At 37.9% G+C, this 131,769-nt stretch overlaps 9 protein-coding genes and 1 long non-coding RNA gene across 13 annotated transcripts in view; 8 read left to right on the top strand and 2 right to left on the bottom strand.

The window, feature by feature from the left end:
• LOC139129249 (acetylcholinesterase-like) overlaps positions 1–6,762 on the top strand; it is a 6,976-nt gene extending 214 nt beyond the window's left edge. Inside the window, exons 1-7 of the mRNA XM_070694893.1 lie at positions 1–260; positions 1,005–1,082; positions 1,182–1,300; positions 3,435–3,602; positions 4,544–5,187; positions 5,874–6,049; positions 6,590–6,762. The exon at positions 1–260 is cut by the window's left edge and continues 214 nt beyond it. Coding sequence (XP_070550994.1) covers positions 116–260; positions 1,005–1,082; positions 1,182–1,300; positions 3,435–3,602; positions 4,544–5,187; positions 5,874–6,049; positions 6,590–6,762 — 1,503 coding nt within the window. The 5' untranslated portion in view covers positions 1–115. The remainder of the gene's footprint in view (positions 261–1,004; positions 1,083–1,181; positions 1,301–3,434; positions 3,603–4,543; positions 5,188–5,873; positions 6,050–6,589) is intronic.
• Positions 6,763–10,114: 3,352 nt separating this feature from the next.
• LOC139129900 (acetylcholinesterase-like) lies at positions 10,115–52,215 on the top strand. Its single transcript, XM_070695592.1, has 8 exons — positions 10,115–10,506; positions 13,387–13,549; positions 14,592–14,669; positions 14,768–14,886; positions 16,530–16,697; positions 17,126–17,769; positions 51,291–51,466; positions 52,019–52,215. Exons 1-8 carry the CDS (start codon positions 10,147–10,149, stop codon positions 52,174–52,176), a joined length of 1,866 nt encoding a protein of 621 aa, XP_070551693.1. The 5' UTR covers positions 10,115–10,146; the 3' UTR covers positions 52,177–52,215.
• On the top strand, positions 21,661–35,073 carry LOC139130251 (fatty acyl-CoA hydrolase precursor, medium chain-like). The gene is made up of 6 exons (XM_070696001.1): positions 21,661–22,051; positions 31,496–31,658; positions 32,635–32,673; positions 32,810–32,928; positions 33,837–34,004; positions 34,426–35,073. Exons 1-6 carry the CDS (start codon positions 21,698–21,700, stop codon positions 35,071–35,073), a joined length of 1,491 nt encoding a protein of 496 aa, XP_070552102.1. The 5' UTR covers positions 21,661–21,697.
• Positions 40,189–49,651, top strand: LOC139130250 (acetylcholinesterase-like). Its single transcript, XM_070696000.1, has 5 exons — positions 40,189–40,441; positions 44,795–44,872; positions 44,971–45,089; positions 48,189–48,356; positions 48,971–49,651. The coding sequence occupies exons 1-5, from the start codon at positions 40,189–40,191 to the stop codon at positions 49,547–49,549; spliced, it is 1,197 nt and encodes a 398-aa protein (XP_070552101.1). The 3' UTR covers positions 49,550–49,651.
• A 2,248-nt stretch (positions 52,216–54,463) lies between the features above and the next one.
• LOC139129248 (cocaine esterase-like) lies at positions 54,464–57,276 on the top strand. The gene is made up of 4 exons (XM_070694892.1): positions 54,464–54,781; positions 56,207–56,369; positions 56,913–56,990; positions 57,089–57,276. Exons 1-4 carry the CDS (start codon positions 54,464–54,466, stop codon positions 57,274–57,276), a joined length of 747 nt encoding a protein of 248 aa, XP_070550993.1.
• A 1,809-nt stretch (positions 57,277–59,085) lies between these two features.
• On the top strand, positions 59,086–66,494 carry LOC139129899 (uncharacterized). 2 transcript variants are annotated; one of them, XR_011551715.1, is made up of 4 exons: positions 59,086–59,464; positions 62,563–62,833; positions 64,822–65,110; positions 65,196–66,494. XR_011551715.1 is itself a non-coding variant. In XM_070695591.1 (2 exons), the coding sequence occupies exons 1-2, from the start codon at positions 62,564–62,566 to the stop codon at positions 65,512–65,514; spliced, it is 963 nt and encodes a 320-aa protein (XP_070551692.1). In that variant the 5' UTR covers positions 62,251–62,563; the 3' UTR covers positions 65,515–66,251. The 2 variants fall into 2 exon arrangements, 1 of the variants encoding a protein (XP_070551692.1); XM_070695591.1 differs by lacking the exon at positions 59,086–59,464 and having other exon boundaries at positions 62,251–62,833; positions 64,822–66,251.
• Positions 66,396–72,759, bottom strand: LOC139129898 (uncharacterized). Of its 2 annotated transcripts, none has more exons than XM_070695590.1 (6): positions 72,183–72,759; positions 71,765–71,836; positions 71,283–71,357; positions 69,751–69,822; positions 68,505–68,576; positions 66,396–67,449 (listed from the first exon to the last, which is right to left on the bottom strand). In XM_070695590.1, exons 1-6 carry the CDS (start codon positions 72,565–72,567, stop codon positions 66,929–66,931), a joined length of 1,197 nt encoding a protein of 398 aa, XP_070551691.1. In that variant the 5' UTR covers positions 72,568–72,759; the 3' UTR covers positions 66,396–66,928. The 2 variants fall into 2 exon arrangements, with proteins under 2 accessions (XP_070551691.1, XP_070551690.1); XM_070695589.1 differs by having other exon boundaries at positions 66,626–67,449; positions 68,466–68,576.
• Positions 72,760–72,844: 85 nt separating this feature from the next.
• Positions 72,845–78,852, bottom strand: LOC139126402 (uncharacterized). The gene is made up of 3 exons (XR_011550560.1): positions 78,414–78,852; positions 75,041–75,310; positions 72,845–73,060 (listed from the first exon to the last, which is right to left on the bottom strand). It is a non-coding gene; the product is annotated as an uncharacterized lncRNA (long non-coding RNA).
• Positions 78,853–88,433: 9,581 nt separating this feature from the next.
• LOC139129901 (cocaine esterase-like) lies at positions 88,434–122,553 on the top strand. Of its 2 annotated transcripts, none has more exons than XR_011551716.1 (8): positions 88,434–88,890; positions 91,298–91,460; positions 92,584–92,661; positions 93,098–93,216; positions 93,819–93,992; positions 94,298–94,946; positions 95,754–95,929; positions 96,187–96,211. XR_011551716.1 is itself a non-coding variant. In XM_070695593.1 (8 exons), exons 1-8 carry the CDS (start codon positions 88,537–88,539, stop codon positions 121,791–121,793), a joined length of 1,788 nt encoding a protein of 595 aa, XP_070551694.1. In that variant the 5' UTR covers positions 88,481–88,536; the 3' UTR covers positions 121,794–122,553. The 2 variants fall into 2 exon arrangements, 1 of the variants encoding a protein (XP_070551694.1); XM_070695593.1 differs by lacking the exons at positions 93,819–93,992; positions 94,298–94,946; positions 95,754–95,929; positions 96,187–96,211 and adding exons at positions 119,018–119,191; positions 119,436–120,088; positions 120,661–120,836; positions 121,723–122,553 and having other exon boundaries at positions 88,481–88,890.
• Positions 113,070–115,541, top strand: LOC139129902 (putative inactive carboxylesterase 4). The gene is made up of 3 exons (XM_070695594.1): positions 113,070–113,522; positions 114,372–114,534; positions 115,353–115,541. Exons 1-3 carry the CDS (start codon positions 113,169–113,171, stop codon positions 115,460–115,462), a joined length of 627 nt encoding a protein of 208 aa, XP_070551695.1. The 5' UTR covers positions 113,070–113,168; the 3' UTR covers positions 115,463–115,541.
• Positions 122,554–131,769: the final 9,216 nt, after the last annotated feature.

Below are 131,769 nucleotides of genomic sequence, written 5' to 3'. Positions count from 1 at the left end.
ACAGACATACAGAGTAATATTTGCCACAACGTAATTCGCCAATGCAGTCGCATGCAAAGTCTGTCGATTCAGAAACGACCAATATTTCTCGTTACAGTCCACCAATCTTCCAGTGATGGTGTGGATCCACGGCGGCGGCTTTTCAAGGAGTTCTGCGACAAATGATGGCATGTACGACGGAACCGCTTTGGCGGCGATCGGTGATGTCATTGTTGTGTCCATGAACTATCGACTCTTTGCGCTCGGCTTCTTCTCCACAGGTGGGTCATTTAACCCTTTCATCACCATACTAGTAGTTTTGCCCAAATCTAATTGTTATCAACGTTGATAGTGGACCTATTTGCAAGGTTTCAGTCAATCGCTGCATGTGTTCTTCAAATAAAAGGACTATTGTAATCTGGCGTTGTTTCGTTTTGTCGTAACCTGTATATCGTGCATGTGTGCTAGACAGTTGTTCAAGCAAAGTCTTACTAGCAATATAGCTGTGGTCGTGATTTCCGAGTCTAGAAGTGTATTGGCTTTGCAGCGTCTGAAATTAATTTAGTAAGGTGGGTTATTGCTCTTGCCTTGCAAATTATTTCTGACTGTGCAAGACTTGTTAAAAAAACATTCACAGCACGGAAAATGAAACGTGACGGGTCATTTATTGGTTGTTTTTAACTTTTCCGTGTTCGCACATATTTTGTTGTTTTCTACCATTTTGACAGTGACTGGATGCGAAGTTCGATAGGTGAAATTTCATAGGCCGAATCCAAATGCTTGTTTAACAGTATAGAGTTATCCACACTGACTATAAGTAGTTGCCCCATCGGATCAAAGATTGCAACTCTCTATATCATATCACTTGCTAGGTGCCCTGGATAAAATTAACCATCAAACGTTGAGTAGTCTTTGTACTTCAGATATAATCGTAAACCCCTTTTATATGCTTCTGTAAAAACAACATTGATATCACTTATTTTGTGAGTGGTTGACTTGATGTATTTATTTGTGCTTCACAACAGGCGATGAGCATGCCCCCGGAAATTATGGATTGCTAGATCAGTTGGCCGCCTTGAAGTGGGTGCAAAGCAACATTGCAGGTAATGGTTACAGTCCTTGTCCCCTTTTCCTTGCTATTTCACACTGTTCATGACAATAGAATATCGTCATTTGATCCCTTTTTCTAATTTTGTACACAGCTTTTGGAGGTGACGCAGATAGAGTGACCGTATTCGGTGAGAGTGCCGGAGCCACTAGCGTTGACTATTTGCTGTTGTCTCCGATGTCTGACGGTCTCTTCCACCGTGCCATACTGCAGGTTAGCACGCCCAACATAATTATGTAAAAGTTAGCTGCGTAGACTCGTACAGCTAGATCTGTATGAGAAATCAGTGACCTGTAGAAGTGGGACAACGAAGAAATCAGTGACCTGTAGAAGTCTGACAACGAAGATGAATATGTAATGAATCGGTTTTAATGTACACAGTTTTGAATAATGTTGCTCCTGATTGTCTAAATGTTTTATAGAGCTGTTAAGCAGATCTACAGACGTAATACCAGGTATGCAAACAGAGAAAATTTGTATATACCAGGGAATATAACCCAATTTCCAAAAGAAGTTTTTTGTACAGTGGGGTTAAAATAGGGAATACTTTGCCTGGAGAGATAAAATCTAGCTCTTCACTTCTATCTTTCAAAAGAAATTACAAGTGCCATTTTTAAATAGTTGGGATCCTCTCACTTTTATGTAGTTTTTTTTTATTTGTTTTTAGATTTTCTTGCTGAGCTTTTATATTTTGTATTTTTTCAGTTAAAGGTTTCTGCCTTTATTGTTTGGTGTGAATAGTGTAAATTTAGTTTTACTCGACACTGTGAAAGGAGTGAAAGACTCAACAGTTTATCGAGCCTAATTACATAAATTCGTTCAAAATGCAAATGAGCTAGTAATTAGACTAGCGTGCTCATAAAACATTGAACATGATAAGCCTTAGGCATGATCAATACATAGCAGAGGTCTCTTGCAATTTGAACGCTTAATATTGATATATCCTAATTACAACCATTTTCAGTATTAGACAGCGAAGCCATTGCAGTGAACTGCAATAAAACTACTCACACTAATTATTTTCAGCTGTAGCCAGCTGGCAAAGTCGACAACATTGTATGTCCCATGCAGACAGTTTGTCTGGGGAAGTTGAAATAAATAAGATTTGTACATGGACCAGTGGATGGTAATGTTACATTGTATCTTAATCTTGAACACAGGGTGCCAATCGTAAACTCTCATTTACAACTCGAGCCTCAGACAGAGCTAGTTTTGCCTTTGTACAAGCAGACTTTTTGGTCTTTATCAAGTAGCCTTGTTCAACACCAAAGTGGCCACGGCTACAGCTGAAACTAATTAGTGTAAGCAGTTTTATTGCAGTTCACTGCAGTAGCTTCGCGCTCTATTACTGAAAATGGTTGTAAAGAAATTCATTAAACATTCAAATAAGCTAATAATCTGAATGCCGTGTTGGAAGACTTACAAAATTATTGGACCTATCTATATTCAAGGAATTGCAGAGGTCGGGTCATAATCGATGAACTCAGTGGTGATGTAGTGTCCAATTACAGAAATTAATTAAGTATGCAAACGAGATATTAATAAGAATTTCTTGTTCATAAAATTTAAAACAGAAGTAGACCTAATATGGTCAATATTATAATAAAACTTTTAATTCCCGATGCATTCTATCTTGCCAAACAAGGCCAGTGAAAAATATTGACGGGCAGTTCGGCCTGGTTTTGCAAAATAAAATGCATCGGTTATTAAAAATATAAGAAAGTGAATGCATTTGTCAAACACAACTCGAATAACATATCATTACTGAGGACGTTACAGAGTTCTATAATTTTTCACCAAGATACGCATGAAAATTTAATTAGACTGCAACGAAATCAAGTTCAACTGAAAACGTGAGGACACCTTTGGAGTCAGGGACACCTTTGAGGTCTTCACATACGTAGCTTCTAAGGAGATATATGATGTCCTTTAAACTTTAGATGATACTGTTATAATATTTACGTTTGATAAGTCAAAGCATTTTAAAAGTATTTGAAACAACAAATTATGTGCGTACTCCAGTTGAGTTTCGCCGTGAAAATATACCAAAGTCTTTCACAAAGTTAGTATTACTCACGAATGTTTGTTCGCTACATTTCTAAGGAAATATTTTGGCATTTTTGTTTCATTGTGAATGAAATACAGGAACACCTTTTAACATTTGTTCCACCAATTAACAACCTGAGTGATATCTAGTTGAAGTCTGACGCAATCAAACACATCAGTAATGGGCACAAATAACTTAGAATTGTCAGCAACTTACTAATGGCCGTAAATGACAAAATATTGGTAAACGAGTATTCTTGCTTTTTCTCATGACTTGGTTTTGATACGTTATCACAAACAGAGTGGAACAGCATCAATCGGCGGCGGTCCACTTGACAACGCAGCGACGCTGAGCAGGTTAGCCCACGGTGTCGGTCAACTACTAGGGTGCGAGGAGGACAACTCTGAAGACTTGGTTCAGTGTCTGCGTAGTGTGCCCGCTGAGCACTTCAGAGAAAAATTGGACCGGGTAAATGCGCTATATTTCATTGTCGGGCCCTGCACTATAATTAGTTTATTATGTACACCCGGCCCATAATGGATGAAGGAAACTTTGCACGACATAATGTACGAGGTGAAGTCAAGTGCATCAGTGCAATGTGTGCTTGAGTCCATTATTGGCCGAGAGGGGCTCACTATTATTATTATTTTACAGTTTTGGCAATGATATTGAGTGTGTAGTTGTAGAAAATACTGGGTCCTTATGCTGGATAATTGGATACATGATCACTAAATGATTACCTGGAGGATGACGTCACAAAATTCACTGGTATTCCGAACGCTGTTACATAATTGTCCACCATTTTCCAAGATGTACATTTTCAATAACAAACGTGTAATTTGAATCTCTGAAATAAAGTCAGCATGATGATTAGAACAGACCCTTCTTTTAAAAATAACGTGACCAATAATGGTACAGTCAAAAAATTGTTCTCATAAATGTTGCATGAAACATTTGTTCTAAATTTTGGCTAAGAACTGTTCTTTTAAAAGCATGACAACAGGGACCTAGCAACAAATACATTGATTTGACGATTATGATAAATATATACTATGTACTAAACTATGTTGTAACACTGTGTTACTGTGTGTCTATTACTAATCCCTTATTGTGTTTGCTTAGTGTTTCAAAGAAAACAGTCCATATCTAGCCTAAGTCCTCGGTTATTTATCGCTACCGTCTAATGCTTCTCAGATATCTGTGCAACATTAATACAGAGATATTGAGGGAGGTAATAATAGTAACACAGTGACACAGTTCAAGTTTGTGTTGAGAAACATGTTTAATAAATAATAGTTGTTTATCAGTGTACGTATTGATCACTCGCCCCGTGATAGAATCTCAAAATATCAACAGCGCATTTAAGAGGTCTAAACGTCCTATCCCCCTTCAATTCTTCCCTTCAATAGCGTCAGCTGTCAACAATTCCTGGTATAGAGCCGGGAATTCTCACCGTGCCCTTCGTACCAACTGTAGACGGTCAGTTCATCACCACCAAACCAGACGATCTGCTCAGCCAAGGAAGGTTCAACAAAACTTATGTGGACATTTTGATCGGGACCAACGCTAACGAAGGCACAATATCCCTGGCCTCGTTGTTACCAAGTCTGTTAGATGCTTCCGAGCCCACTGTGAGCAAAGCCGAGTACGAACAGGTGTATCTGCGTCCACTGGATGACTCATTCAAGCACAACCCTACTGCTCAAGACGCCATCCAGCTCATGTACAGCCCCTGGGCAGAGGTCGCCGCCAACGATACAAATTATGCAGACGCGTACATCGAAATGCAAGGCGACTACGTGTTCGTGTGCCCTGCAGACAAATCTGCCCGAGCGTATTCAAACTCTGGCGCCAACGTTTACATGTATCATATGACCCACGCGCCGGCCAATCCGCTGTATGGGATCCAGTGGGCGGAGGCCGGACACGGCGAAGAACTTCCTTTTGTATTTGGAATGCATTTCAATGCACTTTCAAATTGGCGATTGGTCCCAGAGGAGGTCAACATGTCTCTCAGTATTATAACATATTGGACAAACATGGCCAAGACAGGGTAAGACAGTTTAAATAGGATTTAACGCTCTGAGGTAACGAGCGCATCGAAAAAAAGGAAATTTGAACCTTACTCCTACTGTCCCCAAATAAACGTTTAATAATTCTGTTTAATGATCGACATTAAGACACACCAACTAAATTATAGAATAAGAAAATTATGTCTGAATATCCCGATTACTTTAGAATGATCACAATATATCCAATACATACAGAAATCTGACACCACTAAAATAAGTGAGTCGAGGAGAATGTTAGAGAATTGTAAAACAGCGTAACAGCAGAAATATACAGGTTATTAGAGGGAGGGGGTCGCCGGAACTCTGCTCGACGGTTGCCAGGGACCTCTACGACCGACCGATATAAACACTGTATCTAGGTTACGTTATCGATCGATGAAAGTTAAAACATGTTTGTTCACAATGGATATCATCAAATTAAAATGTTTCAAGCGAAACAAATTACCCTAAAAATTAAAAATGACCGCCATCCCTGTGTTATCTCGACGGGGAAAATATAATGTTGGATTTTTCGAAGAACTAAAATGGTGTTAGTTTTTCTTTCTCCAAGAGCTTTCTTCATTAAAAATTTGGTTCTGTTGAAACCAACCCAATTGTTTTAGGTCCAACAACTGATGCATGTGAACGTATCTGTGAATCACTCTTTTGATATTCCAACGACCTACAGCAATCCCAACCTGTCCGGCGATGAGGCGGAAATGTCGGAGGATGATTGGCCAAAGTTTGCAGTACCCGGATTAGCCTATAAAGAACTTTCCCTGGAAATGAAGAACAACCGAGCGCTGAAGTCCAGGGAGTGTGCACTCTGGAATGACTTCATTCCAAAACTTGTCAAACGCACAGGTATGTAACATGGAATGCTATCACTGGCATACCTCTCTGTTCAGGATATTTCTGATCTTATTGTATGACGCATTTCTGCATGAACATAACTTAAACTAATCATATACAAATATTCATATAAGCTCATCCCAAGTTTTGTTTACTCGGTATCATAATCTCTTGAGAAGGCCTTCCGGTTACAAACATTAACGTGTTTATCAAAGACAAAGCTTGGGTACGCAAGATAAGTGCAATTAAATGTTTACTGATATCGATCGGGAGTTACATAAAAGATTTTGTACCCACAGAGTTAATTAATTTTTCTGGTTCGTTGTCTGGGTTGTATTGATTGAAGTATTGAAGCTATTGGCTACTCCAAAAAGTGGAGTGACCGTGATCATCAGTCCCCATGAACTCAACAATTTGCAATATAGGTAGTCACTTTCAATTTCGCAACTACTCTTAGGTCAAATAAAATATGACTAAGTCGTATTCATTAGGTCCAACTCGCGGGAATGAGTCATTGCTTTTCTAATGTTTTGTTTATTTTCTGCCACATAGAAGACGAGAATTTCACGCCCACCGAAGAAGACATGGACAGATCTGTAGTTTGCTCTAGTGGCGCTGTTGACTCGATGGGGTTATCTTTGCGTATCACCGTTGTTGCGGTACTGATGACATTTCTTGTCGGCGACATTGTGAAGCCTGTAATGAGTAACTTGTGCCGTGACTAGATAGACTGATCATATTAATTACTTCGGACGAGGCCTCATTTTGTCAATAACGTAACTTACCAGTGATGTTCATCGTCTATGAATTGACTAGCATTGCATCTGCCTCTTAATCAGGTATATTTCGTAACATGCCAGCTTGTAAAAGTTTTACACATTTATATTGTCGACATAATTTTGATTTATGTTGATTAATATGAGATAGTTTTATAAACAAAACTGAAGGTAGAATGCACCTCCCGGACAGATATTCAGAATCTCAATTCTTTACAAAGATTTCACCTTATTTATATAGATTGTATAATTATTCGCATATTTCAAAACACAAATGATTGTTGTTTGCAGATAAAGGGATAATTTTATTTCAAAAATGAAAGAAGTAAGCACGTAGGGATCGATGAACTCCGCTTTTAAATACGACATAGCATAACCTTGTATGGAGTACACGGAAAGAGCACATGACATGACTGTTTGAACAGTGACATGATTAAAGGGGCAGTCCTAAACCCCTGGTTCCAGCATTAGTGGCTGTTTACATTGACTGATTATTTAATTTTTGTCCTTTGTCCCCTTTGAAAATCGTGCACCGTTAGTCTCAGTCAATTTGCTCGAAGATAAAGTCGATAAAGAACCTACCCCTTTAAGGAGAATAGGCCTAATGGTTTCTCTTCTATCCTGTTTGATAAATGTAGATGAATATCATGATAGTATCAAATGAAAATCTGTATAAAAGTGTTGAACCGAAGTCTCTACTTATGTATGTATGTATGTATGTATGTATGTATGTATGTATGTATGTATGTATGTATGTAGTATGTATGTATGTATGTATGTATGTATGTATGTATGTATGTATGTATGTATGTATGTATGTATGTATGTATGTATGTATGTATGTATGTATGTATGTATGTATGTATGTATGTATGTATGTATGTATGTATGTATGTATGTATGTATGTATGTATGTATGTATGTATGTATGTATGTATGTATGTATGTATGTATGTATGTATGTATGTATGTATGTATGTATGTATGTACGAATGAATGTATGTATGTATGTATGTATGTATGTATGTATGTATGTATGTATGTATGTATGTATGTATGTATGTATGTATGTATGTATGTATGTATGTATGTATGTATGTATGTATGTATGTATGTATGTATGTATGTATGTATGTATGTATGTATGTATGTATGTATGTATGTATGTATGTATGTATGTATGTATGTATGTATGTATGTATGTATGTATGTATGTATGTATGTATGTAGTATGTATGTATGTATGTATGTATGTATGTATGTATGTATGTATGTATGTATGTGGTGTATGTATGTGTGTATGTTGTGTGCGGTGTGTATACAGTATACAGAGAGAGAGAGAGAGAGAGAGAGAGAGAGAGAGAGAGAGAGAGAGAGAGAGAGAGAGGAGAGAGAGAGAGAGAGGAGAGAGAGAGAGAGAGAGAGGATGGATGGATGGATGGTTGATGGATAGACCTATTAGATAGATAGACAGACAGACATTCAGATAGACAGACAGACAGACAATTGCATCGGCCTTTAAAGACATTCCTTCCACAATCACGGGGCATGACAACACAGGGGTCATCGCACAAAGTATAGGATCAACGGTGAAGTATCGAAACATTACATATGTCTGAAATCACAATTGCCTGCTAACATCTTTCTGGGCGAACATCGACTCATGAAGCGAACTAATCGGAGTCCTTCTCTCAGATGCAGGGCGATAAGCTGTTCGTCTTTCCATCAGTTATGTCTGCGCGTGCGTACTCGCAGGCCGGCACCAATGTCTACCTGTATCACATGACCCACTGTCCGACGAAATATATATATATATATATATATATATATATATAGAGAGAGAGAGAGAGAGAGAGAGAGAGAGAGAGAGAGAGAGAGAGAGAGAGAGAGAGAGAGAGAGAGAGAGAGAGAGAGATAGATAGATAGTGGAAACCAAACTTGGGCGAAAAGCTACGTATCCGGTGTGCGCCTTATGGAATGATTTCATCCCTAAGCTTCTTAAGCAGACAGGTTAGTCCACAAATCTTGTTAGCTCACATTTGGTATATGTATAAATACAAAAGAGAGCTTATATGGTAAGTCGGCGACGTCTGTGTGTCTGTCTGTCTTTCTGTCTGTCTGTCTTCATGTATTCATGCACGCACGCACGGATGGACGGATGGATACATGAATGCACCTATATATATATGTACGTAACATGTATGTATCTATGTATCTGTACATTATGTGCATGTATCTATTTATGCATGAATGGTGTTTGCATGTATGTACTGTTCGAGTTAGTCGTAATAAATCGAGACTGTTCGAGTTAGTTGTGATTAATCGAGATAGTTTGATAATATAAATCGAGAAATTTACAGGAATAAATTATATCCGATGTTTTAAATTTAATATCTGTAGTCTCTAATCTTAATATTACTGGTAAGACATGTGATAATTATGCAATTATACAACACAGATTCGTGAAATGTGTAAATTGTAATTGATGCATTCCTGAAGATTTTACCTCATCTTTGCTTTCGGTGAATTTCAACTTTTCCTAACAAAAAAGCTTCCTATGCCATGCTTACCTCGTAACGAAACATTCTATCAGAAAAGTCATCAACAAATCGAGTATTTTTCGGCATTATGTACTGATGTACTGTTTGGTCAAAATATCATTTTGAATTCTAACAATAAAGTTATGTGTATATATATATATATATATATATATATATATATATATATATATATATATATATATATATATATATATATGTATATATGCATGAGAATGAAATCTCAGGGTCATATCGCACAAAGAATACAATCAGAAGAAGCGCATCTAAACTTTACCTATGATTATGTCTGCAATTGAAAATTGCTGCCTATCTCTCTCATAAAAGAACTGGAAATTAAGACGTGAAGCCTGAAAAAAGCTTTTAATACTCCAAGGGTTTCACGATGAGTCGACACAAACAACAGACAATAGAAATGCACTGTAAAATGTAGAGCATGAGTAAAACTTTCTCTTTTGCGCATTGTTAGTCTTCTACGGTCTAGGTGTTTCTGAACCAGTCTATATTTATGGTGTGCAAACAATAAATTTTGTTTGAGAATCGTCATTCCGAACGGAGGGGTCGACCTAATTGGTGCGTGCTGTCACTCAAGGGCCATTATGAATTTCCAATGAGTTGGCGGCCTTTTGTATCCCGCAACGAGCTTAAAAAGGGCTGTCGTGCAGGACGGGTTTACCCTGTAACTTATACATATTGTCCAGTCTATCTGTCATGCATGCACATTCCAAATAACAAAGTGTCGAACAGGATCGGTCTGAAAACTTAACGTTCAGCCATGATGCTTTGTCAGAACAGTTTGCTGTTGGTCCTAGGCCTTCTGAACTACGTTTACGCTGATGACCCTCTTGTAGAAGTGAGCACAGGAATGCTGGTCGGCAAATCTGTGGAATTCTCACACGGGGACGCCAATGTCAACCGCACACTGCACGTCTTCATGGGGATACCGTACGCAGAGCCGCCGGTTGGTGACCTCAGATTCCGACCACCCCAGCCAAAAGCCCAATGGTCTGGGATTTACAATGCAACTGACATTGGGTTTGCGTGTATCCAGCAAAACTCTCCTGCTTTCTCGTTGCAAGAACCACAGAGCGAAGATTGTCTATATCTGAATGTATATTCGCCATCATTAACAAACGTAAGTCCGTGTTGCACAGAACTTAGTGAAAATACGCATGTACATATATACATACTGAGAATCTAGGAACTTGTAGTTGTCATTCTACAAGCTGTATCATGCTAAGCAATCAGGAGTTTTTTCATATATATATATATATATAATATATATATATATATATATATATATATATATATATATATATATATATATATATATATAATACAATATGCACATTGTATATATTTTGTGTAATATATATATATATATATATATATATATATATATATATATAATATATATATATATATATATATATCAGTATACACAAAGTCAGGGCTTTTAGATGTAATGGCAGAGACGATGAACACTGCTCCAGATAAGTCAAACGAGTACGTGTGAGAAGAAATCGAGAAAAACTTAAGGTCTCTTTGCAGGCCATGTAGTTCAACAGGTCCTGACCTCTGACGTCACAGTTGCTTGTTGTGCTATTATTGAGTGACTGTGTGCAAAAGGCACCTGGAATGTGCCTATATTCCTATATTCTTTTAAGGTTCCAAGACAAGAAATTGACCTTTTTAAGCTAACAGTTCTCTGGTTAATAAGCTCAGAACCCCCGTAAATTATACATTTTCTGAAAGCCTAGATATAGGGAAACATTTTGGTTGCCATAGTGTCACCATTGTTTACGTAGCTATCAGGTAATTTGTATAACCTTTCAAAAATCGGTTTTCCCTATGTTTTGTTTCAATGCTTTGAGATATAAAGCTGAAATTTGTGTGAATGCAAGCTGTTATAAAGATCTTCCAAATTGTCTCAGAATTTTTATAAACCTTCTAAAACAATTTTTATGCCAGAAAAACTTCCAGAGCGGTGAATTTAACCCTAGTTGATTTCTTAAAAATTGTGCTCCAAAAAAAACTAAGCAAGATATAAAAAATCTGAGACAGTTTTTGAAAGATCATTGTGACAGCTTGCATTCCAGAAAGTTTTAGTCAGATATTTTGGCGTATTGAGACAAAACATAGGGAAAACCGATTTTTGAAAGGTTATGCAAATTACCTGTCACATGATAGCTATGTAAATAATGGTGACACTGTGGTTACCAAAATGTTTCCCTATATCTAGGCTTTCAGAAAATGTATAATTTAAGGGGGTTCTGAGCTTATTAACCACCAGAGAATTGTTAGATTAAAAAGGTAAATTTCTTGTCTTGGAACCTTATAGAGATTTGTTCGATGCAAAATTTTAAAATCACTGAGATACAAGCCTATGACACTGATTTTAGAAGATTATTATTATCATTATTATTATTATTATATAAACTACGTGTAATGGATACAGTTTCACATCGCGGTAATTTGACAAACTTAACAGTGGAAAGTGGAGTTTAGAAATACCTTGGTAAATACTTAAGTCTGAAATCTGTATAAAATGGACATATCAAGCAAAAGTGAGATTCATCTTCAACCCGTTTTACAATAAAGACAAACTCTTTCAGGGCGAATATTATGCATGTATGTATCTGCCTCTATGCGCATAGAGTGAGCAGAAAAACAAAAACGACACAGGGCATTATAAATTTATATATATATATATATATATATATATATATATATATATATATATATATATATATATATATATATATATATATATATATATATATATATGCTTCTGACTGGTAAGTCACAGTGACAAAGAATGTGTCCATCGCTTGTGTAAAATTGAAGTTCAAAGGTAAATCAACTATATCCTGAAAAACTTTCATGACACACTTTTCGCAAATAGCACGAATTTCTTTAATGGTGCCCGCGGAATATTAACATTTTGCCACTGATGTTTCCTCTTATCGCCAGTTTCAACCGACACCATCTCGCATCGTGACTTGGTTAAAGTAATGTTAGTGCTCTTACACTGTATGATCACATACATCACTGAAAACCAAGTCAAAATAATTTACAAGCTGGCACATAATTTGATCATTTAGTTTCCGTGTTCTTGTCTTAAAGTGCTGCTATGTCAAGACCACTGAGTCTCTGCCAATCAAGCTAAATCTCAATCGAGTTAACTCATCTTATACATGGAGCTTTTTATTCAAAGCTTGCATTCAAAATGCTACATGCAAATGCTACACTTTTTGCTCTGAGATCGTAGCCTTGCACTGATTTAAAAGTTAAACTGCATATTAAGAGCAAGCTAGTACACTGTCCTAGTTGGCACCGTTACTATAACAAGTAAAATACACGAAGACTATATCATATCATCATTCATATCATTATTTATTCACATACAGTAGGCCACCGGCCTTGATGTACACAAAAAATAAGTGAAAATTCTCTTGGAAAGGCAGCTGTGTAAGAAAATCTTGAAATCAGCCATTGAATATTACATGACTATAAATTGATAAATGTTTACATCACTGTGAAGATGCATTTAAACGTTTCTTTATTGCATAGACGATGCTGCAAAACAACCTATATAGTCTTAGTTGCCACGAAGACTATATAGGAAGTCGGAAAACCACCAGTTTAGTTAATATAGGCTCGTCCTCTTTGTCCCTTTGGTGTAAATGTGCCCTTGCTTGTTCTTCACCCGACTAATTTGTATCATTATCGACCTTAAAAGTTACTCGGTTCTGCCAAATACTCCGAAATCTTGCATAGCCACGTGGAACGAATTAATTATGCCACCATGTTAAACTTCTTGATTGCACCCGATTGCTGATCCAAAGTTGCTAATAATTTCCGTTCAAGCACCATTATGATGTAACATTTATTTAGTCTTTACTTGATTGGTCTAATCCACAAGGATGATCGATAACGTGCACTCACCAAGGCGTAATTCGCTAATGCAGTCGCACGCAAAGTCTCCTGAAACAACCAATATTTCTTGTTACAGTCCACCAATCTTCCAGTGATGGTGTGGATCCATGGCGGCAGCTTTACAAGGAGTTCTGCTACATATGATGGCTTGTATGACGGAACCGCCTTGGCGGCGATCGGAGATGTCATTGTTGTGTCCTTGAACTATCGACTCTTTGCGCTCGGCTTCTTTTCCACAGGTGGGTCGTTTAAGCTACAATGCGCCTCGGGGACAGACATTCAGACTCTCAAACTTTTCCGATTCTTTTCTGATTACCGCTTGTGGGGTTAATTTAAAGCTCTTGATACAAGAAAAAAAATACCGTGAGTATTTCGAAGATTGATAATTGTGTTGTTTTTTCCGGAAAGTATTAACACAGAGATGGTGGCCATTTTGAATTTCAAATATCGGGAACTCTTAGGTAATTTGTCTCTTAAGTATCAAATTTTGCACGGTGACCCCTGTTTTTTATTGGTGATTTGGTTAGAGAATGGTCGAAAGTTTCACGGAAGAAAGTTTGAGCAAGGGTTTAATAAGTCTTTCACTTTCGAGGCGCATACTACCTGAAAGGGTTGCATGTGTTCTGCCAGTGCAAAGCCAAGGACTAGTGTACGCTGGTGTTGATTGGTATTGTTGTAACCATAGACACAAGAGTTTCTCTACTGTCTATGTTGTAACTGGTGTATGTGTGCTAGGCAGTTGTTCAAGCGAAGTCTGACTATTACTGTGGACGTGATTTCCGAGTCTCGGGTATCATTGCTTTTGCAGCATCTGCAAGTTAGTAAGGTAGGTTATTGCTTTTGCCTTGCACATTAGACTGTGCAAGACTATAGTTGGGGGCAACCTTTTCGTAATTCACACAAAAACACATGCGATACACTTTCACAGCGCAGTAAATGGATCATTTACTGGCTGCTGGCAAGTTTGTCGTGTTTTCCCACAAATACATATGCATCTTTTGTCGTTTCCTACCATCTTGACAGTTACTGGGTGCAAAGTACGATCGGCAAATGATGAATTATCCACGCTAACTATGAGTTGTCTAATTAGATAAAGATTGCATCTCCCGATTTCGTATCACTTGCTAGGTGCCCTGGATAAAATCAACCATCATATGTTGAGTAGTTTGATTTTGTATTTCAGATATTCCAAGCCTACTTATATGCTTCTGTACAGACACCACTGATATTACTTCTTTTGCGAATGGCTGACTTGATGTATTTACTTGTTCTTCACAACAGGCGATGAGAATGCCCCCGGAAATTATGGATTGCTAGATCAGTTGGTCGCCTTGGAGTGGGTGCAAGACAACATTGCAGGTAATGTTACAGTCCTTGTCCCCTTTCCCTTGCTATTTCACACTTTTCATGATAATAAGATATCGTCATTTGATCCCTTTGTCTCATTTTGTACACAGCTTTTGGAGGGGACGCAGATAGAGTGACTGTGTTTGGTGAGAGTGCCGGAGCCGCTTGCGTTGACTATTTGCTGTTGTCTCCTTTGTCTGACGGGCTCTTCCACCGTGCCATACTGCAGGTTAGCTCGCCAAGCATAAATGTGTAAATATTAGCTGCGCAGACTTGTACAGTTTAATCTGTATGAGAAATCAGTGATCTGTAGATGTGTGACACCCGGGCCTGGGTAACGGGCATTGCTGGACTGTAGACTCTCAGAGAGTCAAATTGAACGGAAGCTATATTTTATAGTCGCCAGGCATTCGAGGGGGGGGGGGCATTTCCTATGGAATAAGTATCTGTATCCAGCTCATCTGTATATCTGAACCAAAGACATTTTGTCATGATGATGTTTATAGCTAAGTATCTCATTAATAAAAGGAAAACTATTCATGGTTTTTAGGAGGAAATTCGACTCTAACTGCCCCGAATTTGCGTCTTGGTGTGAGTTCCAGAGACACAGCGAAAATGAACTTTCAGAAAATAAACACGCTTTACTAAATGTAATAAAGGGCATAAGAACATGCTGTTTTATCAATTAATTAATTAATTAATTAATTAATTAATTAATTTATTAATTAATTAATTAATTAATTAATCATTTTTATTTAATTTATTTATTAATTATTTATTTATTTATTGAATCAGTTAGTTAGTTAGTTAGTTAGTTGGTTAGTTAGTTAGTTAGTTAGTTAGTTAGTTAGTTAGTTAGTTAGTTAGTTAGTTAGTTAGTTAGTTAGTTAATCAGTCAGTCAGTCAGTCAGTCAGTCAGTCAGTTAGTCAGTTAGTTACGAACCAACGGATTGCTTAAATAACTGGTCATTTGAAATAAAATATAATACAAATATATAAAAACTAAATGAAACAAAAGACAAACAGGATCAGCAGCACCTTGGCAAACAGACACAGAAATATCCAGAAAAATAAAAACAATTACTTAGTGAAAAGCATCTTGCATGATGCACGTCGGAAATTAATGTAGTAATTATAAATATCAAAATTTTGCTGGTTACCAATAGAGTTAAAATTTGTCTGAGAATTTAATAAGAAAGAGTCTTTCAAGATATTCGTATGTGCTGACGCTGGTCTAAAACGAATAGTACGACGAATTGTGTAAACAGAAACGTTAAAATTAATTTGTGCAAGTACATTTGGTACACAATAATAAGAGTGTATGGTATCAAGAAGAAACATTGAGTCTAAAACATTTTCGCCTATTCTCCATGGCCTGTGTAGGAAGGCGAAATTTATAACGTGAATTACTATACATATCCTTTGAATAAGCCTACGGTGAACGGAGGCAAATATATTTGATAAATTCAATTTGGACTCTTTCTAGTTTCCTTGTAAATATGATTGAAGATTCCAAAATGTTTGTTTACTACATTTTGTAAGGAAATGTATTGACATTTTGCAATCTCGTGAATTAAATACAGGAACACTTTTTAACGTTTTATGACAACTTCAATTTGTTTGTCGACTTAACAACTTGAATGATATTTATTTGCAATCTGACGCAATCAGACATATCAATAAAGGACATAAATAGCTAAGAATTGTCCGCATACAACATAAATTAATAAATCTATGATTATGAACACTGTTGATGAAAATTAAATATTTCTCATTATTTATACTTACTAATGGCCATAGATGGCAAAATATTAGTAAACGACTATTCTTGCTTTTTCTCTCGACATGGTTTTGATACGTCATCACAAACAGAGTGGAACAGCTTTACTCGCTAGCGGCGCACGCGACAACTCAGCGATGCTTAGCAGTTTCGCTCACGGTGTCGGTCAACTACTAGGGTGCGAGGAGGATAACTCTGAAGACTTGGTTCAGTGTCTGCGTAGTGTGCCTGCTGAGCACTTCAGAGAAAAACTAGACCAGGTAATTTGCGTCATCATGCATATTCGGGCTTTGTATCACAATTGTTAATGATAGCCCACAATGTACACTTTCAATTGGTACTGTATAATATGAACTATCTGTTGTAAAAAGTCAGCACGAGGATTGCAGCAGGCACTTTTCAAAAAACGTGATCAATAATGATACTGTCAAATATTATTTTGTCCCAAAAATGTATTATGAAACATTAGTTTAAAGTGTGGCTGGAAAACCATTCTATTAATGGCTCGTATAACAGGGGCTAGCGAGGATAACATAGATTGAACGGTCATGATGAATAACTTTTATGCATTCAACAAGCTTAAATTGTGTTGCTCGCTCGCCCCGTGATTGTATCTCCAATTATCATCTTTAACAACGTATTCAACAGACCGTAACATTCCATCCTCATTTAATGCTCCCTTCAATAGAGTTTTCTTGCAACAATTCCTGGTATACAGCCGGAAACTGTTGCCATACCCTTCGAACCAGTTGTGGACGGTCATTTCATCACCGCCAAACCCGACGATCTGCTCAGCCAAGGAGGGTTCAACAAGACGAATGTGGACATTTTGATCGGGACCAACGCTAACGAAGGCACACTATTCCTGTCCTATTTGTTACCTAATCTTGCAAATGCTTCCGAGCCAACGGTGAGCAAAGCCGAGTACGAACAGGTGTACCTGCTCCTACTTTTTGGCTCATTCAAGCACAACCCTGCAGCTCTAGACGCTATCAGGCTCATGTACATCCCCTGGGCCGATGTCGCCGCCAACGACACAAATTATGCAGACGCGTACATCGAAATGCAAGGCGACTACATGTTCGTGTGCCCTGCCGACAAATCTGCACGAGCGTATTCAAACTCTGGCGCCAACGTTTACATGTATCACATGACCCACGCGCCGGCCAATTCGCTGTATGGGATCCAGTGGGCGGAGGCTGGACACGCCGAAGAACTTCCTTTTGTATTTGGAACGCATTTCAATGCACTTCCATATTGGCCATTGGCCCCAGAGGAGGTCAACATTTCTCTTAGTATTATGACATATTGGACAAACATGGCCAAGACAGGGTAAGACAGTTTGGATAAGATTTACCGCTTTCAGGTAATGATCGCATCGAAAAAGACAGTTTGAATCAGTTCTCCCACTGTCCCTAAAGGAACGTTTAATCACTATTTAAATTATAATGATCAAGATTAAGACACACCAACTAAATATAGAATAAGAAAAGTATACCTAAAATGTCCCGAACACTTTAGAATGATCACAATATATCCAATACATACACAAATCTTACACCGACATAAGAGTAAATTGTGCCAGTATTTAAAACAGTGTAACCAAAGAACTCTACAGGTTAATAGAGGGAGGGGGTCTTTGGAACTATGCTCAAAGGTTGTTGGGAACCCCTACGACCGATGTAAACACGGTATCTAGGTTACGTCGGCGATCGATGAAAGTTAAACATGTTTGTTCACTTGAATATCATTAAATTTAAATGTTTCAGCTACGTTGACGTGATGCCTCTAGATGCATGAAATACATTGTTTGTTAAGAGGAAAGTCGCACACGCACAGTACCGACGACCCTCTCCGAGCTGTTATGGTTTCTAACAGCTTTGCTCTGTCAACAACATTAATACAGCGTCGTGTTCTACCTCCTTTATCGTATATGTCGAAAAGACCCTTTGTTTAACATGCGAACACAACCTGTCTATCCAACCATAATATCTAGAAGCCGAGCAATGTCGGCAGTATCTTCAAATTTATACAATTTTCCAAGCTCACATAACTATTAACTTATCTAAATTATAATACGGAAACCTTTGGTCGCCTCATTGGGATTTCCGCCAGTCACTGCACGCCATAGCGTTCTCGATTGTTGTCTTTTACGTTTGTTTTACTAATAATTAAGCGAAGGTGTTGTGTTGTCTCCTTGGCCACCTGGGGGCACTTCGAATTATCCAATCACAAGATACCGAGTATCATCGTATCCCACACAGAGAACTTTTTGTTATTGTAGCTCAAATTTGTCAGTCTTTCCAAGCTAAATTCATACAGAACAATCGGGGGATATGAAAATATGTTGACAATGTCAAGATATTCCCTACTAATTTTAGTTAAATTATATCGTGAACGATGCAATATATCGGAAGTATATTACGACAAACGCAAGGGTGAAGTATCGAAAAAAATATTTTATGAGCAAAATCAATAATATCATTACAAGTTACAGTTTTATCACTAAGGTAGTATGCGCCTCGAAAATGAAAATTTAAACCTTTGCTCAAACTTTATTCAACGAATGTTTAAACCATTCTCGGGCAAAATCAACGATAAAAATCAGGGGTCACCATGCAAAGTTCGGAACTAGCGATACAAATTACTCAACATTTTGCGAAATTTAAAATTAAAAATGGAGGCCCATCCTGTGTTAACTCGATGGCTGAAAATTGAATTGATATTGATGTTTACCGGTTGAATATTAACGAAACATTGCCGATATAATGATGGTGAAGGCTTGTTTGGCTATATGTATCAACGTTTTCTGAAAACAAACTTTCTTCATTACTTTTTGTTCTGTGGAAACCAAACCAATTTTTAGGCCCATCTACTGATGCATGTGAAAGAATCTGTGGATGACTCTTTTTATATTTCAACAACTTACAGCAATCCTAACCTGTCCGACGATGAGGCAGAAATGTCGGAGGATGATTGGCCAAAGTTTGATGTACCCGGATTAGCCTATAAAGAACTTTCCCTGGAAATGAAGAACAACCGAGCCCTGAAGTCAAGGGAGTGTGCCCTCTGGAATGACTTCATTCCAAAACTTGTCACACGCACAGGTATGTAACATGGAATGCTATCACTGGCATACCTCTCTGTTCAGGATATTCCTGATGTTTTTGTATGACGCGTTTCTCCATGAACATAATTTAAACTAATCATATAGAAATATTCATATGAACTCTTCTCAAGTTTTACTTACTCCGTATGAAACCCAAGCGTTTATATTATTATAAATTCCTATTTCAAACATTTACTTGTTGATCAAAGACAAAGTTTGGGTACGCAATGATTCAATTACATTTTCATTTATATCGATTGGGAGTTTCATTAAAAATTTGTACTCACAACGTCAATGAAGGTTCTGATCGTTGTCTGGGTTGTACTGATTGAAGTACTGTAGCTACTGCCGTTTTCTTTTTCAGTCCACGGCCACCCAACAAAGTGGAGTGACCGTGATCGGTATTCATGAACTCAACACACAGGTGGTCACTTTTCGTTTCTCAACCCACTCAGATAAAATAAAATGTGACTAATTTTGACGAGTCGTATTCATCAGGTCCGAAACAAACGAGTCAATGCTATTTTGTTTAACGTAACTGTTGATTTCATTTTTTTTGTTGCATAGAAGACGAGAATTTCAAGCCAACTGAAGAAGACATGGACAGATCTGTAGTTTGTACTGCTGGCGCTGTTGACGCCACCGGGTTATCACTTCGCATCACTTTTGCTGCGGTACTGATGACATTTCTCGTCTGCGACATTGTGATACCCTTTAATGAGTAACTTGTGCCGTGCATGGATAGACGACATAATATGGCATTGTTTAAAATGCTGATGAGGCCTCATTTTGTCAATAATGTAACTTAATAGAATAGTGCTATTCATCATCTATGAATTGACTAGCATTTAAAAATCTGTCACTTCATCAGATATATTTCGTAACATGCCTACTTGTACACTTTTACACGTTCATAATGTATATACAATTTTGATGTATACGAAATAGTTTCATAAAAATGTATAGAACGCGCCTCTGGGACAGATATTCGGACTCAATTTTTTTTACAATATTATTCTTTTCTGATCTACCGGATGTTGGGGCTCATTTTAAAACTCTTGGGATTAGCAAAGTTTCAAGATTGTGATGTATTGCAAGTACTTATCATAACGGTCAGCAGACAAGTCACTGTGTCCTACACTGTGTCCTAAAACTAAGTCAATCCTTGAACAATTTCACTTTATTCAGATTTCATAATTATTCGCGCATCACAACAACACAAATGATTGTGGGTTTTTGATAAAAGAGTTATGTTTTTGTACAGTAAACACACAGGGTTCGATGAACTCTGCTTTCAAAACACAACACAGCACTTTTCAACCTTAAATGTAGTAAATATATATGATAACGCCAATGACATTGATGTTTGAGCAGTGACATCATTAAAGGGGCAGTCCCAATCCCTGGTTCTAGCATTAGTGGTTGTTTACACTGACTGTTTATGTGATTCTAGTCCTTTGTTCTCCTTTGAAAGTTGTGCACAGTTAGTCTTAGTCAATTTGCTCAGAGAATATATATATATATATATATATATATATATATATATATATATATATATATATATATATCCTTCCACAATCACATGCATGAAAATGACATCTCTTGGTCATATCGCACAAAGAATACAATCAGAAGAAGCGCATCTAAACTTTACCTATGATTATGTCTGCAATTGAAAATTGCTGCCTATCCCTTTCATAAAGAATGGAAAATTAAGATGTTGAGCCTGAAAAAGGCTTTTAATACTCCAAGGGTTTCACGATGAGTCGACACAAACAACAGACAACAGAAATGCACTGTAAAATTTTGAGCATGAGTAAAACTTTCTTTTCTGCGCATTGTTAATCTTCTACGGTCTAGGTGTTTCTGAAGCAGTCTATTTTTATGGTATGCCAACAATAAATTTTATTTGAGAATCATTCACTCCGAACGGAGCAGCCGACCTAATTGATGCCTTCTGTCACTCAAGGGCCATTATGAATTTGCAATGAGTTGGCGGCCTTTTGTATCCTGCAACGAGCTTTAAAAGGGTGTCGTGTGGGAGAGGTTTACCCTGTAACTTATACATATTGTCCAGTCTATTGGTCATGCATGCACATTCCAATTGACAAAGTGTCGAACAGCATCTGTCTGAAAACTTAACGTTCAGCCATGATGCTTTGTCAGATCAGTTTGCTGTTGGTCCTAGGCCTTATGGACTACGTATGCGCTGATCACCCTCTTGTAGAAGTGAATACAGGGAAGCTGGTCGGCAAATCCGTGGAATTCTCATACGGGGACGTCAATGTCAACCGCACGCTGAACGTCTTCATGGGGATACCGTACGCAGAGCCACCGGTTGGTGACCTCAGATTCCGACCACCTCAGCCAAAAGCCCCCTGGCCTGGGATTTACAATGCGACTGATATCGGGTTTGCGTGTATCCAGACAAAAGCTTCTAACTCGTTGCAAGAACAACAGAGTGAAGATTGTCTCTATTTGAATGTGTATTCGCCATTGGCAAACGTAAGTCCCATGTTGCACAGAATTTAGTGAAGATACGCATGTACAAAGCTATGAAGCTTTGACAAGTAAAACAGTCGTCAAATATTCACTTACCATATCATCTTAACTCGAATTCAGTCCGAGTAAATGGTATGTATATATATATATATATATATATATATATATATATATTATATATATATATATATATATATATATATATATATATATATATATACTACCAGTCTCATAGTCAGAGATTTTCAGATGTTATGGTAAAGGCCATAAACACTGCTCCATATAGGTCAAATGAGCATGGGTGAGAAGAAATGGAGAAAAACGTAAGGTCTCTTTGCAGGGCATATAGTTCAATAGGTCCTTCTCTCTGACGTCAGAGTTGTTTGTTGTGGACATTATTGAGTGGCTGTATTCAAAAGGCACTGGAATGGAAATAGAGCGTGTAACATGCCTTTTGAGAGAGTTTTTTCAATGCAAGGTTTTAAAACTGCTGAGATACAAGCCTATGACACTGTTTTTGAAGCATATTGTATTAGTAGTAGTAGTAGTAGTAGAAGTAGTAGTAGTAGTAGTAGTAGTAGTAGTAGTAGTAGTAGTAGTAGTAGTAGTAGTAGTAGTAGTAGTAGTAGTAGTAGTAGTTTTTCAAATATCTTTATTTCACACAGGTCCCTACATACTAAAAGTGTAAAATAAAATGTTTACATTGGCAGGAACCAAAGGAAATATAAGATACAAATAAAAGAAAATCACTCTAAAGTGATGGTCGGCATTGTACAGAAAACGTCATGAATGACAAAAGAAAATGTCAGCAAGAAAGACATATCTTAAACCTATCACATAATATTTCAAAGATGACACAACCTAGCAATGCACAAAAGCAGGGAAGTTTCTTAAATGTGAAAATTGAGTTGACCATCATGAGTGTCACAAAGAATATCATCAAAAGCCCAAATAACATTAAAAGAATGTAAATTTTCATTGAGACGATAATATTCAAATTCAAGTCTCAATCTGGTGAAAATCTTGCTTTTAAATATGTCCAAAGGATCAACAGGACCCTGGTTTCTAAACACATTTCTTCTTGCTAAATGTATACACAACTTAGCCATTGTAGAAAGGTAAATAAAAAGAGACATTGCACGTCTATGAATAAATACAGAGTTTTTAACAGGAGGATTAATGAAAAACCATGCAATGTTTACAGCTTGTCCAGGTAAAACTAAACGAGATGTTACAGTGGAAATAAAACCTAGAAGCGGTTGAATGTTTGGACACTCAAGGAAAGTATGTAAAAGTGAATCTATGTCATTACAGAGAGAACAGTTTGTATCTGAGCGGAAACCAGAACGGAACAAAAAAGAACTAGTTTGAAAGGCTCCGTGCATAATGCGCCATTGTAAATCCCCTTCTTTCTTTATGATGAGATCACAATAACATGAAGCAAAGTTTGGTTTGATTGACTGTGGAATGCTCAAAATGTCCCTCCAGATGGTGTCTACTCTGTCTGGTAAACATGCATAATGATGAACCATTATCAAGTACTTGTAAATTGCACCTTTTCTATTTTACACAGAAAATAATTGTGCTCTGTAGAATGTTGCAGCTGAAAAGAATACACAGTATCTGGCGCATTGTTGTAGTAGTAGTAGTAGTAGTAGTAGTAGTAGTAGTAGTAGTAGTAGTAGTAGTAGTAGTAGTAGTAGTAGTAGTAGTAGTAGTAGTAGTAGTAGTAGTAGTAGTAGTAGTAGTAGTAGTTTTAAAGGAACATTTATTCAAAGATTGTCCCTATTTACAAATGTGATAAAATATGTACATTTCATGAAGGACAAAAGTCTGAAAGGAATCTGGAAAAATCAAAGAAATGTTCTAACAATACAAAAGGGAAAAACTTCATTAGCCAGGTTTAGTGAGTAAACAATGATAAAACAACAATTCAAACTACACGGCAAACATTTCATCCTATGAAAAAGATGAATAAACAACGTTATATCATTGTGATGTAGGAGAACCGAAGAAAGACATCAAACAAAAAATAAAGTGATGCCGAAAAAATCAGAAGTTGAAAATCAACCGATCATTATCAATGAAGACAATGGCATTATTAACCATCCATGTGATATTAAATGCATCTAAATTATGTTCAAGCTTATAGTGTTCATATTCTAACAAGATTCTTGCACGAATTCTAGTTTTGAAGATTTCTGTAGGATCAACTGGCAGTCGGTTATTCATTTTATTCCTTCGAGCAAGATGGATAGCCATCTTTGCTGTCGATGTAATGAAAGTGAACAGACAATGAGCTCGTTTATTGACAAAGGTGGAACTTTTACGAGGAGGGTTGATGAAATACCAAGCAATCTGAATAACTTTATCCATATGAATAAGACACGTCGTTATTCTGGAGATGAGAGCTAATAACGACTGGATATGAATACACTCAAAAAAAGCATGAAGTAACGAATCTTTATCCTCACAAAGTGGACAATTTGGATCAGTTCGCAAACCAGAATTAAAGAGATATGAACCGGTTTGGTAAGCTCCATGAATAATACGCCACTGTAAATCACCTTCCTTCTTGATAGTTGGTGGAGCGTAGCATGCTGGGAAGTTCGGGTGAACAGAATCAGGTAGACTGATAATATCTCTCCATACAGAGTCGAGTTTATCTGGCAGTCTAATGACATTTCGCAGAACAATAAGGTATTTGTAAAGACTCCCCTTTTCCAATTTATACAAGGGAAGATTGAGTTTATCAGAATGTTGAAGCTGGAAAGAATAGTGCGAATTAGGTAAATTATCAGGGAAACAGCCGTTAAAGTATCTATTAATACTGCTTTTCAGTCCAGTTGGAATGGCTTGAGAGACGTATTTCAATGACAGAGTTAGGATGCGGTCAGAATGAATTTTCACTCTTGACCGAAGATCTATTGGAGTTAGCCAACGTTTTTCAGTGTCATCAATGAGATCACCGACCATCGTGATCCCTGCATCTACAAACGAGGGTATGGTGAAAGGCGCTGAATGAAGCGGATGTATGAACAGTGGGTTTTGAAATAGAGGCTCTTTAAAAATATCTGGTATGCTTAAAGGTAATCCCTGTCGAAATCTATCCAATGAGTTCCATAAACAAAGAGTTTCGAAATAGAAATCCGGCAAATGAGTTTTCTTGATATCAACATCATTTGTCAAGAGCAGCTGTCTTTCATAGCGTAAACGTCCAACTTTGCTGAAGAAGTAATCGGTGAAAAAGAAAGCAGGATGGGGATAGTCTTGATAAAGATACCTTTGAATGAATCCTAAACGAAGAGCTTCAAGACGAGATTGGATATGTATAAGACCATGACCGCCTTCAGAGAGAGGTAAGTAAATCGTTTCAGCCGGAACCCAATGACGGCCTTGCCAGAAAAACCTTAAAAATAATGACTGGAGATATGAAATTGTAGCCCTTGAAGGAGAAGTGCAGGTCAATCTGTGGAGCATCTTTGAAGCGATTAACTGGTTGACTATAAGAGTGCGGCCTCTATAAGACATACTTGGAGCAAATCTAGACCAGTATTTTAATTTAATTTCAATGACATTTACGAGTTCAGTCCAGTTCTGCTGGTTAAAATGACAATTGTTGCCCATACAGATACTAAGGAGTTTAAGGCCAGTCCCATTCCATTTTATTCCAAGTGGTTGATCTGTACGTTTGCGCCAACTTCCGATCCAAAGACCCTTTGTCTTTTCCAGATTGACCTTGGCATTAGATGCACTTTCATATGTCTCAATGCAAGATTGAAGTTTTCCAAATTTTGAGTAATCAGGGCTTCTACGTCATCGGCATAGGCAGACACACATGTTTTATGAGTAGGATGACCTGGAATTTTGAGTCCTGTGATACCACTGTTATTGCGTATTTTATTCAAAAGTGGTTCCAAGGCAATGACATAAAGTTGTCCCGACAATGAACATCCTTGCCTAATACCTCGTTTAATGTCAATTGGTGCAGCGAGTCTGTTGTTGATTCTTATGAGAGATTTAATGTCCGTATAGAGAACTTTAATGAAATTAATGAAACGATCACCGAATCCAAAGGCATGCAGGGTACTAAATAGGTATTCATGGTTCACACGATCAAAGGCTTTTTGTTGGTCAAGAGCGACAATTCCAAGAGCTGTGTCAGTGTCATTAGCATATGAAATGCTATCACGTAAAAGATTGATATTATCATAGATGTAACGGCCCGGGATACTGCAAGATTGATCATGGTGAACAATAGAGGAAATGACAGAACGGAGACGAATAGACAACGATTTTGCGAGGATTTTGTAGTCACTGCATAGGAGACTGATTGGTCTCCAGTTTTTAACCAGAGAATTGTCACCAGACTTCGGATGTAGGCTGATAACCGCCTTCCTACACGACACAGGAAGTACACCATTGTTGAGAACTTCCACAAAAACTTCATGTAAATCTTTACCCAAAAGTGGCCAGAAAGTTCTATAAAAATCGTTGGGTAAGCCATCAATACCTGGAGACCGGTCTGTGGAGAGTTGTTTAACTGCATTCGTAAGTTCATCATATGAAATTTCTGAATCAAGATTATCGCGATCGGGTTCACAAAGTTTAGGTAAATCTTCAAGAAGTGTCTTTTGAGATGCTAGGTTAACAGGTTCCGGTGAAAAGAGTTTTTGATAATGACTGCAGATAATGTTACGAATTTCATGGGGATCTTCAGTAATTGTGTCATCTGCGCGTTTTAGATGAACGATTGGTTTAGATCTACCTCTTTCTTGTTCGAGAGAAAAAAAGAATTTACTTGGCATGTCACTCTCATTAAATAAACGATGACGAGAACGGACTGCCGCACCTTTCATTTTTGAATTGACCAATTGCAAGAGGGACTTTTTCTTGTCATTGTAAATGCTGCTAAGGCTTTTGTCAACATGCATTCTTTGCTCAACATCTTGAATATCACGTTCCAGCTGTGATTTACGCAGCTTGTAATCTTCGTTTCTTGAAATGCAGAACTGTTGCGTAAGATGTTTTATCTTCCACTTTCCGACGTCCCACCATGTTGACAGATTTGTATAATTGCTCTTTTCATTCTCCAATTATTCCAGAAAAAGGTAATGATTTCACAGTAAGCGTTATCGTTTAAAATATCAGTGTTGAGACACCAAACCGGATTGCGTTTGTCCACTTCCTTCTGTGAAATAATTAGTTCAACCAGCGAATGATCAGAGTATGCTAGTGCCGAGTTGTGAATGGAGACTGAAGCAATGCGAGGTTTTATCCAATTATTAACATATATTCTGTCAAGACGCGCCTTTGTACTGTTTCTGTGCCATGTAAAATTACGATCGTCGCCGTGGATTTGACGCCAACTGTCAATTAACTTGTGTTGACGGACAATTTTGTCAAGTAAATTGCTGGTACGAGAATCAGATTCAGCACAATCAACTCTGTCTAAGTTTGCATTCAGTGTACAATTGAAATCTCCGCCTAAAATCACAGGATCACCATTTAGACTCAATAAAAGTGTGTTCAATTGACTAAAGCAATGTATACGTTCTTTTGCATTAGTGGGGGCATAAACATTAATGATGTTGATAGGCGTGTCGTTTACTTTGGCATTCGTGTGCAGCAGATGACCTGGGATTGGTTCTGATTTATAAATAATGTCAACGTTCAAGCTAGGTTTAAACAGGATGGCAATTCCTGCACTGTTTGATGTTCCATGAGATAAAATACACTTTCCTCGCCACACAATTGGCCAAATTTGTTCATCCGCAAGACTGGTATGAGTTTCTTGTAAAAGGCAGAAATCTGCATGATTGTTTTGTTTCAGAAATTCAAAGAGTTGATAACGCTTCAAAGAGTCACGACATCCACGTGTATTGAAAGTCAAACAGGACAAAGTCGCAACCATGAGCGCACATAAAACAAAGGAAGAAAACATACCGAAAGTGCTGATTAATGAGAGTCCTTAACAACAGTTGATCGACCGGTGATTTTAATATGTTCCTTTATCTTTGTGACGAGTTTGTAGATCCGGGCTTTCGTAGAAGTGTTGAGGGGTAAAGACGAACGATACTTCAGTAACATTTTAGCAAGCTCTTTAAGGTCAGGATGAAAATCCTTGCATTTTTCAATGAACTTCTTTGAGTGTTTTGTATCCTCCAGGAATTCTTCAATTGATGAATTTGATAAATCACACTGGAAAGATGTTTCAGACATATCAGAGATCACCGATTCATTATCATCTGTGTCTTTACTTGACAAAGTCTTTGAACTTGGTAATGATGATTGTGAGTCCGTATGTGAAGGTGAGCATGGAGAGTACGAAATACTATCACAATCGTCTCTGTCATCCGAGACACCAATGGGAACACTGTTTGGACAACTTTGTGAGCTTGTGACAGAAAAACCTGAAAAGACAGGAGGTGGTCTCGGAATTGGAGAGTTCAAAGGCGAACTTCCAGCTTGAGAAAAATAAGGGGTAGAAGGGAAGGGTGAAGGAGGGGTTCCTACCCTCTCTTCATCGTCGATGTCATCAATGCTTTTCTCATCAGTAGAATTTCCAATTGTATCAGGGTCCCGTTGCAAACTATTCTTCTCACTTTCAACAATCTCACCGGGGGTGTTTATCTCTCCTTGAGGTTGTTGGTCTATCACCGTATTGCTCCCCTCTCTATATTGTGAACTCTCTGTTGGTGACTCGTTGTTTGGCTTTGCTGTGGGAACTGCTTTCTTCTGAACATCTTTGTTTAAATTAATATCACTAACTTCCATCACGTCATCCACTCCAGATTGATCATCATTATTATTATTGAGTTGCTCAATGTTATCAGTGGCACCAGTTGACTCGGTTTTGTCGGTTGTATTGAGTTCGTTATGATTACTCGATTCAGCTGTATCATGGACATGTCGGCTATTATTGATCGGTATTGATTTATCGTTGTCTGGTTGGGTGTGAATGACCGATCCATTGTTCACGTCTTCATTAACATTTCCAAAATCTGGTTGAGTACAATTTCGTCGTAAATGTCCCTTTTGGTTACATTTGAAACATCTCATCTCATCAGTAGATAGATATACTTTGTACAGTTTGTCTTCGAACTCAACTGTTGTCGGTCCGTTGAGAACGCCATGAAAGTCGTTATCAAAGAGAATGAAAGCCTGCCTTCTGAACGACTTCACGTGCTTCAAACTGTCAGATTTACATCCAAGAGGTATTGTTTTCACACTACTGACAACTTTTCCAAATCTTGAAAGTTCTTGTTCAATAACTACGTTTGGAAGAAACGGTGGTACACCTGAGATAACAACTTTGGCTGCAGGCCAACGGTTGAACTTGAACAGAAAAACCTTCGACTTCAAAGCCGTTGACACACACCGCTTCAACCCACGTAACAGAATTGAAGTAAACGATTACTGACCCATAAACTCTCGATGCCGCAAGAATATTTTTCGGTCCGGTTATCTCTGCAATTGCCTTCAAGTATGTTTCCACCGTTACACCTTCCATAGACTCACATCTTATGCCATGTTTTCTTGTCAGGCCTCGAAGCGATGGCGGTTGCATCACATTAGGTTGGGCGGCCATCTTGGCTATGACAGCCACCCACCCGGACGCTGATGAAAATCCGGTGAAATCTCTTCAATCACTCCACGAAATGAAAAGAACAACAGTTTTACAGAAGGCCGGTAACTTGCGAAACCAGGATGAGATGAAATTATGCGCAGAAAACAGTGCAAAGCACACAAAAACGGCAAAGAAAACGTAACACTCTACAACCACGTCCACACATGTGTAGTAGTAGTAGTAGTATGATTATTGTTGTTGTTGTTTTTGTTGTTGTTGTTGTTGTTGTTTATTCATATACTATAGTCCACTGGCACAAAATATAGTTACATCTCTGAAGACACTGTAAATAGACTGATGTGTTCTAAAAAAATCATCAAGTTACACAGAACTTGTTGTTACATTAAGTATTGCACTAGTCAGAAAGTTTCTTCAGGGCCTACAATATAAATGTTGATTAATTAAGTATAATGGAATAATTTTCAGATTGCAGTAATTTGACAAATTTAACAGTGGAAAGTGGAGTAGAGAAGCACCTTGGTAAATACTTTTAAAAATCAATATAAAATGGACATATCAAACAAAAGTGAGATTCAACTTCAACCCTGTTTTACAATGAAGAGAAATTCTTTCAGCGCGAATATTATGTGTGTATGTATCTGCCTCAACTCGCACAGAATGGGCAGAAACACAAAAACAAAACTGTTCATTACGAATTATGCTTCCAACCAGTAAGTCACATTGACAAAGAATCTTTCCATCGCCTGCATAAAATTCAAGATCAACTACATCCTGAAAACTCTCATGGCTGACTTTTCGCAAATAGCACGACGTTCTTTAATGGTGCCTCCGGAATATTATCATTTGCCACTGATGTTTCAACCGATACCATCTCGCACCGTGACGTGTTTACAGTATTGTTGGTGCTCTTACTCTGGGTGACCACAAACATCACTGTAGACCAAGTCATAATACAAGCTGGATCATAATGTGATCATATTGTTTCCTTGTTATCATTACGGGAAAGCTCTATTAACTTTGGAAAACCCCACTTCCCTACTTTGTTATCAGAGGATTAATTTCACAGACCTGCCTTTCCTACAATGGCACCAGCTGGATAGGATAAACATAACAATGGAACATTAACACCTTTGGGGATTAAAAGTCTTCTGTTTGTTACCCGAGTTGGTCAGGCACGGACCCGCGTTTCAGGTACCGTGCAAGTTAATGCAGTCTGTCCTTAATTAAGGGTTCTTGTCTAAAAGTACTGCAACGTCATGACCACTCAGTCTCCGCCAATCAAGCTAAGTATCAATCGATTTAACTCATCCTATACATAAAGATTTTGTATTCAAAGCTTGCATTCAAAATGCTACATGCAAATGCTAAACTTTTGCTCTGAGTTCGTAGCCTTGCAGTGATTTGAAAATTAAAGTACATTAAGAGCAAGCTACTCCAGTGTCCTTGTTGGCACCGTTACTACAACAAGTAAATAAACGAATACTAGGAACTCGGAAATCCACCAGTTTAGTTAACTGTCCTGATAGGCTAGTCCACTTTATCGCTTTGGAGTAAATGTGCCCTCGCTTGTTCACTATCGACCACGAGGAAAGTTACTGGGTTCTGCAAAGTAACTCCGAAATCTTGCGTAGCTGTGTGTAATGAATCAACTTTACTACAATGTTAAACTTCTTGATCGCTGATCTAAAGATGCTGGTAATTTCCTTTCAAGCATCATTATGACGTATCATTTATATAGTCTTTACTTGATTGGTCAAATCCACAAGGATGTTGGATAATATGTATTCACCATGGCGTAATTGGCTGATGCAATCGTAAGCAAAGTCTGCTGAAACAACCAATATTTCTCGTTACAGTCCACCAAATTACCAGTGATGGTGTGGATCCATGGCGGCAGCTTCTCAAGGGGTTCAGCTACAAATGATGGCCTGTATGACGGAACCGCTTTGGCGGCGATCGGTGATGTAATTGTTGTATCCTTGAACTATCGACTCTTTGCGCTCGGCTTCTTTTCCACAGGTGAGTCATTTGAGGTAGACTAGCCTTGGGAACACAAATTCAGACTCTGAAACTTTTTCCATTCCTTTCTGATCTGTCACCTTTGGGGTTCATTTTAAAGCTCTGGGTATAAAAAAACAATAAACGTTGGTATTTCGAAAATCTAAATTTGTTTTTTCCCTGCAAAGAGTTAACACAGCCATTTTGAATTCCAAATATGGGGAACTCTTTGGTAATTTGTCTCTTACGTACCTAATTTTGCACCGTGACCCCTGATTTTTACTGTTGATTTGGTAACACAATGATTGAAAGTTTTACGGAGGAAAGTTTTAGCAAAGGTTTAAGTTTTTCACTTTTCTTGGCGCATACAACCTCAAAGGGTTGCATGTCTTCTGCAAAAACAAGGGCTATTGTACGCTGGTGTTGATTGGTATTGTTTTAACTAGTGTATGTTGCTAGACAGCTGTTCAAGCGCAGTCTTACTATACTGCGGAAGTGATTTCCTAGTATTGGGTATCATTTGTTTTGCAGCATTTGTAAGTAATGAGAATATTGCTTTTGCCTTGCACATTACATCCGACTGTGCAAGACTAGTTTGACACCTTTTTTTTAATTCAAACAAAAAAAAAACATGCGACGCACTTTTAAAGCAGAGCAAATGATACGTGATGGATCATTTACTGACTGCTTGCAAGTTTGCCGTGGTTTCCCTACAAGTACATATACATCTCTTGTCGTTTCCCACTATCCAAAAGATAATAGGTACATGATGAATTATCAACACTAACTATGAGTTGTCCCATTAGATAAAGATTTCATCTCCCGATTTCGTATCACTTGCTAGGTGCCCTGGATAAAATCAACCATCATGTGTTGAGTAGTTTGATTTTGTATTTCAGATATTCCAAGCCTTCTTGTATGCTTCTGTACAGACACCACTGATATTACTTCTTTTGTGAATGGCTGACTTGATGTATTTACTTGTTCTTCACAAAAGGCGATGAGAATGCCCCGGAAATTATGGATTGCTCGATCAGTTGGCCGCTTTGAAGTGGGTGCAAGACAACATTGCAGGTAATGGTTACAGTCCATCTCTTTTTCCCCATGCCGTTCAAACTTTTCATGACAATAGAATATTGTCTTTTGATCCCTTTTTCTAATTTTGTACACAGCTTTTGGAGGGGACGCAGATAGAGTGACCGTATTCGGTGAGAGTGCCGGGGCCGCCAGCGTCGACTATTTGCTGTTATCTCCGATGTCTGACGGGCTCTTCCACCGTGTCATACTGCAGGTAAGTTTGCCAAGCATAAATATTGTAAGTTTAATCTGTTTGAGAAATCAGTGACCTGAAGACGTCTGACATCGAAGTCTGGCATTTCTTGACAGTAGACTCTCAGAGTGTCAAATTGAACGGAAGCTATATTAATGGCTCGTATAAAAGAGGTTGGAGAAGATAATATTGATTTACGGTAATGTAATACCTTTATGCATTCAAAAAGCTTCTATATTGTATAGTCGACGGGCATTCCCGGGGGGGGGGGGGGCATGTTGTTTAAAGCTAAGTATCTGAATAATAAAAAGTTAACTGCCATGATTTTTTATGAGGAAATTCGACTCTGTCCTTAATTTGCTTTTGGTGTGAGTTCCTGTGTTTCAGAGAAAATAAAATTCACAGAAAATAAACACTTACTAAATGTACTAAGGGCGTAAGATCACGCTGTTTAGTTAATAAATTAATTAATTAATTACTATTTGATTAATAAAATTAATTAACTAAGCCTGCTATAAACGGAGGCAAATATATTTGATAAATTTAACTGGGGCTCTTTCTAGTTTCCGTATTAACTATGATTGAACATTAAAATTTTTATCACATTTGTAACGAAATACTAGTATATTGACATTTTGTTTAATCGTGAATCAAATACAGGAACACTTTTTAACATTTAATGACAATCTCTATTTGTTTGTCCACTTAACTTGAATGATGTTTGTTGCAGTCTGACACAATTAGATATATTATTATCAGTAATGGGCATAAATAACGTAGGATTGTCAGCATACAACATAAATTAATAAATGTATGATTATGAACACTGTTATGGAAATTAAATATTTCATTCATCATTTATACTTCCTAATGCTATAGATAGCAAAATATTGATAAACGACAATTTTTTTATACGTCATCACAAACAGAGTGGAACAGCATTACTTGCTAGTGGTGCACGTGACAACGCAGCGATGCTAAGCAGTTTCGCTCACGGTGTCGGTCAACTACTAGGATGCGAGGAGGACAACTCTGAAGACTTGGTTCAGTGTCTGCGTAGTGTGCCTGCTGAGCACTTCAGAGAAAAACTAGACCAGGTAATTTGCGTCATTATTCATATTCGGGCTTTGTATCACAATTCTTAATGATTGTCCACGATGTACAATTTTCAATTTGTACTGTATAATTTTAAGTATCTCTGAAATAAAGTCAGCACGATGGTTGCAGCAGGCAATTTTTGAAAACCAACGTGATCAATAATGGTACTGTCAAATATTACATGTATTGTATTATAAATGTGTTATGAAACATTTGTTTGAAGGTGTGACTGGGAAACTATTATATTAATGGCTCGTATAATGCGAGGATAACATTGATTGAACGATATGATGAATACCTTTATGCATTAAAAAAGCTTGAACTTGTGTTGCTCGCTCAACCCGTGATTGTATCTCCAATTTCAACAACATATTCAACAGGCCGTAACATTCTATCCTCATTTAATGCTCCCTTCAATAGCGTTTTCTTGCAACAATTCCTGGTATACAGACGGATATCATTGCCCTACCCTTCGAACCAGTTGTGGACGGTCAGTTCGTCACCACCAAACCGGACGATCTGCTCAGTCGAGGGAGATTCAACAAGACGAATGTAGACATTTTGATCGGGACCAACGCTAACGAAGGCACACCATTCCTGGCCGCGTTGTTACCTAGTCTTGCAGTTGCTTCCGAGCCCACGGTGAGCAAAGCCGAGTACGGACAGGTGTACCTGCTCCTGCTTTATGGCTCATTCAAGCACAACCCTACAGCTCAAGACGCAATCAAGCTGATGTATATCCCCTGGTCCGATGTTGCCGCCAACGACACAAATTATGCAGACGCGTACATCGAAATGCAAAGCGACTACATGTTCGTGTGCCCTGCAGACAAGTCTGCCCGAGCGTATTCAAACTCTGGTGCCAACGTTTACATGTATCACATGACCCACGCGCCAGCCAATCCGTTGTCTCGGATCCAGTGGGCGAAGGCTGGACACGCCGAAGACCTTCCTTTTGTATTTGGAACGCATTTCAATGCACTTCCATATTGGCCATTGGCCCCCGAGGAAGTCAACATGTCTCTCAGTATTATAACATACTGGACAAACATGGCCAAAACAGGGTAAGACAGTTTGGATAAGATTTACCGCTTTCAGGTAACGAGTGCATCGAAAAGAGGACGTTTGAACCCTTGCACCTACTGTCCCTGAAGAAACATTTAATTAGTCTTTTTAATGATCAAGATTAAGACACATCAACTAAATTATAGAACAAGAAAAAATATACCTAAAATATCCCATACACTTTAGAATGATGACAACATATCCAAAACATACACAAATCTTACACCACCAATATAAGAGCAAGACAGCGCTAGCAGCGTAAAACAGCCTGTGAAACCGAATCTGCAGGTTATTAAAGGGGAAATAATCGCAATGACAGTAGGTCAGAATTCGTAAGACAATAGTTGTAAACATAGACACAAAACAGCACAGAAGAGATAGTAAATAGACGGTACACAAACAAAGTCATATTCATGAAAGAAAGATATAGGGACCTCTGGCCAGAAGACCAAGAAGTGATGTCAGGTGTTTCGAAAATAGTAAGCGCATCCTGCCCCACATGTGGCAACCGCCATATATCAATCTATAAGTCAGATAGGTAGTGGTCACTAACTAAGGCCCAATGTCACCGATGCCATCAGTGATCATTTGTCGAAGAGAGATATTGTATTTATCTACCAGCTTGCGATACCTGCCAAAAAAGCGTTTGAATGTAGAGACAAGTCTTGCTCTGGTGTAACCTTGATTTAACAGTTTGTAAGACAGATGGCCATGTCTCTCTACAAAATCACCATATGAACTGCATGCTCTAGCATATCGAATAAGCTGGGAAATGTATACCCCATAAGCTGGTGAGAGTGGAATATTACTTATGAGGTGTGGAAAATTGATTATACTAAAGTTGAAATCATCTCTCTTGTAATATAGCCTAGTAGGAAGGTGACCATTAGAGTCAAATTCAAGTAAAATGTCCAGATATGAAGCAAAAAAGGCCGTTTCTGTAGTTTCTTTAATCTCCAATTCTGGAGGATAAATCATAGCAAGATATTTACTGTTCATTGAAATAACATCATCTAGTATGTATCTATATGTTCGATTGAAAGTTCGAGCTACAGAGACCTTTTTCTGTTTGATTAGGTTCTGGATAAATTCTACCTCGAATGAGAACAGAAATAAGTCTTCAAGCAAAGGAGCACAGTTAGTGCCCATAGGAATTCCTATACACTGTTGGAGTTAGTTGTCGAAACTCTGCTCAAAGGTTGCCAGTGGCTCCTAAGACCGATGCAAACACTGTATCTAGGGTATGATTGATGAGAGTTAAACATGTTTGTATCGTATCGTATCGTAAAACGGAAGCTTTTATTTGCTCACCCAATGGGGATTTCACTGTACACTATAGCGTTCTCCATTATTCTCGTTTACGTTTGTTTCTAAGTACCAATAATTAAGTGAAGGTGTTGTGTTGTCTACTTGGCCACCTTAGGGAGCTTGACACATGCAGCCACAAGACATTAAGTATCATCGTATCACATGCTGATTGATGATAGTTCAGAGAACATTTCGTTACTGTATCCCAAGTCGTTGTCAGTCTTTACTGGCAAAATTCATACAGAACAATAAGGCGATATGAAAATATGTTGACAATTTCATCATAGTCCAGACTGCTTTTAGTTAAAATTATATCGTGCACGATGCAATATATTGATAGGCATATTTCGACAAACGCAAGGGTAAAGTGTCGAGAAATTTATTCAATGGGCACAATCAATAATATCATTATAAGCTACAGTATTATCCCATAAGGTAGTTTCGCCTCTAAAATGAAGACTTAAACTTTTGCTCAAATAACTTTTTCCTCAAGGAATCTTTCAACATTTATCTTACCAAATCAACGATAAAAATCAGGGGTCACCATGCAAAGTTTGGAACCGGCGGAACAAATGGCCCATCATTTTGCGAGAGTTTTAAAATGACGCCCCTCCCCCCAACCAGAGGTAGATCAGAAAAGAATTGTTGAAATTTGAGAGTCAAAATATCTGTCCCCAAGCCGCGTTCTACCACAAGGGCCTTTAATATGGCTGGTTTATATAATATTAATGTTTTCCTGCTGAATATCAATCAACGAAAGATTGCCGATATAATAAAGGTGAAGGCTTGTTTGGCTAAATGTGTCAACGTTTCCTGAAAACAAACTTTCTTCATTATAACTTTTGTTCTGTTGAAACCAACCCAATCGTTTTAGGTCCAACAACTGATGCATGTGAACGTATCTGTGAATGACTCTTTTGATATTCCAACAACCTACAGCAATCCCAACCTATGCGGCGATGAGGCGGAAATGTCGGAGGATGATTGGCCAAAGTTTAATGTAACCGGCTTGGCCTATAAAGAACTTTCCCTGGAAATGAAGAACAACCGAGCGCTGAAGTCCAGGGAGTGTGCACTCTGGAATGACTTCATTCCAAAAGTTGTCAAACGCACAGGTATGTAACATGGAATGCTATCACTGGCATACCTCTCTAGTCGGGATATTCCTGATCTTATTGTATGACGCGTTTCTCCATGAACATAACTTAAACTAATCATATACTAATATTCATATAAGCTCATCCCAACTTTTGTTTACTCTGTATCATAATCTCTTGAGAAGGCCTTCCAGTTACAAACATTAACATGTTTATGAAAGATAAAGCTTGGGTACGCAATAGTGCAATTAAATTGTTTACTTATATCGATCGGGAGGTTCATAAAACATTTTGTACTCACAAAGTTAATGAATTTTTCTGGTTCATTGTCTGAGTTGTATTGATTGAAGTACTGGAGCTACTGCCGTTTTCTTTATCAGTCCACGGCCACTCCACAAAGTGGAGTGACCGTGATCATTCCTCATGAACTCAACACTTTGCCACACAGGTAGTCACTTTCAATTTCGCAACCACCCTAAGGTCAAATAAAATATGACTAACATTTGATGAGTCGTATTCATTAGGTCCGACTAGCTGAAAATGAGTCATTGCTTTTTTGTCTAACGTTTTATTTCATTTTATTTTGCATAGAAGACGAGAGTTCCACGCCAACCGAAGAAGACATGGACAGATCTGTAGTTTGTACTGCTGGTGCTGTTGACGCCATCGGGTTTTCACTTCGAATCAATTTTGTTGCGGTACTGATGACATTTCTTGTCTGCAACATTGTGGTGCCCTGTAATGAGTAACTTGTGCCGTGACTAGATATACGACAAAATATGTTTAAAATGCTAATCATATTAATTATTTTCGGAGAGGCCTCATTTTGTCAATAACGTAACTTACTAGTGCTGTTCATCATCCATGAATTGACTAGCATTACTAGCTCTGTCACTTCATCAGATATTTTCGTAACATGCCAGCTTGCACAATTTTACACGTTCATAATGTATATACAATTTTGATGTATATGAATAATTTCATAAAAATGTATGAAAATGCGCCTCTGGGACAGATATTCGGACTCAATTTTTTTACAAATCTTTTCTGATCTACCTTCTGTAGGGGTTCATTTTTGAACTCGTGGAGTTAGCAAAGTTTCAAGACTTTTATTTCATCTCTGTGATGTATTGCAACTTCTCTTCATAAAGGATAGCAGACTAGTCACTGTTTCCTAAAACCAAGTCCCTCCTATTTATTCAGATTTCACAATTATTCGCACAACACAACAACACAAATTATTGTTGTTTTTTGATAAAAGAGTTATGTTATTTCAGAAAATGAAGAAGTAAACACACAGGGTTCGACGAATTCTGATTTCAAAACACAACACAGCACTTTCAACCTTAAATGTGGTAAATGTATATGATGACGCCAATGGCATTTATGGTTTAACAGTGACATGATTAAAGGGGCAGTCCTAAATCCCTGGTTCGAGCATTAGTGGCCGTTTACACTGCGAGTTTATGTGATTCTAGTCCTGTGTTCTCCTTGAAATTCGTGCACAGTTAATCTGCTCAGAGATAAAGCTGATGAAGAACCTACCCCTTTAAGAAGAACAGTGGTTTCTATGCTATCCTAATTTGATAAATGTAAATAAATATCGTGGTAGTTATTAACACCATTGAAAGTGAAAATCGGTGTAAAAATGTTGCGTTTATTGCATCACGACCAAGACAATTAAACATTTACTCGAAAACGATACATGGTTTGGGCGTTTTTAAGAGAGTTTTCAAAATTATGAAATATTCGACGAACTTTGCCAAGACAGTGCGAGTACACTGAAAGATCTATCTATCTATCTATCTATCTATCTATCTATCTATCTAACTATCTATCTATCTATCTATCTATCTATCTATCTATCTATCCGTCCGTCCGTCCGTCCGTCCGTCCGTCCGTCCGTCCGTCCGCTCGTCTGTCTGTCTGTCTGTCTGGCTGTCTGTCCACAAAAGATGATATATATATATATTATATATATATATATATATATATATATATATATATATATATATATATATATATATATATATATATAACTTTGTTAAGCAAAAGTATGTTCGGCAAAGTTTGTGTTGAGGTTGTCGAGTGGTGCTGAGCGCAATTGGCGTGCTGGCGAAAACGGGAGTGTTTTGAGCTTCAGGAAAGTGAGTTTAACCATTTTAAAAATTCCTCTCATATTTTTATGAATATATATGAGTGTGTTTGAACCAAATTTGAAAGCCTTTATCGATACTGGCTGGGTTTACTCAATGGTTTACGGTTAGTCATACCGTCTTTTACACGTTCGTCAAGGAAGGACATGTTTATGGAACTACTGGCGTGTTATATTTGGATTGGCGTGAAGCAGTTTTTCTGCCCTGAGAGCTCACAAAGTAAGTATGGTTGCTACGCGACAGGCAGCACGATGCCATCTCGTCGTATTTTTCGCATAATCACAAACGAATTCTCCAAAAAGGCTAACACCAGTGAAGCTCATTTAAATATGAATAGACCGTAGTTTATCGAGATGACCATATAACAAACGACGTGCAGCGTTGCTAGTCTGTCATTCTATTTGTCTGTGGCACAACGAGCTTTATTGGGGCTGTCGTGAGGGAGTGGTTGACCCTGTAACTTGTACTTATTATCCTGGATGTTGGCCATGTATGCACGTTCGAAATAACAAGGTATAGAACAGCATCAGTCTGAAAACTTAACTTAACGTTCAGCCATGGTGCTCTTGCAATTCGGTTTGCTAATGGTCATTTTGAGCTACGTTTGCTCTGATGACCCTCTTGTAGAAGTGAGCACAGGAATGCTGGTTGGCAAATCTATGGAATTCTCACACGGGGACGCCAATGTTAACCGCACGCTTCACGTCTTCATGGGGATACCGTACGCAGAGCCACCGGTTGGTGACCTCAGATTCCGACCACCCCAGCCAAAGCCCCTTGGCCGGGGATTTACAATGCGACTGACATTGGGTTTGCGTGTATCCAGCAAAACACATCTTACCCGTTTCAAGAACCACAGAGCGAAGATTGTCTCTATCTGAATGTGTATTCGCCATTGACAACGTAAGTCCCACGCTGCACAGAACTTTGTGAAGATACGCATGTACATAGCTGTGAAGCCTTTCAAAGAATGTTCTTCATCAAATATTCATTTGCTAACCCTTTTAAGTTTAATTCAGTGCGAGTAATTGGTTTAAATTCCTCTACTACCTGTATGCACAAAGTCAGTGCTTTTCGGGCGTTATGTTTCTGGCCGTAAACACAACTCCAGATAGGTCAAATCGGAGTACACGCGCCTGAAAAGAAAAACATCAGGGTCTTTGTGCAGGACACGGTAACTGAAGTTCGATAGCTCATGACCTCTGACGTCAGAGTCCTTTGTTGTGGCCATTATTGAGTGATGACTGCATGCAAAAGGTATCTGGAATGGAAATAGAGGGCGTAACAGACTTTTTTAGAGACTGAATTCGATGCAAGGTTTTAAAACCGCGGAGATCTGAGCCTGTGACTCTGATTTTAAACGCATATTATACAGATTGAATCGGTAAGTCATAGTGACTGAGTAGCCTTGCACTGATTGGAAATTAAAAACTGCATAAGAGCAAGCTAATTCCTAGTTGGCACTACAGCAGTCCTGTTAGACTAGTCTGTGTCATCGCCTGTTCTTCATCGGACTATTTAATACCAATGACCATGAAAGTTACTGGGTTCTGCAAAGTCACCCCTAAATCTTGCACAGCGACTTGGAATATATTAGGGACTGGACACAAATTACAGGGGGGTGGGGTGGGCCGGTGTTTTTTGGGGGTGGGTCGCCATTTTTCGCGCAAGCATTTTTGAAGGGTCATAAAATTTTGTGCAAGCCTATGGGGGAAGGTCACCTTTTTTATGCATCAAAGCTGAAATTGCATGTGCACGTATTAAAGAATATGGAATACTGAAAAAAGAAAAAATACCTCCTGGCACTTTCATTTTCTGTCATTTCCATTTTCGGCGCACCCTTCGGGCGCAAGTTTAAGGGTATAATGTATTGATGATCCAAGCAGCCACATTGATTTAAGTTGTTATGATTTCTACTTATCCAACTCCTCTATTGTACATATAACCTGTCCCCTATAATGACGCTTTAAATAACAATTTGGGAGATCACTTATTTGATATCATTCTTCCATTGGCAATACATTAGGTATAGGTCGGTGTCAAATGTTCATGAAGCTGTATGTACATTTTTCATTTTTGAGGACATTGACAGAATATAAACTATTCAGAATAGTACAAAATGTCATCAATAAAAATGGAAGCTTCAGGTCGAACAACTTTTGAATAACAATTTAGGATCAGATAACCTAAGAGTTATTTGTAGTTTCCTCATAGCCTACAAAGTATAGTGAATCAACATTTCGGTGAAATTCCAAAATCAAATTTCTTGCACAACCACAGACTTGAGTAGTCTAGTCATGAACATTAATACTAATAATTAGATGTACATAAATGCACAGATTTACCTAGTTTTGTATTGGAAAAAAATGTTAATAGTTTCATCATAGGCTGCCATGCATAGTGAATGGACATTTCAGTGAAATTCCAAAAACAAATTTCTTGCACAACCATAGACTTGAAACCACTGTAGTCTAGTCATGAACATTAATACTAATAATTAGGTGTACATAAATGCATAGATTTACCTAGTTTTGTATTGGTAAAAAAAATATTCATAGTTTCATTATAGGTTGCCATGCGTAATGAATGGACATGTTGGTGAAATTCCAAAATCAAATTTCTCGCACAATCATTGACTTGAAACCACTGTTGTCTAGTCATGAACATTAATACTAATAATTGGGTGTACATAAATGCACAGATTTACTTAGTTTTCTATTTAAAAAAATATTCATAGTTTCATCATAGGCTGCAATGCATAGTGAATGAACATTTCACTGAAATTCCAAAAACAAATTTCCTGCACAACCGTAGACTTGAAACCACTGTAGTCTAGTCATGAACATTAATACTAATAATTAGATGTACATAAATGCACAGATTTATCTAGTTTGTATTGGAAAAATAATATTCATAGTTTCATCATAGGCTGCCATGCACAGTGAATGGACATTTCAGTGAAATTCCAAAATCAAATTTCTTGCACAACCATTGACTTGAAACAACTGTAGTCTAATCATGAACATTAATACTTATAATTAGGTGTACATAAATGCACAGATTTACTTAGTTTTGTATTGGGAAAAAAATATTCATAGTTTCATCATAGGCCTGCCATGCATAGCAAATGGACATTTCAGTGAAATTCCAAAAACAAATTCTTGCACAACCATTGACTTGAAACCACTGTAGTCTAGTCATGAACATTAATACTTATAATTAGGTGTACATAAATGCATAGATTTACCTAGTTTTATATTAGGAAAAAAATATTCATAGTTTCATCATAGGCTGCCATGCATAGTGAATCAACATTATCGATGAAATCTAAAAATTAATTTTTTTGTAAATGCATGCACTTTTTATCTGCCACTTCAAGCAATGTACACTTACATGAATTATCACAAACATATGATTTGATATTTTTTGGACAAAGCGTACCGGCCGCATTTTGCCTTCCTTTTGGGAGGGGACTTCAAAAGTATAGCAAGTCAGAAGGAGGTCTTGAACGCATTGCGGGTTTGTTTGGGGGGGTATTGAGTAACAGGGGAGGGTCACTTATTTTCATGCACGGATAAGGGGGAGGGTCACTAATTTTTGTGCATGAACATTTGAAGGGTCATTATTTTTCACTGCATGAAACCCAATAATTCAGATAAATTCACATGAATGAGTTTCCTGTATTATAGTATAATACACGTCAATTCACATGAATGCACATGAATACAGGCTTGCTGAATACAAAAAAATGAATTCTTGACTGTATTCATCTGTATATGCACTCTTCAGCTAAAATACAGGCAATAATCCATGTTAATACAGTAAGTATTATAGGGTTCTTATGCAGTGTTTGACGCAGCGGTGTTTCGAACAACACCGCCCACCCCCCACACCCCCCTGTAATTTATGTCCAGTCCCTTATGAACTTTTTTTATCGTACCCGATGCTAAAATGATTTTCCTTTTTGGCACCATATGACGTAGCGTCATTTGCCAATGCAGTCGATAAAAAAGTCTACTGATAAAAACAATATTTCTTGTTACAGTCAACCAATCTTCCAGTGATGGTATGGATCCACGGCGGCGGCTTCTCATTTGGTTCAGCGACAAATGATGGACTGTATGACGGAACCGCTTTGGCGGCGATCGAGATGTCATCGTTGTGTCCTTAACTATCGACTCTTTGCGCTCGGCTTCTTCTCCACAGGTGGGTCATTCGTAGAGTGCACCTCGGGGACAGACATTCAGACCCTCAAACATTTCTAATTCTTTTAGTATCTACTACTTGTGGGGTTACTTCTAAAGATCGTTGTGTAAGAAACTTTTCATCGTCTTAGTTTTTTTTTTAAATCGAAAATTGCATTTTCCTAATAAAGTTAACACAGGGATGACGGCCATTTTGAAATTCAAATATTAGGATACCTCACGTAATTTGTCTCTCTGGTCCACATTTTGCACGTGACCACTGATTTTCATTTGGAATTGAAAGTCTTTTACTTTTGAGGCGCATTCTGCCTTAAAGGATTTCAGTGAAACGCTGGCGTTGTTTGGTATTGTTGTAACTTGTATGACTTGTATGTGTGCAAGACAGTTGTTCAAGCGAAATCTGACTTCTTCTGGGGTTGATATTTCCTAGTGCCGAGTATTATTGGTTTTCAGCCTCGTCAAGTAATTCGGTAGCGTAGGTTATTGCTATTGCTTTGTACATTACAACGTCTGTGAACGACTAACTGTGGTAAAGTCCAAAAAAATACACGCGACATTTCACAGCCCAGCAATGACACGTAATGTATCATTTATTGACTGCTTTCAAGTTTTCCATGTGCGTACATATTTTGTTGTTTCCTACTATTTTAACAATATTTGTGCGACGCACGATAGGTCAATTTCCCTGTTCTCATATCGATAACAAAGACCGAATGTAAACGCTTATTTAACACTTTTAAGTTTTTCCACACTATGAGTAGTTCCCGTCAGATAAAGATTGCATCTCTAAATTACGCATCACTATATAGCAAGGTGCTCTTGATAAAATCAACCAAGATATGTTGAGTAGTTTTTTTTACGTGAGATATCCTAAACCTACTTATACGCTTCTGTACAAGTTCTACTGACATTTTTGTGACTGACCAACTTGATGTATTTACTTGTTCTGTCACAACAGGCGATGAGAATGCCCCCGGAAATTATGGGTTGCTAGATCAGTTGGCCGCTTTGAAGTGGGTGCAACGCAACATTGCAGGTAATGGTTACAGTCCTTCTCTATTTCCCTTGCTATTTCAAACTTTTCATGACAATAAAATATTGTCATTTGATCACTTTGTCTAATTTTGTGCACAGCTTTTGGAGGCGACGCAGATAGAGTGACTGTGTTTGGTGAGAGTGCCGGGGCCATAAGCGTTGACTATTTGCTGTTGTCACCGATGTCTGACGGTCTCTTCCACCGTGCCATACTGCAGGTAAGCTCGCCCATGCAGCGTAAATCTGTTAAACTTAGCAGCGCAGACTCGCACAGTACATCTGTATGAGAAATCATGACATGAAGGTTTGGGAAACGGACGTCATCGTTTGACGGTAGACTTCGACTCCCTCAGTGTCAGCATCAATTGAACGGAATTTTAATATTGTACAGTTGCCGGACGTTCCCTACTGGATAATCTATGTCCAGCACAAATGAACATCTGAACCACGTCAAAAACTTGTTGTCATGATGTCGTTTAAAAGGAAAAATAACCATGGTTTTATGAAAAAATAGGAAACTACCTTTCTCAAATTTGCTTTTTATTGGAGTTTCCAGTCGGAGGCAAAATCAGAATTACAGAAAATAAACGCGCTGTACAAATTGTGGTAAAGGGAATAAGAACATGCTGTTGTTAGAACACGCTACATTTAAGCTCAAGTGTTGACATGAGCCTATGTCACAGCGATGTCTGTCCGTGTGTCGGTCTTTCCGATCTATCTGTCTGTCTGTGTCGCTGATATCTCAAAAATGGCCGATAGATTTGCCCTTAAATGTGCTACAAGGCTGCAATTTGGAACCGGCAAGTTAATGTGTGTACCTTGCACGGCGATAGTAAGTATCTGACAATGATAACAGAACATTTTGCCATCATGGAAGTCAATGAGGAAGCCATCATCACCATGAAACTATTAATAAATGTATCCAGAAATACGAAATTCTCAGAATAACAGCATCAGATCCTATGAATCTAGTACTGTTATAGATGTTGTTCGAAGCAACATTCAGGTCATTCAGCCGTTCCTTGATAATGACATTACTCATTTTCATAATGAATGAATGAACTGACACGAATACAGCTATGATTCTCTCGACCTAGCTGACCAAAGTTGATGAGTTGAGTAAATTGAAGGCACGATGACACTACATCATAGGAACTAATTTAGTATTTTCATGACAGGAGTAAAGAAAAAAGTTCCGAGGCTACTGAAATCGTACATGATGGCCAGAAATTTTCGTAGGTCATTTATATTTGTTGTCAGAATGCAATATCTTCACCATACACTATTTGATCGTTAATTAAGTGATCAGGGGTGTAAAAAAGTAAACCTTGACCGTAGTTGATGCACCTTGCTATGTAAACTGACGATACGATGGTATATCAGATGGGAAGTTATCTAGCGTTGTCTTATAAGTTAGTTAGTAATTTGCATTAGTAATTTGCATATTTAAAACAAGTTTCTTAATCAGGGATATGAAACTTGAAGGTCATGACCAAGGTCGAGGAAATTTTACTAAGTCTATCAATAATACCAAACAACAGTAAAAAGGATTTAGCATTTTCTGCTTCACGTTAGTTAATTGCTAACTCGCATAAAGGTTCCAAGACAAGAAATGTGACCTTTTTAATCTAACAATTCTCTATCGGTTAATAAACTCAGAACCCCCGTAAAGTATACATTTTCTAAAAGCCTACATATATGGGAACATTTTGGTAACCACAGTGTCACCATTGTTTACATAACTATCACGTGACAAGATAATTTGCATAACCTTTCAAAAGTCGGTTTTCCCTATGTTTTGTCACAATACTTCAAAATATCTGACTCAAACTTGCTGGACTGCAAGCTGTCACAATGCTCTTTCAAAGTGTGTCTCAGATTTTTTATATCTTGCTTAGTTTTTTTGCAGCACAATTTTAAAGAAATCAACTATGGTAAAATTCACTGCTCTGGAAGTTTTTCTGGCATAAAAACTGTTTAAGAAGGTTTAAAAAATTCTGAGACACGCTTTTGAAGATCTGTAGGATAGCTTGCACTCACATGAATTTCAGCCACATATCTCAAAGCATTGAAACAAAACATAGGGAAAACCGATTTTTGAAAGGTTATGCAAATTACCTGTCACGTGATAGTTATGTAAACAATGGTGACACTATGGTAACCAAAATGTTCCCCTATATCTAGGCTTTCCGAAAATATACAATTTACGGGGGTTCTGAGCTTATTAAACACTAGAGAATTTTAGTTTAAAATGGTCAATTTCTTGTCTTGGAACCTTAAATTAATAATTGCATTTAGGGAAATAAGACTGGAAAAAATACAATATATGTTGGTATATGATGTGATGATAGAAAGATATGGTGGCAGTGAAGGGAATTTAGCGGTTTTCTTTTCAGCTGACTGCAAATTTGCATATTGTATTATATTTATAGACGCTATGCGTCAAAGACGATGACATCGAATATGACGAAACTGTACAGGTACGGATCGTAAATCAAACCAACACCATATGGATGAGCTGAAAGACATTCCTACTATAATTTCATGTCATCGGCGATTTTTCACTACATATCATAAAAATTGCATTATCTCTAAAATGTCATGAGAAATTTTCTTTTTCTCTTGTGACACTTTTAGAGATAATGCCATTTTACGTTTAATATATGTACGTATCTCTACGTATGTGGATGTACATAGTAAATAACATTTATGTATATTATGTCATTGTACAGGAAAATATCAATGCCTTGATATACGTAACGTATATCTATGAGAACACTTGAGAGTATTCGTAACGCAGATCTTTGCAGAACAAGTGTATACTGTACTTGTGCATTTTATTTGTATACTTAATGTATACTTAATGTATTTGAGATTTGTAGAGAATCAGTTTTATATCAATGCATATTGTCGTATATCACGCTTTTGCCCAGTATGTGCTACACAAAGTTTCCAGCGGTGTCTAAAATATAGAAAGACATTTTGCACAATCATGTCAGCTAGCCAATTGCAAATTTAAAGAAAATTGCGAACTTGTGGAAACAATGTCAGAGAAAAGTGTCGATTTTCTGACAAGTCGAACATGTACTGAAACCACGGAAGCATTTTCAGTTGACATCCATGGTCGTAATATCTCTGATTGACGAGCGGCAAATGGGGTGCACTGGACATGTTCAGACGTGAGCAAAGAAATGATTTTCATGAAGGCTTTCACATATATTTGGTCGTGTGCACTAATGGCCATAGATGGCAAATTTTGGTTAACGATGATTCTGGCTTTCTCCAACGACTTGGTTTTGATACTTCATCACAAACAGAGTGGAACAACATCAATCGCTGGCGGCCCACGTGACGACGGAGAGACGCTGAGCAGGTTAGCCCACGGTGTCGGTCAACTACTAGGATGCAATGAGAAGAACTCTCAAGACTTGGTTCAGTGTCTGCGTAGTGTGCCTTTGGAGCACTTCAAAGAAAAATTAGACCAGGTAAATGTGTTATATTTCATATTCGGGCTTTGTATACAATTGTCCATGATTGCCAACGATTTACACTTTCAATTAGTACTGTATAATTTGATCTACATTATCTCTGAAATAAAATCAACACGATGATTACAGCGCGCACTTTTTAAAACAACGTGATGGATAACGATACTGTCAAATATTATCATCATAAATGTAGTATGAAACATTTGTTTGAAATATTGATAGCTCATATAACAGGGGCTAGCGAGGATTACATTTATTGAACGATTATGATAAATAGCTGTTATATATTCAACAAGCTTAAATTGTGTCAGTGAGCGTTCATGGCTATCCCCTCATTATCTTTGCATCTTATTTAAAGAAAACAGCCCATTCGGTTAACTGCCCTCATTCATTTACTTGTTCGAAATGTTGCCAATTTATGTGCAATACTTTACAAAGATAGTGGAAGGTAGCAATAGGCACACACACTCACGAAGTTCAAACTCCTATTGCAAAATATCTTTAATAAATATGCCTAATACATGTTTATCAGCATGCTCGCCCCGTGATTGTATCTCCAATTATGAACAGTGTGTAACATCCTATCCTCATTGAATCTGTCCCTTTAATAGCGTCAGCTGGCAACAATTCCTGATATAGAGCCGGACATTCTCGCCTTACCCTTCGCACCAACTGTAGATGGTCAGTTCATCACCGCCAAACCCGACGATCTGCTCAGCCAGGGAGGGTTCAACAAAACGAATGTGGACATTTTGATCGGGACCAACGCTAACGAAGGCACAATGTCCCTAGCCACGTTGTTACCTAGTCTTGCAGTTGCTTCCGAGCCCACGGTGAGCAAAGCCGAGTACAAACAGATGTACCTGCTCCTGCTTTATGGCTCATTCAAGCACAACCCTACAGCTCAAGACGCTATCCAGCTCATGTACATCCCCTGGGCCGATGTCGCCGCCAACGACACAAATTATGCAGACGCGTACATCGAAATGCAAGGCGACAACATGTTCGTGTGCCCTGCCGACAAATCTGCCCGTGCGTATTCAAACTCTGGCGCCAACGTTTACATGTATCACATGACCCATGCGCCGGCCAATAAGCTGTTTGGGATCCGGTGGGCGAAGGCTGGACACGGCGAAGAACTTCCTTTTGTATTTGGAACGCATTTCAATGCACTTTCAAATTGGCGATAGGCCCCAGAGGAGGTCAACATGTCTCTTAGTATTATAACATATTGGACAAACATGACCAAAACAGGGTAAGACAGTTTAAATAGGATTTACCTTTTTCAGGTATTAAGCGCATCAAAAAAGGACATTTGACCCTTGCTCCTACTGTCCCGATAGAAATGTTTAACTATTCTGTTTAATGATCAAGATTAAGACACACCAACTAAATCATAGAACAAGAAAACTATACCTAAACAATAACAAGCACTTGAGAATGATCACAACATATTAAAAACATACACAAATCTTACATTACCAACATAAGAGCAAGTTGTGACAGCGTGGTGTAACCGCGGAAATCTACTGTTTATTAAAGGGACATTAGCTGTAACTGTTGACTAATTTTTCACTACTTTATTTCAATGTATCAACTACAGAATTTACTATAATCCGATCATCATGACTAATGCCCGGTGTCTTGTTTGCCGCTTATATATGTGAAATGACCATTGTTACTGATAAGTGTATTCTAGTCCTGACCTGAATACAAAATTTAAACAATAACAATGCAGCTTATACTCATATAGGGTATATTTATGAGCTAATTATTAGGAATTTCTCCACGGTTCAGGGATTCACACCAGAAACTGCAGATGATACACAGAAACAAACAAAATAAAAAATGACCACAGTTACAGCTAATGGATCTTTAAAGGGAGGGGGTCCTCGGAACTCTGCTTAAGGGTTGCCAGTGATCTACAACCGATGCAAAGACTGTATCTAGGGTACGTTGACGATTGATGAAAGTTAGAACATGTTTGTATCGTAATTATAAAACGGAAGCTTTTAGGCTCCCCATGGTGATTTCACTGCACACCATAGCGTTCTCGATTATTCTCCTGTACGTTTGTTTTACCATTAATTAAGCGAAGGTGTTGTGTTGTCTCCTTGGCCACCTGAGGGCGCTATGACTTATGCAATCACACGATATCGAGTATCATCGTATCACACATTGATTGATCATAGTTCAGAGAACGTTTTGTTACTGTAGCCCAAAGTCGTTGTCAGTCTTTACTGGCTAAATTCATACAGAACAATCGGGTGATATGAAAATATGTTGTCAATTTCATCATAGTCCAGACTGCTTTTAGTTGAATTATATCGTACACGATGCAATATATTGGTAGGCATATTTCGACAAAACGCAAGTGTTAAATGTCGAGAAAATTTATTAAATGGGCACAATCGACAATGTCATTAAAAGTTACAGTATTATTCCTTAAGGTAGTTTGCGCCTCTAAAAAGAAGACTTAAACTTTTGCTCCAACTTTCCTCAAGGAATCTTTCAATAATTCTCTTACCAAATCAACGATAAAAATCAGGGGTCACCGTGCAAAGTTTGGAACCGGCGGAACAAATTGCCAAACATTTTACGAGAGCTTTAAAATGACGCCCCCAACAAGAGGTTGATAAGAAAAGAATTGTTGGATTTTGAGAGTCAAAGTATCTGACCCCGAGGCGCGTTCTACCACAAGGGCCACTAATATGGCTGGTTTATATAGTATTAATGTTTTGCCAGCTGAATATCAACGAAAGATTGCCGATATAATGATGATGAAGGTTTGTTTGGCTAAATGTGTCAACGTTTCTTGAAAACAAACTTTCTTCATTATATATATAAAACTTTGTTTCTGTTGAAACCAACCCAAATGTTTTAGGTCAAACAACTGATGCATGTGAACGTATCTGTGAATGACTCCTATAGCAATCCCAACCTGTCTGGCGACGAGGCGGAAATGTCGGAGGATGATTGGCCAAAGTTTGCAGTACCCGGATTAGCCTATAAAGAACTTTCCCTGGAAATGAAGAACAACCGAGCACTGAAGTCCAGGGAGTGTGCACTCTGGAATGACTTCATTCCAAAACTTGTCAAACGCACAGGTATGTAACATGGAATGCTATCACTGGCATACCTCTCTGTTCAGGATATTTCTGATCTTATTGTATGACGCATTTCTGCATGAACATAACTTAAACTATCATATACAAATATTCAATATAAGCTCATCCCACGTTTTATTTACTCGGTATCATAATCTCTTGAGAATGCCTTCCGGTTCCAAACCTTAATGTCTATCAAAGACAAAGCTTGGGTACGCAATAGTGCAATTAAATTGTTTACTTATATCGATCGGGAGGTTCATAAAACATTTTGTACTCACAAAGTTAATGAATTTTTCTGGTTCATTGTCTGGTTGTATTGATTGAAGTATTGAAGCTATTGGCTACTCCAAAAAGTGGAGTGACCGTGATCATCAGTCCCCATGAACTCAACACTTTGCCACACAGGTAGTCACTTTCAATTTCACAACCACCCTAAGGTCAAAGAAAATATGACTAATTTTTGACAAGTCGTTATCATCAGGTCCGACCCGCTGAAAATGAGTCATTGCTTTTCTTGTTTAACGTTTTATTTCCTTTTCTTCCACATAGAAGACGAGAATTTCACGCCCACCGAAGAAGACATGGACAGATCTGTAGTTTGCTCTAGTGGTGCTGTTGACGCCATGGGGTTATCACTGCGTATCACTATTGTTGCTGTACTGATGACATTTCTCGTCTGCGACATTGTGACGCCCTGTAATGAGTAACTTGTGCCGTGACAATATAGACGACATAATATGTTTAAAACGCTGATCATATTAATTATTTCGGAAGAGGCCTCATTTTGTCAATAACGTAACTTACTAGTGCTGTTCATTGTCTATGAATCGACTAGCATTGCATCTGTCACTTCATCAGATGTATTTCGTAACATGCCTGCTTGTACAATTTTTACACATTCATACTGTCTACATAATTTTGATTTATATGAGATAGTTTTATAAAGAAAACTTAAGGTAGAATGCACCTCCAGGACAGATATTGAGAATCTCAATTTTTTACAACTCTTTTCTCATCTACCGCTTGACGGGGCTCAATTAAAAGTCATGGATTTAGTAAAGTTTGAAGTCTTTTATTTCTTCTCTACAAGCATTTCATTTTATTCAGATTGTACAATTATTCGCACACCACAAAAACAGAAATGATTGTGGTTTTCAGATAAAAGAATAATTTCTATTTCACAAAGTGAAAGAAGTAAGAACACAAGGATCGATTAATTCCGCTTCCCCTTCAAAAACCACACAGCATAACGTTGAATATAATAAATGGATGTGATAGCGCCCCTGACATGAATATTTGAACAGTGACATGATTAAAGGGGCAGTCCTCAATGCCTGGTTCTAGTATTAGTGGTTGTTTACATTGACTGTTTATGTGATTTTTGTCCTTTCTTCTCCTTTGCAATTTGTGCACAGTTAGTCTTAGTCAATCTGTTCAGAGATAAAGCTGATAAAGCTGTTACTCCTTTAAAGGTATACAGTCACCTGTAATCTAAATATGCCCATATATGGTCAAAATGCCCGTGTGAGGGCGCTATTTTTAAAAAGCGGCCACCCACTTAAAATCTATGATTGGTCAGATTTTCTCTTTCCATGGTAACTGTGGCAAAATTGGAACAGGTGACAGTATACCTTTAAGAAGGGCAGTGGTTTCTCTGCTATCCTTGTTTGATAAATGTAGATGAATATCATGATAGTATGAAAATGAAAATCTGTATAAAAGTGTTGAGATTTTGGCATCACGACCAAGACAAAGACATATTTATTTGAAAACGATACAAGGCTTTAGGCGACTTTTCAAGAGCTGTGTGTATGTGGGTAAGATAATTGTGGCATACGTGGAAATGGGAGTGACATGAGGTTTACTGAGTTTGTCATTTTCTTGAAAAGGACTTTACAACTTCGTGACCGAAGATTAGCGTATTACAACTAAATGGTGTTGAAGGGCTTAATGTTTAAAGTTAAAGCTTACAAGCAGTGAACTGCGCCAGAACCGACAGTCTATATACTACTTATCTATGTATGTATCTATGTATCTAAGTATGAATTTATGTACTATTCCAGTTGGTCGTGATAAATGGAGATCATTTGTATAAATCGAGCAATTTTACAGGAATAAAATATATATCGGATATTTTCCATCTAATTTCTGCAATCTGTTTTAATATTTGCGAACTGTGCGATTATAAAAACCGCTTTCAGGTTACTGATTCTTGGATGTTTCAATTTTATTTAACGCATTCCTGAGGACATTATCTCATCTTTGCTTCGGTAAGTTTTCACTTTTCCCAACAGAAAGGATTCCTGTGCCGTGCGTACAACGCGGCACTAAAACGTTCTGTCCGAAATGTCATCCACAAATTGTTTTAATATCCTCATGGACCGTTTGGTCAAAATACAATTTTGAATTCCTACAAATAAGTTATTCTAATGAATTCTAAGTGATATGTATTTCCGTGGCAAATTACCGTGCTCGATGCGAAAAGCAGAGCTTTATAAATAATAACAGAAATTACTTCACGTAGAGATATTATTAGTTTGTACTTGAGGTAAGTTATGTTGAGAGAGAGAGAGAGAGAGAGAGAGAGAGAGAGAGAGAGAGAGAGAGAGAGAGAGAGAGAGAGAGAGAGAGAGGTAAAAACTGATAAAAGCTCTGAATAATCCTCACACTTCAAAAAGAGTCCACACAAAAACAGACCAACGAAAGGCACTGTAATATTTTGAGCCCCAGTAAAACTTTCACTGCAGTCCATTCTTGATTTTCTACAGTCTAGGTGTTTATGAAACAGTTTATGCGCATGTAGAATGGTTCATAAGGCTGATATCCATTGAGTGGTCGCCTTCGCTGTTGCTAGTTGTCTCTTAAGCGCCATTAAACGTTTCCAATGATGAGTTGGCGGCCCTTTACATATATATCCCGCACTGGTCTTCAATAGGGCTATCGTGTGGGAGGAGTTGACCCCGTAACACGTACTTATAGTCGGTTCTGTTGGTCATGCATGCATGGCACGTTTGCGCTGATGACCCTATTGTAGAAGTGAGCACAGGGAAGCTGGTTGGCAAATCTGTGGAATTCTCACACGGGGACGCCAATGTCAACCGCACGCTCCACGTCTTCATGGGGATACCGTACGCAGAGCCGCCGGTTGGTGACCTCAGATTCCGACCACCCCAGCCAAAAGCCCCTTGGCTTGGGATTTACAATGCGACTGAAGTTGGTTTCGCGTGTATCCAGCGAAAAGCTGCTAACCCGTTTCCAGAAGCACAGAGTGAAGATTGTCTCTATCTTAATGTATATTCGCCAGTAACAAATGTAAGTCCCATGCTGCGCAGAATTTAGTGAAGATAGTGAACACATAATTTAGTGAAGTGTACATACCATAGCAGCAAAACCTTTCGTCTACAATATTCATCAAGTATTCAAAGTATTCAACTTCAGTATAGTTCGTGTAAGTGGTATATATATATATATATATTATATATATATATATATATATATTAAACTTCAATATATATATATATATACTACCAGTATCCTCAAAGTCATAGCTTTTTAGATGTTATGCTAAAGGTCGTAAACACTACTCTAAATAGGTCAAATGAGTACTGGTGAGAAGTAATAGAGAAAGGTCTTTGTGCAGGACATGGCAAAGGTATTTCGCTAGTTCTTGACCTCTGACGTCAGAGTTATTTGTTGTGGACATTATTGAGTGACTGTGTGCAAAAAGCATCTGGAATGGAACTAGGGCATGTGTAAAATATTCTTTTAAAACAGCCAAATACAAGCCCGTGATATTGATTTTAAAAGCATATAGATACAGATTTCAACGGTAAGTCACAATGACAAAGACTTTTTTCTATCTCTTGCGTAAAAATCAACTACGAACTGAAAACTTTCATCACTGACCTTTCGCAAATAGCACGTCATTTAATGTTGTGCCCAGAATATTAACATTTTGTCGCTGATGTTTAAGTTTTGGGGTCTGGCGTCGTGACGATAATGTGACATCGTATACATCACTGACAACCATGTCAAAATAATTGACAAGCTGGCACATAATTTGATCATGTTGTTTCCCTGTTATGAAGGTCTCGTTTAAAATGCTGCTGTATTATGATCACTGAGTCTCCGCTAATCAAGCTAAATATACTATTCAATTTAATTAATCCTTTACACATAGCTTTTGTTATCAAAGCGTACATCAAGAATGCTACACACATATGCGATACTTTTTTTACTTTGAGTTCACAGCCTCGCACTGATTGGAATTTGAAAGTGCTTAGAAGCAAGCAATAGCCTAACAGCATCACAGTTGGCATTGCACCATGTAAATTAATAATGACTGGGAACTCACAAAGAGCAAGTTTAGTTCACGTTCCTGGTAGACTAACCCCCTTTGCTGCTTTGGAGTAAATTAAACACTCGCTTGTTCTTCACCAGACTATTTGATATCATTATCGAACACGTGATGAAAGTTGCTGAGTTCTGCCAAGTTACTTCGAAATCTCGTATATCGACGTGGAAATCATTAATTGCCACCATGTTAAATTTCTTGATTGCACCCGATCGCTTATATAATGTTGGTAAAGCTGAATTTCCATTCCTGGGGAAACATTTCTTTAGTCCTTATTTTGATCGGTGTAATGCACAAGGATAATGCATATTCGCCAAAGCGTAATTCGCCGATACAGTCGCAAAGTTTATTCATTCAGAAACTACCAATGTTTCTTGTTGCAGTCCACCAATCTTCCAGTGATGGTGTGGATCCACGGCGGCGGCTTTTCAAGGGGTTCTGCTACAAATGATGGCATGTACGACGGAACCGCTTTGGCGGCGATCGGAGATGTCATCGTTGTGTCCTTGAACTATCGACTCTTTGCGCTCGGCTTCTTCTCCACAGGTGGGTCATTTAACCCTTCCACCACCATACTAGTAGCTTGGCCCAGACCCATTGTTGTAAAGGGAGATTGTAGATCTGTTTACAGAGCATTGGGGGTGAACAGGTTTAAAGGTTTCATTCGAAAGCTGCATGTGTTCTTCAAATACAAGGACCATTGTACGATGGTGTTTTTCAAGCAGAGTCTGACAAGCAATAGTGCTGTGGTCGTGATTTTCGAATCTCGTATGCGAAGTTCGAGCGGTGAACTTTCCTTGTTGTCATATCGACATCAAAGGCCGAATCTAAATGCTGGTTTGACAGTAATGAGTTATCGACACAGTGACTAACTATGAGTAGTTCCCATCCGATAAAGATTGCGTCTCTCAATTGCGTATCACTAGCTAGGTGCCCCGGATAAAATAAACCATCATAGTTGAGTAGTAAATTTGTTTTCGTGCTTGAGGTATCCCAACGGCATTTATATGCTTCGGTACAAATACCACTGATATCATTGTTTTGTGACTGGCTTACTTGATGTATTTACACGTGCTTCTGTCACAACAGGCGATGAGCATGCCCCCGGAAATTATGGGTTGCTAGATCAGTTGGCCGCCTTGAAGTGGGTGCAACGCAACATTGCAGGTAATGGTTACAGTCCTTCTCTATTTCCCTTGCTATTTCAAACTTTTCATGACAATAAAATATTGTCATTTGATCACTTTGTCTAATTTTGTGCACAGCTTTTGGAGGCGACGCAGATAGAGTGACTGTGTTTGGTGAGAGTGCCGGGGCCATAAGCGTTGACTATTTGCTGTTGTCACCGATGTCTGACGGGCTCTTCCACCGTGCCATACTGCAGGTAAGCTCGCCCATGCAGCGTAAATCTGTTAAACTTAGCAGCGCAGACTCGCACAGTACATCTGTATGAGAAATCAGTGACCTGTAGAAGTCTGACATCGGGGCCTGGGTAACGGACATGTCCCTGACTTCAAAGGCAGTCCCCATGCTAAATGTTCATTAAGATAGGGGCTAAATTCAGGTCTGACAATACCTAACGTATAATGAACGCTAATGCTTAGTCACATGGACATTTTCGAAGTAATATTAGCTGCTATTGAATGCTTCAAGTTAGAAAAAAATATACAAAATCAGGGCTGAGGACAGCATTAACAATGAGAGGACTACATAAAAACATACTACTCTATAAAATGACGCATTTGAAGTCATATGGACATTCTTACTTATGGCCATAGATGGCAAAATATTGGTAAACGAGTATTCTTGCTTTTTCTCACGACTTGGTTTTGATACGTCGTCATATACAGAGTGGAACAACGTCTATCGGCGGTGGTCCACGTGACGACGTAGCGACGCTGAGCAGGTTAGCTCACGGTGTCGGTCAACTACTAGGGTGCGAGGAGGACAACTCTGAAGACTTGGTTCAGTGTCTGCGTAGTGTGCCTGCTGAGCACTTCAGAGAAAAATTGGACCGGGTAAATGGACTAGATTTTACTGTTGGGTCCGGCACTATAATTACCCGTAGGCCTATACACCCGGCCCATAATGGATGAAGGAAACTTTGCACGACATAATGTACGAGGTGAAGCCAAGTACATCAATGTTTGCTTGAGTCCATTATGGGTCGGGAGGGCGTTCTATTATTTTACAGTTTTGGCAATGATAGTGACTTTGGAGTTGTAGAAAATATTGAGTACTCAGTACTGGATAATTGGATATTATCAGGGGGGACGACGTCACAAAATTCACTGGTATTCACAAAGCTGTTACACAATTGTCCACAATTGTCCAAGATATACACTTCCAATAACAAGTGTGTAATTTGAATCTCTGAAGTAGTAGACAGCATGACGATTAGAACAATTGTGGTACTGTCGATTTTTTTTTCCATAATTGTACATGTACGATAGTATGAAACATTTGTTACAAATTGTGGATCAAAAACTGTTCTATTAATAGCTTCTATAACCGAGGCAAGCGAAGGTACATTGACTTCACGATTATGATAAGTAACTATTATGTACTAAACATTGTCCTAACACAGGCTTCAACTGTGTGCCTATTGCAATTACCTCGTTGTCTTTCTTTGTTTCAAAGAAAACAGTCCATATCTAACCTAGGCCCTCAGTTATTTATTGCTGCCAAGTGTTTCCGTTTTTTCAGTGTGCAATACTAATACTAGAGATAATGGGGGTGGTAGCAACAGTAACACACTGACGCAGTTCAAGCTTTAGACTCTCCACAGTCGCTGTGCCTTGTTTTGTGCGCGCCGCGATGGGCCTGCATTCGAAGGCTGTGCAGCTGTGAGCACGCGCTGCCAGACACAGCGACTGTCCGTTCTTGCAAGTATATGAATATTCATAAGGGTAGTGACGTCAAAAGAAAAACCTATCTAACTGGGCGGAGAGAATATATACTAGTAGCTGGTAGACCTATATACGCGGTATGTTTTTATTTTTCATTTTTCATTTTATTTGGCTATGCTACCTGTCATTTTTGTTTTGATTAACGGATGTGTGGAGTTCTATAAAGTACCCGGATCAGGCAGAAATCCGACCGGTCGCTTGCAAGAACGTCCAGACCCTAGTACAACGTTCAGACACATGGGACCAGAGTCGACCCAGGGCGACCGGAGTAGAATATTCTAAAACGCCAACATTTGGTACGCGTACACACACGATTTCGAATACCTGGCCCAGGTTTGACCTAGATTTATGCTCTTTGACCTTTCAGGTGTAAACAATAAAGATAGCGAACTTTGAAGATCCAACCTTGTTTGTGTTGTTCCTGTTCTTTTTGAGATTTTTACGTTATAGGAGAAGAAAACTTACTTGTCAGCGACGTTCCAATCTTTGTGACTATACTCAAAGTTTAATGTCAAGTGAGCGTGAACTCAAAAAGCGACATGTCTCTCTGCAGACGGCATACCGATACTTCAGATCTCGAAGTCAAACTTCGACACCGTTTCTCTTGAACCTGATTGTTCAAGAACCGGGTTCTGTCAATCGTATTATATGGACACGTTTACGGAGCAGAACATGGTGGGAAGAAATAGTTCTTGGTTCACTGAGTGACACTGAATGGGTTGAAAACTTCAGGTAAGTATACAATGCTTGTATATTTACGTTGTAAAACTGTATTAGGTTTACTGTGCGCGTGCACTGATGATAGTCTGTCAATGGATGTAAAAAATAGACATACTTTGGACACTTCATCGTTGGCTGAACATGAATGAAATGCTTTGGATTTAATTTGGGATTGTTTGGTGGTATTGAATGATTCTGGACAGCATCTGAATGTAACTATAGTAAATTCGTGTCTTCAAAAGAATTTTTGTAGTGCACTCGTGCAGTGTACAGGTCCCTGCAAAGGTAACGCCATGGTTAAGTTCAAGATGGTTTTGATTCCGAGAGCTATATCCATGCTGTATCATTGCCAGTATGCATTAGTGCTTGGGACGCCTTGTGACTTGTGGCAGTGGGAGTTAAAGATGGTGTGTATATACAGTGAAAGGTAAATTCTTGATATATGATATTACCGGGTATATACCTACATTATATCATGTATAATGTATATGTGACTTTGCGTTATTTTTTGTGCTACTTTACAATATAATTCCTGTTGCATCTGCAGAGTCTTGAAAGTACGATATTCTCTGAATGCTAAGGGACTTTTCAGAATTTATTTCAGGGGGAGGCTGGAGGATTTTCTATTTTCTGGGTGATGTTTTTCCATGCCCCCCCCCTAGTAAAATTGTCGAAAAAATCTATGACCCCCCTCATCTTTCCTGTTTTTGGTTTTTGTTTTTTTTCCATGGCCCACCCCTAATATATACATGCATGCTTACACACTAAGATGTATCCAGTCTTACAAGTTGCAGAAACTGTAGTGGACATTCAATCGATGGTATAACAAAACATTTCAGAGTTATGTGACTATAAAAAGAATATTTTTGAAGGGACTGCAAGAGGCACACGTTTGGAAAGGCTAGCAATAAACATATCTGGTTGTAAATTTTTGAAGAAAAGTAAATAATAAAATAAATATACTTCTTTTGTTATGTCTCACTGATACATGTGATGCACACAAAGACAAGCACAGAAGTCAGTTGGAAATGGTGAACAGAAAATCAGAGGAGCATATAATTGGCAAGTGATATATATCTTTGAAATTTAATGGTACATCATTTGCAGATATCCAGATATTTCTGGAAAGTGAGATGTACATGCACAAGTTCAGCATACATTTTCTTTTAATGATGCTGAATATTTGCAGACTCACGGTGAAAGTTTTAAACATTAGGAATTAAAATTGGGGAAAGCCAACTAGTTTTTACTTTTCTCTTTTTTTTAAATTTGGTTGCCATATAAAACCAAGTAGCTGCCATTGAAAGGAACAATGCTTCTAGGAACATTTTAGAACATTTCTTGAACAAAACACCTTATCCATAATATAAATTCATGCTATTCTTCTCATTCCATTCACAATCAAATGTTCATATTAAAACGCAGATAACCCTGTGTAAGTAAAAGTTCTCTTTTTGTCAGCAGTATTTTTCAAAAATGACAAAGCATTCATACTTCAAATTTTTCTAACAAACTTTTATTTTTAAATAGTCGTAATGCACATATTTTCAGATGACAGGAAACAATGCATGTTAATTTGTTTTGTTTGTTTGCCTTTTCTGCCAGTCGTTCACTGAGAAATCTTTGATTATACATGTACATATTAGAATGAATGTGACACAAAAGTATTAGCATCAATACACAATGTGTAAGCCTATCCACATTTCTCCTAGCTTCATACACACTGTGATCACTTCTTGAACTACAGGAAATTTCTTGTGTACACAATATGTCAACAATCTGACACCATAGCATTGATGCAGTGCCACATGATCTTCTGGATGCACATACAGGATTATTGGATTGATCAGAAACTCTGGGCAAATATTGAATTGATGTTTTTTTTCTTGGTCCCCTAAAAGCTTGAGGTATTTTTGTCTGCCCTTCCCCCCCTAATTTTTCTTGGGGAAAATGGATGGCTACCCTGAGAATCCTCCGTGCCACCCCCAGAAGTAAATTCTGAACTGTCCCTAAGAATGGACATTAATTTATCATGATATGAAGCTAATTAAGTTTCTGCAGTTGGTATATACAGAATCAATACACATATTTCAAGAAGTCCCAGTAACAGTAATTTTTGGGTATTTTTCAAATATTTTGTTCCATGATGATGTGTCAACTCCATATTGGCATTCAATACCCCATAGCTTGAAGGAATGCACAATCTTTGGAATCTCAACATCAAGTCCTGACTAGAATTCAATTTTCATCAACAATATTTCTGAATTGTATATATTCATAGCTTAATTGTTGGAATGTCATCTTGCTATAGGGTGCTTTTTGAGTCAGCATCCTTTTTGTTCCACATTGTACTAGAGGCACTGTTGCATAAATGCACATAATTAAAAAAAAATATGTTTACGTTTTATGTTACACATATTTTTAGTGAATTTCTGCAAAAGGAGAGTTCAGATTGCACTGAGTGGATTTTGACAGGGTTAACTTGACAAAGTTTTACTTTTGCGTTAGTATTCGATGAGAATGTGAAAATGTAGAAAATCAAGTATGGTGACCCCATCTTTTTTTTAATATTCAATTATTCTCATATGCAAGAATTCAAATATCCCTGATTAAGTCTCAAATCCAAATCTTCAAATCCCCGTGAATTCTTCCAGCCCCTCCCCCCGTCACTGTTTTTGTGAATGCAACCCTTGCTAGTACATAAATGTTTTAGCTTTTGACTTTTCTGTGTCTAGGTCAAGACGTTGAGATAGGAGGCAGTGACCTCATTGGACAAAGAGTCATACAATACAGTGTTCTCTGTGCATGGGATGTCTGGCATACAGATATGATGTTTTGTTTTCCGCCTATTTTTATTTTACAGGGGATATAGGTCTATTATAAGAAATGTGAATATTGATCATAAGTGGTGGTGACCTGTATGGCAACTGGTACATAGCCTTTGCTGCAAAGTATATTACAAACTGCATATGCATATTAAACTGCTCTGCCACAGGCTGCAATTGTCCATTGCATATTAGATTACCAAACTTTGTCCCTTTTCAAAATTTCAGTAACATCATTTCAAACAGTTTTGTATTAACTGTTTAATGTTTTCTCTTATATTGTAGGATGACAAAGGCTACGTTCAGGTATCTCTGTAATCGTTTACATGAGAGAATTCATCGACTTCATACAAGGCTACGTTTAGCAATCAGTGTGGAGCAGCGTGTTGCAGTAACTCTATGGAGATTGAGTACAAATTGTGAGTACAGAACCATTTCACATCTCTTTGGAGTTGGGAGGTCAACAGTATGCGAAATATTCCGAGAAACTTGCCATGTGATCTGCGAAGTGCTACTGAATGAAGTCATCAAGTTACCCTCACAGCATAATATACAGGTTGGTTGCATATTGCCATTTTTGAAATGTTTGATACTTTCGGTTAAAAAACAATATTGTTCTCTGAAACCGACCAATAACCAACATCAAATGTCAAGCACAGAGTCCTTGATGCTATTTTTTGGTATGTTTAACAATTCTCTCAAATGGAAATGTTCTAGGATTGTAGGTTGCAGAGTGGCTGGAGCACCCTTACATGAATGAATCTTTTTGTCAATGTCTATGTGTACCAGAGAGGGAGTTTATATCATCAGTTAAGGATGTACGAGGGGTAAAATTAAAAGTAATGTCATTTCTCTAAATTTTCCATTTAGGATTCTCCTTTGTATTACAAAAATGTGTGATAAAATATAGGGGTCACCGCGCTCGTTTGTGAGATACATGTCCATGGATTTTGCCATTTCAGAGAAAAAATGCTGAGTCAGCATTTTTTCACCAATGCATTTTGTACACGGATGAAATAATTCAATGCTGTTTATCTCAAAATTTAGCACGGTGACCATATCATTTTATTTGATCACTATTATTTATTTCTCTAGATTGAGCTTTATGCAAATTTTCATGAAAATGACAATAGTAGGAATTGATTTTCCAGCAAATTTCAATGTAATCCTATGGGAAGTGACAAATTTCACGCGTACCACTCCTACATCCTTAAGTGTTGTTATAAGCCTGTCTGTTTGTCTGACTGACTCTGCCTTTTATGTGTGTATTTATCTGTCCATGAGGCGCATTCTACCTTAATTATCACATGTTTTGAGTTTGTACGGATTCATCAACTGTGTAAGATGCACATATGTACATGATGTATATGTGCATACATGTATGCATGTATTTATCCACATATCATTTTGCATATGTATATTATTGTATACATGCATGCAATCACCAAAAGATGCTTTTTCGGTCTTGTGAGAGGTATCACAAGACTTAGTTAAATTTGGCCCCAGCAATTGCTGTATCTTTTAGCATTATTTTTGTGATTTTTTCTTCCAAACTAAAAGAAGTTCGTTGGAATGTACGGTACTCATTGAGGGGTGTTTATGCAAGTATAATAAACGGTTCACTGGGACTGCATGTGCAATTTTGTGCAAGATAAATAATAAACGTTTGCCCAAATATAAAATGGCGCCCTCATGCAAATGAAGCAAAGCACTGCACATCGTGCATATATGCATTGGAATCTTCACAGAAACAACAGAGTAGTCCAATATAATGCAAAGTGATGAATGTTTTCCACTGGGACACCATATGCTTTGTTTTCTTGTTGATATTACCAGTTTTTAAAAATGGCAGGAAATCATACTAACTGTTAAAATTAAATTTACTCGTCCAATTTTTCAGTAGTAAAAGACTATATCCTTTATATTTATAGAATTTAAAGACCCCCCCCAAAAAAATAGAAAGACTATTTTCAGGTCAACAAACTTCTTAAATTACAGCTACAGGGGCTTTAATGACCATAGCAACAGGTTGCTAACCAAGTTGTCTGGTTGCGCTTGCATGAGAGTAGAATATAAACAACAGACAATATTAAGCTTGTCCTGTGTGTTTTTCCTTTGTCCCATCACATAGCGGTGTATCCATGCGAGATCTCAGAAGCTATCTGCAGCTCAGAAAATGGTCTATTGAATCTATGTTTGTTTGTCTGTATATAGTGAAGCTTCGAAAACTGCTGTTTCTGGTATTAATGGTGGACTGTGTTGCATGCTTGAAATTGAATCACTACACTTATCCCAGGAGGTTCCAATACAGTTGGTACTGCTTTATAGTGATTGATTAGTACTGTGATAGAGACCTATAGAGACCAAATACCGGTGTTACTTGATAAAGTGTCACAAAATGAAAAGTACAATTGGTTATTGCATAGTAGCAGCATTAAGTCTTCAAAAATTGCTTTCTTTGGTAACCTCAAAAGGCCTAGATTTGTTCAGGGCCTTAATTATAAATTAAATTATGTCGACCAATTCCTTTCCATCTCTCCTCAGAACATAGTGGATGGTTTTCGTGACAAATGGGGATTTCCACAAGTAATGGGTGCCATAGATGGATGTCACATTCCGATACTTGCACCAGAAGTAAACCAAACTGATTACTTCAACAGGATGAGCTTTTATTCAGTCGTACTCCAAGCAGTATCTGATGATAATTATTGTTTCACAAATATATGTGTAGGTTGGGCTGGGAGTGTGCATGATGCGAGGGCTTTTGCCAACTCAAGCATTTTTAGAAAACTGCAACACAGTAGCTTCTTCCCAAATATGACACCTTTCTCAGGTGTTGATGTACCGTTGGTACTGCTGGGTGACCCTGCTTATCCATTGCTCCCAAATTTGATGAAACCGTTCTATGATAGTGGCAGGTTGACTTCTCAACAAAATCAGTTCAACAAGAGATTGAGTAGTGCAAGAATGGTTATTGAGAATGCATTTGGTAGACTTAAAGGAAGGTGGAGGTGTTTACTGAAACGAAATGACTGTAAGTTAGATATTATGCCAACTGTAATTTCAGCTTGTTGTGTGTTGCATAATCTTTGTGAACAACATCGTAATCCATTCAATGATAGATGGTTACAAGGAATTGGAGAGTTTGAAGGGCCAGATGACCAAGCCAATGTACCAGATGACATCACTGGTACAGTCGTTAGACATGCCATTATGGAGCATTTTCAGAATGTTTAAATATCCAGTATTCAACAGCTGGTCTCGAGTTCAATTTTCAACAATAGTAATGCTATTTGTACATTATAACACTATGTAAATGACAAAAGCAATTCATCAGTTTTGCAGATAGCTGTAGACTATACATTTTATAACACAGTCCATATTTTCAGTGGACCAAGTACATATCGCCTTGTGTTGGAAATTAAGCCTTGTGAATTTTAGCCTAATTTCCTTTTTTGATATTTTTGGTCAAAGTCCATCGTCTGTTTGCTCTTTGTCAGTGATAATTACCTATGTTCGATGATATAAAATCTCAGTAAAATTTGCTCATTTACAGTTTTGGGCTCTGAAACAACTTGTTTGATTGATTTGAAATTTGGTACGCATATTCCCATGGCTGACTTGAATAAGACAATGTAGAATTTTTTTAAATTTGCATATTCCAGTTTTTGGGCAAGTATTGCCAATTTTTGATGGAAAATCATTTCTCTGAAACCGCTTGTCTGATTGCTTTGAACTTTGGTAGGGTTACCTGATTGAGACAATGTAAATTTTTTGAGAAATGTTCACATTTGTATGTTTAGGGCAATTTTTTGCCATTTTTGGTTAACATTGTTTTCTCTGAAATCACATGTCATATTGACATGAAATACCGGTATATGCATGTTCTCTTGGGTGACTTAAATCAGATATTGTGAGATTTTTGTGAAATTTGTGTATTTGTGATTTGCAAACAATTTTTGTCACATTTGGTCAAATATTCTTTCAGATTTCTATGAAATTTTTTAGGTATAATTTTGACCAGCATTTTAATAACTCTGTACTATTACTGCTTGTGATAAAAGTAAATTATTTACCAAAGAAAAGATAGAACAATACATTCTATACAGCTTTTAATATTTATTTCTATTTATTCATATTTATTACCGAATGTTATATTGCTTGATAATAACACAATCTGAAATTTTAAATATGCCAATAAATCTTGTAAAGATAACATTTGTATGTTTTTTTTACATTTCTTGACCTATTAATCTGCTTCACAGAAACCATTAACATTTACTGCAAAGAACAACTTACAGGGAAAATGGAAAATGAACAAAAATACTGGTAACTACTGGTATGAAATTCATTGAAGGTTATGTAATTTATTAAAAAGTTTACTCTTTCAACAACTTACTTTACTACAGTGGACAACTTTTTAAACGATTACAATTACCAATTTTGAACAAACAATTTTTGCAATCCCAGTAATTTGGATTTATTTTTCTGTCACATAAGGATTTCATACTAATCTAAACCACATATGAAAGTGAGCTAAAGCCAAACTGAACTCTCTCAACTAATTTCTGCATAAACTCATTTCCAAAGGGAAGACAAATCATACAATCAACTTTCCATTTCAAACCTACACAAATTCAGTGACTTTCTTCTATTTATTGGTTATTATATTAACAGAATCAGATAGGATACTGTCACTAAGAATATTGTCATTCTGTGTAGATGGTGGCTGTGCCATATATCTGACTGTATTTCTTTGGATGTGTGGTGCAACAAATGTTGATGACTGTGTGTGTGATGGGGGAGTTGCATACTGTGTCTGAGGTGTAGGTGGAGGCATGTATTCTGTCTGTGTGTTTGGATTGTAATATGTTGCATTGTGTTCTCGGTGAAGGAACTGAAAAAACATATTAAACATATTCATTTCATGGCGTCTATTCAACTCTTGTTGTTCTCGTTCAAATGTTAATCTTCGCTCTTCTAAATCTAGCATCCTTCGTCTTTCCTCTTGACGGATTCTTTCATATTCAGCCTCTCTCTCTTCTCTCTTCCGTTCATACTCGTCATACTTTTTATCACGTTTCTGTTCATGTAGAAGATGTCTTTCCATACATTTTTCCATTACTTTTTGCAACTTTGAATCTCGTTCACCTCTTTTTTTCAATCGAATTTCTGTTGAGATAATGATAAAAGGGGCAAAGTCAGTCTGTTTTGATATTCTCTTGGTTTGAGATTAATTTTGTTCTAACAGATAGAGTTTCAACCAGTGCTCATTAGTCCCAACAGACACCATCCAGGGGACTTATATGTTGGTCATTTCAGTGTGTGCATCCATCCATTCACACAGATATCTCAGAGATGCCTGGAGGGATTCCTTTCAAACTTGGTAAAAGGATTAGTCCCTTTGTCATACATATGCATGTTGATTGTGATCCGATCCAAAATAGCCATGTGACGGCCATTTTATTTAAAGAGTAATGGGAGTATGTCATTGACAATGACTGTTTGAAAAAGCTCTATTTGTAGAGCAACTGCACTAAATTTCATTAAACTTTGTAAAGATGCTTGTTGCACAGATCTCTGATAGCACACAATGAGAAATGTCAGTATTGCATCAGTTTATTGCTAATTATCAAATTTGATGCATTTTTGTAATTAAGATGGCACAAATCTTTAACACTGATTCATAATAGTGTACAAAGACACTTAGCAGTGTCATGTGAAATAATTGCTAATTTGCATATTTAATGAACTTTCCTAATTAGTGGGCTATCTCCAGAACCACTGCGTCAAATTTGATGAAACATGGTACAGATGTTGATCTCTCAGTACTGTAATACCGTGTGAAGACATTAAGCAGTATCATGTCAATTAATTGCAAATTTGCATACTTGATGAACTTTTATAATTAGTATGATATGTCTAGAAATGCTGCATCAAATTTAATGAAATGTGGCACAGATGTTGATCTTCCAGTAATGTTGTGGCATGCAAAGCTATGTAGAAATATCATGTCAATTAACTTCTGATTTGCATATTTAATTAATTTTTGTAATTAGGCTGATATGTCGAGAAACAGTTTATCAAATTTTATGAACTTGGCACAGATGTTGAGCTCACATTGCTTTAACGTTGAACAAACACTCTATGCAGTATCATGTTAATTAATTGTTAATTTAAATATTTACTGAACATGAATTGTTTGAAGGCAGCAACAAGCCACAAACCTCGCCTCTGTTCAGAACCACATTTTGGTCTATCTTCTGGGCTTGGGGTTCTACTCTTGTTCTCGTGTGTCACTAAGAAAAAGAAGAAAAAGCGAAAATATTTTTTATGGTGTACATTGCATATAACAAGTGCTACTGAAGGGATACAGTGTGTGCTCAGTAATTATGTAAAGATCACACAACATTTTGTGTTCATCAAACTACAGTTGAAAGGGATATTAATTGTAACTCTTGATGATATTTGCAGTGTGTTTTAACTACAATCCTTGTTCTTTTGTTTACAGTATATTAAAATGTTCAATGTTCATCTTGTGAACAGGCTCAGAGTGTACAGTCAGCACTGCTCTGTTGACAAATGGAAGGGACAAAGTCGCCCATTTTTTGTGAATTTTGTTTGATACAAGATACTACTTATATTGTTAAACATGTTGAAAGACACTGAATGACTTGGTGACCATGCATATATTTGACCCCAGTTTTAGACACACTAAATGAAACCATCGTGAAAATGAATTAATTATCTTGCATCATACAAAATCATGAAAAATGGCTGACTTTGTCCCTTGAACTTTACAGTATGGAGTACCCACACTCTACTGTATATAATAACAGTGAATCAGATGTTTAACAGAAAACTGGACATTAATTAATTAATTAATTAATTAATTAATTAATTAATTAATTAATTAATTAATTAATTAATTAATTAATTGATTAATTAATTAATTAATTAATTATTAATTAATTAATTAATTAATTAATTAATTAAGGGGGAAACAAGAGATTACTTAACACACACAGCAAAGTCATAAAAAATTATAGCTACATGTCCCCTTAATAGTTTATTGTTGGCATGGTTGCAAGTGATCTAAAGTCAAGCAGAAATTAAACCCCCTATATCTGTAACCTTTTGCAATTTTTTGAGTATATTTGTTTGCTTAACTACACATTTTATTTCACTCACTATGTCATTATGATATACGCAGACTTTGGATACTGAACATAAACTTGTAATATGTATGATTAACAGTAGTTGTTATCTTTTACAAATGAATTCAGATCTACACTACAATTTCATTTTCAACAATAACATTGCTGCTTATACACATCTCTTGAGAAGCTAAACATTTGGCATTTCATTAAGTGTGTGTTTTATGAGGTGAACAATTCACAAGTATTGTTAGGGTTTTCAAAAGACCACATAGAGGAGTTAATCAGAAATCATTTATACATATATATAACTAACCTTGTTGTGTCTGTTGCAAATCACCATCTGTGGATCCCTTATCAGGGCTACAGTCATTGTCACCGGTAAGCACTATAAATTGAACAAGGAATCAACATGAAAATTTAGTCTTTAGGGACTGGTCAGTTTCTTCAGCCTGGTGGGGGGGGCGGTGGATTCATGGGGGGTGTCATCCTGTTTTTGACTTTGGTGATAGGGGGGGGGTCACCATGTTTGAAATGCCCAATGGGGGGTCAGTGTGTTTTTGAATTTTGACAGGCTCATCAGGATGTTTCATATTTTCGGCGTGCCCTTCGGGCGCCATACTTTAATAAATCAGAGATATCATGATGTTTGCTAAGTGAAAATGTTCCATTATGAAATCTGCATTTCATATGAAAAGGATGACAAATCCTGATACCTTTCTGTTCTCTCTATGAGAATTCAGTATGAGAAAGCAACATGCACAAATATGTCACAATATATATTTGAAACAGTGACTTATTTTAGAGATAGAAAAATGACAAGATATCTATCCTTCTCATTGATGCAATTATTTTCCTTTGTGTCACAGGTTTTCTGTAGAAAGATGCTTTTTTATGAACAAAATAACAGTTAAAAAGGCAGATTTTGTCATTATTAGCTGTGCTTTTATGGTTTCAATGTTACAAGGAAAGGTCCTCTCAGACACTGTACACATCAGATTTGGCTAAAAAATCTCTCTATGGCTCCTCAGTAGATTTAATTGGATGGTTGGCAAGTCTTAAAACCCATCAAAGTTTTTGATTCACTGCTTTTTCCTCTTTGATATTAATGATTGACATCCATTTCTGTACAACAGTTCAGGACATCTGGTTGAGCATAGAAAGTGTGAAATACATTCACAGCTCATTCAAAATACAGCTCATTCAAATGAACTGTATTCAAACTTTAAGGTTGACACTTTGAAATTCCTATCTTACAACTGACATGTCAACAATTTCATTAAAACATAGAATGACTATTTAAAATATAAATATATGTAAAATGTAATATATATATATACATATATATATATATATATATATATATATATATATATATATATATATATATATATATATGTGTATATATATATATATAAAATTTATGTCCACCTTTTGTTTTACCTATGTCGCGCGCCGGGGGGGGGGGGTCACCCTGTTTCGAAATTTGGAATAGGGGGGATCACCCTGTTTTCAAAATTTGGAATAGGGGGGGTCAGCCACTTTTTGACGTCGGCAAAAAATAATCCACCGCGCCCCCCCCCCCGGCCGAAGAAACTGACCAGTCCCTTATCACATATGAATCGTATATAGAATGTCTTGCACTGGGTTGTTTTCAATTTCTTGCAAAGATTGGGCATTCTACCGTGTTATAGAGAATGGAATGGGAATATGGAGTTGACATACAGAACAAAGATCCTGGGAAACCACCCAAAAGTACTCAGACCTTACATTCATTCATCAACCTAGAGAAAACCAAATCTACTTCTCTTTGATTTTCATATCACAAACAATTATACATGTCCAAACCTTTATCACTGTCTTGATTTTCCATTTCTGAGCCTGGTTGTTCCACTCTGCGTTTCTTCAAAGGTCGAGTATGCTCTATGAAATAATAATATTTTAAAAAAATAAAATAAATGAAACATTTTAACTAGATACAATGCACAACGAGGAAAAATCATATCAATTTTATTGTGAATTAGAATGATAGTGGCAAACAATATTTTATGATTTTATTTTTGTTAACAGTATTGCTATATTTACTTCAATTCTGTGCCAGTTGTTTACAGTGACAAAGAGCTATTAAGACCTGTGTTGGCGCCAGACTGTATCATCAGAAAATATACCTACTATTAAAGTTACAATTTCAACATTATTAAAAACAAAAGGCTATCATAAGTCCATAATCCTCGTACATCTTAGAACAAAGGCGATCCCAGGGATAGCAAAAGTGTCTTTAACAATACAAATTTCTCAGTGTATCAACCAAATACCAGCAGCATTCTTACCTGCAACACGATGTCTATCTAAATCTTCATTGTCCGATTCAGGACCAGAATCCACCAGTGACTCCTCCATGTCTAAGGAAAAAAAATGGTCATTAAAATTTAACATACTCTATGATCAATATTCCTATGTCATATGATTGCTTTGATATTACAATTTCTGAAGAAATGTCCGCATATATCCAAACATCATCGGAAGAGGTCTAATAGATCGGTGCAATGTCTTTTTCTTGTGTTTATGATTTGAAAATTTCTTGATATATGAAAAAGTAATCGATTTTATAATTAAAACTTTAACGTTTTATTAATCACGTAAAAATCTCCTGTATAGACATCAAAATCGCAGCAACTTTACCACACTCATGTAGCAGACGACAATTTGTGATTTGCACCGGTGCCGGCCGGCGCGCTTTATCCTTACCTTGATCAAGTTGATCAACTGCGCTATCGATGACGGATTCTGGGTTCGGGTTGATCGCCGGTCTGTCACCTAATATATCCGACAATTCATCATAAAATGGGCAAGTTTTACGACTTTTACCACTTGTTCTATTGTTGTCGCACACTTTTTTGTACTCAAACTTAAGATGTTTCATTTTCCGGCGGCACTGGTCGGCACTTCTCCCAAATCCGTTTTCTTTCATCTTCTCCGACACCATAGTAAAAGCTAGTCTGTTTTTTGACGTTCCTTCCATCAGGTTTTGTACAATGTCATCTTTCCAAATGGATAACAGACAAAGTACTTCCTCGGTGGACCAATTTACGCCCCGGCCAACCACAGACGTATTCATGTTGTTTGTTGACATTTGCACGGTCACCCCAGGTCAAAACGGTGTCAATAATTAATAATTCAACTGTGAGGGCGTCATCTGGGACCAAGGTCGGGCATAAACGCGTTCACATTGACATTTGCGTCCCGGGCGCAGTTCTTTGCCTGGGCCTAAACCCCCCTCCCGCGCCGGGGCGAAATGTGGCCGACTCAGGGTCGGGCAAAAGCGTTCACAAAGGCCCAGGGTCGACCCTGGGTAGGGCCAGAGTCTGGGAGTTTTTCCGTGTCTGAACATCATACTAGTTGGCAAAAACCCTCGCATCATGCACACTCCCAGCCCAACCTACACATATATTTGTGAAACAATAATTATCATCTGATATTGCTTGGAGTACGATTGAATAAAAACTCTTCCTGTTAAAGTAATCAGTTGGGTTTACTTCTGGTGCAAGTATCGGAATGTGACATCCATCTATGGCACCCATTACTTGTAGAAATCCCCATTTGTCACGAAAACCATCCACTATGTTCTGAGGAGAGATGGAAAGGAATTGGTTGACATAATTTAATTTATAATTAAGGCCCTGAACAAATCTAGGCCTTTTGAGGTTACCAAAGAAAGCAATTTTTGAAGACTTAATGCTGCTACTATGCAATAACCAATTGTACTTTTCATTTTGTGACACTTTATCAAGTAATATTTGGTCTCTGTAGGTCTCTATCACAGTACTAATCAATCACTATAAAGCAGTACCAACTGTATTGGAACCTCCTGGGATAAATGTAGTGATTCAATTTCAAGCATGCAACACAGTCCACCATTAATACCAGAAACAGCAGTTTTCAAAGCTTCACTATATACAGACAAACAAACACAGATTCAATAGACCATTTTCTGAGCTGCATATAGCTTCTGAGATCTCGCATGGATACACCGCTATGTGATGGGACAAAGGAAAAACACACAGGACAAACTTAATATTGTCTGTTGTTTATATTCTACTCTCATGCAAGCACAACCAGACAACTTGGTTAGCAACTTGTTGCTATGGTCATTAAAGCCCCTGTAGCTGTATATTAAGAAGTTTGTTGACCTGAAAATAGTCTTTCTATTTTTTTTGGGGGGGGTCTTTAAATTCTATAAATATAAAGGATATAGTCTTTTACTACTGAAAAATTGGACGAGTAATTTTACATTTTAACAGTTAGTATGATTTCCTGCCATTTTTAAAAACTGGTAATATCAACAAGAAAACAAAGCATATGGTGTCCCAGTGCAAAACATTCAGCACTATGCGTTATATTGGACTACTCTGTTGTTTCTGTGAAGATTCCAATGCATATATGCACGATGTGCAGTGCTTTTGCTTCATTTGCATGAGGGCGCCATTTTATATTTGGGCAAACGTTTATTATTTATCTTGCACAAAATTGCACATGCAGTCCCAGTGAACCGTTTATTATACTTGCATAAACACCCCTCAATGAGTACCGTACATTCCAACGAACTTCTTTTAGTTTGGAAGAAAAATCACAAAATAATGCTAAAAGATACAGCAATTGCTGGGGCCAAATTTAACTAAGTCTTGTGATACCTCTCACAAGACCGAAAAGCATCTTTTGGTGATTGCATGCATGTATACAATAATATACATATGCAAAATGATATGTGGATAAATACATGCATACATGTATGCACATATACATCATGTACATATGTGCATCTTACACAGTTGATGAATCCGTACAAACTCAAAACATGTGATAATTAAGGTAGAATGCGCCTCATGGACAGATAAATACACACATAAAAGGCAGAGTCAGTCAGACAAACAGACAGGCTTATAACAACACTTAAGGATGTAGGAGTGGTACGCGTGAAATTTGTCACTTCCCATAGGATTACATTGAAATTTGCTGGAAAATCAATTCCTACTATTGTCATTTTCATGAAAATTTGCATAAAGCTCAATCTAGAGAAATAAATAATAGTGATCAAATAAAATGATATGGTGACGGTGCTAAATTTTGAGATAAACAGCTTTGAATTATTTCATCCATAGAAAAGGCATTGGTGAAAAAATGCTGACTCAGCATTTTTTCTCTTAAATGGCAAAATCCATGGACATGTATCTCACCAACGAGCGCGGTGACCCCTATATTTTATCACACATTTTTGTAATACAAAGGAGAATCCTAAAATGGAAAATTTAGAGAAATGACATTACTTTTAATTTTACCCTCGTACATCCTTAACTGATAATATAAACTCCCTCTCTGGTACACATAGACATTGACAAAAAGATTCATTCATGTAAGGGTGCTCCAGCCACTCTGCAACCTACAATCCTAGAACATTTCCATTTGAGAGAATTGTTAAACATACCAAAAAATAGCATCAAGGACTCTGTGCTTGACATTTGATGTTGGTTATTGGTCGGTTTCAGAGAACAATATTGTTTTTAACCGAAAGTATCAAACATTTCCAAAAATGGCAATATGCAACCAACCTGTATATTATGCTGTGAGGGTAACTTGATGACTTCATTCAGTAGCACTTCGCAGATCACATGGCAAGTTTCTCGGAATATTTCGCATACTGTTGACCTCCCAACTCCAAAGAGATGTGAAATGGTTCTGTACTCACAATTTGTACTCAATCTCCATAGAGTTACTGCAACACGCTGCTCCACACTGATTGCTAAACGTAGCCTTGTATGAAGTCGATGAATTCTCTCATGTAACGATTACAGAGATACCTGAACGTAGCCTTTGTCATCCTACAATATAAGAGAAAACATTAAACAGTTAATACAAAACTGTTTGAAATGATGTTACTGAAATTTTGAAAAGGGACAAAGTTTGGTAATCTAATATGCAATGGACAATTGCAGCCTGTGGCAGAGCAGTTTAATATGCATATGCAGTTTGTAATATACTTTGCAGCAAAGGCTATGTACCAGTTGCCATACAGGTCACCACCACTTATGATCAATATTCACATTTCTTATAATAGACCTATATCCCCTGTAAAATAAAAATAGGCGGAAAACAAAACATCATATCTGTATGCCAGACATCCCATGCACAGAGAACACTGTATTGTATGACTCTTTGTCCAATGAGGTCACTGCTCCTATCTCAACGTCTGGACCTAGACACAGAAAAGTCAAAAGCTAAAACATTTATGTACTAGCAAGGGTTGCATTCACAAAAACAGTGACGGGGGGAGGGGCTGGAAGAATTCACGGGGATTTGAAGATTTTGGATTTGAGACTTAATCAGGGATATTTGAATTCTTGCATATGAGAATAATTGAATATTAAAAAAAAGATGGGGTCACCATACTTGATTTTCTACATTTTCACATTCTCATCGAATACTAACGCAAAAGTAAAACTTTGTCAAGTTAACCCTGTCAAAATCCACTCAGTGCAATCTGAACTCTCCTTTTGCAGAAATTCACTAAAATATGTGTAACATAAAACGTAAACATATTTTTTTTTAATTATGTGCATTTATGCAACAGTGCCTCTAGTACAATGTGGAACAAAAGGATGCTGACTCAAAAAGCACCCTATAGCAAGATGACATTCCAACAATTAAGCTATGAATAATACAATTCAGAAATATTGTTGATGAAAATTGAATTCTAGTCAGGACTTGATGTTGAGATTCCAAAGATTGTGCATTCCTTCAAGCTATGGGGTATTGAATGCCAATATGGAGTTGACACATCATCATGGAACAAAATATTTGAAAAATACCCAAAAATTACTGTTACTGGGACTTCTTGAAATATGTGTATTGATTCTGTATATACCAACTGCAGAAACTTAATTAGCTTCATATCATAATAAATTAATGTCCATTCTTAGGGACAGTTCAGAATTTACTTCTGGGGTTGGCACGGAGGATTCTCAGGGTAGCCACCCATTTTCCCCAAGAAAAATTAGGGGGGGGGAGGGCAGACAAAAATACCTCAAGCTTTTAGGGGACCAAGAAAAAAAACATCAATTCAATATTTGCCCAGAGTTTCTGATCAATCCAATAATCCTGTATGTGCATCCAGAAGATCATGTGGCACTGCATCAATGCTATGGTGTCAGATTGTTGACATATTGTGTACACAAGAAATTTCCTGTAGTTCAAGAAGTGATCACAGTGTGTATGAAGCTAGGAGAAATGTGGATAGGCTTACACATTGTGTATTGATGCTAATACTTTTGTGTCACATTCATTCTAATATGTACATGTATAATCGAAGATTTCTCAGTGAACGACTGGCAGAAAAGGCAAACAAACAAAACAAATTAACATGCATTGTTCCTGTCATCTGAAAATATGTGCATTACGACTATTTAAAAATAAAAGTTTGTTAGAAAAATTTGAAGTATGAATGCTCTGTCATTTTTGAAAAATACTGCTGACAAAAGAGAACTTTTACTTACACAGGGTTATCTGCGTTTTAATATGAACATTGGATTGTGAATGGAATGAGAAGAATAACATGAATTTATATTATGGATAAGGTGTTTTGTTCAAGAAATGTTCTAAAATGTATCCTAGAAGCATTGTTCCTTTCAATAGCAGCTACTTGGTTTTTATATGGCAACCAAATTTAAAAAAAAGAGAAAAGTAAAAACTAGTTGCTTTCCCCAATTTTAATTCCTAATGTTTAAAACTTTCACCGTGAGTCTGCAAATATTCAGCATCATTAAAAGAAAATGTATGCTGAACTTGTGCATGTACATCTCACTTTCCAGAAATATCTGGATATCTGCAAATGATGTACATTAAATTACAAAGATATATATCACTTTGCCAATTATATGCTCCTCTGATTTTCTGTTCACCATTCCAACTGACTTCTGTGCTTGTCTTTGTGTGCATCACATGTATCAGTGAGACATAACAAAATAAGTATATATATTTTATTATTTACTTTTCTTCAAAAATTTACAACCAGATATGTTTATTGCTAGCCTTTCCAAACGTGTGCCTCTTGCAGTCCCTTCAAAAATATTCTTTTTATAGTCACATAACTCTGAAATGTTTTGTTATACCATCGATTGAATGTCCACTACAGTTTGTGCAACTTGTAAGACTGGATACATCTTAGTGTGTAAGCATGCATGTATATATTAGGGGTGGGCCATGGAAAAAAACAAAAACCAAAAAACAGGAAAGATGAGGGGGGGTCATAGATTTTTTCGACAATTTTACTAGGGGGGGGCATGGAAAAACATCACCCAGAAAATAGAAAATCCTCCAGCCTCCCCCTGAAATAAATTCTGAAAAGTCCCTTAGCATTCAGAGAATATCGTACTTTCAAGACTCTGCAGATGCAACAGGAATTATATTGTAAAGTAGCACAAAAAATAACGTAAAGTCACATATACATTATACATGATATAATGTAGTTATATACCCAGTAATATCATACAAGTATCAAGAATTACCTTTCACTGTATATACATACCAGCTCTAACTCCCACTGCCACAAGTCACAAGGCGTCCCAAGCACTATGCATACTGACAATGATACAGCATGGATTTAGCTATATGGATACAGCATGCGAATCAAAACCATCTTGAACTTAACCATGGCGTTACCTTTGCAGGGACCTGTACACTGCACGAGTGCACTACAAAAATTCTTTTGAAGACACGAATTTACTATAGTTACATTCAGATGCTGTCCAGAATCATTCAATACCACCAAACAATCCCAAATTAAATCCAAAGCATTTCCTTCATTTTCAGCCAATGATGAAGTGTCCAAAGTATGTGACCGACAGACTATCATCAGTGCACACGCACAGTAAACCTAATAACAGTTTTACAAACGCAAATATACAAGCACTGAACTTGTATACTTACCTGAAGTTTTCAACCCATTCAGTGTCACTCCATGAACCAAGAACTATCTCTTCCCACCATGTTCTGCTGCGTAAACGTGTCCATAGAGTACGATTGACACAACCCGGTTCTTGAACAACAAGTTCAAGAGAAACGGTGTCGAAGTTTGACTTCGAGATCTGAAGTATCGGTATGCCGTCTGCAGAGAGACATGTCGCTTTTTGAGTTCACGCTCACTTGACATTAAACTTTGAGTATAGTCACAAAGATTGGAACGTCGCTGACAAGTAAGTTTTTCTTCTCCTATAACGTAAAAATCTCAAAAAGAACAGGAACAACACAAAGAAGGTTGGATCTCCCAAGTTCGCCATCGTTATTGTTTACATCTGAAAGGTCAAAGGGCGTTGATCTAGGTCAACCCTTGGCCAGGTTGGGCCAGGTATTCGAAATCGTGTGTGTACGCGTACTAAATGTTGGCGTTTTAGAACATTCTACTTCGGTCGCCCCGGGGTCGACTCTGGTCCCGTGTGTCTGAACGTAGTATTCGCGTCGCGTCTCTGAAGGGCGCGCACGTGTTCCAACAGGGAAGAACGCGAATCGCAGGGTCTCTGCCAGACTATTCAAGCTTGTGCGATACATGTTTAATATATATATATATATAATATATATATATATATATATATATAATATATATATATATATTTATATATAATCCCATGGTATTTTTCTCTGTTTGACGTCATCGTATACGAGTGTTTTTCGCGGAGCCGTACAACTTCGAGCCGAAGGCGAGAAGTTGTGCGGCTCCGCGAAAAACACGAGTATACGATGACGTCAAACAGAGAAAAATACCATGGGATTATATATTTATCACATGAACAGTCTTCTTATTTTTCTTTTGACGTAGATGGATCAAAATTATCGTAACAAATTGCATGAATTTCGTCGCGATTTGTGTTTTACTTACGCGGATTACTTTCATTTAAAGAGTAAAGCGGCCCGTCACCTAGGAGATACTTTCATTCATAAATCCCATCAAGCTGAAATTTGCTACATTAAAAGGTATCTCCACCAACCAGACGTACGGATTCGGTCACGTGAACATGTCAATCATTGTCTCGCGCTGTACCGATGCCAAGGCAAGTTGGCCATCGGCGGACATAGCTTTCACCGTGCTAGCGACGGATAACCATAGTATTCAGAGTTACTTATTTACAATTATATTCATGAAGTAAATGAGACGACACGATCGAAACAGTAATTCTCATTCTCAGAGATGCCGTGGCTTTCAAAATATCACACAAGTTTACGACCTTTGCGAGCGCGAAAGATTCCGTTCGATGACACACTCATTGCATGTCTGTGCCCACAACGCAACGTTGCCGTCACCGGTCTCTGCCGGTGTCAACTCGTCAATCCCGATCTCGGTCATCAATGTTTTCGTCTTACGAACTTTGATGTTTGCATTGACACATATCTCGTCCATGGATACATCCTAATTTTGTTGACGGAAACTCTGTTTTGAGTGTTGTCTGAGTCAACTTTCGAAGTACATGGGATTCCACAGCACTGCACACAGCTCGACAGCTTATGTCTTCGCTACAGCATTATGCCGCGCTGCAAGTTTGATTCCGAGCGAGAATTTACGGAGTTTTTAGGTGATTAAGGAAATTGATCGTTGTTAGTCGAATGACTTTAGGCTTGTGCTTCCTATGTCGCTTTCCTGAAGATTATGCTATACTCATTTATTCAGTTTGAGGTGTAGGTTTCGGTTTTATCGCCAACCAGGATCGCCAGGTACGACGTCCACACGCACGACTCGACTGAAGCCGAGACGTTACTGACCATTAAAATAACGATCGTCGGTATATCGATTCGATTCTCGGGAAAAGCTATTGTTTTAGCGACTTGAAATTTCGTTGGACAAATATGCCTTCTATGTTTCCATGTCTGGATTTATCGGGTCATCTTTTTGTAAAAATAACGTGCGAGCTAGCACGGCATCGATCACAACAAATCTGTTCGTGTCGCGACGCCTGTATGTATGAACGGTACCATGAAAGAAAAAAGTTCCGGTTGATGACGTACAACAGGGGTAATTCGGATTTCTTATCCGTCCTGTTCTACGTCACACAGGTGGGAATTCGGGCCAGTTCATGTGATAAATAAATAAATATATATATATATATATATATATATATATATATATATATATATATATATATATATATATAATATATATATATATATATATATATATATATATATATCCCCTTCAATGTCTCCCTTTAATAGCGTCAAGTGGCAACAATACCTGGTATAGAACTGGAAATTCTCACCATGCCCTTCGCACCAACTGTAGATGGTCAGTTCATCACCGCCAAACCCGACGATCTGCTCAGCCAGGGAGGGTTCAACAAAACGAATGTGGACATTTTGATCGGGACCAACGCTAACGAAGGCACAATGTCCCTTGCCACGTTGTTACCTAGTCTGGCAGTTGCTTCCGAGCCCACGGTGAGCAAAGCCGAGTACGAACAGGTGTACCTGCTCCTGCTTTATGGCTCATTCAAGCACAACCCTACAGCTCAAGACGCTATCCAGCTCATGTACATCCCCTGGGCCGATGTCGCCGCCAACGACACAAATTATGCAGACGCGTACATCGAAATGCAAGGCGACCACATGTTCGTGTGCCCTGCCGACAAATCTGCCCGAGCGTATTCAAACTCTGGCGCCAACGTTTACATGTATCACATGACCCACGCGCCGGCCAATAAGCTGTTTGGGATCCGGTGGGCGAAGGCTGGACACGGCGAAGAACTTCCTTTTGTATTTGGAACGCATTTCAATGCACTTCCATATTGGCGATTGGCCCCAGAGGAGGTCAACATTTCTCTTAGTATTATGACATATTGGACAAACATGGCCAAGACAGGGTAAGACAGTTTGGATAAGATTTACCGCTTTCAGGTAACGGGCGCATCAAAAAAAGGACATTAGAACCCTTGCTCCTACTGTCCCGATAGAAATGTTTAATCATTATGTTTAATGATCAAGATTAAGACACACCAACTAAATTATAGAACAAGAAAAATATACCTAAAGAATACCAAGCACTTGAGAATGATCACAACATATCAAAAACATGCACAAATCTTACACCACCAACATAAGAGCAAGTTGTGACAGCGCCAGCATTGTAAAACAGCCTGTGTAACCGCAGAAATGTACTGGTTATTAAAGGGACATTAGCTGTAACTGTTGACTAATTTTTCACTACTCTGTTTCAATGTATCAACTACAGAATTTTACTATAATCCGATCATCATGACTAATGCCCGGTGTCTTGCTTGCCGCCTATATATTTGAAATAACCATTGTTATTGTTGATAAATGTATTCTAGTCCGGACCTGAATACAAAATCTAAACAATAACAATGCAGATTATACGAATATAAGGTATATTTATGAGCTAAATATTAGGAATTTCTCCATGGTTCAGGGATTCACACCAGAAACTGCAGATGATACACAGAAACAAACAAAATAAAAAAATGACCAAAGTTACAGCTAATGGATCTTTAAAGTTAAGGGGTCGTCGGATTGCCAGTGATCTACGACCGATGCAAACACTGTATCTAGGGTACGTTGACGATTGATGAAAGTTAAAACATGTTTGTATCGTAATTATAAAACTGCAGCTTTTAGGCTCCCCATGGTGATTTCACTGCACACCATAGCGTTCTCGATTATTCTCCTGTTTTACCAATAATTAAGTGAAGGTGTTGTGTTGTCTCCTCGGCCACCTGGGGGGATTCGACTTATCCAATCACAAGACGTCGAGTATCATCGTATCACACGCTGATTGATGATAGTTCAGAGAACGTTTTGTTACTGTAGCCCAAAGTCGTTGTCAGTCTTTACTGGCTAAATTCATACAGAACAATCGGGCGATATGAAAATACGTTGACAATTTCATCATAGTCCAGACTGCTTTTAGTTAAATTATGTCGTGCACGATGCAATATATTGGTAGGCATATTTCGACAAACGCGAGGGTGAAGTGTCGAGAAAATTTCTTCAATGGCCACAATAAATAATATCATTATAAGTTATAGTATTATCCATTAAGGTACTTTGCGCCTCTAAAATGAAGACTTAAACTTTTGCTCAAATAACTTTCCTCAAGGAATCTTTCAATAATTCTCTTACCAAATCAACGATAAAAATCAGGGGTCACCGTGCAAAGTTTGGAACCGGCGGAACAAATTGCCAAACATTTTACGAGAGCTTTAAAATGACGCCCCCAACAAGAGGTTGATCAGAAAAGAATTGTAGAATTTTGAGAGTCCAAATATCTGTCCCCGAGGCGCGTTCTACCCCAATGGCCTTTAATATGGCTGGTTTATATAATATTAATGTTTTCAAGCTGAATATCCAACGGAAGATTGCCGATATAATGATGGTTAAGGCTTGTCTTGCTAAATGTGTCAACGTTTCCTGAAAACAAACTTTCTTCATTAAAAAATAGGTTCTTTTGAAACCAAGCCAACTGTTTTAGGTCCAACAACTGATGCATGTGAACGTATCTGTGAATGACTCGTTTGATATTGCAATGACTTACAGCAATCCAAACTTGTCCGGCGATGAGGCGGAAACGTCGGAGGATGATTGGCCAAAGTTTGATGTACCCGGATTAGCCTATAAAGAACTTTCCCTGGAAATGACGAACAACCGAGCGCTGAAGTCCAGGGAGTGTGCACTCTGGAATGACTTCATTCCAAAACTTGTCAAACGCACAGGTATGGAACACATACAATGGAATGCCCATTGGCATACCGGTATATTCAGGATATTCCTGATCTTACTGTATAAGGCGTTTCTCCATGAACATATTTTAAATAGTCATATAGAAATAATCAAATAAGCCCCTTCTCAGGTTTACGCTCAGCTATATGAAAATCTCGACTTTAAAGAGCCAACATACTTAGTCTATCATAATCTTTAGAACGCTTTCCGGGTTTAGAAAATACAGTGTTATTCAAAAACAAATCTTGGATCTGAGTTCTATTAAAATGGGCACTTCTATCGAGCTGTAGTTTCATAAAAGAGTTTGTGCTCACGAATGTAATGAAGATTCTACTTCGTGAAGTTGTCAAGGTTGTATCGATTTGCTCAAGTATTGTACAGTTACTTCTGTTTATAAGCCTTCATGAACTCAACACTGTGCCACACAGATATCCACTTTTAATTTCGTAACCACCCTAAAATCATATAAATATGACGAATGTTTGACAGTTGATTTCATCAGATCTGAAAATGACTCATCGCTTTTTTTGTTTAAAATTTGATTTCCTTTTTCGTTGCATAGAAGACGAGGATTTCACGCCCACTGAAGAAGATGTGGACAGGTCTGTAGTTTGCAGTGGTGGCGCCGCTGTTGACTCGATCGGTATTTCACTGCGTATCGCCGTTGTTGCGGTACTGATAACATTTCTCGTCTGCGACACTGTGGCGCCCTGTAATGAGTAACTTGTGCCGTGACTAGATAGACGACATAATATGTTTAAACTGCTGATCATATAAATAATTTTGGAAGAGTCCTCATTTTGTTAATAACGTAACTTACCAGTGCTGTTCATCATCCATGAATTGACTAGCATTACAAGCTCTGTCACTTCATCAGGGTATATTTCGTAACATGCCTGCTTGTGCACGTTTACACGTTCATAATCATGTCTATAGAATTTTGATGTACATGTTATAGTTTCATAAACAGGTAGAGTGCGTCTCGAGGACAAATATTTGGACTCTCATTTTTTACAATTCTTTTTTCATCTATCGCTTGTTGGGATCATTTTAAAACTCTGGAATTGGTGAAGTTGTGTTTCTTTTATTTAATCACTGTGATATAGTACTAGTTCTTGTCATAAGTGTCAGCAGACCAGTGAGTCACTGTGTCCTAAAACCACTCCTGTCCTATTAAACATTTCAGTATATTCAGATTGTGTAATTATTTGCACATGATAACAACACAAATGTTCACAAAATGAAAGAAGTAAGCACACAGGGATAAACTCCGCTTTCAAAATACAACCCAGCACAACTTACCTTGAATGTATGAAAGCGCCCATGGCATGAATGTTTGAACAGTGACACAATTAAAGGAGCAGTCCTCAATCCCTGGTTCTAGTATTAGTGGTTGTTTACACTGACTGTTTATGTGATTTTTGTCCTTTCTTCTCCTTTGAAAGTTGTGCACAGTTAGTCTTAGTCAATTTGCTCAGAGATAAAGCTGGTAAAGAACCTGTGCCTTTAAGAAGAACAGTGGTTTCTATGCTATCCTAATTTGATAAATGTAAATAAATATCATGGTAGTTATTAACTCCATTGAAAGTGAAAATCGGTGTAAAAGTGTTGAGTTTATTGCATCACGACAACGACAAATAAACATTTACTTGAAAATGATACTTGGTTTTGGGCGCTTTTTCTGGAGTTCTGCTTGAGTTAGATAGTTGTGGTATACATGGCGTGAAAATATGTTTACTGAGTTTGTCATTTGTCATTTGTGTAAAAGTGTTGAGTTTATTGCATCACGTATTTTCTTGAAAACGATGCATGGTCTTGGACGATTCTCCGAGAGTTGTGCGTATGTCGGTGAGATATAGTTGTGGCATATACATGGAAATGGCTGTGAAAGGGGGTTTACTGAGTTTGCTATTTAAAAGAACTTCATGACTTTGTGACCGGCGATAAAATAGACCATATAGTAAACACCTATTGCCTGGTTATGAAGTCTATAGCGCCCGTCTATTACCCCGAGGGGCCATGTGTTACCAGAAACACATCGCTATTCCCCGAGGCCGTAGGCCGAGGGGTATAGCGATGTGTTTCTGGTAACACACGGCCACGAGGGGTAATAGACGGGCGCTATAGCCCGAATAAAGACCAGGTTATAGGTGTTTTATAACACACCACATGCTCATGTTGTATTGTTATATAATTTTAATGTGTTTTGATATTTTGTACCGCAACAATCCATTGTGACAAGTTTACTGGCGATGTTTCCACAGCGGTTTCAGTTGTACGTGGTACCACTTTCTTTGAAAAAATATTCTAAGCATACCTAGCGATATCCTTAGTTGCACTTTAATCTTTTCCGTCGATGAGCTGTTCAAGTTCCTACGCTTTTGGAATATTGCAAAATGCTGAAAAATCTGTTTTAGAGAATGTGTCGTCACCTATTCCGGACGCACATCACGTTCCAATCATCCGCCATTGTTGCAAAGCTGCAGACGACACTACGGTCACGTGACCGGGCACTTTTCAAAATTTGATCAGCACTATTTCCCTAGGGAATAGCTTTTCCAAAAATACCCTCTGACGTAACTTTTGTCAATCCGGTGGGGACTAGACGTATCTATTTTCTCTTCACGTGACGTATTCTTGCCAATCGCGACACGGAATGAGCATGTGGCGTGTTATAATTTCACATACAACATGACAAAATAATACACCAATTTAAACATGCCTCACTCGAGAGCACTCCGCAACATTTAAAGTAATATAATTTAATCCGTTTTTGTCATCAAAATGACAGAAGATAGGGTATACATACTTTGATATACATAAGCTGGAACAACATCATCGTTTAAATTTATTTCAAAATTATTGATTCCTAGGTTTTATATATATTTTGCCATGCATTTTTTTTATCATTGTTTGTTTGTCAGGGGAGGGGCGTCATATTTTTGTTTCTGTCGAACAGGGAGGGGCAGGAATTTGCAGCCAGGAGCAGTATAAAACTGAACATTCCCATTGGTCCTTTTTTTCGCAGATGTGTCTGATTGATTTCTTCGACGACTTGAGTCTGAGGCGTTTTCCTGTGTCGTTAGATTCCAGGATGACTCAAGCGCGGAAGTCAGTTGCCATCGATATGAACTCGTCTTAAAGGTATACTGTCACCTGTTCCAATTTTGCCACAGTTACCATGGAAAGAGAAAATCTAACCAATCACAGATTTTAAGCGGGTGGACGCTTTTTAAAAACAGCGCCCTCACATGGGCATTTTGAATACCAAGGAACGCCCCTTTGACCATATATGGGCATATTTAGATTACAGGTGACTGTATACCATTAATTCGGTGCCTTGTAAACCTACCTTCATTTTCTTAGGGAAAACCTTCTCTGGCAATAAAGGTGAGAATTCCCAATTTTGTCAAGCAAACCCATAACAATGGATCATATGTTTGTAATACACGTAAGTAGATGTTTTTTAACTTGAGAGGCACACCCCGTATGACTCGAAATTGAGCAGTATTCAATATGACAATGTTTTAAGGTCACATCTATTTTTGCCTCATTTACGACGATACGCGGCGTGTGTTGTCGCCCGAAGGCTTACGACGATAAATGAATAGTAAGGTGTATTGTATTGCTGATACAAGGTCGACTGTACGTTAAATTTGTTATCTATATTCGTATTTAAATTTGCCACAATGTGTACGGTTACTCTACCCCAACAATTTTCTTCCTTTATTGCTTTCCAGTTCGCATTAACCTTTTTCGTTTGTTTAGGGTCTCCCTTTAGCACTGCTGAAACAGTTTTCTAACATCTGTTGAATAACCTCTCGTCAAACCAGAAAGGCGCATGGTTGCAAGAACTCCAGGAAAAAGGGACGCAGGATGATTTCGGTTCGGCAGCGTTCACGAAAAACCAGTGGGGAGAGGGGGGCTGGAGGAGTTCAGTGGAGATTCGAAAATTGTGGGGGTAGGAGACTTGAAAGTTTTGTTCTGCCTATAGGGAGGATATGAAAATGATTAAAGTAAGGGACAGAGTCGGCCATTTTTTCATGAATTTTGTTTGATACGAGATACTACTTATATTGTTTGACATGTTGAAAGATACTGAATGAATGGGTGACCATGCAAATATTCGACCCTGGTTTTAGACACGATACATGAAACCATCGCGACAATGAATTAATGGTCATGACCATTAATTCATTTTCGCGATGGTTTCATTTAATTTGTCTAAAACCGGGTTCGAATATATGCATGGTCACCCATTCATTCAGTATCTTTCAACATGTCAAACAATATAAGTAGTATCTCGTATCAAACAAATTTTACGTAGTCACGTGCATCTGTTCCTCTTGTGATGTTTTTGTCGCAAAATTTCAGCTAGAAACAGAAACTTGCTGATCAAGATATTCTTCACACTTGAAGATCAATATTAGAGGAATGTTTTCAACATAAAATACCCCAATAAAGGTGGAATGCTACCTTAACATTTTGCCCAGGAATATGGCTCTTTAAACTGCAAATAACGGTAGTGTGGAATATCCGCGAGCAGAACTGCCTTTTCTTTGCGAGCATCCCTTATAAATACAGAATGCGGCTACATGATAATTTTAGGGACTTGAAAAGTTTTAATCATATAGACGGGAGCATTTGAACTTTTAGATGATTGACGGGGGGGGGTCCTGAATAAAAACCTATTTCAATAGCGATTCCTCCAGCCCCCTACCGTAATTTGTGAATGCAGCCTTAGTAATACGAGATCTGAGACGACATTGAACCTCCCACGTTGTCAAGCCATTTTCCAAACAAGATGAGCAGCCTTTGCTTCCGACCTGACAGGCAACCTCCCTTGTTAATTGCCTTTATACCGTATTCCATGATCTTTCGACCTGACATCGCCCCTCTTCAAATGGAATACATCAGTACTTCAGAAAACTGGGATTTCACAAGGAAATTATTTGAAGGGGTTTTAAGTTAACGTTTACATACGATCATGAAGTCACATAGGCTATACCGTCCCCTATAACTGTTTGTGTCAAACAAACATGTTGCGGGCACCTGAGTATGGATCGCATATAAAGGTACGAATGATCACTTTTAAAATCGCCATGTAGTAGTTGTGCAATCAAACACTCCGAAGGTATATACCTAACTCACACGTCACATGGCCGTGTGATATTATAATTATATTACGTAATCATATTACTTTACAGTCTGCGCTGACAGTAAACTCGAGAACGAGGTGCGTCGAACAAATATACCGACCGTTCCTTGAAACGTCGGTGAATGCTGAAGTGTCCGTGCAAAGCAGTGTTAAGTAGAAATACATACGTCAACCATGATTTATCTCAAATCCGTTCTTCATGCCGCCTTACTGATTAGTTGCGCTTTCGCTGAGGATCCGATCATAGAAATCAAATCGGGAAAACTGGTCGGAAAATCGGAGGAATTTTCCCACAAGGACGTCGACGTTCAGCGTACCGTCCAGGTCTTCAAGGGGATACCTTACGCCGAGCCGCCGGTCGGTGACCTCAGGTTTCGACTTCCACAGCCTAAAGCTCCCTGGGAGGGGATGCTTGATGCTAGCAATGCTGGCTCGGCCTGCAACCAGCCTATTGATCCGTTGTTTAAATTAGAAGAACCACGCAGCGAAGATTGCTTGTATCTGAATGTGTTTAAACCTGTCTCCGATGTAAGTAAGAGTTAACAGACAGACAATGTATTGTCATTGCAATTGATACATAACATGGGTATGTATTATGAGCATATTTTAACTCACGCAACGAACCATGGAGGTAAAAGAAAGACTTTTTAACGGCATGATAATACTCACTTCAACATGAGGTGACATGACTTGAAACTGCCCTACATGTATGATGTCAGTAGGTGTGGCGCATCCCTATTACATAGTCCCATTTGTACGGTTATTGTTGCATTCTGTCAACTGGGGTCGCCATAGACTTGGTTCTATTCACAGTCGGTTGTGTTCTCCAATCCGCTCTGCGCCAACGTGTCCATCATAGACGTGTATGCACGCAAGACGAACCCATGCATCTACACACGTCTATATAGGGCGCGACGGCGCAGAGCGGCATTGGAGATAACAAGCAACTGTGCTTGTAGTCGGTAATTGTGTAAAACGAGATCATTTCAGCAAGCTTTAGCGCATTTATCAATTTTATTTTTGCACATGGAAAGCTTTGACTGATGATGACCGTAATATATTCCAACGTCGTCTCCACTGATCATGAGTTGGACAGAGTGTGGAAGTTTCCCTCCGTGGATAGAGCGTGGCATAGGCATGTACTGCCTTGTGAAATGTCTGGGTGGTGCATTTGCGTGTGCGTCGAATGAACGCGACCGGCAGTAAGGCTGCGCTCACACAAAATTAGTGAGGTGGGAGGGGGCTCAAGGAATTCAGGGGGATTCGGAAATTCTGGGGTAGTCGAGGAAAAACTTGAAAGTTTTGCTCTGCCTATAGGGGGACCTGAAAATAGTTTGGTTCTAAACATTTTGACATTAGTAATAATTAAAATCTAGAATCATTTTGTCACATTTTATGACTTAAATCTCGAAAAAAATCAAAAAATGTATGAACACCATTAACTTTTCATAAAAACAATAAATTTGCCTTGTAACGGGGAAGAAGTTGCAACTATTGATAATTTTTTTTCAATATTTCTATGCAATGTATCAAATACAGTTTACTTTCTCTCTACAGCATGCTGAAACACGTAAACAATATTCAGCTTGTCAACAAAGCCTGTATATCTAAATATTGGTGATAACTGAATTAGAGTCCAGACTGAAAGTCATTTGTCAATGATATGATAAAAATGCAATACACGTACACAGTTTGTGCTGGCGAGCTGAATACTGGAAAGCTCAACATGCTGCAGGGAGTAGAACAAGAACGCAGTTGTGTAAACTGAACATTTCGCCAACAGGGACTATAAACTAAAAGATATCAATAGTCATATCCGAGAGGCCAATGACAAGGACAGGGACGAACTTCTTCACAAATCCACAAACAACGCTCAGACTTATAACACAAGAATCCCGTTCGTTGCCACCTTTATAGACATTGGGTATCATAGATAAAGATGAGAAGATCAGCAAAGCTATAAAAGACACCCCTTTCACTTCCTTCAGAAAACCACCAAACCTTCAAAAACTCAAAGTCCTTGTAAAAACCAGTCTCGCCAAGTCATCTGATCACAATACCATATGATACACCAAACGTTGCAAAAACTGCAATCAATGCCAATATATCACTGAAACTTACCAGCACCTATACTGGCGTAACACATTATGTCATCGGCAACATTTCATGTGACACACGTAACCTTATCCGTATTGTCACTTGTCAAAAATGTCACAAACAATATATCGGCGAACTCGTATCTACGAACACGTATACTCCATTCGTAGCCACAAACTAACTCCCATCTCCGACCATTTTAACCAGCCCGACCATAATCTTTCACACTTTCGCGCTGGCGGCATTTGTAAAGTTCACACCACCGGCACCTATAAAAGAAGACTCGACTCCTTGAACACAAATATATCACCATTTTAACGCACTAACATCGAACGGTATTTACAAAATGGATGGTTAGCACTCCCTTTTCACCCCTGTTCGTCCCCATAGCTCTCCGGCCTCTTCTTTTTTCCTCTAACTAGGGTGCCCATTTACCTCGCCTTGTCCTTCCACCAACAAGAGGGTCTTTTTTTCTCTGCCACTGGCGCATTCCAGCCTAACACTTAAGCCTTACCAGCACGCTGAGCAAGGTGGGTCCGACCCTACTACCCTTTCCCGCCAATTTTATTTCTAATCTATGTCATAATACCATTTGCACTCTTTCTCTGGATATCCTGCCATTTTCAACATCGCTCTTTTTTCTGGACCATCAAGTCTTTCTAATTTTACATTTTCTCGTTTTGTGAATTTTTTCATCCACATTTTCCTTGATTTGTATACCTTGAGAGCATTTTCGTATAACACTTCCTTCGCACATTTTTGCATATTTCGCAGTTTTGTGCTTTACCTTGTTATCCATCAGTAAGAACCTTATTCTCAATTGTATGTGTCATTTCAGACCGTCGATCTGGCAGTGATGGTATGGATCCACGGCGGTGGGTTTACCATGGGTTCGGGCACTCAAGACGGAATATACGATGCCACAGCATTGGCGGCGATCGGTGATGTCATTGTTGTATCCATAAATTATCGTCTCGGTGTGTTCGGGTTCTTCGCTACGGGTAGGTCCAAAATCTGACATCTTGTTTGATATGACTGCGTAGTCAGATAAAAGAAGAGTGAATATCTGATACATTGCAATATATGTACATTTATCTATTGCTCTATGTATCTCCTTGACTACCAACCTACCTACCAACATACCTACCAACCCTCCTACCTATCTACCTACCTACCTACTTACCTATACCTACGTATCTTCATATCTTCCAATATTCTTATCTATCTATCTATCTATCTATCTATCTATCTATCTATCTATCTATCTATCTATCTATCTATCTATCTATCTATCTATCTATCTATCTATCTATCTATCTATCTATCTATCTATCTATCTATCTATCTATCTATCTATCTATCTATCTATCTATCTATCTATCTATCTATCTATCTATCTATCTATCTATCTATCTATCAACCTGTCTACCCGTCTGTCTGAGTGTATATATATATATATATATATATATATATATATATATATTTTGTATATATATATAGGGAGAGATACATACATACATACATACATACATACATACATACATACATACATACATACATACATACATACATACATACATACATACATACATACATACATACATACATACATACATACATACATACATACATACATACATACATACATACATACATACATACATACATACATACATACATACATACATACATACATACATACATACATACATTTATGTGTGCGACATCTATCTGCAGTCTAATTATTTGTCTTTCTATTTGTTTGCATGCGTGTCTTAGTTCGTCTATCTGTTAGTCTGTTAATAAGTCTGCCCATGTCGTTTTGACGCTAAATGCCGATCTTTTCTTGTATTTCACTTTTGCCTGATTTGTGTTATTCATAGGAGTAATTTATTTCCACGTTGTGGTATAGGCCCATATATTTTTGCTACCTTCACCACTACCCTGTAGTCGTATAATAGGTGACCCATGTGGTGGCAAAGACTCACGGGCTGCCAACGTATGACTATGTCTCTCACTTTTAATTGGGAAGCGTCTGATGCATTTTATTGCTCTCTTCATGGCCATGACCCAATGTCATATATATTTTCTTTATTTTGTTAATCTGACTCGGTCACGTGACAGGTGATGAGCATGCCCCTGGAAACTACGGATTGCACGATCAGTTGGCTGCTTTGAAATGGGTCAAAGGAAACATAGCAGGTAAAGTTGTATTTATTTTTGCTTCTTAACATGATTCGTTATATCGTCCATCAAAATCTCTTGACAATTCCCTATGGCGAAAAAACAATTACGGGTACAGCACGACGATCTGTCCGCGGCTATGTGTAACCATATTAGATACTACAAAGCCTTGCTCGAACTTCTAAAAAGAACAGGAAATTATGCCGACTAGTATTTGCGTAACACGTAACATTACTGGTAAGCCACTGTCAAAAAGCAACACAATTTAATAACTGAAGATCTGAGGGAAATGTAAAATAATCGACGAAATATGCAGACCAAGGGAGAGAACGAAAATACGCAACACGAATTAGCAGTGCAGTGCGATGTGCAGGTGATTCTAAGTGTGTGGAGACAAAAGGCGTTGCATGTCACACCGAAACCCGGTTTCTTTCATTCACATACCTGTGAACAGCTTTTGGTGGAGACCCAGACAGGGTGACAATATTTGGTGAGAGTGTTGGCGCCACCAGTGTTGACTTGTTGCTTCTATCGCCGATGAGTGATGGACTGTTCCACAGGGCTATTATGCAGGTAGGTAATATGTGAGCTGATGACAGTTGGCATATTTGAGCTGCATGGTGAAGTTCAGCATAGGTTTTCTACCAAACATGTCACAAAACGGGCGAAGTAGGGCTATTTTGTGTTATTTATCAATATTTGAAGCATTACTTTCACTTTTTATCATTATCGTCATCTTTTTTACGTGCGTCGGCAATATTTGTCACTCATGAAACGCATACATTACATTAATGAACATGACAGGAAGTTACTGGAGAGGGTTCAAGATTTCGAAGGCGGGATACTGACCATCAATCGTACAGGCTGAACATACATATTATATATCGCTGTCGCTCTCGAAGAGATATAGTTTGCTTCATGGAATGAACCCTACTCAATGAAACAACAGCGACTATCCATAGTCAAATACGACGTTTCGTTTACTGATTCACCAGCCTTGAATCGTGACCGAACATTGGTTTAGTAAGATTTGTAGAAAAGTCAGAGAGTACACACAAGATGGACGAAGAGAGATCGCTTTGATTTTACGAACGCCAATTCGTACTTGAATGACCAAGAAGGTATTTAATCCATGGAGACATGAATACGTGTTTTATCATTTTTTTTATAATCAGAGTGGAACGGCATCCATTGATGATATTTCGCGGGAAAACACCTCAAAGCAAAGAAAGCTGGCACACGGCATCGGTAAAGTCGTCGGGTGTGAGAAGGACAACACTGAAGAATTGGTCAAGTGTTTACGCACCGTACCGGCTGAGACTTTCGAAGAAAATCTTGACCCAGAAATGGTAATGGCATTTATGCCAACGCAAAAATATTTCATTTTCATGTCCGGAAAACTTTTGAATTGCATTCGACATTTGAAAGAAAAAGTGTATTATACAGAATTTCGACGAGTAAAGGAAAATCACATCTTACGAATTCAACTTGCTTGGCAATATAGCTTGTAAGAATGTAGTTCGATCAAGTTTATTGTTCCTGTTTAATATTTGTCAAGCACGCAAGCTTGTTTTATCTGGGATTAGAAAAATGATCTCAATAATTAGAGGAGTGCGTTTTTTCATATCATATGTTCTTTATGTTCCACCGACAGAGTAACTTAATGGATGCCACTGGATTTGAAATGGATGACGTCATGGTCGCATTATACCCTATTGTTGATAATCATTTTATAAACGGTGTTGCAGACGATCTCTTCAGCCAGGGAGCATTTACCAAGACAGACGTCAACATCATGATCGGTACCAACGCCGACGAAGGTACGCTGTTCTTGCCGATGGTCATGCCCCAGGCGGTGAACGACTCCGAGGCGTTCTTAGACAAAACAGTCTTCGAGGAAATTTACTCTGCCTTCTTGGGCCCTTTCAAGTACAATGCCGCTGTGCTTGACGCTGTCAAACTCATGTACGTCAACTGGGAGGAAGCGGACTCTGGTGACGCTAACTATTTCGAGGCTTACTCTCAAATGCAGGGCGACTACGCGTTCGTGTGCCCGTCGGACAAGTCGGCCCGCGCTTACTCAAAATTTGGCGCAAACGTGTATATGTATCACATGACCCACGTCCCGTCTAACCCTCTTTGGCCGGAGGCATGGATGAAAGCTGCCCACGGGAAGATATACCATTTGTATTCGGAGCACACTTCAGTCACGGTAAAGGCCCAGAGAATGTCACAATGAACCCAGAGGAAGTGGCTATGTCACTTAAGGTCATGAAATACTGGACAAACTTCGCTAAATCCGGGTAAGGCTGTTCAAAACTCTAGGAGTACCTCTGCGACCTTGGAAAGTAGTGTGTAACATCAATACAGAGTTGTCACAACTTTCGATTTCTGTTCAACAAGGTGAAATTCAACGCATAAATCCTGAACGAATAGGAGGTCGTGAATCTTTACATTATGGACAATTGATGGTGCTCACCATTTTAAGTTTATGATCAAACGTAAAAAAGTTATAGTTTGCAAAATCAAGGCAGAAGTGGTCATCTCTACATTGCCTTCATCTGTTATCATAACAATTTATCTCTATGATATTTCCATAAACAAAGAAACCTCCTGTAAATGATTGGCCTTATATATTTATTGCTCTTTGTGCATCGATAAACGGCAAATTTAATTATTGAATTGATTGCAAAAAAGTGTATATATATATATATATCTATATATATCTATATATATATATCTATATCTATCTATCTATCTATCTATCTATATTATATATATATATATATATATATTATATATATATATATATATATATATATATATATATATATATATATATATATATATATATATATATATATATACTTGAGGTGATTTATTTTGTAATAAGCGAACTATTTACTCCTATATGTATGGACAACAATTTCTCAAGCCGATACGTTACTATTGTTTTCTCAAACATCTGCTGAAGTTTTTCCAGGAGTCCTCGGTCTTCCAAGGCATCACAATGTTCTCTCCTTTAAAACGACATATACAAAAGGAGATACGTCGTCTTTATATAGCCTCTGTTAATGCCCCGTTACAGTCTTTAAATTTTACTTCTGTAGGAATCCAAACTTATCTGGCACTGGCGGGGAATCATCCGGGGATGATTGGCCACTGTTCAAAGTACCCGGATTAGCCTACAAAGAACTCTCTCCAAAGATGGAAAACAAGCGAGCATTAAAAGCCAAGGAGTGCGCACTCTGGAACGACTTCCTTCCAAAGCTTATGAAACATACAGGTTTGTATAGACAGAGTGACTAACATATTTGTCTACAGAGAGTGCTCAAACTTGGCGACATTAAACTTTCCGCATTTTGGTAAAGTGGGAAAACATGGCACAGAAAAATGATATACACTGTATTGAGAAAAACCTTTAATCAAATTATCTGTACAATTTCTCTCTCTCTCTCTCTCTCTCTCTCTCTCTCTCTCTCTCTCTCTCTCTCTCTCCTCTCTCTCTCTCTCTCTCTCTCTCTCTCTCTCTCTCTCCCGTAGATGTTGATACAGTGTGTACAGCCCCGATGAGAAGATAGGAAGTACAAAGAAGAAAGCAACAAACCAAAATGTTCCAGTATATCTAGGCTTTCAGAAATGTATACTTTACAGGGGTTCTGAGCTTATTAACCGTTAGAGAATTGTTAGATTAAAAAGGTCAAATTTCTTGTCTTGGAACCTTAAGCATCGTAGATATTTCTAAAATAACTGAAATAACCAATTTCCGATTTGATAATTTTACATTGGCAATTGACGTTTGTCAGAGGGATTACAAGTTCAGCATGTCATAAACCACCACAGATATATACTTTTGCAAGACACAGCACGTGCTTACCCCAATTTCTGTACTATTATGTGTTTCCCGCGAGCTAGACAAATTTCCTTGTTGATGTGATGTGAGTTATGTACACTCCCTGGTCACCTATAAAAAGAGTGAATTGCATAATCTGGCCAATATGCGAGGTGATTTTAAGTCTTGTGGTTAAATGTTAAAACAATCGTTGCTCAAAATTATATGTCAGCACGCACACAAGCAAGAAGTACGCTGAGTTTATTATAATTCTCCCATTAGTTTGACTGCATCACAGTCCAGGGCTCGAAATTAACTTTTTCCCAGGTAGTCCACTTGGGCTACCATTTTCTGAAGTTGGTAGCCCAGTGACAATGGCTGGTAGTCCATGAATATTTTAGTTTAGTGATACTGTACTCGTCCGAGTATAAGCCCCGGTTCAGCAACACAAAATAGCAGTAAAACTAGGGGCTTCAACTCGAGAAACCTCATGTTATGTGTCACGAACGCTTAATTTATGCTAATTTATGTACATTGTAACACTTTCTATCACTTTCAAAATCGGCTTATACATGCAAAGAAATTGTAACTTGTGTAAAGAAAAAACAGAAAAAAATATTCTCATGATCTTTATGAACTGGCATGCCTTGTTACACCTGAGTCTCTCTATACAGAACGTAATACATTGATACTGATCGACAACCATAGATAAAAGACAGCGAAACTCAGCCAAGCTTAGCTGATACAGTGTTTTATATTACTATTTCAAATCAAACTGAATACACAATCTCTTGATAGAGAAGTGACAGTATTGTGAAATTTCAGCATCAAACCCCCAAAACCTGACACAAGCACGTCTTGTATGCTGCCGATTAACAGCATGGTGTGAACTGGCATGCAAATACTGCACACGGAAAAGCAACTCAGCATTCAAGTATCAAACGCTCTGCATCTTGTGAAAAGAACAACATAGCAGTGAAAATTGTAATAGTCACCAGAAAAAACTCTTCACAGATGAAAGGATAATTGCTTGAAACAAATGAAACTGCATGTTGACTGCATTTAGCTCGTCTGAAAGTGACGAACATCGCAGGCCAAGTATTTCATGTCCCAGGCTTTGGTAGTCCGTGTGGGCTACCATTTCATGGACTTTGGTAGCCCCAGGGAAAAGTTGGTAGTCTGTGGACGCGGGACTACCGCTAATTTCGAGCCCTGGAGTCGGACATTTTTGCAGACGATTTCAAATAAAAAAAAAACACCCCCACCTTTCTTTTCGATTTATATTTCCACAAGGTAATAATTAGATTTAATTATTCGTAGAACTGGTTTGCTGCATATATCGACAACGAAGGGGTTTAATCAAAGAAGAAACGATGGCTGCATCTTTTGAAAAGGTTTTCATCACTTTTGTAATGTAAATTAATTACATTTAGAGTATTGGCACTTCCAGCACAAGGCATAAAAGGTAGCTACAAACAGATATGGGACTTTCACAATTCTTTTATTTTTCTCAGTTGTAAAAGCCCCAAACCCTAATGAAGTACACATATTTTCCGAAAGCCTTGATATTTGGAAATCCGATCGTACACAACACACAGTCATTATTTGCATAGTAGTCACGTGACAAGCGTTTTGTCGAACCTTCCAAAATCGGTTTTTTTTTTCCTCCCTAAGAGACTTCTGGTTGAAATTTATACATTGATAATCCTTTGCAATATCGTTCAAATCTGTGTCGCGATTGTTTTCTCCGAGTCTCCACTCAACTTATGTGGCGTGACAACTACAATTCCTTGAAAAACACCCTAGTCTAACACCGTCAATAGTGCATAATGGCAAAAAAACCCCAAAAGCATATACAAGAAATCCCAGACACGTGTAACCTCCACAAATGTAATAAACTCCACAAATGTAATATCAACCACAATTGTAATAAAATCAACCACAAATGTAATAAAACAGTCAACCATTAATGTAACAACCCGCAACCACAAATGTAATAAACAAATTAACCATAAATGTAATAAAACTCAACATAAATGTAATAAACTTGAACTTGCATATGTGATCATTTGTTTATCAATGCCCTGAGTAAATAATAACTTTAATAAGACTAGTGTAATGTTATTGCATACTTTCCTGAAACTAGGTTTCCTTTCCGAAACACAGAATAGAATACTTTGAGAACGCTATCAGAAAACGGCGAGGTACTGATCAAACCGTTAGAAAATGGAAGTGGAACAGCAGTTCTAGACACTGATAATTACATAATAAGGAAGCGTCAAAATAACTCGTCAACCAGTGATACCACACAAAGTTTATGACAGATAACTCAGAACAAATAACAGAGAAATATAAAACCTTATAACAGAAACTTACGACATCAAACATGTTGACCGGAACATATATTTCAATCTAGTAAAAAACAATACGAACACTACCTTGAACACAGTAGAACAAAATTAGACATCCTGGCATCCCTAGTGAAGGAACAAACTTCAAGTGGACAACATAGGAATACAGACAATCTATTGATTATTCCACACAATTTATCCACTGAAGACGAATTTGAGGCGATTGATTAAGAAAGTGCGGTAATTTTCGAAAAATGGCGTTAAAGGATCGTAGTGTTATACAGTCTTCCCACTCTGGAGTAGAGACTGCACTTACGTTCAGATTACAGCTGTGTCTAGCCATGGCCAATCAGTTCTGTACACAAAACAGGGAAACGTAAAATACACTTTCAAATATGCAAAACACACTAAACGCAAACAATTAAGAAATGAATAATGTGTTGAGTTGCTTTCCTTATTACATAGATCAATATTTAAGGGCTAATTCCTCAATTGCAACGACAAAATAGATTTATTACATTTATGGTTGACAAGTATTACATTTATGGGTGATTTTTTTATTACATTTGTGGTTACCATTTATTACATTTGTGGTTGGTGTTTTTATTACATTTATGGTTGATTTTTGTTACATTTATGGGCGATATTACATTTATGGGTGCATTTTATTACAATTGTGGTTGATATTACATTTGTGGAGATTATTACATTTGTGGAGGTTACAGACACGGACCGATTTAAAGGATGTTACAAAGGCTTGTCAATGCCCTAAATTCATACGGGAATCTTATTGCGTATTCATTTCGTACAATGTGCAATTTTATTGTTAGCAAGACAATTCTAGTCGGCACTAAAAACTTGACCGGTGACATAACACAAGTGCAGGCCGTGTTGACAAAATGAAATCAAAACTGGCAGACAGTAATCATGTTGGGAGTAGAACAAGATACAATATTTTAGGGTTATAACTGAAAACAGTGCATTAAAAGTTACAGTCAATGGCTTTTAAAATGTTCAAACAAGCAAAGGAGACGCTCCATACTTTGGGATCAATTATACATCTTCTGAATGGACACTGTTTTGCCAAAAGCCGAAATTTTCAATGTTTAAATCCGTCATGATTACAATCTTTCCCACACCTAGTTGATGCAATGCCACCCTGAAACAACGCCAGAGCGTAGTGATTATTTGTAGCTTCGTGAAAATATGTTTCATCCAGGATTGATTAAACCTTCAGAAGTTACAGCCCTAATAGCTGCGAATGTGTAAACCGATTTGAAAATATCCCCAGTTTTCCGAGAGTTTTCTTTGAATAAGACCCATTAAAGACTGAAAAGGTGTATAACACTGTTATTAGTGTCGAAAGTAGCTTGTAAATTCAAACGTTTTAACATCATTTTAGATTTCCGGCCATTTTCAAAAACTGATCACATGACAGAGAAAATAAATTCAATTCAATTCAATTCAATCAATAGAACTTTATTTATCCCAAACACGGGCAATTAAAAAGCGTGGCTCAAATACAACATCAAAAAATATAATACAAATTTACAAAATGGTAGGAGACGCAGGACTATACAACAAACAGTTTAGGAATCATTTAAAAGCCGCACAGCGGTTGGAATGAATGACAACTTGCGCCGTTTTGACCTGCAAGCCGGGTATCTAAAACGACACCCAGAGGGAAGTGTGTCGAACTCTGCTGATAAAATGTGATCACTAGACAAAAGAATTGAGCGGGATTCCTGAGTACTTGCTGATTATAAAACGTAGAAAGACTTCTCTGGGGTATACCAATTAGTTTTGAGCTAAGTGAAACAATTCTATCAAGTGAAGTTTTGTTTTTAACAGACAGATTTGATACCAACAATGAATGAAAATGAGATAACGCTTTCAATGTAAGATTTATAAAAAAGAGATAAATTTGTCTATCAACAATGAATGAACGCAGTTTCCTTAAAAAGTACAATCTTTGCTGCCCCTTCTTCAGTATAGCATCGGTGTTATGATCCCATTTCAATTTGCTGTCAAATATTGAACCAAGGTATGTATACTTCGAAACAATCTCGACTTCTTGATCGTGAACAATGGACGTAGGAGGGTTGTGTTCTTGCCTCCTAAAATCAATTATCATTTCCTTAGTTTTCTTAACATTTAAATTTAGATACGAATTATCACACCACTCAACAAACTCACTAAGAGCGGGACCATGATGACATTCTGATCCCTGTAGAAGTGTAAGCAGAGCACTATCGCAACAAAATGTTGGTCATCGTGTGTTGTGCATTCAAGTAAATGGCATCATACTTGTTGCAGTGTGGTGGCGCTGTTGACACAATCGCGGTGGAAATGCTGAAAAAAATGCTGATAAATTAGACGATGTTCAAAGTTGACTTTAAGAATAAAGTTTCGTGTCTTGTGAGACATTAAACAAGGGATAAATCATGACTCTAAGATTAACAGTTAAATATGAAGTATTGAAGTGACATTTTGTTTCCTGTAATTTCACATTGTCTGTTTTTCTCGTCAAATTCATTTGTGTATTTTTCTTTTGTGTCATTTATTCACAGTTATGTATACATTACACTTCATGTTCACAGTATGCATATTTGTTACCACAGTTTGAATCAACTCAAATTTAGACTCAAAAAGGGTTTATGATTTAAATCACGTTTAATTTTTGTGATAAATTTAACTTTAAAGGGAAACCTAAGTCCAGCGACTTTGACCGTTTATCCCTTCCAAAATCACCCTTGAGTAAAATGCAGCTCAAATTTGCAACATAATTGCACGCGCTGACGACTACGGCGCGACGAAAAGAGAAGTTCAAGTAGACGACATTTATGGAAATGAGCCCGGAATTCCATGGGCGCGAAAGGGCTCATGGGAGAAGCGTGCGTGACGTCATCGGCGATACAGACGATTGTAGCTTGCAGCTGGAGGAGTACTGTGAACAGTTCAGCGCGTTCGTAAGACGACTATGGAGAGTTCGGACAGCGATATTTCTGACACCGAGTATTACTTTTCCCTTAGTGAAATCAAACCATACTCAATTGAACCAAGATATGTAATAATTAGAAAGCATCTCAAAACATCGTTCATATCTTGGTTGTTTGCGTTTTGTGTATGATTCAGCGGAGGGAGTGTGCTTGTGCAGACCCCGAACTCAGGCTGGATTGGAGAGACTGAGTGACCCTGCGATCCTTCAACGCTACGTTTCTAAAACAGAGTTTTCTGTATCAGTCGCTTAAAATTAATTTTTGGTTCGTGAATGATACGGAATGATTGACTGATTGTATGTGTTACCGTGTAAGTCGAGCTTGGCCAGATCTTTAAGGTTGCGAAATCTCCGATATGTATCGGAAAATATTTTTCGCGATTTGACGAATCTATTATAGTGTCGTCTATTTTCCGAAGCTGGTGTCGAACTTAGGAAGTCGGGCTTACTCAGATCTACGAAGTGATGAAATCGCCGATATAATTAATATTTGCCCGCTATTAAAAAAATAGTATCGTCTTAAAGCTTGTTGTAAGGAATGTATTTCATACAAGACCAGCCCAAACTCCCGATGATTTCCGATATGTCCTCTGTTCAAGTCCCGATCGCCAAGTAAAATGTTTACATGTAAAGAATGTAACTTGTGCAAGGGCCTCCCGAGTCCCGATGATATCCGATCGGCCCTCTCGACGAAGTCTCGTGTTAACATTTAATGAAAAAAAATGCTTTACATATAAAAAATGTATTTCGTGCATTAATAAATCTAATAATGTAAAACATACAGTATTCTTGACTACCGGCCATGGATGCTATTTTGAACTAAGAGTCGGACAGAGGTATTCGGGTGGTCAGATCTGTTAGGTGGTGAAATCTCTGATATACATCGGATATTTACCCACGATTTGACAAAGTATCGTCTAGTATCAGAGTTAAAGTCCTAAGTCGCCGATATTTATCGGATAAATATCCGTGATTTCGTAGACCGGCATGCCAACACCACACATTGCAAGTAAATCTAGGATCGTGTGGTATCGATATTAGCCTAGGAGTTCCGGCGCAATTGATATTTATCGGGTAAATATAATATCGGCGATTTCTCAGACCCGGCGTGCCGAGACACAGTAGGCAAAAAGTCATTCCAGTATCTTGTAATATCAATATTACCAGGTATAGTCCCAAAATTGCCTATATTTATTGGTTATATATCGGAGATTTGGCAGACCCGGGATGTCAAGATAAGAGACGCTTTGTGTAGTTTCGTCTTCGGATTTTAGAGTCCTAAATCGCCAATATTTATATTTATCTGGTTAAAACCGGCGATAGTAAGCTGACGCAGCATGTCAAGATACGAACCGCATTGTGTAGTATCGTCTTGTATCGGTATCAGAGTCCCGAAATCCCTTATAAAACAATCATCCTGAAAGAATTAGAACATAACGTTGTATCTTTACAGATTTTTAAACTCGCCCGACTTTCTTTAGCCACTGTCTTCGAAAAAGCTGTTCTGTGGGAAGACGGTAAAAGCTGACTCCGTTTGTTTTTCCTTGAGTGATTTTTGCATTATTTTTTATGCTACTGAGCGTTAAAGAGTCGTAACGTGCAGAACTGCACTCCTGCAGTCATAAACTCCAATGCTTTGGTAGGCTGTCACACACGTTCGTGTATCGCCGATGACGTCACGCACGCTCCTCCCATGAGCCCTTTCGCGCCCATGGGATTCCGAGCTCATTTCCATAAATGTCGTCTACTTCAACGTCTCTTTTCGTCGCTCCGTAGTCGTCGGCGCGTGCAATTATGTTGCAAATTTGAGCTGCATTTTATTCAAGGGTGATTTTGGAAGGGATAAACGGTCAATGTCGCTGGACTTAGGTTTCCCTTTAATGAAAATGCAGATCCGTTATCTTGTGATATTCCTGACATTTCTCATCTACGACACTGTGTCGGACCTGGGACCAGTAACTTGTTTCCTGACTATATAGACGCCATAACATGTTTAAAAACGCCCGTCGTATCAACAGCATTTTATAAAGCTGGACAACTTTTATGAAAGTGAATTCATATTAATAGGGTCACGTCAGAACAATGCTCCTGAGGCTCGATTCGATTCATGCTAACAGTATGCCAGTATCAAACCTATTGCTCAGTGTATCTCCTCAAATAACTCAATACGTTACCACCCTGCGGCCTTTGTCTTACTTTTATGATAGCGAAATTATTGTTATATTTTATTTTGTCGCCCTTTGCTATAGTTGTTTTTCTCCTTCTTTGGAAAATTTAACAAAGAAATCCACGGGTACATTTATTGAGAGTGCCTACCTATTTCAGCGTCATTGATTTCAATTTGATGGCGAAGTTTGTGGAGTGGAGAAAACATGGTAACGGACGTTTCCACGAAAGAGCACATGACGATCACACGCATAACTCGGAACCTCCATGCACTTGCTCAACGTCACCGTGTAACTGACAGACTGGCAGAGCTTAATGACTGAGTGCAGGATAAATATTGATTGTTTTGAGTTCGGATCATATGCCAATGGAGCATTGCTGTTGGTGGCTCGTGCGCCGAGCTTGACGTTGGTTGCCTTGGAGATTGGCAAATCTTGACGTGTTGATTTGTAGCTGTTTGAGGGCTTTGCTTGCAGGCGTTTTGTTCATACTTCTTATGGTTGGTCATTTCACAGCGTCAGACACATGGAGGGACTGTGCGTCAGAATATGACTAATGTTTTACTTAGCGGACAATTTGTAATCGCAACTTTACATAACAATGGGTCAATTGAAGCAGAGCATTTCATCAGATGTCGACCTGCTCCAGTTAAAAGGTCAGTTGGAGAGGTTCAAAGGTCAGAGGCGATTTCTTCGACTCTAAGGTATATCGTGTTGGGGTTTTGGAACACCTTGTACAGACAGTGGAGCCATTCAACTATCTTTCAGACACACTCACGACTGTATTGTGTCATCGTTCCAAAAGTATAAAATATGTTTCTGCAACAACGTGGTGCACGTTTGCTATTTCTTTTAATCTGATCTGTCCAAGCTTACGATAAAGCCACGCAGTCAGTGACAGATAACGGTAAACTACAGAAGGAAACTTCGAATAAATTCAAAACCTACACATTTATTTAAACACCTGCCGCAGTGCATATGAAACAGCAGAAAATATTTAAACACAATGGCGTAAAGTAGATATATTCTGATGAATTAGATTATCAGTGTCAAGTACGTATCACACAGGACACACGGTCAGGATGTCGAATATTATCATCTGGATAAAATTATCAATTGCGGGTTTTAAAGTGTTTTATGGGACAGAAAATAATTGGATGCCACCCGATATGGTGAAATGGATCGAGTTTCAACATTAAACTGATTTGTAGAACTGTACTTATTTATGCGAAAGATACGATGCCACGCAAAAAACGAAGCGTTTCTTGACTCATTGGTTTGCGACGATGATTCAAGTACTGAGTAATATCGGCGATCACATGACGTCGACTCCACGTTGGCGTCCTCGCTGTAATGTTTGAACAACACCGGGGCCTTTGTTATCGGCTGTATGTTTTGCGAATGACTCATCGATTTTCTACCGTACAATGAATGTAACGGTAGATCACTTCACTATTAAAGGTCGAGCCACAGTGACATCACGAGGCAAAAATGTATTGCAGTCAGCACATTTTTGCCTCGTGACGTCACATGTCAGTGACTTGACAGTAGCCGAACGACGTTCCTTTAAATGCGTCGTATAGTGAAAAATCAGTGCTGCGTAGCGAATGAAGGGCTGTCAGAGACGTTCGTGCGTTTTAAGATAATCATTATGCCGTAACTAACGTCCTCTAAACGAGTTGTGTGTGTCAAACAAGAGCGCACCTCCCATCCAGGTGCGAGAAATGACCTCAAAGCCGTGCATGCGCAATCAAACACTCCGACCATAAATACAGATAGAGGGAGTACGCGCGTTTGGAAGTCCTGTCATCTGGTTGTAAATATGTCATGTGGTTGTTGGCTATGACACACCCATATTTGGTTATGTTTCGATGTCAAAGATCAGAGTTGAAAGTCCAAGCATGGGTAATTCCTTGCATTCTTGATACCTTGTGCTAGCTCTGGTTGTCAAAGCACGTTTTCATTTGTGCCATTTCGAAGCAAGTGAGTACAAGTATAGTAGTCTGTTCGATTCTTGATCGTAGGCTTGTAACACAAGGATACGATTTCTCATATATCTCTGGTGTTAGCATGCAAGGCGGTTTTAAAATTCAGGGGTCTTTAAAATTCAGAGGTCAGACGAAACCAGGTCTACATGACAGTTCGCCTCTGACTTTGTCTACATACATCAGTCATCATGATCGACCTCGACAGATTCAGCACTTTAGTGTTTGATCGTTATGGTCCAAAGCCGTACAAAGCTACTGTGCTTGCTTTTGTATTCATGGCACTGCTTCAGTAACAACGGTCGAAAATGCTCAAAGCATTATAAACCTGGTTGCATGGACACTCCGGCGCATCTCTCTTAGTGTGCTATGGCTGTGACTTCTAAGTTTTCTCATTAGTTTATCATCTTTCTATGCTATCGCCAACTAATTTAAGTTGTCTAATCAAATATTTTTGCAGAATCTGCATTTGGAGTATGCTAGTCACCATGTGTCACCTGGTTGCACGGACACTCTGGTGCATCTCTCTTACTGTGCTAAGGCTGTGACTTCTAAGTTTTCTCATTGGTTTTCATCTTTCTATGCTATCACTAATTGATTTAAGTTGTCTAATTAAATTATTTGCAGGAACTGCATTTTGAGTATGCTGAGTCACAATGTGTAACCTGGTTGCATGGACACTCTGGCGCATCTCTCTTACTGTGCTAAGGCTGTGGATGCTAAGTTTTCTCATTGGTTTTCATCTTTCTATGCTATCGCCAACTGATTTAAGTTGTCTAATCAATTTTTTTGCAGAATCTGCTTTGGAGTATGCTAGTCACCATGTGTCACCTGGTTGCACGGACACTCTGGTGCATCTCTCTTACTGTGCTAAGGCTGTGACTTCTAAGTTTTCTCATTGGTTTTCATCTTTCTATGCTATCGCCAACTGATTTAAGTTGTCTAATCTAAATATTTTGCAGGAACTGCATTTTTAGTATGCTGAGTCACCATGTGTCACCTGGTTGCACGGACACTCTGGTGCATCTCTCTTACTGTGCTAAGGCTGTGACTTCTAAGTTTTCTCATTTGTTTTCATCTTTCTATGCTATCGCCAACTGATTTAAGTTGTCTAATCTAAATATTTTGCAGGAACTGCATTTTTAGTATACTGAGTCACCATGTGTCACCTGGTTGCACGGACACTCTGGTGCATCTCTATTACTGTGCTAAGGCTGTGACTTCTAAGTTTACTCATTTGTTTTCATCTTTCTATGCTATCGCCAACTGATTTAAGTTGTCTAATCTAAATATTTTGCAGGAACTGCATTTTTAGTATGCTGAGTCACCATGTGTCACCTGGTTGCACGGACACTCTGGTGCATCTCTCTTACTGTGCTAAGGCTGTGACTTCTAAGTTTTCTCATTGTTTTCATCTTTCTATGCTATCGCCAACTGATTTAAGTTGTCTAATCTAAATATTTTGCAGGAACTGCATTTTTAGTATGCTGAGTCACCATGTGTCACCTGGTTGCACGGACACTCTGGTGCATCTCTCTTACTGTGCTAAGGCTGTGAATGCTAATTTTTCTCATTGGTTTTGCTCTTTTTATACTATTACAAAGTGATTCAAAATCAAAATTTTATGCAGTCGTCTGCTTTAGGAGTATGCTGAGTCACAATGTGTCACCTGGTTGCACAGAGTCATGTGGTACATCTCTCTTTCCCTTATAAGGCTTTGTCATCTAAGTTTCTCCTATGTTTTGCTCTTTTCATGCTATTAAAAAGTGATTCAAGTTTTCAAATCAAAATTTTATGCAGGAATCTGCTGTTAGATCATGCTGAGTCAGAATGTGTCACCTGGTTGCACAGAGACTTTGCAGTGGTATAAAACTTGCTAATTAAGGGGCGCTGCACCCAACACAGGGTATTTTGCACCAAAATCACTTTTTTGTAGACATTCATTTAATTTAATGAAATTGTTAACCCAAGATTAAAATATTATTATTTGGGTTCATCTTCAAGGCTGTCAAGCAGTCGTAGGTTGCTTGATAAAGAAGTGTTAATTTTTGCAAATGTTTGCAAATCACCCAATTTCCTGGCTTCACTATTCTTCCAATTTCAAGATTTCCAAACAATTTAACTCCATACTGACTTGGTCAAACTTTCTTAAATTTTCACATTATTTTCTTTAAATGTTGTTAAACAAAACTGTTTTTGATTGGCAATAAAGTTCTTACATTTTGAATAAGAGGCATTTTAATTTGTATGAGGATCATGTACTGTAAAATATGTTCAGATGTAACCTGCCAAAAGAAGGAAATGACGACCATGTTAAAAGTGATATTTTATTCAAAGCATATGTGTCACTGCCCATTTGGGGCAACTGTTGTCAGCTCCACTTATACATAACCATTGCAAGACTAATATCATTTTTATATGCAAAGTAAAACATAAACTGTGTCTTTTGAAGGTTTATGGCATGTCTGTTGAAAACAGAGAGTATTCAAAAAAGAATACTTTTTAATATGAAACGTCTGTTAACAGTGTTTATTCATTCTGATGTAATAATGGATTTCTGTTTGTTTTGACAGTATCTTTGAATGATATGACACTGCCTTAACAACAGATGGAAGAGGAATGTGAAAGAAACGTCAATGTTAGTAGGGTATTATGTTCATATGTTGCTACTCACATTGGTGTACCATTTTGTAGTTACAACTTGAGCTGTATCCTGTGAATGGTTTTGGGATAATTGTGTAAGTTATTATATTACAACTCTCAAAATTTAGAGGGCCTGTAATGCTTACTTTTGATATTATTTTCATTATTTATATTTGTCCACTGTAAGTTGTTATTTTACTACAAAAAGATTGCTAAAAAATCAATATTTAGCTTGTCAGCATAGCATTTGAAATATACAAAAATGTATTAATAGTATATCTATATTTCTATTTTTCTCACTCAGGTTTGTTGTAGATTACATCACAATTGTGTTGTTGGAGGAGGCTGAAGTTTACCTTATGTCAAGGAAAGAATGGTTATGCTTGAAGAAGCAAATAAACTCTAGTATTGCCACAGAAATCTAAAGATACTGTTCTGCAGGGATAACCTTATTGACATTTGTTCATATTGTTATGAAATATTTTAAAACTTAAATTTTAAGGCAATTATTGTCATATTTAACCAAAATATCATTCAAAAGTTCTGGTCAGACACATTAATATTGATTATACATGTCCCTTAGGATGACAGCAATAAGATTTTGTAAAATCGTGCCAAGATATGCAACTTTGTATTTTTGAGATTATTTTTGTCATTGTAGATCTATTTTTTTCTTCAAAACTCCTTGTCAGACTTTTTGATATTCAGTATACAGGTCCTTAGGATGACTTAAGTCAGATATTTTTATACAGTGAGAAAATTGCAAAATTTTGTATTTTTGGAGCATTTTTTGTCAATTTCGGTCAAAAAGTGCTTCTGTCTCATGGTGTTTATCTGATAGCTTTGCATTTTCTTATAAAAATCCCTGGAGACTACCTAAGCCAAATCATTTTTCAAACTGGTGGAACCAATGATTTTTTGTTTTTTGGAGCCAATATATTAGTCCGCAAGCTTGAATGACCTATTCCAACCCGGAATACCTTGTAAATCAATTTTGAAGACACTGAAAATAATGTAGTTTTATTTGATGCCAATTTGTAGTGAAATCTGATCTAGAAAAAAGTTGTGAGCTTATGTTTTATGTAGTGGATCAACTTTAGCAAATATTTCATGGAGGAAACCCCATACTCTGATGAGGGATTTGGCATATGGCAAGATGCACCATACCAATAAAACAGACTCCAGTTTATTTGTATCAGTTCCAATCATTATGTTACATAAACAAAAAAACCTGTCATGGTATCACTTAATTAAGTAAATCTTCACAAAGATGAAGGCAGCCGAGTGAAATCATGTGTAGATTGAATAAGATGAGTGATGAATGATAATATCAGGTAACTTCACCACACAAACTTACTTACACAAACAAACTTGTGTATAACTTAACTCTGAGTAAATCGTAACATTTCAAGCAAGGACCATCAAATTTTTATTGTTGATCTACAAAATTGAAAAGTGGCTGTTAAAACGGAATTCTGCCCATGAAAATTGAAAGTTCAAACTCTTTGCAAACACAATAGTATTTTGAGTGAATAAGTGGAAATAGGAATACCTCTTTTTGTTTGTCAGATAGGAGCAATACTGTGCCCTTGGTGGTATATTTTTAAATGACTTGCAGAAATTGATATTTATTACTGTTGTTATTATTGCTAACTGTTGTTTTGCCTGATTGAGGCACACACCTAGCTATCCTATGGATTCTCTTGAACATTATCACAGTACAGCTACATGAGATACCAGGCCGCTGCTAGTTGAAACGCCTATTTGTAGGGGTTTTAATGACTGCTAAGCTAGTACGAATTAGTAATGTAGATATTGTGAGTTCAAGCCTCATAAAATGCATCAGCAAGATTGCATCAAAGTGACCACTTTTACTGTACATGTTGTTCACAAATTAAGGCCATCAAGAATATTTTTATGGGCCTTTTAGAGTAATGTAACATAAGGGCCGGGGGGGGGTCAGAGGAATGTGAGGGTAGTCACTCAAAAAATTGAAAGCTACAAGGAGGTTGTTCAAAATTGGAAAGAAAGAAGGGGGTTGCTCAATTTTTGGTACAAAATGAATTGAAATACCTCTCAGATTGCACCATTTCATCAATTTCTCAAAATTCTTAATGCGACCCCCTGTCACTTCCTCTCACCCTGGGGTGTTCTGACAGTTTTACTTAGTAAAAACAAATAGAAAACACCTAATATTGCACCAGACTGCATCATTGAACTCATTAATTTCTCAAAATTTCCGACGTGGCAGAGGGGACACGCCTCTCACACTTTCCCCTGTTGGGTGTTCTAACAGTTTTACACAAATTGATAACATCTCTCATATTGCACCAGACTGCATTATTGCACACATCAATCTCTCAAATTTTCAACACGAGAGGGTACAACTCCTCTGACACTGCCCCACTCCCCAGCCTCCCGACTGTTCTCCTGTACTTTCAAATTCTGCCCTGTCAGATATCTTAGTGGAAACCTTGTCATGATACCCATCCAAAATAAACAATACTGTATGGTAAACAATACTATATGGTTGGATAGTGGTTACAGCATGAGCTTTTGTATCTACATTTTATTGTGACTTTGAATTTTCTTTTGCCGGTCACATCTTTTTCAACTGTCATGAGGTAACCGATGATATTCCAGCAGGATATGAAAGGTCTGTACTATTGCTGTAGTTTTGTAAATGTTACAAATACATGTCTTGGTATTTAACTGGTCTAAGTGGGGGGGGGGGGAGGGGAGGGATCAGTCAAAATTTCTGTGTTAGAGACTGGGTTACTCAAATGCATTTGGGTTGGCATGGGGTTTACTCGAAATTTCAGAATACTATGAAATTCCCCAGACTTCCCCCCCAAGGTCGTAAATAATTACAACTCCCTAAGTAAGATTTTTACCACAGGAAAACGTTAATTTTATTCACTCTTCATCCTTTGTTAACCTTAGAAAGTTTGATTATGTAAAATTGTGTTGTTACTTGTTGTAATCTTGAATTGTTGAAATGAATAAAATCTTGGAAAGTAAAACATGATCCTGTGTCACTGTTGTTCCTGTCTTGTTTCACCATCAGAGAAAAAAAAAGATTCTAAGAAATTCATACCCAATTGCTCTACCAAAACAGAAAAATTATTGAAATTTTTCAGGCAAAACACACACCGTCTCACCAGTAATACTTGTAAGTTCAATGCAACTCTGCATAACATGTTCAGGACGAGAGAGGTGACCATAGAGGGCGAACGTCCTACTGGTACTCGTGTGACAGGCTTGCAACCACATGACATACTCCGAGTGCGCGCGTACTGGTCTACAGGAAATACACGAACGCACACCGTCACATCGCCATGTTTGCTGTTTACACGTACGACTCAATGACCTAATCGACCGAAGAGAAGTCTGTATTGCGTAATACATTGGTCTACTACATTTCCGGCTACGAGCAAAGTTGTGACTGCGCTGATTGGTCACTCGAGAATATTCATATTCATATTGGGGACAAGATTTCATGGACTACAAGAAGTGGGATAAATCAGCAATTGAAAAAACTCATCTCAAATTTTGTAAGAACATTTTACAGTGTAATAGACAAGCTTGTAATGCCGCTGTGTGAGGGGTGAACTAGGACAATTCCCACTTCTACTTGAGATAAAACTTAACATTGTTAAACACTGGCTTCATATCGTACAACTGCCACATTGTAATCTTGCTAAAGAAGCTTTTCTGGAGCAAATGGTAAACAACACTAACAATAGATCCTGGTTTAACTGTTTAAGTGCTTTATTTTAAGAAAATGGAATGGACTTTCTCCTTGATAAAGCTCCATCACTTAAACACCACAAAGTTATAACTGGATTAATGAAAACAAATTTAACAAACAATTATGAGGTCTTTTGAAAAAAATTGATCACTGATGAAAATAGTAAACTAAGAATGTATGCCAAAATAAAGCATAATTTTAGATTAGAACCCTACTTAACACAGTTACAAGGTGAGAAAAGAAAATTACTCACCAAACTTCGCATTAGCAATCATGATCTAGCAATTGAAAAAGGAAGACACACTGTTCCAAAAACCCCAATTACTGAAAGATACTGCAATCAGTGTAACACCAACAGTATTGAAGATGAAACACACTTTTTATTAGTCTGTCAGAAATACAAAGTCCAAAGAAAGAACTTTTCAGTAAAATCAACTTCCCAAACGACAATACTGAAAATCAGCTTATTTCTCTACTAACAAAACAAGAGTTCTCTTTTAATGAACAACTTGCAGATTATATTTTTACTTTATACAAACAAAGAAATACCTAGTTATATTTATTATTAGCTACTATTATTATACTGTAATACTTTATCTTTATTGAAGAAAATTTTAACTTATTTTTGTATCACACTTTTATTGCCACAAATGTGATGTAAATCCTATATTTACAAGCAAGCAATAAAATATTATTATTATTATTCACAGGGTGCGTTGAACGAACCGACACTCTGTCGTTTAACAACTGAGCGTAAGGACCACAACGTGTCCGTACAAGTTGAAGAACAAACATCGACAATGCGAGCTGTAAAATATATTCTTTATGCCGCCTTACTCATCAGCTGCAGTTGCGCTGAGGATCCGATCGTAGAAATCAAATCGGGAAAACTGGTCGGAAAATCGGAGGAATTTTCCCACAAGGACGTCGACGTTCAGCGTACCGTCCAGGTCTTCAAGGGGATACCTTACGCCGAGCCGCCGGTCGGTGACCTCAGGTTTCGACTTCCACAGCCTAAAGCTCCCTGGGAGGGGGTGCATGATGCAAGCAAAGGTGGCTCGGCCTGCAGTCAACCGCTTACACCGCTTATTCCCTTCAAAGAACCTCGCAATGAAGATTGCCTGTTCCTGAATGTGTTTAAACCGGTGTCTGAAGTATGTATTTTATTGAGGTATTTGGCTGTATCCATGTAGTGATTATCATGCCCAACCCCGCCTATTATTGCAAAGTACGATATACGACCTCAATTCGTGCCCATACAATTAATTGACACTGATTGACGTTCAATTAAAATGTCACGTTAAAAGCTACTTTTAACTTGTTTTAACTGTCAAATAATACTAGCAGAGTGATACAACGTGAAATCGCCCACGACTAGGGCTAGGAAGTGTATCTATAGAATCATTTAGCATTACCGTGTCTGTAGTTTGTCAGTTACATGATTCAACATGGCGAAGTCCGTTAAATGGAGACGCTGCTGCTTGACCTTGACTGATATCTGAATGCACGAACGACACATTTTGTGACTACTCAAATGTGCTTCACAAAAGTACAGCAAGTTCAGAAATCTGCTCGTCTCACTATCACAATGGCGTTTAATACATGTTTACCTCTAGGGTCTATGATTCTTGTATAGACTAGGGCATATCAAAGGCTGCTCGAAATGAAACGGCTGTTGCTTTATCCAACTTGACAATATCGCACTACCCAATGCGTTCTACAAGACACAGAGTACATTAATGTGCACTTTGAGGGACTCCCAGAGAGAGAGAGAGAGAGAGAGAGAGAGAGAGAGAGAGAGAGAGAGAGAGAGAGAGAGAGAGAGAGAGAGAGAGAGAGAGAGCGCTCTTCCATGCTTTCATTAAGATATGCAATACGGATTCAAATGTACAAATATGCATTAAAGCAGTTTCCATCTAAGATATCATGTACATCGTGTCACGTACATGTAATTTGATAACTTTGGCTGCGCATATGAATTCTCTCGGGATGTGTAATTTCAGACCGCCAATCTGGCAGTAATGGTATGGATTCACGGTGGTGGCTTCAGTATAGGTTCTGCCACCCAAGATGGTCTGTATGACGCCACAGCACTGGCAGCGATCGGTGATGTCATCGTTGTTTCCATAAATTATCGCCTTGGTATGTTCGGGTTCTTCGCAACAGGTAGGTTCGAAGTCCAAAATCATATTTGATATGAACTAGTAGTAAGACAATTGAAGGAAGAACGCCTGATAAACCAGAATCAATCAATCAATCAATCTGTCTGTCTGTCTATCTGTCTGTCTGTCTGTCTCTATCAATCTATCTATCGATCTATCAATCGATCTGTGCACACACATCCATAGGTTTTTCTGTCTCTCTATCTATCTGTCTGTCTGTCTATCTATCTAGCTAGCTAGCTATGTCTATCTATCATCTATATATCTATCTGTCTGTCTGTCTGTCTATCTGTCTGTCTGTCTGTCTGTCTGTCTGTCTGATTGTCTGGTTGTCTATCTATCGATCTATAGATAACAGAGACAATCAAAGAAACTGTCGGACTATCTATCGATCGATCATCTATCGATCGATCTATATAACTGTCTCTCGATCTATCGATCTATCTATCTATCCATCCATCCATCTATCTACCTATCTATCTGTGTATATAGTCTTTCTGTCATTTTACAGTTGACGACTTAATTTCGAATTAAACTTTTATGATGTAGGGTCAATATAAATGTTCGTAGAGTGAAAGTATTAATCCAAATTTCAAATTTATCGCTGCTGGAGCAAATTAATTGTAACACTCCACATCGAATGAAGGACTCTAGCAGTACTCGAACATAAAAAATGATAATAGTTGTGCAGGGGATGGTCCGTGTCTTATTGTAAGGTTGTTGATTGAATTTTCACTTTATGAAAAGGAAATGTATGCTAATCCATTTTCGCAGCTTTGATTCAAATATTTATTTGCAATATCTAACTCGATTACATGGCAGGTGATGAGCATGCCCCTGGAAACTACGGATTACACGACCAGGTAGCTGCTTTGAAATGGGTAAAAGAAAACATTGCAGGTAAAGTTGGACTTATTTTGTGTTTCAGTTAATATGCAAATGACTTCTTGCGTCGCCTGGAAACTATTCCCGTTAAAATTGAATACAGCACACGTCTAAACAAGTAGTTAACTGTCTGTCCAAGGCTAGGTGCCCATTTTAGATTCTTCAAAGCCTAGCTCGAGCTTCTACAGAGAACGGGAAACTATACCTATTTGCGTATAGTCTCAATATTACTTGTAAGCCATTGTCAGAAAGCAATACAATTTATTCAAAATTTGATTGATAAGTGAAATAATGGACAGAATACTCAGATCGAGGCGGAAACTCTGGAAATGGGCAACATGAATTGGAAGAGCAGTGTGATTTGCATGTGATTCTAAGGGGCCTTGGATAATTAAAGCATGCGCACGGTAAACGAAACTAAGTGCATTTGGCCTCAACCCTCCCCCCTCTTAAACGAAAGTTTGGAAGCGCGAAAATCCAATCCAGCCTCATTCTGTGTCATACCTACAATCGGTAGGCCTATACGTGGCTATGAATATACGGTGTTTTCAGTCGGGTTCAAAGCCACAGCATACAAGTCACTTTGTGGAGAAGCAACAGACGAAACACTCGGCCAAATCACGCATCACGCATATTCTCCCACCATTAGCTGGCATACCCCCTCTAAAATCAGTCTTTGTTCAGAACCAAGTCGACAATAGGGCAATGTATCCAAAATGGTTTTTACGTTATTTTACAACGTGCACTGATTCATATGTTTGTCAATGGTGTAGCGCAGGTACCGCACTGGCCAGCTGGTTACAGGTACACGCCAAACAGTACGGCGCGATATTTTGCGATACTGCAAAAGGTGGAGCGTGAGATTGATTTGAAAACATGCAGTACGATTTTTGTGCACGGTAATCGAAATACAGCCAAACACCCTAGACGCGGAAGTTACGTTTGCCGCGCGCGTGATTTAATTATCAACTGCCCTTAAGTGTGTGTGACAAAGAGCGCTGTACGTCACGACTTGGTTTCTTTCATTCGTGTCTCTGTGTGAACAGCTTTTGGTGGAGACCCAGACAGGGTGACAATATTTGGTGAGAGTGCCGGAGGCTGCAGTGTTGATATGTTGCTTCTATCGCCACTGAGTGATGGACTGTTCCACAGGCATTATGCAGGTAGGTAATATTTGAGCTAGTGAATTGTAATGTCCATCGTCTTCAGGACAATGAGAGGCGTCGCAACCGGTGAAGAAGCTCAGGTTTATTTTGTGCCATTTAGCCATACTTTAAGGACAATTCTCGCCTTTAACAATTTCTCACTTTTTCACTTTGACGTCTTGAATTTGTTTTTAGGGTTATATGCGCGCGCGCGCCACCACACACACACACACACACACACATATATATATATATATATATATATATATATATATATATATATATATATATATATATATATATATATATTCAATAATTAAATTTGCAGTTTATGGATGCACAAAAGAGCAATAAATTTCAAATTTTATCCTTAAAGATATAATAGACCGCATGGTGGCGCAATTCCCGTCTTCCTGCGCCGTCTTTTTTGCGCGTTAATTCACCATGACTTCTATAAGTTATAGTTATTATTTAATATAATAACTTATGAGTGCTTATGGGTATACATAGAGCGAGTAAAAAGACAGGCTCTTTCTCATGTGATGTATATTTTAAGATTTTTGATGCCATGGTCTTACCAATCCTTACATACGGTTCAGAAGTATGGGGATACACACAATACGATTACCTAGAAAGAATCCAGTATCTAGCATGTAAGCTATTCTTAGGAGTCTCATGTAACACACCAAATGTTGCCATTTTAGGTGAGTGTGGCAGATATCCTATTTATCTGCATATAGCGAAAAAATGTGTGAAATATTGGTGCAGGCTTTTAAGAATGCCAAACGATCGCTATCCAAAGAAATGTTACCAGATGCTTTATTATATAGACAAGTCTGGTACGAGGTTAAAACCCACATGGGTACATCATGTGAAAAATCTACTTTATCTGTGTAATCTACATGATGTATGGGATAACCAGGAAGTTATTGATGAGAGCATTTTTATGAGTACTTTTATAGAGAATTTTAAAAGTTATTTGTATAATACCTGGTACAGTGAAATATGTACTCTTGACAAACTTTCATGTTATCGGGAATTTAAGAGCTCTCTTATACCGGAAAAGTATCTTTCCACTGTGAAAATTAAGATACATATGGTTATGCTAGCCCGTTTAAGATGCTCTTCTCATCACTTACGAATTGAAACAGATAGAAAACTAAAAAATGATGTACATGAACGAATATGTTTGTTATGCGATAGGAACGAGGTTGAAAACGAGTACCACTTTGTTTTACTGTGTAACTTTTTCGATAGTTTAAGGGTGAAATATATTCCCCGTTATTATTTCAATCCTCCGACAGAGAGAAAATTCATATCTCTGATGCAATCACTTGATCCTAATATAATTCAGCGTCTAGCAGCATTTACATTTCATGCTATGAAATTAAGAAAAGAGACTACTGAACAGTACTAAGATTGTTGAGTACGTTTTTGTTCTATGTACCTGTCAATTTATGTACTTTCCTTCATGTAATGTTAGAGTGTATTGGGCCGATGGCCTTAAATCACTGAATAAAAGACCTTATATATATATATATATATATATATATATATATATATATATATATATATATATTATATATATATATATATATATATATATATATATATATATATATATATATATATTATTTAATTTTTGTTCACTAATTAAAAAAAATTTATGAAAGTTAAAAAATAGGCCGTTTGAAAGAAAATTGTATCGTTTGCTGTTTATTCATTCACCGATTTCAACCAAATCAACGTTTTTATGTAGAAGAGGTGAACATCTCCAAAAGGATATCTGTGCAAAGATGATCGCATCACGGCTTTGTTACGACCGGTCATCAAGCTTAAGGTAGTATGTGCCTCGAAAGTGAAATACTTAAACGTTTGCTCAAACTTTCCTTAAGGAAAGTCATGAAACAAAAATGGGGGGGGGTGTGACCGTGAAAATTTTGGTACCAGTGAAACAAATCCCCAAGATTTACAGATATTTGAAATTCAAAATGGCCGCCATCGCTATTTTAACTCTATGAAGAATAGTTAAAATTTTCGATTTTCGAAAAACTAAGTCGGTGAAAATTTATCTCGCGCAAAGAACTTTAAAATGAACCCACACAAGTCATGGGCCAGAAAAGAATTGTATAAGTTTGATAGTATGAAAGTCTGAGAGTCTGTCCCCGAGACGCATACTATCTTAAAGGTATACAGTCACCTGTAATCTAAATATACCCATGTATGGTCAAAGGGGCGTTCCTCGGTATTCAAAATACCCATGTGAGGGCGCTGTTTTTAAAAAGCGGCCACCCGCTTAAAATCTGTGATTGGTTAGATTTTCTCTTTCCATGGTAACTATGGCAAAGTTGGAACAGGTGACAGTATACCTTTAAGGTCACGTTGTGAAGGTACTTATTTTACAACGAGCTTATTGTACAGCGATACTGAGCAGTTTCTGGACTTTTTAATAATCAGAGTGGAACGGCTACAATTGGTGGTATGCTACAAAAAATCAACCCAAAGCAAACCACGGTGGCACACGGCGTCGGCAAACTCGTCGGGTGTGAGAGGGACAGCACCGAAGAATTGGTCAAGTGTTTACGCACCGTACCGGCTGAGACTTTCGAAGAAAATCTTGACCCAGAAATGGTAAAGTTATCCGTGTCTTAGCAAAACATTTTCCGATCGAGAAAGCTTTAACTCTCGAATTATGTTCGACATGTGAACAAAATTGCTTATTATAGAAAGAATTCCACATCCTTTTAACTGTAGATTGTAAAATTGTAGCTTAACACCTGAATAGTATCATATACTTTTAGATACAATTGGGAATTCACTTATCCCAAAATTTAATGGAGAGCATTTTCTCATATAAACCATGTTTAATCGACAGAAAAACTTGATGAATGCTACTGGACTCGGGATGGAGGACGTCATGTACGCTATGACACCTCGCATCGATGGCCACTATATAACAGCAGCGGCAAACGACATCTTCAGCCAGGGAGCATTTACCAAGACAGACGTCAATATCATGATCGGTACCAACGCCGACGAAGGCACGCTGTTTTTACCCATGCTCATGCCCCATGCGATGAACGACTCAGAGGTGTTTATGAACAAGACTGTCTACGAACTAGTGTGGTCTGCTTTCTTGTTTGAGTCGTTTAAGAACATTCCGGCTGTGCAGGACGCCATCAAACTCATGTACGTCAACTGGGAGGAAGTGGACGCCGACGATGTTAACTATGTCGAGTCATTCTCTCAAATGCAAGGAGACTACATGTTTGTGTGCCCGTCGGACAAATCGGCCCGCGCTTACTCGAAAGCTGGTTTCAACGTGTACATGTATCACATGACCCACGTGCCGTCAACCTCCCTCTGGCAGGTGGCATGGATGAAAGCTGGTCACGGGGAAGATATGCCATTTGTATTCGGAACACACTTCAGTCATGGTAAAGCCCCAATGAATGTCACAATGAACCCAGAGGAGGTGGCTATGTCACTAAAGGTCATGAAATACTGGACAAACTGCGCTAAATCAGGGTAAGATGAAATATATTTAAAGTAAAAATATATACAATACTACATTTTGATAGTTGTCGACGATATCCAACAGAAATATTATACTCGTGTAAATTTTTGCCGCAATCATTTAATTAGCCGAGACCAAATAATAAACAATATAGCAAACCTGAATATAAAATGTAAGTTATGAACAATAGACTTCATACATAGATACATAGATACATAGAAACATACATACATACACACATACATACATACATATATACATAAATACATACATGCATGCATGCATGCATGCATGCATGCATGCATACATACATACATACATACATACATACATACATACATACATACATACATACATACATACATACATACATACATACATACATACATACATACATACATACATACAATACATACATACATACATACATACATACATACATACTACATACATACATACATACATACATACATACATACATATACATACATACATACATACATACATACATACTACATACATACATACATAAAATAACTTGTACACATGCCTTACCTCAATCTTCATACTATTTTCTCCAAAGAAATCCAAATCTATCTAGTGCTGAGGAGGAATCATCCGGGGAAGACTGGCCACTGTTCAAAGTACCCGGATTAGCGTACAAACAACTCTCTCCAAAGATGGAAACCAAACGAGCATTGAAAGCCAAGGAGTGTGCTTTCTGGAACGACTTTCTTCCTAAACTCGTGAAACATACAGGTTTGTTCATGTATACATACTGTGGGAATTAGAATTTCCCAACCTTAGACTTTCCAGTATCCCCAGCTGCGGCTGCGATAAAAGAAGGTTGATATTGACCAAACATTACCAACGTTATATTGTGTAACGTCGGCCATTCTAGTGAATTGGCTGGCCATGATGTCCATACAAACTCCTACCAAAACAAAATTCGGACTGACGTAATTATTTGGAACAAGTAAGAAAGTCACAGTGAAGATTGAGATACATAAAGTGGTCCTACAACTATATTTATTCGCACAAAATGATCTTTACATCGAATATCGTCAGCTAAAATCCGATCCAATTTTCACTGTCCACTCTGATATCGGTATTCTGGGTAATGTCGAAATAACAGTTGAAGAAGACGGCAAATCCAATTTGACACTGCCCTTTCTCTTGCTCAAGGCATATACGTTGAGTTAGCCGCGGACTGACGCGGTGACTGTCCAATATTTTGTTGCATTGAAAACAGCTCTTCGGAACCGAAAGTAGCGGCTACGCTTCAGACGTAGTCCGTGGACATCCATGCTTGATGATTTCCAACATATAATCCTACCACGGTGTAGTTGTTTCTGCATTTCATTTTCCGAATTACAAACAAGGGAACCAACAAGAACGTGTTGTACCATCAAAAGGTTATTAGTATTGAGAAATTGTCCCTCTTTCGGCTATACGATAAGAAAAAAATGCAGTAATTTGCCTCCTTTTGTCGACGTGGCCTTGTAACGCATATTACGGAGATTCTCTCTCTCTCTCTCTCTCTCTCTCTCTCTCCTCTCTCTCTCTCTCTCTCTCTCTCTCTCTCTCTCTCTCTCTCTCTCTCTCTCTCTCTCTCTCTCTCCTCTCTCTCTCTCTCTCTCTCCAGATGTTGATACAGTGTGTGCTGTCCCCAACGATGAGGCTGAGAAGTACAAAGAAGAAAGCAATAAACCTTGAGCATCGCCATAGAGATTTCTGAAATAACTGAAATATGCAAATTGTTTTGTTATGATTATTTTACATCAATGGATTGACGCTAGCCACTAGGATTAGACGTAGTGCATGCTATGAGATGCTATGGCAATATATGTTGCTGCGCGAAGTACATCACATAACAGGCTCTGTAAATATTGTTTCCCGAGATGTAGACAAAGTCCCATATTCAGAGTAATCATTATTGACGTGAAAAGGACGCCCACGGTGTAATTTATTCCGTCTCCTTGACCACATATAAGTTATATAGCTTCGATCACACGATAGCAATGGCATGGGAGGCATTATAGTTTTAAGATTTGAATATGCCATGTCCTGAGCTGTTGAAAAATCAGTTGCGCGTATCTAAGTACGGACTGAAAGCATTCGGAGGAACAGATATCGATTTTTTTACCTGTGGCTACCCGACTTCGGGTTTCCCTAACATGTGACGTACGACAAGCATCCAATGTGAAAAGCTTTATCATGGCATATGATTTACACTGACTCAACCGCGCCTCTGACATTGACATAGGTTATGACGCGTTACAAATATGTCTGATTGATTGATTGGTTGACAGAGTGATTGATTTCAATTGTCTGCAACAAGACATAGTTTCTGCTCCAAAAGATCTCATCACCACCGCTCATGAAGTAATATACGGATTTACAGATGATTTACGTCATAAATAAATGAATACATGTGTTGCACTGTTAAGAGTAAATAAAAAAATCAAGAAATAAATACATGTGTTATTTTATCACTTGTAAGTCAACAGTGGTTTGACTGTGGCGGGTTTCCACAAGTAATGGATGTCAGTAGAGTTACAAAATGCATGTATGACAGCAGAGTAAAAACGCCCCTGAAAAAAGTGTCTGTCAAGGCGCAATTGTTGCAAAGATTATTCTCAATGATTTCGAGTATCTCGCCAATGTTACATACTGAACAGCCTTGACTGGTTTTGAGTCATTTGGCAAGACAGAATAATATTAGAGTAGCATAAAGGTCGTAATACATATCCACGGTCCCTGTGGAGGGAGCGTGACTTATCTTTGTCTTCCAATGGTTACAAACATCCACAACATTCCATCGGTCTTTCACTCAGCCAGGCAGGGACAGTTACCGACAAAACTGAGTAAAATTAGACGTACCGTGGAAGAACTATTAAACGACATATCATTTCGCCAAATCTTTATTTGAAATGCCATAGTCAAAATTAGTAAAATTACTCGTAGTAATAAAGAAAACAGTCAGAGGGTTTGGAGTTGAAATCTTTATTTGAAATACCACAGTCAAAATTAATAAAATCAAATAAAGTAAACCGTTTGCACAAAATATCCATCCTTCCCCTCCCCTCCCCACCCCAGGGGACTTACTGTTGTACCCTGTGGAAATACATGCGAAATATTAACCGACGAAGTCATGTTGTAAGTGTGTGCACTCGTCCTCTCTACATATGAAGTCATTGCACGTTACTTTATCTCATCGTTATTCAGTGTTTTCGGAGTCATATACTTTTTGGATACCTTTATATCTCATTCGCTGACATATCATTGTAGCTCGTCTTGTGAACAGAGGGACACGAAACGGGTATGAAGCAACGAGAGAGGACACTCCAGTCAAACGCTGTCAAGTTACAGCCCGAGATAGATGAACAGATCATTCCTCTAACCAGATAGGTTGCTCCCTTGTGAAAAATTAATTATTCAGGTTATTTGCCCGGGAGCACAGATTGTAATTCCTCGACATGATATCACCGCGATTCAATATAAATGTGCAAATTAGCAGTTTGCTGGGATAACGTTGAAGGGGTGATAGGAACGGCCGGAGCCATAAGCGATGGAATTTGCATTACACTTTTCATAGAAATCACCCCTTTTTGTGAGTGTACTTACACGCGATAACATATGAGGGCGCACCTCACATCCAGATGCCAACAATGACCTGAACATACTGTATTTCATTTTCTGTAGTGGACTTGCTCTAAGTCGGTGGGCATGATAATAAAAAACAAAATATATTGAAGGACTGAACTTCAGCAGACAGTCACTGTGTCAGGCCAAATGATAGAGTCAAAAGCGAGGCGGCTCAAACGGTCTCCATTCTTCAGCAAATTTACTGAAGATTGGAGACCGTTTGAGCCGCCTAGCTTTTCAGTCTACATCTGCTATAGCCTTGGCGTGTTCCAAATCTCTTCTCGTAATTTCAAAGGTTGTAGTTGGACTGACTCTTTTCACAACACTTCTAAATGGTATGCCGGTACTTAGATCGCTGAGTGAAGGTCTTGTTTGGCCAGACAACCATAAGTAACTGCTCTGACGAGACAAGCCAAGCGACTTTGGGCGGGGGCAGTCGATTGCAGTGTAAGAGTTAAGATAATGGACAAAACTGATGATTTTATCACGAAGTTTTCAAACCTTGTAAAACATGATTACGAAGGATGCCTCTGGAACGCAGTCATGTGATGATATGATTTATCGATAATTTTCTTTCAAACCTTTCCAGCGAAAAGACTGTTCATTTCAGACAAGTTGCTTTGTAATTTTTGTTCGTTCGCTCGACAGGTTCAAAGTCATGTAGATTTGTTTTATTTAACATTAATGCTGGAATGATTTTATCCTTTTTCAAAGAAAAATTACCTGGTCACTCGAAGCAAAGCCACTATGCATGCTATGAGCATTCAAAAGTTAAACTTCTATCAGTCGCGCGCTAATCTCCAAGCATCTCCATGTTTGCAGTATTGCCTGTAATATTGACAATGATGTAATCATGTTGGTTTACTACACTTCTATAATAGGCGACATTATCAATTTTCTCAATGCACCAATTGGTCGCTGGAGAATCGTGCGCAGAACAAATCGATAGGGCGGGCGCCTTCACAATTGAAAGGTCCGAATGCTGATGATCGCAACGTGTCCGAAGGAAGTACAGACGTCGACCATGTTTTCTGTGAAATTTATTCTTAACACCGCTTTACTTATAAGCTGCGCTTTCGGCCGAGGATCCGACCATACAAATCAAATCGGGAAAACTGGTCGGAAAATCGGAGGAATTTTCCCACAAGGACGTCGACGTTCAGCGTACCGTCCAGGTCTTCAAGGGGATACCTTACGCCGAGCCGCCGGTCGGTGACCTCAGGTTTCGACTTCCACAGCCTAAAGCTCCCTGGGAGGGGGTACTTGATGCAAGCAAAGGTGGCTCGGCCTGCAGTCAGCCGTATGCACCGCCTATTCCAATACAAGAACCTCGCAATGAAGATTGCCTGTTCCTGAATGTGTTTAAACCGGTGTCTGATGTAAGTACAGATTAATCGTGTTACATTGACTATTTAGTTGAAATGAATCGTAAATTACCTATAATTGTAAAGCATCGTCGAGTCCTAACAATAATTGGTAGTCATCGACAAACAACGATGGATACGCTTATCAAAAACTCATTTTGTGCAAGTCAGAGCGACGGCATATTGTGACCTGCAATCTCCTATGCTAGGAATGGGTGTCGCACCACAGTTACATAATATTTTCGGTACAGTTAATCGGCCCTGGCAAACATGATAAATATTGGCCCTCACTGTTTTTCATGCCCGTGGTTCAGATAGTAACGCTTAGAAGAAGTACAAAACGTACATTTAAAATGCAATCATAGCTCCCTTGAGCGGTATGATCTATTCTTTCAAAGGATGTAGTTTATATTTTCATCAGCCTTATCTCTGGACAAATTGACTAACTGTGTCAAACATTCAACGACAGCAAAGGACTGAACCCACAAAAACAATCAATGCAAACAACTTGATAATTTGTTAGCTGTAGAACTACTCTTTCTTCAAATACAATATCACGGACCTTATGCACGTGTCCTTCAAAACAATGCCCTGAGTTGACCTCTTTTCAAAGTTGTCTCCTCATCGAGCATAACTCACAATCTATTCGAAATGTCATTGACGCGACGTGACCTGGCTTGCAAACCGCAAATTAATCGCTTATAATCTGGGACAAGGGTTCGGGTCCTATATGCCCCAATGGACAGCATAGGTCACCGCTATCCAGTTTCTATTGGTGGTTGTATTTTTGAAGTCGAATTAGGGATATTATACAGCTGTAAGTCTGGAGCAACTATAGCAGATGTGACCCCTGTATGACCCAACCTTAAAACAACAGTCCGTAGCCTTAAGGTTACGTATTCACAGGTTTAACCCATGCAGGCTACCTCCATGTTCATGCTTAACCGTACCTGACTTGGGGTAGCTCAAAAGGAACACTTCATCATGCCGTACTTCGAAGTTTCGTACCAGCGTGTCGATCGCAGTTCTGTTCATCATGGTAGACAACATGTAGCCAGGTCTGTAGTAGTAGCTGAAACTCCAGGGTGGTTTCACTGCGATATCCGACATTTTCTCCTTGCGATTGTAGCTGAGCAAGAAAAACTTGATTTGACCCTACTTGAACTTTGTTGCGTCGTTTTTATAGTTCTTGCAGGAGCTATTCCGCCCATGTCGCACGTTGGCGTTAGTCTGTATATGTGTTTCTAATATATATCTGTGTGTGTGTCTCTCTCTCTCTCTGTTTGTTATTGATTTTTTGTACGTCGTCAATATGTCTCAAATATTTTGGTTTCAAACGGGTTTGAACTCACAACGCACGGCACCCAGTCGCATGTAATTAGGTACACAGAATTTGGATAATTAGAACTAGACCTAATTATTTTTTGGAGGATGTAGGTTGCATAGTTAAGATGGATTAATTTTTGAAGTAACATTTTAATTTTTAGTAATTTTTGCCAATAGCAAGAAGGGGTGCACTAAATAATACGGAGTCGAGCATAGAGGACAAATAGTAATGTGCAGCTGTGACTTGGGTTTTTTGCCCATACAAGTTTTATGACAATGACATTATTCACTTGTATATATAAAGAATCTTCCTAATTACTGGATTCACCCACAGATGCCTTTTGTTCCATGGTCGTCTCGGTAGACTATTGGCTTTTCATATTAAAATTGGCTTCAAAGGTGTTAAACTCTTTGGAGGCTTTGTTTGTGGTTGATAATTACGCAAGATTATGCGAAAAATATGACGAGATGGCATCGTACTGCCAGTCGCGTAGCAACCATAGTTACTTTGTGAGCTCTCATGCCAGAAAGACTGCTTCACGCCAATCAAAACATAACACGCCAGCAGTTTCATAAACATGTCCTTCCTTGACGCACGTGTAAAAGACGGTATGACTGACCCGTAAACCATTGAGTAAATCCAGACAGTATCGATAAAAGACTTTTAAATTTGGTTCAAACACACTCATTATATATATTCATAACAATATGAGAGTAATTTTTTTGTTAAACGGTAAAACTCACTTTCCTGAAGCTCAAAACAGTCCCGTTTTCGCCAGCACGCCAATTCCGCTCAGCACCACACGACAACAACAACACAAACTTTGCCGAACATACTTTTGCTTAACAATTGGCGAAAATCCGAAAGTTACCAAAGGATGCATGGTCGGCACTCTTCGGAAAAGAGAGGCGAGAGCAACCTAGGGCGAGGCGAACATGGATGGGTTACGTAACCGCTTCAAGCCTTAAACAATACCCGTTTTTGTCTGTGATTCACCCGACCAAAGTTGTCAAAACTTGTTATATCAATTGAAAATACTCTAATATAACATCAGGAAAAGTTGCTCAGCAATTTCCATCAGCTAATAACTGATTTGCATACTTGACAAAAAACTTTCCCAATTTAGGAATATATATCTTTATGGACTCACAAATTTGATGAAACATGCTTTGTGCATTGAAGATACTATGATATGACATTGCTGAATGCCTTGTAACAGTTTTACATCAGCTAATTGTGTTTGCAAATTAGATGCTTTTACCTATTACGAACGTTAAAGAATGTAGGGCATGACAAAAGTTGGATAAATTTTGGTTATATAATTATGTAACAGTAGCTAAAGGCTTTTAGTGTTTTGAGGTCACATAATTCCTAATTTGCATACCGTTAGCAATTAGTGAAATTTAACTGGAAGGACTCAGCCAAAGCTGAGGAAACTTTGATTGAAAGCTATTATTGTAGAAGAAAAATTTTGCAATTTCACGTGGGCTAGTTTATAATTTGATTTATAATGACATTTCATAATTTGGTGTATAAAACGCGAAGGATTTGACTGAAGTCAATGAAATTTGCTACTTAAAGTAATAATTCAGTGATTTGACAGCAGTGAAAGAAACAGAATTTTCAATTAAGCCAATTACTACTTTGTATTCTTCTATAAATTGAAGCCATATATGCCGAATATTGCTTGTGACGTTTGAATATGTACATATTCAATTAAGTTAAAAAATAATGCCAATAATGTAGAGTAAAGTGTCAATGTACAGACAACAGCAACATGTACTGAAATGTAGGAGCACTTCTAGTTCATGTCTAATGAAATAACCATAGATTCAATCCTGTGGAAATGTCAATCTTTTCAGGCAAAGTTCCCTCCCCATGGCAAAGATCTTCACAAAATTTGACAATATTTCTAAGTGTCCGATATTTTTCATTACAACGTTATCATTTTTGTGACAACAAACCTACAATCATACAGATAGCATTTTTCTAAAAGATGTAAACATAAAACAGTTTCATTATTGATTCAAAGTAACTTTAATAAGCTGATGAATATTTTTGAAAAACAAACGTCAAAAATGAGGAAATTAGTGGCAAGGTCAAATTCAGACAACAAATTATAACGTTATAACTATTCGCCCCATATACAACAAAACTACTCAGCACTAGATCACGTGCTACATCAAGTGTGCAAGCGTATTTTTTCGGCTTATTTTGATCGGTTACTATACCCACATGTACCTAGATCGGTGTCTCTTACAGTGTAATGGTATTAAAAAGTAGCTTTCTTCGTAGGCTATGCAGTGATATGTTGTGGACGTCGACACTCATCAGTTTAATCATTTCATTTCTTTTTCAGAGTGTGAGGTGTCATGTCTGATCACAGGGACTGCAAACAAAGTAAGAGTAGCTATTGCCCATAACTTCTGCCAACTACAAATAATCTATGTCATTCCATGTTGTTTCAGCTATGACATCGAAAACATCTCCATCCCCTTTCTCATGATAGATTTTGCCATGTACTGATTTATAGATTGCCCTAGGCTCAAAAATACAAGGAGGGTTGTGGTATTTCATTTGAATGTTTACATTCCAGTGTTCAGTGGAAAAAAGATCGTCTTTTATGTTGTACCATTGTATCTCTCTCTCTCTCTCTCTCTCTCTCTCTCTCTCTCTCCTCTCTCTCCTCTCTCTCGCCTCTCCTCTCTCTCTCTCTCTCCTCTCTCCTCTCTCTCTCTCTCTCTCTCTCTCTCTCTCTCTCTCTTTCTCGTCAAGTGTACCACTGTCAATAATATTGTTTTATTATGTCGATATAAACACAGTACCTCGATCAGGGGCAGTGACATAAGTATACCGGTTCGCGTTCACCACTCGCCCTCGTTGTTTTGATACCTTCAACTACTGCATACTTTGCATCGTTATTAGATTTTTATATTCCTTCCAGACGCTCAAGAGCTTTTCTTGCTAAACGGTTGTGAAATTATAATAGTCTGAATTGAGGGATGACGAAAAATTCTTGAAATATAAAGAAATATATTTTGGCAGTCTGTCATGTAGATAATGGGGTGAAAACCCACAGCTAGCAACTACTGCAACAGCCCCTCATAGAAATTACAGTGCTTGTCATTGGGACTTGCATTGTTTGGCAAGCACAGGTTTTCTTGTTTGGTACGGAATACGCAAAGCTTTTAGCGTCCAACATAACGAGACGTCCGACCGAAATGCAATAATTTATCCAAACACATACGACTGGTTTCATGTTTTCTGAGACGTAGAAAGCTGCACAGTGCAGCTGGATACAAATTATAGACTTTTGAAATGTACGCCTGTGATGAAAGAAGAATATACATACAAAGTCAAATTCACTTTTGATAGCACACAAATTTATTTCAGTAAAGAAACAAGGAACAGATAAATTGAAATTACTATGTGCTGAGACTCTAGGCATACATCGCACTCCATAGTGCATTTTGTTATCATTCCCAATCGTAAATTGTCCTCATCTTAAAACCCTTTCTAGTTATTTTCAGCGTAACAAGAGAGGACATATTTGTTCATCAAATGTCAGCTTAACTTTGTTATGATTTTTTAAAATCCACATTCCATATTACTATAGTCCTTTTTGGCGTAATGTTTCTGATTAAGTCCATTCTCATCAATCCACTTGATTTACTTTTTCCAGTAAGTGAATCTGATCCTACTTTATTAGGTTTCCATTTTTCTCTGACACATCTCTGTGGAGCTATAGGCTGCAAGACCACTTCTTGTATGACGACTGTATTTAGATTAAAACCACCAACTTACAATTGATAATTCAGAGAATCTAAAAATGTGCAATCATTTGCTAAGAAGTAAATAGTACACCAAGTGTTTTGTACAAGTCCATTCCATTACAATAACATGTTAATGCAATTCATTTAATCTGTTAAAATCCATATCTATGAATTTTCCTTCGATAACAGGTAGCCAATACCGAGTCTATAGAATATTGAACATATCAATAGCCTTTTAATAAACCTGCTAGCTGTTGCTAATTTTGTGTAAAAGTTGCAATGATAATGATTTGTTACTTGTCAGGTGGCAGGGTTGAAATTCAAAACAAAAGCTGCAGTGAACAAAAGCATTTAATCCTTAGTCTAGTGAAAACAATAACTAAATGAGGCAATTGATAAAACAGCAAGTTTGAAATACATTGTTGCATATATGTTTATGTAATGAAACATGAAGGTGACTTTTGTTTCCAATACATGCTCTCTTTCAACGTTTTCAATTTAAAATTTACATGTGAACATTTTTTGTGATTTGTATTATCACTACTCACTGAAATGTTAAATTCCTTATAAATGAAAATGATTTTTTATAAATGGTGATCAAATGTAGTTTATGAACTTCGTTTTCATTTTTACGACAAAGCAATTTCACTATGATCTGTACCTATGAACACATTCTATTTTCACATATACAAAGTGCCTTAACAGTTGTTACTGAGCATAACCTTTAACATTGGTACAGACTAGTTCACTATGTTGTAGTGTTCCCAATATAACCAAAAGTGTTGAAACAGACCAGCTTATCTAGTGAAGTGGTCCCAAAAAGCGTTAAGATTTGGAACTGAGTAAACCCATAGCGCTGGAACAGACCGTTCCTATGTTGAAATGGGGAAAATTTCGGACAATCGTTGACAGTATGAATCACTCTGTTCAAAAATTGAAATGTTATATCATGCAAAGTGAGTTATGCGAATTGCATTTCTGCTGTGGAGATTTTTACTTGAGAAAATGGATTCACATGCATTGGTTTCTCAGTTCACATTTTTCAGTAGGAAATGTTAAAACAATTGGATCAACAATTGATTTCTTTATTTTTGAGAAAAAAACTGACTTCGCCTCCACTTTTCGTAAAGTGGGAACTGTTTTTCTTTCTGTTAGCGATAATTAGATCAACATTAGAAGAAACTCCCAGTGCTCTTTTCTGTATCTTTTACACTATCTCAATATTTTATAGTTGTATTTCCCAAAACTGCACACCAATAATCTGTAGCAGACTGAATTAAATCGTAAAACGGAACTTTTCTGAGGTTAAACGGGATGAATTTTAATAATCGTCGTAGTAAGCTGCTCACTTACTCTGGAGGACATGCACGTGTCAATATGTTTGTCCAAAACATTAACATTATCTAATGTAACACCTAAAATCTTAGATGAAACACAAGAGGTATTACTCTAATTCATGGCAATGTTATATGTATCACGCATAGTCTCTTTATATTATAATTTGTGACAATATCGAACCAACATGGCTTTTGATTTACCTTCATTGATAACTATGCCATTGTTATCTACCCTATCATTAA

Source organism: Ptychodera flava, chromosome 3 (genome assembly GCF_041260155.1).
Source record: "Ptychodera flava strain L36383 chromosome 3, AS_Pfla_20210202, whole genome shotgun sequence".
NCBI lineage: Eukaryota > Metazoa > Hemichordata > Enteropneusta > Ptychoderidae > Ptychodera > Ptychodera flava.
The sequence above is the reverse complement of the archived record's forward strand: the minus strand, read 5'-3'. Positions and strand labels throughout refer to the sequence as shown.

Excerpts from the sequence above, each read along its gene's own strand:
- LOC139129900 (XM_070695592.1), top strand. The coding sequence starts at position 10,147 with ATGATGCTTTGTCAGAACAGTTTGCTGTTGGTCCTAGGCCTTCTGAAC. Across the intron at positions 17,770-51,290 it reads ACAAACATGGCCAAGACAGG|CAATCCCAACCTGTCTGGCG; the intron begins GTAAGACAGTTT and ends TGACTCCTATAG. Across the intron at positions 51,467-52,018 it reads AAAACTTGTCAAACGCACAG|AAGACGAGAATTTCACGCCC; the intron begins GTATGTAACATG and ends TCTTCCACATAG.
- LOC139130251 (XM_070696001.1), top strand. The coding sequence starts at position 21,698 with ATGATGCTTTGTCAGATCAGTTTGCTGTTGGTCCTAGGCCTTATGGAC. Across the intron at positions 22,052-31,495 it reads TGTATTCGCCATTGGCAAAC|TCCACCAAATTACCAGTGAT; the intron begins GTAAGTCCCATG and ends TTCTCGTTACAG. Across the intron at positions 32,674-32,809 it reads AATTATGGATTGCTCGATCA|CTTTTGGAGGGGACGCAGAT; the intron begins GTTGGCCGCTTT and ends TTTTGTACACAG.
- LOC139130250 (XM_070696000.1), top strand. The coding sequence starts at position 40,189 with ATGGTGCTCTTGCAATTCGGTTTGCTAATGGTCATTTTGAGCTACGTT. Across the intron at positions 44,873-44,970 it reads GGTGCAACGCAACATTGCAG|CTTTTGGAGGCGACGCAGAT; the intron begins GTAATGGTTACA and ends TTTTGTGCACAG. Across the intron at positions 48,357-48,970 it reads TCAAAGAAAAATTAGACCAG|CGTCAGCTGGCAACAATTCC; the intron begins GTAAATGTGTTA and ends TCCCTTTAATAG.
- LOC139129248 (XM_070694892.1), top strand. The coding sequence starts at position 54,464 with ATGCATGCATGGCACGTTTGCGCTGATGACCCTATTGTAGAAGTGAGC. Across the intron at positions 54,782-56,206 it reads TATATTCGCCAGTAACAAAT|TCCACCAATCTTCCAGTGAT; the intron begins GTAAGTCCCATG and ends TTCTTGTTGCAG. Across the intron at positions 56,370-56,912 it reads GCTCGGCTTCTTCTCCACAG|GCGATGAGCATGCCCCCGGA; the intron begins GTGGGTCATTTA and ends CTGTCACAACAG.
- LOC139129899 (XM_070695591.1), top strand. The coding sequence starts at position 62,564 with ATGACAAAGGCTACGTTCAGGTATCTCTGTAATCGTTTACATGAGAGA. Across the intron at positions 62,834-64,821 it reads CCTCACAGCATAATATACAG|AACATAGTGGATGGTTTTCG; the intron begins GTTGGTTGCATA and ends ATCTCTCCTCAG.
- LOC139129898 (XM_070695589.1), bottom strand. The coding sequence starts at position 72,567 with ATGTCAACAAACAACATGAATACGTCTGTGGTTGGCCGGGGCGTAAAT. Across the intron at positions 69,823-71,282 it reads AAATCAAGACAGTGATAAAG|TGCTTACCGGTGACAATGAC; the intron begins GTTTGGACATGT and ends TTCAATTTATAG. Across the intron at positions 67,450-68,465 it reads CTTCAAACAATTCATGTTCA|AAATTCGATTGAAAAAAAGA; the intron begins GTAAATATTTAA and ends TTATCTCAACAG.
- LOC139129901 (XM_070695593.1), top strand. The coding sequence starts at position 88,537 with ATGATTTATCTCAAATCCGTTCTTCATGCCGCCTTACTGATTAGTTGC. Across the intron at positions 88,891-91,297 it reads TGTTTAAACCTGTCTCCGAT|ACCGTCGATCTGGCAGTGAT; the intron begins GTAAGTAAGAGT and ends GTGTCATTTCAG. Across the intron at positions 91,461-92,583 it reads GTTCGGGTTCTTCGCTACGG|GTGATGAGCATGCCCCTGGA; the intron begins GTAGGTCCAAAA and ends GTCACGTGACAG.
- LOC139129902 (XM_070695594.1), top strand. The coding sequence starts at position 113,169 with ATGCGAGCTGTAAAATATATTCTTTATGCCGCCTTACTCATCAGCTGC. Across the intron at positions 113,523-114,371 it reads TGTTTAAACCGGTGTCTGAA|ACCGCCAATCTGGCAGTAAT; the intron begins GTATGTATTTTA and ends GTGTAATTTCAG. Across the intron at positions 114,535-115,352 it reads GTTCGGGTTCTTCGCAACAG|GTGATGAGCATGCCCCTGGA; the intron begins GTAGGTTCGAAG and ends ATTACATGGCAG.